At 34.4% G+C, this 144,179-nt stretch overlaps 1 protein-coding gene and 1 pseudogene across 1 annotated transcript; one reads left to right on the top strand and one right to left on the bottom strand.

Moving 5' to 3' along the window:
* Positions 1-32,532: 32,532 nt before the first annotated feature.
* LOC149575917 (26S proteasome regulatory subunit 10B homolog A-like) lies at positions 32,533-113,156 on the bottom strand (annotated as a pseudogene).
* Positions 113,157-115,476: 2,320 nt separating this feature from the next.
* LOC149575916 (cytokinin hydroxylase-like) lies at positions 115,477-121,055 on the top strand. Its single transcript, XM_089815964.1, has 5 exons — positions 115,477-116,319; positions 116,997-117,217; positions 117,611-117,852; positions 119,010-119,379; positions 120,319-121,055. The coding sequence occupies exons 1-5, from the start codon at positions 116,040-116,042 to the stop codon at positions 120,742-120,744; spliced, it is 1,539 nt and encodes a 512-aa protein (XP_089672090.1). The 5' UTR covers positions 115,477-116,039; the 3' UTR covers positions 120,745-121,055.
* Positions 121,056-144,179: the final 23,124 nt, after the last annotated feature.

The following is a 144,179-nucleotide window of genomic DNA, read 5'->3' as shown; positions in this document are numbered from 1 at the left end:
CTCTCATCCCTAAAATGTCTCCTAGATATTTTGCAAGTCTATCATTTGCAACTTCACATGGACAATCTAGTCCCAAACTAGACTATAGTCCAAATTGATTGGAAGGCTTCTTATTAATTGTAACTGACTCACTTAAACCATGTTGACCTAGTTCTGTAACCACATTTCTTTTTATTGAAGGAGTTATTTTAATGTCACCAAGTCCCTTATGGAAAGAGAACTCTGAGACATAGCTCCATGTCATTCTCATATCTCTTCACCTACTTTACTTCTATTTGCATATGACGACCACAACTTGAAGCCTCTCTAATAGTAGAAGCAACCCAGGCATTAAAAGAAACTTTTTTTTAATAATTCGACTAGTCATCACAATTGTGATATTGGACTGAAAGCTTAAGATGTCATAATTATGATGGCATAGTATCATAATTGAGGAATCATGACCATGAAATCTTGTCCATTCCTTCTTCCAAGTTATGACCTTTTCATCCATCACTATTGTGATGAATACACTTGAAAATGTAATTTTTGATAGTAAAAGTCTGATGGTCATCTAGTGGGAGCCAATTTATGGTTATGTCACTTGGGTGATGGCTAGAGATTGCAAGTGTGATGGTCTGCCATCACAACTTTGGTCCAAATATAGTAGTGATTCTAATTTACCCCACCTTTTAGTATCTTTTTATCCTATTTATACTTCCATCAATCAACACCTTTTTTGTATTTTGCTCTTTATTTGTTTCTCTTTCTTCTTATTTTCTATCACTTGATTGATTCACACTTCCTCTCTCTCCTTCTTTCAACTCTATTTAGATCACTTGGCTCAATTTTCTTCTTTCAACTTCAACTTTGCATTCATAGTAACATAATAAAAAATATTAACTTTCAAAGTAACTGTCGTCTCCCCCCCCCTTGAACAGGGCCCTGTATAGGAAAAACCAATCTCAGACCCGTTGGAGGTCCCTAAGGTGCAGGTAAGCTCCCCCTCCTTAGCTAAGGGTCCCGTTGTGGAATAGAATCTCCCTCTGGAAACTATAGCTCAGTTTTCTCCCGTAGCGGAGGAAGTCCCTCTTTTGGGAGCTATAGTTTTGAATCGCATGGAACGGGAATCCCCGGCCCAGGATGAGGACACCCAAGCTAAGTGTCTTCCCCTTGAAAACACTCTTTCTCTGAGGGTCATCTCTGGAAAGGGGGGAGTTTCTTTAGCCCCTATAGGAATTGATGCCAAGCTTCATCTCCTCATTAATAACACTGATCCATCTCAACTTGCCCTCTGGGAAGATAGGTTAGATAACAGTGCGATGGATAGCCTTGATGAGTGGTGCATGGTCAAGAAGAAAAAGAAGAACCAGAAGAAAATTTTCCCCCCCTTTCTCCTACTTCAACCAGAAGTAGGGTTAAAGCTGATATTGGGTCACCCCCCAAGGGAGCAAGAAGAAAGAACTTAAATCAGATTCTGCAAGAACAAACAAGAAGGAACCTGGCAGATGGAAGCCAAAGGTCCATCAAGGATTTCTCAGGAAGTAAGAAATGAAAGTTATCTCATGGAATATAAGGGGCCTTAATGGGGCTCACAAATAGGAACTCATTAGAAATATGATTAGAGACCAAAGACCTGACTTTCTGTTGTTATAGGAAACTAAGATGAAAAGTGACCTAGTAAGAAGGATATCTTTCAGTAAAACTTTTTGCTGCGAAGCCTCTGATTTGGATGGGGCTTTAGGATGTTTCCTAACCTTGTATAAAACTAGAGCTTTCAAGTTAGCTACTCTTTACAGCTCTACTAATGCTCTTCTTTGTAAGGTTTTTCACATCCAAAGCAATGAATCTTGGCTAATCCTTAACTTGTACACCCCCAATACCAAGAAAGAAAGGAACTGCTTCTGGTCTAAGCTCCTTGGCATCTTATCTAATTGTAACTTGAATAAAGGGATTATAATGGGGGATTTCAACTCACCTCTTTTTTATGCTAACAAAAGGGGGGGTCGTGCCCTGGATCAGGATAGAAAACGCGACCTTGCTTCGTTCATTCAGAATCTGGATTTCCTGGATTTGGACCTTCAAGGTTGCAACTTCACTTGGTCTAACAGAAGAATTAGGATTGATAGTATCCAGGTTTGTCTTGATAGAGCCCTCATCTCCCCCGAATGGCTCCTCTCCCACTCTTGTAGATTATCTCTCCTCCCCAGAGTGGGCTCTGATCATTCCCCGATTTCTCTTTCTGCCTCCCCCCTTTCTAGCAACAAGGCCTTCCCTTTTCATTTTGAGAAAATGTGGCTCTCACACCCTGCGCTGGAAGATAATATATCCCATTGGTGGAGCATTGAGGTTGAAGGAACTTCTATGTACAGAGTTTTCCAGAAGCTAAAAAATGTGAAAAGAAACATCAAATCTTGGAATAGAACGATGAGGTTTCTGATCAGCTCTCTTCTATTCAAGATGAAATCCAACATTAAGGATACAATGAACATAACAGCCAGCAAGAAAAGGCCATCCTTTCGGATTTGCACAACATCATATCTAAGGAAGAGCTCTTCTGGAAACAAAGATCTAGAGTCAGTTGGTTGAAGGAAGGAGACCGCAATACCAGATTCTTTTACCTGACCACCCTTAAGCACCAGGCTAATAATAGAATATACAACATTGTTAAGGGCTAGGTTCATATTACTAATAAGGATGAAATTGAGAAGGAAGTTGTCTGCTACTTCTCATCTCTCCTCTCTGGGTCTGAACAAGAGGAAATCCTAGCTACCATTCCCCCAATTCTTCAAGATTACCACAACTCCATGCTGAAGGCTATCCCCTCCTTGGAAGAAATCCATCAGGCCCTCTTCTCTCTTCTAGGGGATAAAGCTCCAGGCCCAGATGATTTCCCTACTTTCTTCTTTTAGATCTTTTGGAATGTTGTGAAAAGGATGTGGTTAAAGCAATTCAGGAGTTCTTTGGAGCCAAAAATTTGCTTAAAGAACTTAATGCTACCTTTCTGGTTCTCATCCCTAAAATCTCGGGTGCTGATTCTCTGGATAAATTCAGGCCCATTAGTCTCTTCAATTCCTTCTATAAGATCATGGCCAAGGTTCTCACTTCTAGGCTCCTTAGAGTTCTCCCTCTGATTATCTCTCCTCAGTAAACCGCCTTTGTCCCTGGCAGGTAGATCCTTGATTCAATTGTTTCGATTCATGAGGTCATCCACTCTCTTGAGGTGGGCAAAAAGGAAGGATTCCTTCTAAAGCTGGACCTATCAAAAGCTTATGATAGATTTTATTGGAAGTTTCTCTTTGCTATTCTTTGTGCCTTTGGCCTCGATGATCAGGTTTACAAACTCATCTCTCAGCTTGTGTCTTCTCCCTCTTTTTCAATTCTGGTCAATGTCCACCCCTCTTCTTTCTTCTCCCCCTCTAGGGGTCTAAGGCAAGGAGACCCCATCTCTTCGGTCATGTTTGTTATCATGGCAGAATGCCTTGGTAGACTCATTCAGAAGAAGATCAGGGATAGGTGTTTAGTGGGTTTGAGGCCTTCTTCGGGTCCTTCCTCTTTCACTCATCAGCAATTTGTGGATGACACGATTTTGGGGGGCGAAGCTTCAGTTTGGGAGGCTAGGACCTTCAATAGCATTCTTAATTCCTACACCAGGGGTTCTGGCCAAGTTATTAACTTAGACAAGAGCTTTGTCTTCTTCCTCAACACTCCTCTAGAGAGGCAAAGGAAAATTGCTCAAATTCTAGGTTGTGACATTGGGTCCCTACCGGTGATTTATCTTTGGCTTCCTCTTGGCTCCAAACCCCTAGACTCCTTTTGGACAAGCATTATCGACAAATTCAACAAGAAACTTGCTGGATGGAAGGGGGCCACCCTTAGTCAGGTAGGTAAATTCACCCTGGTTAACTTGATTCTCTAGAACATCCCCACCTATGCCCTCAGTCTTTGGGATCTCGGTTAATTTTGTGGACAAAATGCAGAGAATTCAGAGGGACTTTCTCTGGACTAGAACTAATGACCACAAGAGATACCACCTGGTAGCCTGGGACCAAGTTTGCTTGCCCAAAAGCTAGGGAGGTCTTGGAATCAGAAAAATTTCTCACCTCAATCAATCCCTCTTAGCTAAACTCCCTTGGTGCATCTTCCAAGGCATAGGGGTTTGGAGGGACATTTTGGCTGAGAAGTACCTGGGAGGCATTTCTCTCTTCTCCATTTTCTAGGGGGCCGAGTTGCCATTGGGTTCTTACATTTGGAAAGGTATTTTGAAGGCCCTTCCCCTTGCCAAATCTAGGGCCAAATGGAAAGCTGGAATGGGAGACAAAATCCTTTTTTGGTAGGACAGCTGGCTTTTTCAGGAACCTCTCAATAACCATCCTTCATTTGGCAAGTGGGCTGATTAGACAATAGGCAGATATGGTATGCTGGGTAGGAACTACAGAAATGGGAATGATTGGCACAATCTGGTAGAACTTTCGCAGGATCTCGAGCCTTTGATGGCCTCTTTGAACGCTATTAACATCAACCAGATAGGTGACGCCTTAGTCTGGGGAGACTCTTCTAGAGGCCATTATACTATAGCCTCGGGCTATCTTTCCCTAGTGGGAACAAGGGAGAAACCTATTTGGGCCAAGGCCTGGATCCCTGGATTAATGCCCAAAATCAACATTTTATTTTAGCTCCTCTTGCAAGATAAGATCCTTACCCTGGATAATTTAGCCAAAAGAGGCCAAATTATTCCCAACAGATGCTACCTTTGTAAAATTGACCTGGAAATAGTTAACCACATTTTCATTCACTGCTCCTTTTCCTTTAGAGTGTGGAGTCTTCTGACTTCCAATATGAATTCCTACTGGTGCTCGCCTGCCAGCATCTAGAATTTCTTCATTCAGTGGAGAAGCATCCACAAAGGCTTGGAATCCCAAATTTGGAGTTCCTGGATTATCCCACACTTTTTTTGGGGAATATGGAAGGAGCGCAACAACAGGATATTCAGAGACAGAGAAATACCTGAGGGTATTATAGCAGAGAAAATTGACAGCCTCATGAAAGAGAACTATGCCACAACTAAAGATGGAAACATAAAGGATGAAGGGAAAATTAAGACCAGGAAAGAAGATAGGATCAAAAGAAGACAGCTGGCTTCTTGGTCCTTCCCCCCTGAAAACTGGCATAAAGCCAATTTTGATGGAGCGGCTAAGGGGAACCCGGGTCCTGTCGGATGCAGTGGAATCATAAGAAATAGCTTGGGAGGGGGCATTGCTGCTATCTCCTCCCCTATTGGTCACCAAACCAACCATCTGGCTGAAGCCAGTGTGGCCAGACTCACTGTTAAGCTAGCCCTGGACTCAGGGATCGAACAACTATGGGTTGAAGGTGACTCCCTAAATATAATTAATTGTATTTTAGGAGTCACCAAACCATCATGGACCATTGAAAGCATAATTGAGGATCTAAAAATGGACTTGAAAAAATTTTAAAATTAACATGAAGCTAACGTGGTTGATGACTGGTTCACCAACGCAGCGATCACATTCAATTCGATGATGACGTGGGAAAACAATAATCATTTTTTGGCGGTGACTATTGAGCTCATCCAAAAGGAGAAAATTCAAGGTACCAACTCAAAATATTTTTATGATGATGACACATGCTAAATCATTTTTTAAAAAGGGAATCAAAAGGAGTTATGTGGAACCTCCACCGTTTCATAATAACATGTATGGATTACACGAGCAGAAGAAAGCCAGAGTTAAACCCAAAAACATGTGCATTAAAGCTCTCATCCTTAGCGATTTGTCCATCTTTGAGCTCTACAATTCTGTTTAGGGTTTAGGGTTAGAGTGGCATAAAATCACTATGGTGGAGAAAGGATTAGAAGAGAGCCATGGGGAGAAATGGAGAGCTGGAAAGAAAAAGGGAAGGTTTGGAAAAAACTCTAGAAGGGCGGCATAACCAGCTTTATGGAGAGGCTCCATGGCTTCGACGCAGGGGTTACCAAGATAATGGTTAAAACCTAGCACAATGAAAAGGTCATAATTGATGGTGTCTCACACCAAATCACTGAGGGTCTCATTGTGGAGGTGACAGGCTTCTCCTAGGAAGGCATCAGTTTCTTCAGGGATAAGAAGATGTCCACTAATGTTGTCAATGCTTTCGTCAAGAATGAAAAGGAGAAAAGAAAACTGGTTAAGATTGACACCTTCTACAACATTGAGTCCATTAAGAAGTTCTGGGGGCTTGTTTTGAGGATCATCATAGAGTATGTCACTCTGGAGCCCAGGTTTGATAGAGTCAGAACCCATCATTTTGTTCTGCTTGATCATTTTGGACATAAAGTGAAAATCTCCTTTCCTTTCTATATTTTTACTTCCATGACTAAGAATATAGAGAGTTACGAAAAATGTCCTGTCAAGAATCCCGCCCTTCATGAAGGTCTCCTGGTCCTCATTTTTGAGTTTCTGAAAACCCAAACAAGAGTCAAGCCCATTGGGGCTTTGGGTGGCTCCTTGGAGGAAACTGCTAGCTCTGAATCTAGGGAAGTGAGTGTTGTGAAATCTGTCAAGTCTGAAACCCCAAAATCCAAACCCTCTCCTTGCTTCCCTAGCAGGAAGAGGCCCAGATGCCCTCCCCCTAACCCCCCTACCCCTCATCCTAAGGAATCTAGTGAGGAGTCGGATACGGAGTTGGAGGAAGTGGATTTAGTGGCAGAGAAGGAAAGTGAGTTGGAAGAAGACAAGGAAAAAGATAATGACAAGATGGAGGTGACCCCCTTGGTAACCCAAGTTAACCCCAAGAAAAGAAAATTGGACCAAACCCCTACCCATGATCATCTCAGTGATAACACTGATTCTCCCCCTAGCCCCATTGTGCCCACCTCCCCCCTAGAGATCCCCATTTCACCCCCAGAAGAGATGATAGAAATTATGGTTGAAAAGGGAGGGGAGGCCATCAGGAAAAATAAGAGAAGAGCCTGGCAAAATTTCAATATGGATAGTGTTAGTTTGGGCATTGTTAGAGAACCTACTAAAATCCAGGTGTTGGGGGATCTCGACTGTAGCACCCTCTATGATGAGCTCCTTGACCCGACCCTTCTGGTTCTCTCTGAAAATGCCTGTGAAACATGTTTCAACTTCCTCAACAATGAAAATAATAGCCTGATTGACAATTTTTGATCCATTAAGTGGCTTTTCCAAGAAATTGAGACTTTGAAGGACAGGTCTAACCAGACCAACAACAGGGGGGAAGTCAAGGATCATGAGGCTAGAGGTAGTAAAGACTAGGTGGGCAGCCAAGAAAAATACAAAAGCAAGGACCCCAGTGACAATCAGGAGGATAGAATCACCTGGCTCAAGTAGAAGGTCTAAAGGCTAGATTATGTTCACCAGGTTGTGACTAAACAGATTGTGGATACCCTCCATACCTTGAATGAAAACATTGTCAATTTGGGGGACTATCTAACCAATGTCGGTCTTGTGGGGAACATGGAACATAGTACAAAGAATGAAACCAGCCAGGAGGATCCTCAAAAAGAGTTTGGAATCTAGGAAAGCGAGGGGGACCAGAAGCATCTCCCCCACATGACCCAAGAGGAGGAAGCCATCCAAAAGGAAAGTGACGCTGCAGAAATTTTGCAGGCAATGGAGAAGAAGGGGCACTAGTCTGCCCGCCAGGCTCTGCTCCTGGCCTTTGCTTCCTTGGTTTTGGGCCTTTTTGTTTCTAGCCTTATGTGGCTATTTGCGTTTTTTCTAACTTTTATGCTTATAAGTTGTTTATTGCTGTAAAACTTTAGGTTTTAGGATCCCTATAAAACTTGTTTTCCAAATCAAAAACATAATAAAAAATATCAACATAATCATCTCCAAAATAACAACCAAAAATTGTCTTGATCTCCTCCTTAAACAATTTTTGTCAAGCTTATATATTATCCCATCTTGTGCTACTTAATCCAAATCATTGATCTTAGGAACATACCAAATTTCCATATTCAAAATCCATACAATGAATTTAGACACTCAAAAAATATAACTTTCATAGAACTTTGTTGATTTTTCCCAACCATCGATATTGTAACAAACTTTGACTTGTGCCTTAGACCATCTTGAACCTTCTATTTTCTCATCAAAATTCAGCCTTAGATTACAATGCTCCAAAATTGTCCATCCAATTTTTACTTGGTAAACATAACATTTACTTGATCAATATAGAACTCAATTATTACTGAACTCACTCGAGAAAAATTGTGTTTCTCTTTTTCTTTTTCAATTGTTCAGACAACACTGTGTTTCTCTTTTTCTTTTTTAATTGCTTAGGAAATACTATAATCACTTGGTGAATACAGCCCCCCTTCATTAACCTTGTCACTCAATTAAGCTTGTGTTCTTCAACATGTTGCAATAATATATGATTGTAAAATAAGAAAACCAATATTACATTATCACTATCCAACTCATTCAAGGAACCATTGAATATCATACTTATCAATTCTATCTACATCATACTTTCTTCAAATCTTCTTCATCAATCAAATGATATGGCACTCTACTAAGTTAGCATAATATCTAGCTAATAAGGACTTTGACATCAATGGCAATATAACAAATAATATGAATCTTTTACAAACAATCATAAAATTACCAATTACATGATCAGTTGGGGCTAATAATCTAGCCCTTTGGCATTGATGGAAACACATAACATTTGATTTTACATTTAAAAAAATTACATAAGAAATTATCAAATGTATCCATTGTCAATTTAATATGTTTTTAGTTATTTGTCTACAATCTAGTTCATCAAATGTACTTAGTTTTTACTTGCAACAACAACAATCTCTAACATCTTTAACATTTCTCCCCATTAGAATATGATCTCTTATTTCAGTTTTTTTCTTCAATCTAATAATCTTATTTCTTCCTTCTTTTTTGGTAATCTTAATATTATCTATATCATCTCCCATATCACTATTAATCTCACTATGATTTTGACAAAGTAGTGAAAAAACACTTAGTCATTATCTAGCATAGTTGTTTGGTCATCACTATGACAAAGACACTACTTAGGAAGAGTACATAGTGCATGTTGAGTGAACAGAGTGAGCTGAGTGATCAGTGTAAGCTGAGTGCTTAGAGCATGTTGAGCATAAGTGTCTAGACAATACATGTTGAGTGATATGACTAGTTAGTGCCAAGCACTAGTAGGTGTCGAGTAGTCATTGTGTGCCAAGTCACTCTAGTGTCAAGTAGTCAGTATGTGCCAAGTGATTTAGTAGTTGAGAAAATAGCATTAGAGTATAGTTAAGGTTGAGCATTAGAAGCCTATTGATGTCAAGTGAACTAATCATTGACATCAAAGTTTTTTATGGCACAAACTTTTATGTAAACCATTTTTGGATGACATAATCTCAAATTTTTTTATATCAAGAGATAAGGATAAAGTCATATCACACATCCCTATGTAACACATGCAAACAATAAGAAAAAGAGAAGCATTAAGTGGCAACAGACCTCAACCAAAGCTATGTTAATTTGTGGTGACTAATCAGGAAAGTATTGTACATACTTCATAAATTCTTTGGGGCTCGAGGCATCACCTTGAAAAAAAATGGTACTATTCCTAGATTCACCACTAAAGTAATGGCTAATTTATGGCCAACATGTAGTAACCCTAAAGCGGTTTAATACTTGTATAAAAGGGTTTAGGGTTAGGGTTGTTTCATAGTGGTGATGCAAAATAGGTTCTTGCAGCAATATTGAGCTATAAGGGATTATGGATTGTAATCAGGTTGTAATCACTAGATTGTAATAATATCAAACTTTTTTTTTAGTGGACGTAGCCCAGGGATTGGGCGAACCATGTTAAATCTTCGTGCCTTGTGTTATTTTCTATGTGATCTATTATTTTCTATTATTGGTTATATTTTCATGTAATTGTTATTTTCTATCTATGATTTAATCCTAACAAGTGGTATTAGAGCGAGGTTGTTTTTTTAGTTATCCTCTATAGGAAAGTCTCACGATTGAGTGGGAGTCTCACGATTGAGTGGGAGTGATGGCAGACGAGGATAAGTTGAGGGTTGACAGGTTTAACAGGAAGAACTTCCAATTATGGAAGATGCAAATGGAAGACTATCTTTATTAGAAGGATTTATGGAAGCCATTGGAAGGAAAAGCCAAGAATCAGGAATCTATGTCAAATGATGAATGGGATCTTTTAGATAGAAAGGCACTTGGAATCATTTGATTATGCTTGGCACCATTGGTGGCATTTAATATTACAAAAGCAAAGAGAATAGAAAAGTTGATGAAAACCCTAGCAACACTGTATGAAAAGCCCTCTACTTCAAGCAAGGTATTTCTCATGAAGCATTTATTTAATATGAAAATGGAAGAAGGTGGATCTATTATAGATCATCTAATAATTTTAATACTATTACTAGAAAGTTATCTTCTGTGGGTGTCAATTTTGATGAAGAAATTAGGGCTCTCTTGATTTTGTGTTCTTTGCCTAAAAGTTGGAATGGCTTGGCAATGGCTATGAATAATTTTGTTCCTAAATCTAGAACCCTAAAATATGATGATGTGATCGGTGTTGTTTTGAGTGAGGAAACTCATAGGAAATCCTTAGGTGGATCTACATGAGGAAGTGCTTTGAATGCACAAAACAAGGGCAGAATGACTGAGAGAGGAAGTAATTATGGAAATTATGAGAAATCAAGAGGAAATTCAAAGGGGAGGAGGTCTCAATTGAGAGGACCCAATGATTGTTGGTACTATGGGAAATTGGGTCATAAAAAAAGATTGTTGGAATTGAAAGAAAAATGAAGGAATTGATAGAAAAATGAAGGAGATAAATTAGATATAGACAAGGAAGCAAATGTGGTAACTAAAAAATCCAAAAGGGATGCTTTGCTTCTATCTTTAGAAAGTGTTGATGATTCATGGGTTTTAGATTCTGGTGCTTCTTTTCATGCTACACCTCATAGAGGTTATTTTATTGATTATGTCCAAGGGGATTTTGGACTTATTTATTTGGGGGATAATGAACCCTGTCAAATTATTGTAAAGGGAAAAACTAAGATTAAGTTGTAGAATGAGAATCATTGGCTACTACATGAGGTAAGACATGTTCGAAGATTAAGTATGAATTTAATCTCAGCACGGCAACTCGGTGATGTAGGTTGTGTAATTACTTTTAATAATAAAAATTGGAAGGTTTCAAAAGGTCCCCTTGTAGTAGTAAAAGGTGTGAAAGTAGTCACCTTATATCTTTGTATAGGTCATATTGTTCCTTCTACTTTAATTGTTTTAGAGAAAAATGAATGTTCAGGAACAATTGCTATAGTTAAGCAGGGAGAACAAATAGCTATTGTAAATTTTGATACAACACTATGGCACAATAAACTTAGGCACATGAGTGAGAAAGGTATGAAAGTACTTCATTCAAAAAAAAATTTACTAGGTCTAAAATGTGTTGATATGGATTTTTGTGAAAGTTGCTTGTATGGAAAACAAAAGAGAGCAAGTGCAGGAAAACAATAAGGAGAAATTATAGCTTGTGCATATAGATGTATGGGGACCAGCTCAAGTATCTTCTCTTGGTGGATCTCATTATTATGTTACATTTATTGATGATGTAACTAGAAAAGTATGGGTTTATTTTCTTAGATAGAAATTTGATGTATTTCAAACTTTTAAGAAATGGAAATGCTTGGTTGAAAATGAGACTAGTAAGAAATTAAAATGTCTCAGATCTGATAATGGTGGTGAGTCTTACAGTCATGAATTTGAATATTATTGCTTCACTAATGGTATTTGTAGATAGAAAATTATTCCAAGGACTCCACAGGAAAATGGAGTGGCTGAATGCATGAACAAGACTATAATGGAACATGCAAGGAGCATGAGGTTGCATGTTGGGTTGCCCTTACACATGTGGGTAGAGGCTATCAATACTACTATATATTTGATTAATAGAGGTCCCTCTACTCCTTTGGACTATGGTATTCTAGAGGAGGCATGGATTGGTAAGAAGGTGAGTTATTCTTTTTTCAAAACCTTTGGCTATGAAGCATTTGCTCACATAGATTCTGAAAATAGAACCAAGCTGGAAGCTAAGTCAAAGAAATGTGTATTCATTGGATATGACATTAATGAATTTGGTTATAGGCTTTGGGATTTTGAAAATCAAAAAATTGTAAGAAGTAGGGGTGTTGTATTCAATGACAAAGTGTTGTACAAAGATCTTTTGGAGCAACATGAGAAGAAAGAAAATGATTATGTAATGTTGGATGATACTCCAAAAGCTAATGTTCTAGCCATTCCTCATGATGTGCAACAACTACAATAACAAATACCACACACACTAGTGAATGTTAGACAGTCAACAAGGCAAAATAGTCCTCCACAAAAAATTTCTCCCTCTTTGTATTCAATTTTACTTATTGGTGCTAGTGAACCTGAATATTATGATGAAGCTATGTAGGTGGATACTAAGATTTAGTGGGAGTCTACAATGAAAGATGAAATGGACTCTTTTCTAAAGAATAAGACATGGGATTTATGCAAGTTGCCTATAGGTAAAAAGGCTTTATAGAATAAGTGGGTTTACAGGTTGAAAGGAGAGGAAGGAGGTAAGAAAATATTTAAAGCCAAGTTAGTTGTGAAAGGATTTGCACAAAAAAAGGGCATTGATTTTGATGAGATGTTTTCTCCTATTGTTAAGATGAGTTCTATCCATACTATTTTAAGTCTTGTGGCTATTGAAGATTTTCATTTAGAGTAGTTTGATGTTAAAACAACCTTCTTTCATGGTGATTTAGATGAAGAGATATATATGGCTCAGCCTCAAGGATTTGAGGTCAAAGGTAAGGAGAACTTAGTGTGCAAATTGAAGAAAAGTTTATATGGATTGAAGTAAGCACCTCAGCAATGGTATCTAAAATTTGACAGTTTTATGCATGAGCATGGTTATAGTAGGTTTCATTCAAATCGTTGTGTTTATTTTAAGAGGTTGGATGATGAAAACTACATTATTTTATGTTTATATGTTGATGATATGCTTGTAGTTGGGTCTAACATGGATCACATTAAGGGGTTGAAATGCCAATTAGCACATGCATTTGCTATGAAGGATTTGGAGGTAGAAAAAAAAATCCTTGGTATCAATATTTGTAGAGATAGGAAGAATAGAACATTTATGCTATCTCAAATTGATTATATTGAGAAGGTGTTGCAACATTTCTCTATGGAGAATGCTAAATATGTCAACACACCTTTACCTAGTCATTTGAAGTTGACTAAGGAGATGTGTCCTAAGACACAAGATGAGGAGGATAAGATGTCCAAGGTACCCTATGCTTGAGCTGTAGGAAGCTTGATGTATGCTATGGTATGTACTAGGCCAGATATTGCACATACAGTGGGAGTCATTAGCAGGTATATGAGTCATCTAGGAATTGAGCATTGGAATGCAGTCAAATGGATTCTTAGATATTTGAGAGGAACATCCAATAAGTTTTTACACTTTGGGGGCTCTACTACTAATTTATAGGGCTATGTTGACTCAAATTTAGAAGGGGATATTGATACGAAGGAGAGTACTATAAGTTATGTCTTTACTGTTGGTGAGGCATCCATGAGTTGGGTTTCTAAGTTACAAAAGGTTAATGTTTTATCCACTATAGAGATAGAGTATGTAGCTGCTATAGAGGTAGCCAAGGAGATGATATGGATTTAGTTCTTCTTGGAAGAATTGAGACATCCTCAAAAGGATAATTATTTGTTCACAAATAATCAGACTGCCATTCATCTTGCAAAGAATTTAGCTCTGCATTCAAAGACTAAACACATATAGTTGCGGTACTATTTTATTTGGTTAGTTTTGGAGGATGGATAGTTAAAGCTAGAGAAGATACATACAAATAAAAATCTAGTAGATATGTTGACAAAGGTAGTAACAAGGGAGGAGTTGAACTCCTCTTTAGCTTCAATTGGTCTTGTAGACTGAACATGAATAAAAGAACAGTAAAGTCCAAGGTAGTTTGATCTAGTTGGAGCCTCATGGAGTGGCGGCATAGCTACTATTGTTTAGTGTTGAGCCTGATTAGTCCCCAAGTGAGAGATTGTTAGTTTGTGGTGACTAATCAGGAAATTACTATACATACTTCATAAATTCTTTGGGGCTCAGGGCATCACCCCAAAAAAAAATTTGGTACTATTCATAAATTTTTCATTCATAGATTTGTCACTAAAGTAATGGCTAATTTATGGTTGACATGTAGTAACCCGAAAGTGGTTTAATACTTGTATAAAAGGGCTTAGTGTTAGGGTTGTTTCATAGTGGTGATGCAAAATAGGTTCTTGTGGTAGTATTGAGTTGTAAGGGATTATGGATTATAATTAGGTTGCAATCACTAGATTGTAATAATATCAAACTTGTTGTTTGGTGGACGTAGCCTAGGGATTGGGTGAACCACGTTAAATCTTGGTGCCTTTTTTCTTTTCTATGTGATCTATTTTTTTTTGTTATTAGTTATATTTGCATGTAATTTTTATTTTCTATCCTCAGTTTAATCCTAACAAGCCATTGTTTATTACCTAATATCATCTGCATGATGCCTACTTAAAGAGGTAAATCCTAAGTTGGGGTTATTTTTGAAGAGAGCTACAAAGAGGAGTATCATGTGCGAAAGGAGGCATGGAGAAGATGCTTAATTGAAGGATCATATACAAAACCAGATGATGAGAACAAAACAAGATGTGAAGATAAGTAGTAAAAGGTTAGAGAAGATATATTAGATTAGGATGATCAAGATACAAACTATAAAGAGGGGTTTTGAAATCTAGTAGATGGGTGCTAATCGAAGGATCAGGTATCGAATCATTTTAATAGGTGATATAGGGTAAATCTTTTAGCAGATTAGTCCTAACAAACTTTTGTAAATATCCTAATAGAGTGCTTACTTAATTGTGAGTTTAAATCCTTTAGTCAAGGTGAGATCTAATAGTCTTTGTAAGCCTTTAATAGGAAAAATATCTCATAGGGTAGATCATAGTTTATGATCAAAACTTTGTAGCCATAATTGGCCACATTTTATTGCTGTAGTAGTGAAGATTTATGAGTGTCATCCCCACCCCAATTCTACCTTCTCCTTGGAGGGTTTTTGGGTAACCAAAATTTTTTGTGTTATGTGTTGATTTACATTATGCTATGGATGTGATGCATGTTACATATTTAGTTTATATGCTAAGTTATGAGATGGATAATGGTAAAAAAAATTATAGTAAAAATTTTTAAGTACGCATTCATTCCCCCTCTCATAACTCATTTTCCCATTTATATTTCTAACATTTGGTACTAGAGCCTTGTTCTCTAGAAAGAAAAGTTTTATAGCTTGAAAGGAAATATCTTGAAGATGGAAGTCTACAAATTGAAAAAGACTATTGAGAACCAAAAGATTGAAATACAACTTGCCCTATAGCTATTGAAGGAAGAAAGAGATGATCTAAAACAAACATTCAAGAGAAGAAAGGATCTAGCCATTTAATAAAATGACACTTAATATCAAGAAGAAGACACTACATGATTGTTTGAGGATGAGGAATCTAAAGAATTTGACACAGAAATTATAGATCTAGTGGAAAAGAATAATGGCCTAAATGAAGAAGTCAGGAATCTAAAAAGGAAACAAGAAATTCAATTAGTAATGTTGTGTGAGGTATCTAAACTAAAAAATAAAGTTGAGGAAGATAAAGTCATGATAGAAGAAGAGAAAATATTACTAGCAAAAAGACTTGAGGAGAAGATATAAGATGTGCAAAAATTGGCAAACATGCAACTGGACATAATGAATAAATTGATAATTACAAACCAAGAACTAAACAAGAAAGATATTAAGATTACAACTATGAAATCATAGAATGACCTACTATAGAATGAATTGAAAGAAGAAAAGGAATTTATCGAAAGGTTTAATAAGCTTAGTGAAGCCATAAAGTTCTTTGAAAATTTGAAAAACACACCAAGAACAAGTGGTGATACTATTGGATTGGGATATTCTACTACTAAGGAAGGAGAATCATCTAAAAGTGGTCAACAAAGGAATAATAAGGGAAAGATCAAAAAACCCACTTGTCATAATTATGGAAAATTAGGTCATATAGAGAATGTCTACAAGAGTAACACTGGCAATCATAACACTAAGAAGAAAAAATAGAGGATACTGCTATAACTAAAAGAAGTAAGGACATCATGCACATGAATGTAGAACCAAGACCATCAACACTCATAAATTTGAAGGATATTGTTACAACTATCAGAAGTATGGACATAGAGCATATGAATGAAAATCAAAACCTAAGTGGACATCAAACAAACAAACAAAGGTACATCATTATGAAAATTCTGAAAATTGGGACTACAATACAAGGTACACATGTCACTATGTTTGGATATCAAACAAACAAACAAAGGTACATCATCATGGAAATTCTTATAATCAGGATTACAATACAAGGTACATATTTCACTATTGTGAAGAATATGGTAATTTTTCCAAAAATTGCATAAGGACTCACTTCAAAGGCAATTAAAAAAGGTTTTTAAATGAGATTGTATGTTTCAATTATCTTAAGATTGGTCATGTAAGCACAAATTATCCAACTCAGTCACCTACATTGAGTGATGAATTCAACAATGGTAAAGAAAAGGTAGATGATGTAAAGACAAAGATGAAAATGAACAAGACATGGAGAAAGAAGGAAGGTTATAGCACATCAAGCCAAGATGAGGTCATGTTATCTAATGGATTAGGTGATCACCTCAACCCCAACAAGGAAATCAAAGGTATGCATGGAACTGATTTCTAAAATGTTATATTTTGTATTAGTTCCAAGCATTTGAGGAATGAAAAGATTTATTAGCATGAAATAAGATGCAAAGAAGTAATTAGAGGAAATAGTTATTCTATCATTATGATACTTTATGTGTTGTTGCATTTGTCAAAAAAGTTTTCACCCTTGTCCAAATTTTTTACCTAAGGACAACCTTGTGAAACATGGAATCAAGCTCTAAGTTGTGGGACTTGAACTATGAGGTTGAGTCTTCGAAGAAGGTTGGCTTCCTTTGCTATTGGGATGCAACTAAATACTCTTGGAGAGGAAAAAGTAGAAGGGAGGCATGAAAAAAAATCTACATACTCTAACTTAAAGGGGTGATACACCAAAATAGAGTGTTTGAACTTATCTCTGCCCATGAATGAATAGTCAATCAGTTGTAACCTCAAAGAATATAGATTTATACCTTTCTTAATTCAACAATTACATGTAGATCAGACAACAAAATAATGCTACAAGAAGAAACTCCACTTAATATCATTTGAATGTCAAAAGTAGATACAATCATGCAAATTGTGGAGCATAGACAAAAACATTAACTAGAGGCAAAGAACCTTGCACAGTGTGTTAATGGCTAAAAGGGACTCAGTAGAGGATTACAATGGTTCAAAGGCATGAGAAATTATAGTAGTACACATGACAGAAATACTAGAGAATCAGAAAAAGATCAACCCTTACAAAGATTACAAAATCTACCTTTATAGCTTAGGCATAACTGAGATATTTCTAACTAGAGTTACTCCCGAACCACTATCTTAAATGATTCAGAGAATAATCATATAGTTCTAGGGAAAATCTTATCCTGGTACAAATTCAAATATAATGAAATCCAATATTTTACCAAAACAAAGCCTTGAGAAGATAGAATAATGTCATTAAGTCATTCTAACCAAGTAGATGGATAAAACCAAAGATGGTGGAGTGTATTTTTCCATTCACAAGGCATGACATTCATTGGAGAGTGGTTGAAATTGATCATGAAGATTACATTGTGTAAAAAATGTCTCTTCTTCATAGTTGGCTTGATGAACCAGCATAGTCAATAGGTCAACTGATTCCTACAACCAAGATGGGCCACATGGGCCAATAATCTAATTTTTTTTGCCACCTCACAAAGTCTCCACATGATTGACCATATAAATTTAACTAATGGCACCTCCTTTAGACTTAACCATGATGGCTAACAAAAATGTCAACCCAATTTCCAATGACAACTGCAATGTTATCTCCTCAGACACATGTCTATCAAGCGTAAGATTGAAATCAAGCAAATTTCCCTTTACAATCTCATGAAATCTAGCAGCTTCACAATATCTCGTGTCTTGATTTTTGAACTTACGATCCTATGATTCCCCAATCTTATGATATCCTTTGACTTTCATAGCATTGTATCACTAACATTTCTCCCTCTTGAAGCTATAGTTAAGGCCTCTGTTGTAATATCACAAATGAGCCCTTTAAGGCCTCCAACCACTCAACTAGCATAGAATCTTAAGCCTTTCTCTCTCTTCTCCCAATCCTAAAATTCCTTGATTTTATGACTCCCTAATCTTACAAGTTTGGCGTAACATCATAAACCTTATGTTTCACATCCCCAACTCTATGCCACATCGTAGCATCATAAACCTTATGTTTCAATTTACCAATTCTATGCCATATTGTAATATTGGAGGACCTTATGTTTCACTTTACCAATTCTATGATGACCTTTGACATCATTTTGATATTAGGATCTGACAGTGGACCCCTGTCATAGCATCTTAACTTTATAATTTGGGCTCCCTGATCTTATGACCACCATAACATCACAACACTACATACTTACCTTATGCAATCTTATGAAATTACATAGCATCATAGCCCCTTGACTTCTGGCTCCCAACCTCACAACATTATATTTCCATGGTATTTAAAAATTAAAAAGCATGGGAAGTGGCCATTTATCTTTTAAATTCAAATGTGGTGATTTTGGCAAGAAGGCAAATTTGGCCAACAATTCTAGAGACTTAGAGGGGATGCAAGCCAGCTATGCATAGACCAGTAGACTGAAGCATCCATTGGGCTATAGAGTCATAAAAATACAAAAATATACCTAGAAAAATCATAAAAATTGTAGAAAACATACTCAAGAAACTTTAAAATTGTATCTTTGCAACTAGAACTAGTAACCCAAAAACCATATGCAACCTCTGCAAAAATAATGTGCTCATGCACTTCTTGGAAAATAAGAAACAAGAAAGGAAACTATTCTAAATTATATACATGAATTTCTCATCCTTTGTTAGATGTAGGACTTAAGATATATTCCATTAACTGGAAAAGGCAGAATTTCACCATCGAGTCTGCTTAATTGAAAAGCATTGGCCTATTTGCAACTAATAACCACATAGGGACCACTCTATAGTGTATCAAATTTTGAGTGCCTCTTGTTGGTCAAATAAAAAAAGGTATTGACAAATGAGTGTCAACACACTTAACCATTTTCATCATACATGTCGAGTACACAATAGATGTTGAGCTAGAATTTTAATAGGTGTCGAGTCATAGTTAGTGCTGAGCATATTACAATATAGTATGTGCTGAGTGATCCAAGAATTATTCATGTGCTAAGTAATAGAATCATTCAGATGCCAAGAAACTCATAACAACATATGTTGATAATATAGGTTATAACAAGTGCCGAGCAAACCAGGAAACGTAGTTGATGTCGAGCAATCTAGAAATAGTGTGTGGCAAGTATCAGTAATACTTCATGTGCTGAGAAATGCAAAATCAGCATAAGAGTTTGTACTTGCACAAACTAAAATGTAAATCATTTTTGGAGCTGACATAGAGGAATTTTGAAAGAGAAAAAAGGATAAGGATGATTCATTTGCATTCCCCATGAAATCTGCATGCAACCAATAAGAAAAATGCAAAGTATGAGTGGGAATTTAAGATTCAATTTGGATCATAGATCCATACCTAATCCTAAGTCTTCACATTCTTTATAATAAGAATGAATTTACCATTGAAAGCATGGAAGAAAAGTAGCCAAAAGGGAGACTATAGTAAAATTTTAGTGTGACGAGAAAAGACTTAGTGAAAGGGATTGCATTATATATCCAATTGATCAAAATAGAATAGGGGACATATTCAGAGATCAAATCTAGTAGAGATCAGAAGAGAAAGAGAAAATCGATTGCCTGAACCCAGCAATTCAAGACTGCATCCAATTAGGTCAAATGTTCTAATACTCTTTCACAATTGTATTAGAGCATGAAATCCTATGGTGATAGGTTAGCTTAACAACTAGGTAGGAGAACCTTTGGAGAAGGTCAAGAAAATCTTATGTATTAGGTGGGTTTAATAGCCTTTATGTAAATCCTTTAACAGGGTGACACTTCTTGTAAAGTGTTTGTAAATCCTTTCAATAGGTCACTATTAGCACAGTATAAAGCCTTTCATTGGGCAGGCCTTTAACAGGGCAAACCATCAGAAGTGGTTGAACTCATTGCTACAGTAAATTTTTGTGGGTGTCATCCCCACCCTAGTTTTACCTTCTTATTCATGGAGGGTTTCTGGGTCACCAAAATTTTCTTGTGTTATGTGTTGATGTATGCTCCCATTTTATGCTTGTTAATTTCAATTAAATTTTATTAAGGGTTTGGAAAGATAAATAGTTCTCACAAGGAGAAGCCTAATAGCTTGGAGAAAAAGGTGAGAAGATGGAAGTTTTCAAACTTGGGAAGATCATTAAGAATCAGGTGATTGATGTGCAACTAGCTCTACACAAAGTAGAGGAAGCCAGGTAGGAATTGAGAAAATCTTTGAAAAGAAGAAAGGAGATAGCCATAGCTGAAAATGACATACACTACAAGGAGATTGACACCATACACATACTTTTCAATGGATATTCCAAGGAATTTGATGTAGTAATATCAAAATTAATAGAGAAAAATAGAGCACAAGCTAAATAAATTAGATTACTCAAGCTTCAACAAGAATCACAAGCCATATTGCTTTGCAAAGTGATTGAACAAAAGAAAAGAGCTATTAAAGACAAGGCCATGGTAGAAGATGATGAGAAAAATCTCATCAATAAGTCGGAAGAGAAGACAATTGAATTTGAAAAGATTTCAAACATGCAGTTAGACACCTTAAGCCAGATGATAAATGCTCATCATGAGCTAAATGTGAAAGATATTGAGATCTCCACCTTGAAGATACAGAATGAATTGAATAGAGAAAAGGAAATAATAGAAAGTTACAACAAACCCAATGAGGCCATCAAGTACTTTGAGCAATTGCTGAAATCACCAAGGGCTAGTAATGATACTACAGGACTTGGCTACATCAGCACTGAAAAAGGAGAATCATCCAAGGCTACAAAAGAAAGAAGCAACAAAGGTAAGAACACTAAACCTACTTGTCATTTCTATGGTAAAAAGGGACATACCTCTGACATGTGTAGAAGCAAGAGTATTCATCAGCATGATAAACTTATAGATGCAAATTTTTGTCACAAGTGCAAAAAACAAGGACACTTAGCACAAGACTATAGAACCAAGACCATGAGAACACCAAGATTTGAGGGTCACTGCTACAACTACAAAAATTATGGACATAGAGCATCTAAATGTAGATTAAAGCCTATGTGGATACCTAATCAGCCTACAAGGAGAAACAACAATGCACATCACTACAATTGGGACTATAATACAAGGCAAAGTTGTCACTATTGTCAGGAATATGGTCATGTACCTCAGAATTGCATAAGAACAAACTTCAAGGGGAACTACAGCAGATGGTTGAGTCAAATAACTTGTTTTAGTTGCTTAAAGACTAGACATGTTAGCAGGAACTATCTAACAAAGGCCAAGGCACCCAAGACTAAAGTTAACAAGGGCAAAGAAAAAGTTGATGTGGAATATATTAGGAAAGATATGAAGAAGATATGGCAGAAGAAAGGTGAATGCAGCACATCAAATGGAGAGATCACTTCACCCAAGAGGTCAAGTGATCACACCTCAACAAATTAAGCACTAGAAAGGCACATGGGGCTAATACATATAAAGATGTATCATACATTAGCCCAAAAAGAACATAGGAACACTGCAAAGAAGAAATTTCCATAAGTTAAGATGTTAGGATAAAAGTTGAAAGATGATGCCAAGTTACCTTTGGTTTCCTAGTAAAACTATAGTACATACCAAGTTGAACAGTCTAGTAGCTGCCAAGTAAGACTTGATAAGTGGTTGCCGAGCAATTAACAAGATCAGTAGATGCTAAGTGGAATGAGATAGTAGCTGCCAAATGAATGAAATATAGTTGATGCCAAGTTGGAAAATCATCTGGAAGCCAAGTGATAGTTGTAGGCATGAAAGCAATAAATGCTAGGTTTTAAGCCTAATAAAAGGTAAAAATCATTTTTTTTTATCATACGAACAAAGAGAAAATATGAGTAGAGTGATTAAGCAATTTCCTAGTGATCAAAAGGTGATTTATAATAATTCAATAGCAACCCAACTTAGTTTCATCGATTTACCAAGTATTTTGTTCAAGAGCCAAGTTACGCAATTTGAAAAGTTAGTTTAAATAGTAAACCCTAGTTCGGTTAAAGATGGCATCTGGTTCTAAATCTATAAAGGAAAAGGAAGGATTAAAAATTTAACTAGTTAGAAATGAAGTTAAACAACCAGAGTTTAGACCCATCCCTGAAGTTGCTTACAAAAATGATCTCGCTACTGCCCTATCTGTGATTCTTGATAAAGTAGTAATGGTTTAGGATGTATGAAAATGCTACAACTATAAGATAGGTTCAATAGGAGATTTGGAGATTTTCAATACATTTGATAAACTCTATGAAAATGGGATACTTAAAGATGAATTCTCTATAGTTGAGAAGAAGGGCCTAACCAAAACCCTAGTTTTCCCCATTGTCTTTAAAATAGAATGTATGCGCATTGTGCTGAGAAAAATCCATGATGGAGCTTTTTGGTTAGAAACGAGGCCTGTAAAGTTCACAAAGAAGACTGTACATAGGGTTACTAGTATTGCAACCCTAGATCAGCCCAAAACCATAAGGAGTGATAAGAGGGAGGCAATTGAGAAAAACACTGGTGCCAAGTGGAACAACAGGGGTATGACAATTAACACAATCAAAGACCCCCTACTAGATTTTTTTGTAAGGATTATATCTCACAAATTTTATCAATCCAGCAGGTTAAATAGTGTACCCTACATAGTTGTAGATGTTGCCTACAAGCTAGTGAAAAAGGATCACACTTATCATCTTGCAGAATTGATGATGGAACAAATAAATGAGAACTTGGGAGCCATAAGGAAATCCAAAGGGGCTCAATGCAAATTTGGTGCAGTATTGATTTGTATGTTTTTCTACATTATGAGAGAATTCCCCTCGATAGGAAAGGTGAGATGGGATCCAAATAAGACAATTGTTGATCAGATAAATGGATTCATCGATCAAATGGGTGAAAATTTTGATGCCCAAATGACTAGTTATTTTGAAGATTCCAAACAATCCATGAAATTGAGAATGAGAATTCTATTCTCAATAGTGAAGCAACATGAAAAAGACATTTTTTTTCTAGTAGATATTGACTATACCTACATACAAGCAGTCATCCCTAGAGTTAGATGGCTTAGACCACTGGGCTATGAACTTGATGTGGATCAGGCAATAGCAGCTATTATAGCATTGCTTGCAGAGGAAATTGATAAAACTACAAATCACTTTGGGACCCATGATGTTGTTAGATCAAGGGTGGTAATAGATCTCAAAATAGCCATAGTAGTAAACAAGAAAGATAAATTGGTTAAGAAGATCAAAAAGAAATTTTGGGCAAAGATTGAAGAGATGGGTACTATAGAACAAGAAGAAGAAATAAGTGATGATAAAGAAGAAGATGATAATGAAGGAGACGAGCCTAAACAAGAGTCTCTACAATTGACTCAAGGCTTAGGAAAAGATGAAATGGAAGATGCAGAGAAAGAAGAAGCTGAGGAAACATCTATCAAAACCAAGGCCACCAAGAGAAAGGAAAAAGCACCACTTGCTCCTCAGCCCAAGCCAAAGAAAGTGACAAAGCCTGCACCAAAAAATCCTACAACTAGAGCTACCACAAGGGCTACTTCACAAAAGGAAAAGGAAGAGGTAGCTAAGAGGAAGGAATTCGCTAAGAAGACTGAAGGAGAGCCAAAGAAAAGAAGAAAATTTGTGGCTCAACCTGATTTAGAGGAAGAAAAGACAGAATCAGAAGACCATATTCAATTTAAAGTGGTAAGTCATTCCCCAAAGTCTTCTATTGATAAATTATGTGCTAAGATTAGGAATGGAGACTTAAATGATTTGAAGAATGTAAATTTTAATAAGCTCACAAAAGATGAGCAAAATAAAATAGAGATATCTGTCTATAATATGATGGCAGAATATAAACATACACCTCTTGAACTAGATAGTTCATTGCTAAAGGAATTATATAAGATTGTAGAGGGAAAATGGCATTTTTGTTTGCAAACTGAGAAAGAAATAAGGGAGTCTACTTTAGCAAGGATGTTGCCTAATTTGACTAAAAGTCAAATAACAAATGCAGTCAAGAGGCACAATAGTATATTTACTCCCAAATAAAGGGCATTTAGTATTTTAAAAAATAAAATTTAAGAGGTTGTGAGAAAAACCACAAAAGTATGGAAAATTGTTTCCAAGAAAATTGATGATGTGTTTGATGAAGAATACAAGGCAGAAACAAGCAGAAAGAAGATAGAGGAGAAGGAAGTGGAGGAAGAAATGAAGGATAAAGAAGAAAAGAAGGAGGAAATTGGTAAAGAAGAAGAAAAGGGGATAGGTGAGCAACAAGAATAGAGTGTACAGGATACACAACTGCTACCTCCTAGCCCTCCTTGTTTTATCATCACACCTATAGAAACAATCAAGATAAAATATGTCATTCACACTTCTAGTCAAAACATCAATCCATTAACTATAGAGGATCTATAAAATATCCTTGACCAATCAACACAAGTAGCTAGGCTATGTTCAAGCCCAATATTGGTTAGTTTTGATGAACTCCAAAAGGCAGTAGAAAAATTAAAAGAAAACAAGGTGCAAACACAAGAACCACATGTGACCATACAATCTATAGAACTTCTACTTCTTACACCACCATCTCCACCAAAAGAAGTCACAGTTGCACTTCAGGAGCCGAGTGCAGTAGTAGGGGATAATAAAGACAAATTAGTACAGTCAACAAGTACACTCCCAACCAGAATGATTGAAGGAGAGAAACAAACTAAAGAGAAAGAAGAGACAAGAGATAAGGAGGAATCTATAATACAAACTTTGGTTGAACTACCAAAAATAGGTACTCCAACAAAAACTCTTTAGTAGCTGAGCACTAGAACACTAGAACTACAAATTAGAATACCAGGCTTGAGCTCCACTAGGGTAGCTAGGATAATTCATTATGGAATTCTTGAGCTTGATGAAGAAATAAAGATACCCTATTATGAATCTAGTACTCTCACTAAGGAAAAGATGAATGAAATTCATAGTGCATTAGATAGAAGAAGGAGACAAGAGGCACTTAGAAAGGACTACAAATATCTAGGCCAGCATTGAATGAAATCAAGGACATATTCATGGATGCCTTCAGTCTACAGTCTCTAGATGAATCAAGACCAATTATAGAGTAACTATCGGATATAGTTGATCAGGTAACAAATGAGGACCATGACACCAATGCCAAACTAATGGAATGGTCAGAGAAGAAATTCCAAGGAATGGTCAATGAGAAGATAGAAAATACTATCATCTTAGGACAAGTTGACCTGGGTAAGAAAATAGATAGAGTTAAAATTATATCAGGGAATATATTAATCATTTACAATAAACTGTGTGATTTTTCAAACTTCACACATGAGACTAGCCAGAAAATAATGAGCTTGGAGAGAAATCCAAAGATTTCTAGTATGCAACTCCCAATCAATCTAGCTCAAAGTGAGAAGAATTTTTCTTAGATGCTTCATACTCAAAGGGAACTAGCTATATTATTAGTAGAAGAGGCTAATATAAAAGCTAAATTAATGCAAATTCAATCCTCCATCACCCCTCACTTAGAAGTACATCACAAGGAGAAAATGTATGCAGAGACAGTCCTGAAGAAAGATCCCAATCTTTCTACATATGAAGGACTTGTAGACCTAGCAGCAAAGCTTTCAATCCAACACAAGTCATTGGATATTGCATTAAACAACTGGGATGCAGCTCTGAAGATACTCCTTGAAGTCAACAACTCATTTTTGGCGAAACATGGTATTACTCCATAAAACCCTTTGACATTAGTGTCAAAAAGGGGGAGAATGAACAAAGGGGGAGATATATATTATAGGGGGAGTAATAAGAAAAGGAGGAGATATGTAAATACTATGGGTAATTACCAAATTTTTCCAAATTTTGATCATTCTTTTATTTTGAGAATAAAGTGGAATGATTGTAAATAGTAAAAAAGGGGAGACAAGGAATAAAGGAGTGAAGAAGAGATGTAAACTTTTGGTAATCACATGGAATACAGGCACATCACACAGATCAAATATAGCACACAGGGTTAGAATGTGGAAATAGGTCAAAGGACAAAGAGGATCAGGCACATTGACACAGAATTTCAATTTCAAAGGCATAATCAACTCAAGGGAGTTATAAGGTATATTGTTACTAACAATTTTTGAAATTTTGCATGCGAAGACCAAGCAAGTAAAGAATGTACTCAATTAGGCTAAGTTCATAGATGCTTAGTTAATTTTTTTTGACACTCATGTCAAAGGGGGAGATTGTTGGTCAAATAAAAAAAGGTATTGACAAATGAGTTTCAACACACTTAACTATTTTCATCATACATGTCGAGTACACAATAGATGTCGAGCTAGAATTTTAATAGGTGTTGAGTCATAATTAGTGCTGAGCAGATTACAATATAGTATGTGCTAAGTGATCCAAGAATTATTCATGTGCCGAGTAACAAAATTATTCAGATGCCAAGCAACTCAAAACAACATATGCCAAGTAATATAGGTTATAACAGGTGTTGACCAAACCAGGAAACGTAGTTGATGCTGAGCAATCTAGAAATAGTGTGTGTCGAGCATCAGTAATACTTCATGTGTTGAGAAATGTAGAATTAACATAAGAGTTTTTACTTGCACAAACTAAGATGTAAACTATTTTTGGAGCCAACTTAGAGGAATTTTGAAGGAGAAAAAAAGATAAGGATGAGTCATTTGCATTCCCTATGAAATCGGCATGCAACCAATTAGAAAAATGGTGAAGGCATGCAACCAATAAGAAAAATGCAAAGTATGAGCGAGAATTTGAGATTCAATTTGGATCGTAGATCCACACCTAATCCTAAGTCTTTGCATTCTTTATAAGAAGAATGAATGCACCATTGAAATCATGGAAGAAACGCTACATAAGGGGAGACTATAGTGAAATTTCAGTGTGAAGAGAAAATATTTAGTGAAAGGGATAGCATTTATATATCCAATTGATCAAAACAAAATAGGGGACATATTAAGAGATCAAAAGAGAAAGAGTAGATCAAGTGCCTAAACCCAACAATTTGAGATTGCATTCAATCAAGTCAAATGTTCTAATACTCTTTCACAATTGTATTAGAGGATGAAATTCTATGGTGATAGGTTAGCTTAATAGCTAGGTAGGAGAACCTTTGGAGAAGGTCAAGAAAATCCTATGTATTAGGTGGGTTTAACAGCCTTTATGTAAATCCTTTAACAGGGTGACACTTCTTGTAAAGTGTTTGTAAATCCTTTCAATAGGTCACTATTAACATAGTGTAAATCCTTTCATAGGGCAGGCCTTTAACAGGGCAAACTATCAGAAGTGGTTGAACTCATTGTTGCAGTAAATTTTTGTGGGTGTCATCCCACCCTAGTTATACCTTCTTATTCATGGAGGGTTTTTGGATCACCAAAATTTTTTGTGTTATGTGTTGATGCATGCTCTCATTTTATGCTTGTTTACTTGCATGCATGTTAATTTCAGTTAAATTTTATTAAGGGTTTGGAAAGATAAATTGGTCACTTATGATTCACCCCCCCCCCCCCCCCCCCTCTTAGAAGTACTCTTCCCATTTGAACATTCTAACACCTCCCTCATTTTTCCCTATCTACATCCCATCTTAATACTAGATCACCTTCTTTGAAGACTCTGACCCTAGCCTTCTTATCAAAACTCTTTCTCATCTGTTGCTGATGTGTTTCTAAGGTTTGCATGGTCTGAATTCCTCCTCTCTTCTAGTTCCATTAGTTTTGTTATTCTTACTATCATGGCATCATTCTCCATTAGCTCTAGCTAATGAGTTAATTCTAGGGATGGAAACATTAATGAAATTGGAAGCCTTGCTTCCCTACCATATACCAACATAAAGGATGAATTTTTGTAAGAATTTGGTATAGCTCTAATACCGTGTAAGAATTTTCTTAAGGTAAGAATGAAATGCCAAGATCTAAAAGATCAAGAGATAGCACAAGAGAGACAAGATATGATCAAATGAGAATGGATTAATCAGATAATTGGATGAATTCATCATAGAAGTGCCTTGTATATAAAGGAAATTGATATGACTAGGAGTTAGCAAAGAGATAAGCATACCAACTAAACACATGTCCACCAAGAGTCGACTATCCTCCATTGTGCATGAATGTTCATGCAACAATAAGAGGATAAGAATGTAAAGGTGTATCTCATAAAGAGATGTAGTAAACAACATGTGCTCAATTGGAGTGCAAACTACTGTGTTGTCAACATGACATCTCATATGAATATGCAAACTCCTAGGTGTCTACATGACAACTAATATGAATATGCATTAACCTAAGTAAACTTAAGTAAAGTGTAAATAGTAAATACTTATTTACAACAACACCCCCCTTAAGTGAAACTTAGGGAAATGTACTTAATCTCACAAAAGCTATATAATAATGTAAGATGGGTCTCGACTACTCGGCCATGTTAGGTACACAAGTAAAATATGCAAGTACAAAAGGTAGATGCAATGCAATCTCTCATAAAGTTGAGAAAGAGGGAAAGCGACATGGGAAAAATGCCCCTCCAAAAAGAGATATAAATACAATAAAAGAAAATGAGAGAGAAGAAGACATCATGTGAGGAAAAGATCCCCCCCATAAGAGAGAAGAAGAGGAAGATAGACCAAGTAAACCCCTAAATGTAGAATGTACACTTGTGGTAGATGTGCAAGGCTCAATGTAGAAATGCCTCCATGAGTATAGAACAACATTCCTCCCCTTAAGAAGAAACAAAACCAAAGGTGTATCAATGAAGCCTCTCCCATCTATAGGAAAAAACCTCAAAATGTATGAAATCTTTGAAACCTACTCAAGTTTTGAAAGGTGCCTCCTCCAAATCATGTGTACTATGCCACTCTGTTGAAAAAGAAAAATCAGGCTCAGCTAAGGATGAATGTAGAACATGTATCAAAGACTCAAATATCTCCTCTAAAAATAAAGTGACCTCCTCCAATTTTTGTATCAAAGGATCTACCATCATGTTAACCTCAAAAGACTAATCAAGTAGAGAATGAAGATGAGGGTCAGAGTGTTCCATCACAAAAAATGAAGAAGGATCATCGTTATCAAAGAGAAGATGAATGTCATCAATAATGTCTCCCAAATATATAATATAAGACTCCAAAAACAAACTAGAAATGTATGTCAACTAGTCATCCCATGGAACTGAGTCTAGAAGAAAATAAATATCATGTTGCACTGAATCACTTGAATCCATGGCCATGTGAATACAACTATTATCAAAAAAAATATTAGATGAAATATCAATAGGAGGAGAAGTAATGGATGGCTCAAGAACTTGATCACATGTGAGAATACCTAAGTTCAAGTAGCCAAGTTCTCAAAGTCTTCATCAACACTAGAAGTGTGATCAAAATCTGCTAAAGAATCTGCTAAGAAATCATTGTCATAATTATGAGAAAAAATTGAGAAGTAGTATAGCCTAGATTCATGATCAACCACCCCTATAGAAATGACCTCTCTAGTCTCCAAGTCTCTAATAAAAACTAAATCAATTGTGAATTCCACACTCCTTCCTCTATCTCCATGAGTGAGCTGATAGATGGAAAGAAGATTATGACTTAAGTGAGGTACACATGACACATATTTGAAGTATCCCTCCCCCTTATCAATATTTCCTTTCCCAAAAAAAATCATGTTAGTATGATTTCACATGAAAATAGGTGGAGTATGACAAGGATCAAATGATGAATACTGTGAAGATGTCATATGATGAGAAGCCCCCAAATCTAGAAGCCATCACCCTAAATCTTGAATTGAAATAGCTACTAAGGCTTGACCTTTGCCCATGTGATCATTTCCTTTATCAAAATTTGAATGTGAAGAAGAGAATGAAGTGGTCATTCTTGATGGTAGACCAATTTAATTCTTCTTAAGAAGATTCTTGAGTTCATCTATCTCCTTCTTATAACAATCATGTTCTTCATGTCCATTCTTCCTACAATATGCACAAGTAAGAAACTCCTTGGATGATTTATCCTTATTTTTGGATTTTTCTTGTGGTGAGGAGGTTAAGTGTTCTTTCTCTTGTTCTGAATTTTGTTTCCATAATTTCTGCTTCTTGTTAGACCCTTTTCCTTGATTCTCTTTACTAGCCACCAATTCTTTAGACATTGAAGACTTGAGAATCCCCATTCTCATCAAATTTGATTGTTCTACCATCAAAATCGCTATGAAGGAATCAAATGAAGGCATAGTGTAAGAAGAAACTAAGGTCAAGTTATGAGTATTCAAGCTCAAAACAAATGATGCATACTCTGGAGGAAGTTTTCTCATCAAATTATAGATCAATTTTTCATCCTCTATGGTAATTCCACAATCCTTAACCATTGACCTTAGCTCATGTGCCTTGGTTATATAGTATTGAATTGTGTCAAACTCCTTTGGATCTAATGAAATGAGATTTTCATCAAGTTCAAAACCCCTAGCTTTGTCTACTTTGCATACAAGCTAGCAAAATTATCCCATGCTTCCTTTACTATTTTATAATTATCAATACGGAAGATAATATTTTCATGTACATACTTCCTCAAAGTACCAATAGCAACCTTATTGTTATGATTCCATTCATCTAGTTTATTAGTATCAAATGGTGCAACCATGGTTCCATCAACATAATCAATTAAAGCTTTTTCCATCATTTTACTCCATTCTCTAATTTTCCATGCAACATAACTATGTGGAGTTAAAAGTGGAAACCTAGGAGAACCTATGATGCAATATAAAAGAACACAAAAGAAAGAGAAGTGCAAACACTCAAGACACCCCCCAACCCCAAATTGCTCAATCAAGCAACCCCCCAAAATAGATGATTTTGGCACTTTATACTTAGTGCATATACATCTGCCACTTATCAAAATGAACCAAAATGGAATTCTAATTTTGATGGTTACAACAACAAATATGAATCTATATTAGACTCAACAAGATAAGACCCAAGGCCTCTCAATATTTAATTAATTACAAGTTTCAAAATAGGCCAAAAATGACCAAATGCTGAAAGTACTATGTCTACTTAGAATTGCTCCAAACTGATACTAGATTTGGAAAGTAGACAAAAAAATGCACTTTCAAAAAAATAGCACCTGAATATGTGTCCATATGAGCCCGAATGAAGCCTTTGAAGTTGCAAAAATTGGGATTTGTGATTTTTAGAAAAATTTAGTATTAGGGATTGCAAACAACCCACAACAATGTGTAGATCATGAAATTCTACCCCAACACAAAAACAATTGCTCGAAAAAAAGAGTTTGTATGAGGGAGATATTGTTGTTTTAAAATCACCTCTATAATTATTTTTCTTGAATTGTTGTTGTCAAACCTCCAAAAAATTGACTCTAAATTTCACCTCAGATGTCTGATTTTGATGAAACAAGAGTCAATTTAGGGGTTTTTTTACCTTCTAAATGTAATGCCAACATCTAATTATCACTAGCAAGCTCCAATCTTGAACTACAAAAAAAAATCTCTCCAATGGCTATGTAATGAAACTCCTATGGATCTAATACCATGTAAGAATTTGGTATAGCTCTATGTTAGTGAACAGATTGTCCTTTAAGGAAATGTATGCAATTCTGACCCCGAATGCCCAAATGAAAGGACAAACTAGCACCAACAGTTGGACAGGTTATCATTGGGTTGATAACCTTCCTCTAAATTTTATCAGGTACAGCTCCCTGTATGAAATATTCAATGAATTTAAATCTTCTACACTTTTACCTGAAAGTACGAAAGAGTGTCTCACAGATTCTTCGATTGTGAGGTATAGATTATTTCTAACAACAAAGAGATGCTTTAACTAATCTACAAAAATGAATAATAACACTAATCTGCAATAAAGACAGTAACTAGATATCTAAAACTGATAAATTAGGATTCACAAAGTAATACTGACTTAACATGCCTAAACACAAGGTTTCTAAGCCATATTCAAGAAGATACATATATAGAAATCAAATCTCTGTATGCAAAAAGTCATGCAAAAACTAAAACACCCATATCATATCTACCAATTACTGTCATTACAACATCTGCCTATCTAAAACTCTAACCATTCTACCCTCCCCTTTGCAGCAGCATAAAATCTCCTGTAAGGAAAAAGTAGAACTCTCAGCCCAAAACTCTCCTGTATTGCAGCACCAAAGTCTCCCCTACAGAAAAGAAGTGGAACCCCCCTATCACTGTATTCACAGCCTCTGTCCTGCTGTAGCCCAAAGTCTCCCAGCCAAAATTCAGAAAACTGGCCCCTCAAGAAGATGAAACCATCCTGTCGAAAAATTCCTCTCCTCCTGCCTGAAACACACAGTCTCCAATCTAGAAGAAGAGGAAAAAGAATTGTAACCCTCTTTAACTTTATTCACAGTTCTCCCAATCCTACTATTGCTCAAAGGCTCGCAGCAAAACTCAGAAAAATTGGAACCCCTTTTTCTTGTTGTTGCCTTTTTTTATCTCCTCCCTGCTGTCGGAGACTATTCTATTTTTATAACTGATTCTTGAGAAGCATTATAATACATGCAAGAACAGGTGTCACTTTTCTAGTTTGAAAAAGAAAATAAATTTCATAAAAGGTAAGTGCCCCGTAGCTTATGTTTCATTGTGCTCAAATAATAATAATAATCTCCATGTGTTATTATTTTCCAATACCACCTTTCCTGTGATAGATGTTAAAGGTTGATATAAAAAATTACAATGTTTAAACATTGTCCATTCCTCTTAATTGACACCTGTCATATACCAACATTGTGTGAGAGAGTTTGCATATGCTACCTGTCATGTGAAAGATCTAATTTTAAACAGACTATTCAAGATGCTGGGCGGATTTGATGTAATTATGGTAGTAAAAATAGGCCTGTTTTTGGGGGGCATAACTAATTATTGCGCTGTTGGATCTTGCTGAATTTTTGATATGTTGTCACAATCCTAGTTTTCCACATCCTTACCAAGGAAATTTTAAAAATAATGTCTCAGTAAAAAGTTATAGGTCACTGTTTGAGGGTCTATATGACTGTCAGAAAATCTGACTTGCTGAATTACACTTCCCAGCTGCTGATCATTGAATGCTATTTTGAACATGTCTCTCTACCTGCATATATGCCTTGGGTTTGTGGGCCTACCTTTGAACTTTTCTAAATTAATGAATCTTTATTTTGAACCCAGAATCTGAACTTCATTTATATTGAACCTGTAGGATGGGTTATTTGATCCATTAAACCATTCTGAACTACTTTGAACTACTTTGAACTTCAGTTTGAAGTGGTTCAAAGAGGTTCAACATCCGAAACTGAATCATGAACAGCGATTGAATTCTGAACCTTTTCAAATTAACCAATCTGCATTTCCAAAAACATTTGAACTATTGAACCACTTTGAATTATTTTGAACTTCGGTTCGAAGTGGTTCGAAGAGGTTCAACATCTGAAACTAAGAGTTTTAAAACTGTGAAACTTCTTGTGAAGTCCTCTGAACCTGGATTAAATGATCCTTATACCTCTGCTCTGAATCATTGAACTTGACAATTTTGAGCCAGGATGGGTCAACCGAACAATTGAACCACTTCAAACTACTTTGAACTGAGGTTCAAAGTGGTTCAAAAACATGAATTACAAGTTTTAAAACTATGACCATATCAGTTACTAACACTCTGATACCATGTAAGAATTTGGCAAAGTTTTGATACCATGTAAGAATTTTCCTAAGGTAAGAATGAAATGCTAAGATCTAGAAGCTCAAGAGATAGCACAAGAGAGACAAGATATGATCAAATGAGAATGGATTAATCAGATAATTGGATGAATACATCATAAAAGTGCCTTGTAGATAAAGGCAACTAATATGACTAGGAGCTAGAAAAGAGATAAGCATACCAACTAAAGACATGTCCACCAAGAGTGGATTATTCTCCATTGTGCATGAATGTACATGCAACAATGAGAGTGTAAGAATGTAAAGGTGTATTTCATAAAGAGGTGTAGTAGACAACACGTGCTCAATTGGAGTGAAAATTACTGTGTTGTCAAGATGACAACTCATCTAAATATGCAAACTCCTAGGTGTCTGCATGAAAATTAATATAAATATACATTAACCTAAGTAAACTTAGGTAAAGTGTAAATAGTAAATACTTATTTACAACAAAAAATTCCTATGGCCCTCTTAGGTCTTATTCTATCAGCCCATAGTGCTATCCTTAACTTTTGATGCCAACATCTCTGATTGTCCTCTATAGTCCTTTTCATAATTCTGATTAGGTTTTTGTGGATGACTTAGCCAATCCATTTCCTTGAGGGCAGTAGTTTGAGGATGTGCTGAAGTAGATATTATGAACAAATGCCCATGCACAAATCTAAGCTCCTACAAAATATTTTACATTATCTGAAAAATAATGGTTGAAGGGGCATCAAACCTAGTTACAATTCCATCAAGGAATTCAATAATAGAAGATTATATGGCATCCTTTAATGCTATTGCTTCTATCCATCTGGTAAAAATCCACTTGTGACTAGAGCTAGAAGAAGGATTAATAGGGCCTATGAAATCCAATCCCCACTAAGCAAAAGGTTGGTACACCTAAATGGAATGAAGAGGAAGAGCTAAAAGATTTTTCTTACTAGAGAAGAAGTCACATTTTACACACTTCCTTACATACTTATGACAATCATGGAACAAGGATGGCTAGTATTAACAAGCCCTCATGATCTCCATTACAGTTGTTCTTGTTAAGAAATGGCCACCATAAAGACCATCATGAAGCTCTTTGATCATTATTTTAGCTTGGTCTTTGTCAATGCATCTTAATAGGACTCCATTAAAATCTTTCCTAAAAAGGATACTGTCAACTATGACATAAAGAATTGAATGTAGCCTTTAGTTCTATCCAATACTTAAGGGTATCCACTTCCTATCAAGAAGGTTGTCATTTCATTCATCCAATTCTTTGGATTACCATTTCTTGCTTCTTGCTATTCTATCAATATTATGGAAACTTCCTCATCTAACTCCTGAGACAAAATCATCTATTTGCACAATCCCTTCCCTCTTATCAACTTGGTAATCTTGATGTCAAAATCATATTCCATTACTTTAGTAATCCAACAAGCTCTCTTCTCACTAATATATTTTCTCAAAAGGAAATCCTTTACATTGGCATGGGGTACCAACAAATGGATCTTGTTATGAGATAGAAGGTGTCTAAATTTCTTCAAGGATTTGATGATTGCAAGGACTTGCTTCTCTACATAAGTGTATTTGTCTTCATATCCTTTAAGCCCTTTACTAAAGAAGGCAATAGGATATTCTTCTTTCTTATCATTTTTTTGATTCAAGATAGAAAAAATACTTGGCTCACCACCTAAAGTATAAATAATGAAATCCTTCTCAAAGTTTGGATTGATAAGAGTAGGGGTTGAGACTATTGTTGCTTTGATCTCTTCAAAACTTACCTTCCCTTCCTTGGTCCACAAAAATACAACATTCTTTTTAAGCATGGTTTTAAGAGGTCTCACCATGGTAGCTAAATCAAGGATAAACCTCCTCACAAAATTTATTCTACCAAGAAAACTTTGCAGATCCTTCTTATGACTAGGAAGAGAGAGAGCAAGTATCACTTCTATTCTCTCTGGATCAATAGTTAAACCATCCTTTAAAACAATGTGTCCTAATAGTTTTCCTTGATTGGTAGCAAAGACACACTTGCTTGGGTTAAGGGATACTCCAAACTCTCTACACCTTATGAACACTTGTCTAAGATGACCAAAATGATCTTCTACATTTTTTGAATACATAATGATATCATCAAGGTAAACCAATACAAACTTTTCAATCATGTTTTTGAAGGCCATTTCCCTTGCCTTTTGAAATGTGGCACTTGCATTCATTAGCCCAAAAGGCATCTTACTATAACCATAGGTGCCCCACTTGGTGGTGAATGTAGTCTTGTATCTATTACGCTTTGACTAGTACCTAATTGTAACCAAAGAATTCATCAAAAAATGAGAACCTCTTTGATCAATTAAACTTGGACAAAATTTGTTCCATGGAAGGAATGGGATGGTGATCCTTAAGGGAAGCTTGATTAAGATACCTAAAATCCACACATAATCTAATCTCTCCATTCTGCTTCCTAACAAGGACAAGGTTTGCTACCCATGATGAGTGCTTGATAGAGAAAATTATATTAGCTTCAATCAGCTTGGATAGCTCTTTTCTCATTAATGGCTCAATTTTAGGATTCATTGGTCTCCATTTTTGTCTTATTGGTTTGACACTATCAATTAAGTCTATGGTATGCTAAAACAACCTTGGGTCAAAAACTTTTAAATCATCATATGTCCATGAAAATATATCATTAAATTCTTGGCATAGGTGAATGAAATTCTCTTTCTCAATTTTAGAGCATACCTTCCCTATGTTTGAGGTCTTTCCATTAGCAACCACAACTGGTGTATAATCATCTTTGTTAGCAACTAAGTTCATGGCTCTACCTCTTGCTTGGTCATCAGGGTTGAAAACACTCTCTAAGGTAATAAGACCTTTTGGCAATTTGTTGGAACTGAGATTGATGATCTAATCTCCATACTATTCATGTAACCTATACTAGTTTCTCTCTAAGAATTATACCTCATTCTACAAGAAATTTATAATTTGTGCATCATATTCAAAAACTTTCCAATTGGTTTTGTTGTTAGGAATTGCAAGCCTAACTACCACTTTGATTTGTTGCCTCTTCTCTTCCTCAAGATTCCTTGGTACATCATAAGATGCACCCACTACTGCAAGCCTATCAACATGTCTATTTTCATTTCTAGGGATGCTTTGAATATTGAATTCATCAATACTTTCAAAAAAATCCCATACTCTATGTTTATAAGACTTGAGCAAGCCATTCTTAGTGACATTCTAATTTCTTACTTGATTAACTACCAACTCACTATCTCTAATACACTCAAAGCTTGAATTCCTCTTTTGTGAGCTAGTAGAAGACCTTGAATCAAGGACTCATACTTGGCTACATTATTGGTACAACTAAACTAGAGTCTAAAAGAGTAGTACCTTACTTTTGTAGGAGAAATCAACATCACACTCACCCTTGATCCATTCTTATTCCTTGATCCATCAAAATACATATTCCATATCCCAGTCACATCTTCTTTGGTTTTCATAAGGTTAGGGACAAGAGCATCCTTTTCTAACATATAGTATGTACCAAGACCTATCTCAAGGGTTTCTGATATGGGATCAAATTGATATACATTAGCCCATTCATCTACAAGAAAATTAGGTATATCTGCTAGAGAAGTGATTGGCTCATTCACTATGTCATTCTCATCCATTTCTAGGATAGTGCAATTCATATTGATGAGATTAGGGGTGTAGGGTTCAATATGATGGAGGGCTAGAGGCTATGCTCTGATTGAATCCTTGGTTCCATATTTTATTCTAAAAAACATTTATGACTAATTAGAAGATATGTAACCACATATTTGGGTAGTGAAGTCACTTGACAGACAAATGGCAAAATGTTGCTTGACTTCAACAATGGATATATCTTGAGTAACAATACAACTAGGGCATGCATGTAGGACCATTTCCACATTCCTAAGGATCCATATACTCTTGATAGTACTACCATCCAACTATAGTACATCCCTAACAATGGGCTCATATTTCATTTCTAAATCATTAGCCACACACCTAGGCATCACTAAACTACTAGCCCATGAATCAATCATGCAATTGTGGACTAGCTTATCCCTTATAATTAGAAAAAATAAAATGGATATCTAACCTTTTTACTTGTTTCTACCTCCTTTGATGGTTGTACTAGGCTTGTGGCACTTTCCATGCTAGGTGGCTAATCCTTTGGTTCAATACTTTCCAACTCCTACTACAACAGCTTCTTTTGCATGGGTATAGTAGCAACAAAATCCTACATGGAAAAATTCACATTTTTCTCCTTGATCTATTCTACCACACTAAATGAGGCATTAGGTACTATGGTAGAAGCTTTTGGAAATACATGTGTAGGAGGTTGAGATGGAACAACTTGGGGACTATTCACATCTCTAGAATCACTTTATTTTTATTATAGAGGAGCATTGGCTCAATCATCTATTGCTTGTACATGAGGCACTACATTTAAAATTGAAGCTTTATTAGGAGGAGGAGGGGTAGCATCTTCAATAGCTCTTCTTTTGCTCCTAGTGTTGTGAGTAATGGAATCCTGGTTTACATTACAATTTTCCTTCACTTGATGATTCATAAAGGAGAAATCACCCTATCTTTGCATATATGAGGCATCGTTGGATTGGTTCTCCTTGTATGATTATCCTACTATAGGATATTGGATAGTCAAAGCCAAATACAATTCAGCCTTCTAACACATGCAATAGGCATAAGTGTAGTTACAAGAGGGACAGAAAGCTTGATCTTGGGCCATATTGTTTTGAGGCACTATGACCCTACTTTGGTTTACATTCAAGGATGAAGCATGATTATTCTACCTACTTTGATCAAAATAATTGTTCCCATAATTATGATTTTGAGGTCCACCATTGTTCAAAGTTTGGTATTGCAATTGATGAGCCTTACTACCTTAAGCTTGCTACCTTTCCAACATCACTACTTTGTTGCCTACCTTTTGCATCACAGAGAAGCTATCTTCCAATTGCTTCTCTTGGCCTTGCAATCTTTTATCTATGTTTTACATCATAGACTGCATCATCTCCTTGATTTCATCTATTCCATTTGAAGATGTGGAAGCTTGAGGGACTAGAGCAAGGGATTGTGATATGGAAGTTATGGGAATAGGGGCCATTGCTGGTTGGTGATTTGGGACATCAAGAAAGAAGGGCATAGGAGGCCTTGGGGCTAACTTTCCTCCTTGTATCAATATATTTTCTGCCCTTGTTTTGATTTCATAAGCATTAGGTAAAGTGTCTCCTCCTATGGTTTGGATTGTGGTGGAAATATCACTATTAAAAGATTTGAGGTAATGTAAGAAGGCATTACCAAGGGTAGGATTCACTAAAGTAGGTATTTTGTCCCATGTTTTCTGAAATCTATAATTGAAATCAGAGATACATTCATGGGGAGCTCTTTTTATAGTACTTAGCTATTCTAAAAGTGATAAATAGTCACTTTTTTCCTCAAAGTGTTTACATAGTCCTACTCCTAATCCATCCTAATCTGTTACAGAACCATGTGATAGACTCCTATACCATTGTAGGGCTTTTCCTTTAAAGGATGAAGCTAGGAGTCTAATAGCCACATCATCTTTTGTAATATGATGGATATTATAGACATTTGCAACCTCTTGAATATGTTCTAAGGGAGAGTTAGAAGTTTCACTAGTAAATTTATGTATACTTTTGAGTGTAGCTACTGGTATGTCATGTCTTTGGGCCAATAAAAGAGGATTTCCACCATTAAAGGTAGAAAAAGCATGAGCTCTAGCCATATAAAAAAGTAGTCTATTAATATGAGCTAATGGCTTTCTAAGTTGAGATCTCACAATAGGAGGAGTGGAAATTGACCTTGTAGGTGTATGTATTTAATCTAGCCTTTCTTCTTCTAGGATTTGAAAATGAGAGTTCTTGATACTAAAAATTACCTCTAGAAGATGCCCTTGTTTTAGCTTTGGGCATGAATCATAGCAACTTCAATCTAGAACCAGATATAAAGGGTGTAGAGTTACCAAGTGCTTGTGGAAATGAGCCTCTTAAGGCCTAAAATACTAAGAGCAACATTGTCTTCTTAGCATGGGACCTAGAATACTGAGACCAAATTTTTTACCTAAGGAAAACCTTGTGAAACATGGAAACAACCTCCAAGCTATGGGACATGAACTATGAGTTTGAGTCTCTGGAGAAGGCCAACTTCCTTTGCTATTGGTATGCACCTAACTACTCTTGGAGAGGAAAAGGGAGAAGCAATGCACGAAAGAAAATCTACCTACTCTAACCTAAAGGGGTGATGGACCAAAATAGAGTATTTGAACTTATCTCTACCCATGAATGCACAATCAACTAATTGTAACTTTAAAGAATATAGATTCAAACCTTACTTAATTCATCAATTACATGTAGATCAGACAACAAAAGAATACTATAGGAAGAAACTCCACTTAATATCATTCGAATGTCAAAAGTAAATACAATCATGCAAATTTTAGAACATAGATGAAAAAATTAACTAGAGGCAAAGAACCTTGCACAGTGTGTTAACGGCTAAAAGAGACTTAGTAGAGGATTACAATGGTTCAGAGGCATGATAAATTATAGTAGTATGCATGAAAGCAATACTAGAGAATTTGAAAAAGATCAACCCTTACAAAGATTAAAAAATATCCGTTTATAGCTCAAGCATAACTAAGATATTTCTAACTAGAGTTAATCTCCTTCAACTATCTTAAATGCTTTAGAAAATAATCATACAGTTCTAGGGAAAATCTTATCATGGTATGGATTCAAATACAATAAAATCCAATATTTTTCCAAAACAGAGCCTTGAGAAGATAAAATGACACCATTAATTATTTTTGAACAAATAGATGGATGAAACTAGAGATGGTGGAGTGTTTTCTACCTTTTATTAAGCATGGCATTCATTGGAGAGTGATTGAAATTGATCATGAAGATCAGATTGTGAAAAAAAACCTCTTCTTCATAGTTGGCTCAATGAACCAGCATAGTCAATAGGTCAACTAAATCCTACAACCAAGATGGGCAATGTGGGCCAATAATATACTTTCATTTTTCCACCTCACAAAGTCTCCATGCAATTGACTATATCACTTTAATTAACTATACCTACTTCAGACATAACCCCGATGGCTAACAAAAATGTCAACCCAATTGTCAATGCCAACTATAGTGCTATCTCCTTGGACATGTGTTTCTCAACTGTAAGATCAAAATCAAGAAGATTTCCCTTTACAATCTCATAGAATCTAATAACTTTTTAATATCTCATGTCTTCATTTTTGGCCTTACACTCCTACGATTTCCCAATCTTACAATATCCTTTGAATTTCATAGCATTGTATCACTAACATTTCTCCCTCCCAATGCTATGGTTAAGGCCTTTGTTGTAACATCACAAATGAGCCCTTTAAGGCCTTCAACCCCTTGATTGGCATAGAATCTTAAGCCTTTCTCTCTCTTCTTGTGATCCTACAATTCCCAATCTTATAAATCCTCAATCTTACAAGTCTGGCATAACATTGTAAACCTTATGTTTCACATCCCTAACTATATGCCACATCGTAGAATTATAAACCTTATGTTTCACTTTATTGATTCTATGAAATATCCTAATATTAGAGGACCTTATGTTTCACTTTACCAATTTGGCAATGACCTTTGACATTTATTTTGATATTATGATCTTATAGTGGACCCCTTTGTCATAGCATCTTACCTTTATAATTTGGGCTCCCAAATCTTATGACCACCATAACATTGCAACACTCCATACTTTCCTCACACAATCTTACAAAATTTTGTAGCATCATAGGTCCTTGACTTCTGACTCTCAACCTCATGATATTATATTTCCATGGTATTTAAAAATTAAAAAGCATGGGAAGTGGTCATTTATCTTTTAAATTCAAATGTGGTGATTTTGATAGGAAGGAAAATTTGGCCTATAGTTGCCAAGTAATGAAAGAATTGTAGTAACTTTCGATTAATGAAGGCATTGTAGTGACTATCAAGTTAGCTATATAGACCAAGCATATTGAAAATCCTATGACAACCAATCTTATAGCTACATAAGCACGAAGCATTAAATGTAAGGTTTTCAAGGTTATATAGTCAATTTTAAAGTCATTTGCACTTACCAGATGATCAAAGAGAAAGAAGGAAAATTGTGAAAGAGATTCTAGTGACTACAAATGAGATTCAACTACTACTCAAAATTTTCACTGAATCAAAAGGTATTTCACATGTGCCAAGTTACATTGTTTCACATTTTGCAAACCCTAGCAAGTGAATATGACAAAAGTTTCTTCAGCAATAGAAAGGAAAGAAGGTAAAGAGGCTATGAATGTTTAATTGATCAATAATGATGTACAAGAACCTCCAAATTTTTGAGTGATGCCTACAATTGCATACAAGGGAGATCTGTTAGGAGCTTTATCAATGATTTTAGCCAAATATCTAATGATATCTAACGTAAGATGTTGTTGCATATGTAAGGTACAAGATATTAGAGACCTAGGGATCAGGGAAACCTATCAGAAGTTGTGTGAAAATGGAATACTAAAGGAAGATAACAAACTCATAGAATGAAAAGGGTTAACATGTGCCTTAGATTTTCCTTAGGTATTCAAAATAGAGTGGATCAAACTTTTTTTGAGCTAAATTCATGATAACTAGCTATGGTTGGAAGATGGTAATGTTAATATCACTAAGTGAATCATTCATAGGGTAATAGGTTATATTACCCTAGATAGACACAAGACTATGAGGAGTGATGACAAGGAAGCGATTGAGAAATCTACAAGAGTAGTATGGAACAAGAGGGGAATGTTAATTGATACAATCATAGACCCTTGCATTTTTAGTGCATGTGATGGCACATAGGTTCTATCAGTCTAGAAGACTCAGCAATGTGTCATGTACTTCTATTGACATAGGTTACAAGATTGTTAAGAGAGATCACAACTATGACCTAACTAAGCTACAACTTCAACAATTATTAGAAAACCTAGAAGCTATTAGGAAAACAAAGAAATCTTCATGTAAGTTTGGTTCACTTATTGTTTGTATTTTTTCTTATGTGCAAAACACATTTCCTACATTTGGAAAAGTGGTATGGAAGATTAGTTAATCTATTACTCAATAGATAGGAGATTTCATTGATAAACTAGGAGAGAACTTGATTCAGTTATGACTATTTTCTTTGAATATTTTATGAAGTCAATGAAGCAAAGATCAAGGATACATGTATATCTAGTGGAGAAACATTATAATGATGTTTTTTTCCTTGTCGATGATGATTATACATATGTTCAAATGGTTATTACAAGGGTGAGGTGGCTAAAAAATTTATCTTATGAGGTGAATGTTGATGAAGGATCTGCAACCATCACTGCACTATTGGCATAGGATATTGACAAGAATGCTAAGGCATTTGGTACTAATGAAGAGGCTAAGGAAATAATTATTATCAACTTTCAAACTTCTACCACTAACAGGAAGAAGAATAGATTGATGAAGAAATTTAAAGAACAATTTGGTGATGAAGATGAAGAAGAAGAAGAAGGTCAAGGACCTTTACAATTGACACATGAACTAGGTGGGGATCAAGGTTTAGATGATGAAGAAGAAGTTGAGGAAGAACCTAAGAAACTAGAAAGAAGAGGAATGAACAATAGAAGAAAGTGTAGAATCCAAAGAAGATAACAAAGAAGAAAGAACAAAAGCCAATTGCACTTTTAACAAGGTCAAGCACAAGGGCTATCATTGCATAGGAAAAAGAAGCACAATAAGATAAAGGAAAAAGAAAGGATGATATTACAAAGCTAAGATTTCCTAAAAAGAAACCAAAAAGGAAATACAAACCTCAAGATGGATTAGATAAAGAGATGGCAATGTTAGATGATATAAGTCAATTCAAAGTGGTAAGCCATAATCCCTCATTTGATATAGATAATCTATGTGAGAATATAAAGAATAATGAAAATTTATTTGAATTTTCATATATTGATTTTGATAAGTTAGATAAAGGAGACAAGAATACCATTGAAGAAGCTATTTATGATATGATGGCTACTTTCAAAACCATCCTTTAGAGATTTCTAACTCTATACCTAAAATTTTATATGAGAGAGTTGAGAAAAAATGGAAATACAACATGCACACTGAAAAAAAAGATTAGAGAGGCTACTTTAGCTCAAGTAATGTCTACTCTTGATAAGAAGATGATTAAAAAGGCTACAAAGAAGTACAAAGGGATATTTTCTCCTAAATATATTGCTTTTCATATTTTGAGGAATCGAGTTGAAGAGGTGATAACCCAAAGTACACTACTTTGGAAAGAAATCTATGGGTTGACCAAAAAAGTTGTGGAAGAGAAGGAAGAAATAGAAAAGGATGACACACAAGATAACATAGATGTCAATGTGTCAAACACTATTCCTCCACATGAAGAGAAAGAGAGTCTTTAGGATGCTATAACTATAAAAGATACCCCTAACAATAGCACATAGAATGTAAATCCACTCAGTGATGATGATACTAAGAAATTGCAACAAGAATCCACTAATATAGCTATTCCATACACAAATCCTATATTGGTTAGGATTGATGAATCTCAAAAGGCTGAGATTGCATCCATAGAGAAACAACAACAAGATACATCTATTGTGCTCCCACTTGTTGTAGAAGTAAAGGAGAAAGAATCACATGATAAGGTTTTGGAGAAGAAAGAAGAGCTTACTAATGCACCACCTAAAGTGCTAACATTACCATTGAGATGAAAGAGAAAGAGGAAAATACACTAGCTATATCATTACCTAATCTACAAAGCTCATGTATACTAGCAATTATGGTAATTGATAAAGAAGGAAGTGGAGAAAATAAGGGTAAGGAAGGTAGTCTTGTACCCAACTCACCAAAACATATTGAAGATCATAAGGAGGATGAGAAAGTAGAAGAGGATAATACAACTATTGAGATAGAGGAGCAAGTAGCATACAAATACCAGTGACCACATCACCTCTTAGCAGCTAGACTCTTTAGATACTGAGTACTCTAGCTACACCATTGTAGATATTAGTGTTGAGTATTAGCCCACCAAAGAGTGTTGAAACCACAACACTACAGGATATTAGTTTTGATGAAATTATTGTTTTACCTTAGTTCAATCCTACAACAATCACACTTGAAGAAATGGAGATACTCCAGGAACCCTGACAAAAAAAATCAAGGCAAGAGAAGCTCAAGAGAGAGCACAAGCAAAAATAGGTTTCGCATGAGATCAAAGAAATTTTTATTGATGCTTTTTGTATTTTAGATTCATTGTCCAATAAGCCTATCATAGAAAAACTTGTATATATAGTTGATAGGACAAAAGATGAAGACATAGAAACTAATGTATATTTATTGGAATGGTTTGAGAAGAAGTTTCACACTAAGATCATGGATAAGATATCCAGTATTATTGAACTAAGATAGTTTGATTTGTCAACTAAGATGGATAGTGTGAAGAAAATTTTGGACAAAATATACTCTCTATATAGTAAATAATGCAATGTTGATATCTTTACTCAAGATACTCAACAAACAATAGTTAAGTTACAAGGAGATCTTAAGTCTACTGGATCTTCATTGAAGATATATCTAGGCACAAGTCAATTACATTTTTAGAGATTATTGCTGACATAGAGTAGGCTTTCTGAGTTACAAGAAAAAGATGCAAATGTAAGATCAACTTTGATCGACATTTAGTCCATGTTGTCCCCATATATGGAATTTTTGTAGAAAGAACTAGCCTTTGTAGAGACATCAATGAAGGAAGATTCATATATTTATACACAAGATCTACTTGACATGGAAGCAAATTTAGAAATTTAGATCCAATAATTAGATGTAACCAGAGACAATTGGGATTTTGCATTAGGAATCATAATGCAAGTACATAAGACATTTTTAGATAAATATACTTTAAGTGAACAACCCTCAATGACATAAGTGTCAAAAAAGGGGAATTTTGAAGTTTTTTATAAATTTTGAGGAATTTTTCATGGAAAATATTGAATTAAAGGGAGTTATAGAACCAGAATGAAGTATTTACTTAGGGAGAGTAACATAACAAGGTACTAAAAACATTTTTGAAAATTTTGAGATTTTGAAATTTTGTATAGAGATCAAGTAGAATTTATACATTGTTTGACTTATGCATGAATTAAGATTATATATGACATGACAAAGTGTTTTTTCCACTTATGTTAAAGGGGGATATTGTTAATCTCATTATGGTTTTGACAAAGTAGTGACAAAACACTTAGTCATTATCTAGCATAGTTGGTTGGTCATCACTACAATTGAGCCACTCCTTAGGTTGAGTGCATAGTGCATGCCAAGTGAATAGTGTGAGTTGAGTAATTAGTGTGAGTTGAGTGATTAGAGCATCCAAAGCATAAGTCTCTAGAAAATACATGCCAGGTGATATGACTAGTTAGTGTCAAAAACTAGTACGTATTGAACAGTCAATGTGTACCAAGTCACTCTAGTGAGAAATCAATATATTTTGAGTTATTTAGGAGCTAAGAAAACAACATCAGATTATAGTTAAGGTTGAGCATTAGAAGCCTATTGATGCCCAGTGAACCATTCATTAACATACAAGTTTGTAATGGCGCAAACTATTATGTAAGATATTTTTGGCTAACATAATCTTGAATTTTTGATATCAAGATATAAGGATCAAGTAATATCATGCATTCCTATGTAACACTTGAAACAAATCATAAAAAGAGAAGCATTAAGTGGCAATAACAATAAACCAAAGTTGTTGATTATTACCTAAGATAGTCTCCATGATGCCTACTTAAAGAGGTAAACCCTAAGGAGGAGTTATGTTCGAAGAGAGATATGAAGAGGAGTATCATGCGTGAAAGGAGGCCTGGATAAGATGCTTAAGTGAAGGATTAGATAGAAGAAATAGTTGATGAGAATAGAACTAGTTGTGAAGACAAGTTGTGAAAGGTCAGAAAATATATATTAGATCAGGAGGATCAAGATACAAATTGTGAAGAGGAGATCTAACATCTAGAAAATGGGTGATAACTAAAGGATCAGGAACTAGATCATTTTAACAAGTGATATAGGGTAAATCTCTTAATAGAGTATTCATAAAAAACTTTTGCAAATATCCTAGTAGAGTTCTTACTTAACTATCAGTTTAAATCCTTTAGTCAAGGTGAGACCTAACAATATTTGTAAGCCTTTAATAGGGAAGACCTCTCATAGGGTAGATCATAGTTTATGATCAAAACTTTGTAGCCATAATTGGCTACACTTTATTGCTATAGTAGTGAAGATTTGTGGGTGTCATCCCCACCCCAGTTTTACCTTCTCCTTGGAGGGTTTCTAGGTAACCAAAATCTTTTCTATTATGTGTTGATTTACATTATGCTATAAATGTGATACATGTTGCATATTTTAGTTTATATACTAAGTTATGAGATGAATAAGGGTGAAATGTTTTATAGTCAAAAATTTTAAGTACCATTTCACACCACCCCCCCCCCCCCCCCCAACCTTCTTAGAACTTACTTTCTCATTTATATTTCCAACAATCACATCCCCCCTTAGTTACTATCCCCCTTTTGACAACAATGTGAAAGGTCATTATAAATTTTCAAGTGAGTCTTATAAAACCTTGTATTTATCCTTGTACCTTGCATGTATTGAGAACATCAATTTCATCATAGTCACTTTTACAACTTCAGGAATGTTCCTAAAGTGTGAACACTTATGCATCAACTTCATAAATATTTTTCAATTCATTTATGAATTGATGCAACATGCATCTTCACCTAGTAAATTTTGGATAGGGGAAGGACCCCTAGTTTACCTCTTAGATAATCAAAACCATCCTTAGGTAATGGTTTTGTAAATATGTCAATAATTTGTTCCTTAGACTTCACATATTCAAGACTCACTTGTTTCTCTTGTACTTTTCTCCCTCAAATAATGATATTTGATTGATATGTACTTTGTTTTTGCATGCATCACAAGATTTTTTGAAATATTTATGGCACTAGTATTATCATAGTAATTAGTAATAGGATCAATTACCTCTTCTTATATTCCTTCCAATAGTTTCTTAATCTATACAATTAATGAACAATTGGTTACAATAGTAAGATATTCAGCTCCAGTAATAGATTGTGAAATACAACTCTATTTCTTGCTTACCCAAGTTACCAACCTTTCTCCTCTCCACAACTTGTTCTTTTTTTGTCATCAAAATTACTAGCCCAATCAAAATCTGTGTGGAATTTAATATTAAAGTCACCCTCTTTTTGTTAGATAACTAGGGTGGGGGGTGAATCAATTATGTCTAGTTATCTCACAGTCCCTTCGAACATTTCATCACCATCACAGCAACATAAATATTAACAATAATAACTTCAATACATCCAATCACTTGGTAGATTATATATCTAACATAAAAATTAACTCATAAATCAACTTCTTCTCAAACTATCATCAACTATTCCTTGCATTACCAATTTTTAGTAAATTTCCAATTATTACCTAGTGATAACTTAGTTATCACTGAGTTTTAGTACACTATAAAAACATGTAAATCAACTTGCAACAAAAATAAAATTCACACAATTTTGATACCAATATTTAATATGGAAACCTTTTTATAGGGAAAATCACTTGGGACTAGCAACCCAAAAATTTCACTCTTTTGAAGTGATCTCTATTAGGAGATTACCTTGTTAAAGGTTACATACACTTTGTTAACATGACCTTGTTAATGGATTTCACCAAAAGATCGTATAGACCTTATCACTCCCTAATTAGAACCAAAAAGAGTGACCTAATTTAGAGGACTTACAAATGCCACTAATAGATGTTACCATATAGGATTTCATAACATGTTAGGTCCACTCAGTGCTTCCGAGATTTTTTGCTACAATGGTTAAAATGTAAATAATATAAAATGATTTATAAATAATATCAACTATGTTTTCATGATTACATCTTAGTTTTCTCTATCTTTATATTTACTTTCTTAACAACTTCTTTTTCTTTTCTCTGCTTGGCTTGGATCACTTGGCTCTTTTCTCCTTCAAAAATGTCACTCTCCACAACAACATTTAATCATATCTCTTTTAATTTTATCAACTCTCAAATAACCTCACAATGAAATCATTATCCACTTCGAAGTAGCAACCTAAAAATTTCATTTTCTCCTACTTAAATAGATTTCTCAATGCTTCAAGATCCTTCTATGTTTTTATGCTTAACTAGAATCATCAATCTTAAGTTTAAAACTGAATTCCTTCATACAATGACTTTAGAAACATAGAAAATATAACTTTGTGTCCATTTTTATCCTTCTTCAATTTCCTTTGTCAAATCCTTCTTTATTTTTATCCATCATTGATCTTGCAACAAACTTTGACTCTTGTAATAGACCTTCTTTAACTTTCTAAATTTCCATGAAAAGTCAACCTTAGATTCCAATTTCTCAAACTTTTTCATCTAGTTGTCACTTGGTAAAAATTAAACTTACTCTAGAAATATATAACTCAATTAACATTGACTTGCTCAAGCAACACTGTGTTCTTCATTCCTCTTTATTATAGCTCGAGCAATATTGCAGTCACTTAGTGAATATAGTCTCCCTTCATTAATTGTGTGACCTAGTTAAGCTTGTGAACATTAACATATTGCAACAATACATGATTGTAAAAAAATCAAACTAATATTACATAATCATTGTCCAACTCATTAAAGTATCCATTGAATACCTTACATATCAACTCTATCTTGATCATACTTTCTTCAAATCCTCTTCATCAATCAAATGATATGGTACCTTAAGTTAGCATGATGTCTAGCCAAAGACTTTAAAATATAATTAATATGACTCTTTTACATAAATGCATAGCATCATCAATTACAATATCAGTTGTGGTGAAAAATATCCCCCTTTGTCATTGATGGCAACACATTACATAAGATAATCAAATGTATGCATTGTCAGCAACACAACTTTGCAATTTTGGTTCTTCCAACTAATACTCAGTTTGTATCATCAATAGCAACAAAAATTTGCAACATCTTCAACATTACTCAGCATTGCTCCCCCTTTGATTATGATCTCTTGTTCAGGTTTAGTCTTCAAACTTTTTGCAATATATTATTTCCTTTAGTTACTCTCCTCCCCCTTTCTTAGTTATTAATCTAATCAAATTTTAGTTAACTAGTTGTGCAATAATCATGCATAGATTAAAATAATAGAGAATATGGAGGATTTATGATAGAATATTAAGAGATAAGTAGATAATTGTTTATTATATTGTGAAACATAAGTGAATTTATGAATTATTTATGTATTTTGGGATTAATGGATAAGTATTACTATGATTAATTGAATAAAATATATTATTAAATCAATTAATAGTGATAAATGAAATGAGGAAGTATAACAAAATGAGGAAAATGTCAAAATATTATTTTTTAATGTTAGATATAATATTAAAAGGTGACAAGAAATAAGTGTTTTTAATTTGGCCTTCTTTGAAATGACATTGTTGATTGAAACTCAGTCATTTATTTTTATTTATTTTTAAATAGATAGATTTGATAAAGGACAATGTGGACATGAGTACTGCATGTAGAAATCTACATAATACACTAGTGTCCCAAAAAGTGCATGATCCAATAGACTATTGGAGTATTACATTTCCTAGAAACCAAAGGATCAAAGTGTGTTATTGATAGTTATAATAATTTGTAAGTACATCTATATAAGGATAATTTAAGATTGCAATTTTTTACAACCACACCCTTCAATTGCAAGCTAACTAATTGTACACTTGTTTTGACACATTGGTGAAAGGAATTTTCCCAATATGGTCCAAGGCATCCAACACGAATCGATATGATATAATTTATAACTCTAGACACAACAATAGATAATCAACATACTATAATAGATCTTTGCACTAACATAGAATCAAAGATACTGATAGAATATTTAGAATAACTAAGAGGGGTGGTGAATAGTTATCCAAGGTCCATATGTACCAATTGAAAAAACAAACACTTAAATAATTTCAAGTCTCATCATTCTATTGCTTGGTCTCTACTATAAACTATTAGCAACATTAGCTAGCTGCCCATTTTTCTAAAATAAATGACTTAGTGAATGTAAACTTTAATCAATAAAACATCATAATAACATCCACACAAGTTTGACACTAGGATTTAACATGGAAACCCAATTTGGGAAAAAGCACCAATAACATGTCACCAATTTTCACTCTTCTAAAGTGAGCCATATTAGGACCCAACCCTATTAAAGGGTTGCAATACACACTATTAAATTTAACCTTGTTAAAGGATTTAATCACCCTTTTAGGAGTGGTATTTTTAGATTATTTTAGAACATTCTGTTAGAATGTCACCTAGCTAAAGGATTTACACAGACTGTTAAGTCTTTTTGACTGTTAGGTCAACCTTGATTAAATGATTTCAAATACTATTCACAATGGTTAGAAAGTAACAACAGGTTTGATCTATTAAGTACAACTCACTTTTCATGTATAGATCTTTGTTCTGCTCCCATGTATAGATTCACTGTCTTTCCTCCATTCTCATCTCAATCTCAGATTCTCTTGGCAACCCTTCAAGCAATCACCCTTCACTTATTGTCAACTTAGTTAAGCTATGATATCCCTCTTATAACTAAATGATAAGATTAAGTATCTGATAGACTTCTTATTGAAAAATAGTTGATACAATCACCTTAAGATCATGATTCTCCAAGTTGAGATAAGGCCTACAGTAGAATGGATTGGGTGACATCACTTAGGTACCAGATAAAGCCTATGAGTATCGCGTAAGGCCTGGTGACGGGATACTCCAAGAAACATACAAGGGAACCTTCTTGGAAATGATGATCGAAGAGAGGTAACAATAATGAGGGCGATTGATTTATATATATAATGTGTAATAATGATTTTTTTGTTGTAGGTTCACAATTATGGAAAGGCATAATGTGTGTCCTATGTGTTTGCATCGTGTTTGCTCTATGTCTTCATCTGTCTGCATCGTGTCTACTTTGTGTTTTCATGATCTGTCTACATTGTGTATGCTTCCTATTTTCATTCAATGTATATTTCATAAATCTTTTTGGCCTTTTGAATGAAAGTACATTTTGTGTCTATGACAGAGTTTGTATATGAATGATTTTGCTTGAGGACAAGCAAATTCAAGAGGGGATGGCTGTGATATCCCCATTTTAGTATATAAATTAATTATACATAAGGAGTATAATATTAATAATCGATAATTTATATATAATAAATTATAATTATTCTAAGTTACAAATATAAAATGTTATATATTATACAATTATAAATATTAATTATATATATGAATATGTAAATATTATTATCTATATATATAATTAATATATACATATATATCAACTATTTTATGTGCTATAATATATGACATTATGCCTATATTAAAATAATATTATTATAAATAATTAAAGTGATTCATATATAATATATAATAATAAATAATTAATATAATAACATATAATCATATATTATTATAATCATATATAATTAATATTTATGAATAGACACGCCTCTATAAAATATATGGTATATTATAGGTTGAGGGGACCATCATATAAATTATTATCAAATTGATATAAATAAATGTCAAATCTAAGGATGCCCCAAAAATGGGACATTACATAAGCCTTCTATTTAGATTTTCCAATCAACAACATCAACAACAAATCCAACTCTCTAGAACTCATTCACATGCACATAGCCTCTCTACACTTTTTTCTATTTTCTTATAGAAATTGCACTTTTTGTACCTCTTTAAATAGGTAGTTCCAATATTTTTGCACTTAAACACCACCATAGATCTTAGGGTTCATGATTCAGTCCATCAAATGCATTGTATCTAACCACCATTATGTTTATCTCTTCTTTTCTTGAAACTTCTCCTTGAATTCATCTCTTAGGTTGATTACCCAATCCTCTCCTAGAATTAAATGATCCAACTCATCAATACTTATCTTCAACATACTTTCCATTTCCCAGCAAAACAACTTAGTTAGGTGGAAATTATGATTCCTCATAATTAATCAAAATTTTGTTCCTCAACCAACACCACATTCTAACACTCAATCGTAATTGGGTTACTCGGTCATTATTAAAATTCTCACTTAATATCAACACTGTCACTTAGTCAATACTGATGCTTGTTCCACACTGAATTTTCTCAGAACTTACTATGGCTTAGTTGACACTAGCATCACTTGATATGTTCATAAAAATTCTTTAGTCTTCTACTCTATTACTTGGCCTAGCCTACACATTTGATCTATCCTTGTTCACACTTTCAAGTCGTGTACATTACTAACTTCTCCTCTTGCAACATGATTCAAACAAGCACTTTATCTTGTCAAAGTCTAACTAATCAAATGTCCATTTCTAGTTTCCTCTTCATAACTAATCAAATATCCAACTCTATCTTTGTTCACACTTTCAAATCTTGTACATTACTAACTTCTCCTCTTGCAACATGATTCAAACAATCACTTTATCTTGTCAAAGTCTAACTAATCAAATATCCATTTAAATAGTCACTCTATCCTCTAGATACTTTTTTTATAACTTTGGACATCTATTTTAGTATCATATGCCTCCCATTTCATTTGTGAAGAATTGATAGATGGTCCTTTGCACCTTAAAACTTGTTCTAGACAATGTTGATTTAATGGATACCATTCATTCACTAGGGGTCCTTCTCTTGTCATATTGCAAGTGATGTACCTAATTTACCTAGCTATAAAGGATTAGAAAATAGGAAAATATTTAAGTGATTCTATGGAAGAATCATAAAACCCAAGGGACAATTCTATTAAGGATTACCATTGACCATATGCAAGGTGTGGTAGTTATTTGGTAGCCACCATCAATTTACTGATACAATAATTAAAAAGTATACAATTTTCAAATCTAAATGATTTTTGATAGAAACAATTTACAGTAATAAGTTATTTGACCCATATTGCATAACATGTGTCTAGAACAATGCAAAAATTTTGTATCTAATGCTAAAATGTGTCTAGAAAAATTAGCCCACCTTCACACTTTTTTGAGAAGAAAACATAAACACAACATCCCTTGTAGAATGAGTTGAATACCATAAATAAACCAAAAGCTTTTATGTGTCATAAAGATGGATTGTGGGCTAAGAGTCATCTTAAATCTTCACTTAATTCTTACCATAGTTTCAAAAGAGGAATTTCAAATGCACATGAGACTTCATTCTTTGCGATGGCCAACAAGGTGAAGAGACTAGACATCTCAAAGCTACCATTAAAAACCTTGAGCTTGTTGACCAAAGTCTTATGCAATGGATGCCTACATCCTTAAGATATTGATATCCCTAAATTGTTGAGAGCATCACTACCCAAATATTGTTTGATGAAACTAAAAGTTGCCACATATAATATGCAGAAGGGGAACCTAATTTGGGATCCTAAAATAGCATTTCTATAGCAAAATGTGGGTGGAAAAACCTCCCTTCATTGAAACTCATTACTGGTAAAATAAGTTCCTTTTCTCTACAATACCTACTTATGTATGAAAAAGTTCTATAGTGATAAAATACTTAATAAACACAAAAAATACCTAATGCATCAAGCAAGGGCATGGGCATGACAATGTAATGGTAGAGCAAGGGCACAGGTACAACAAGACCTTCAAGGGCATGAGTGTGGAATATGTGGCATCGATCCATCTTATCTCCACTTGTGTCTTCATAGCTCTACAATATAGCAATTACAAATGGGGAATGGTTTACGTCATCTTTTCTCTTTTATATAATCATGCAAGATTCATAATTATGATGCCAACATCAGTATTGCGACAACATTGGGGATAATTGAAAAAAACATGAAAAATCATCCTCAAATTACACTACCATCACAAATTGTCATTGCAATTTGACCACAAATATTGTAGCAAACCTTAAGAACTTTTACTTTTCAACCATTCATTCATACATTCACCAGTTATCTTGTGCATGTAAAACTTTTAATAATAAACTTTTTGAAACTTGTAAGTATGATCTATCACATGCATGTAAATAAACACATAACATAACATCTATTACCAAGAAACCCTCTAAGGTGAAGGTAAAACTAGGGTGTGGATGACACCCACAAATCTTCACTACTACAATAATAAAGTTAACATGTTAAGGTTATAATGTTTGATCATAATATATAATCTACCCTTTGAGGGGCTATCCTATTAAAAGAATTTGAGACTACTAGGTCTCACCTTAGTAAAGGATTTAACACTTACACGTTAGTACATTTGGGCCCAAATTGTGGTGGAAGTCGATCTCAATTTTGATAGCCAGCCATCCCCAACTAATAGTAGCATGAATTGGCTCCTGTCTCATGGATGTAAAACTTTTTTTGTCACAAATTATGATGAAAAACTAGTCCATCATAACTGGGATGCCTAAAGCCATCATAATTTGGAAAAAAGAAAGGTGAAGAGTACCTCTTCACATCATCTTAATTTGGACAGCTGACTATCAAAATTATGATGGCTGACATTTTAATCTACCATCTCACTTGCGATAAAGTTGTTGAAGGCCCAACAAGCATCTGTTAGATTAGATGTCGCAAAAACAATGACATGTGATGATAATTTTGTTTGAGTGATGGCCATCTAGTGGTTATTACCATCACAGGTGTGACAGTGTGTGATGACAATGTTGTGAGAGCAACATCTTCCTGGTGGACAAGATGTCACAATTATGATGGCTTGTTGTATTACTAAAAAAAATGGTAATTTCAATATTCTATTATTAGTTACTACCATGGTAGAGAACTCTAGAGGTGTAGGCATCTAGACACACCCTAAATCTTGTTCCAACCTATGGGCTAGAGGACAAGCCTTGAATCAACATTTTCATATCTTTTAAATCATGATTGAAGTCATTGAAATAATATGGATCATATTAGAGATTCAAAGAATGCCTAAAAATATTACATCAAAATTTTAAAAGGAAAAGTGTGACTTAAGTCTTAAGAAAAATAAGGACCACATTGGTGCAATGATCACATTATTTGGATCACGTAGTCTACCACTTTAACATATAACATTTCTCAAATAAGGCCAAACATAACTTTTGTATGTTTGTTTTAAATTAAACAACATATATTTAATACATAGATCAATTCTTGAACAACTTGACTCTAGTTTCTCTTCTTCATTCAACTTGCAAACATCCTAAATGAAAAAGATAAGTACAAATTATAGGCTAGAGAGCACAAGGAACTCCAATTTTATAAAATGCTAAACATAAAGGGAAAGAAATTTCACCTTAATAAAATCTTCCTGGATTTCATAATCACACTCTATATGGATGGCTTCCATACTAGCTTCTATACAAATGTTACAAAGATTTGCTCCATTGAAGCCTTGATAAAAGTTGAAATAATCTCATCTATATAGTAATTAATCAAACAATAATTACCAACTCAAGAATATACTAGTGTAGTAAAGGATACAACTCAAATATTTTGGATAAATTTCAAATTATTAAAGAAATAGAACAAGACCTCAACAAGCTTTACAACAGCTTCAGAATCTTTGTCTCTATGTTTTACAATCCTTGTAGCATGCATTTTTTACTACTTCCATTATTTCTTGTTCATTTGGAAGTGGAATCTTAATCTTTCTATCCAAATAGCCAAGTCTAAGTATGGCTAGGTCCACAACATCAGGGCAATTTGTTGCCATGGTCATTTTTACCTACATTTAATGTTAAAATTAACAAGATTTTTAGGTCACAATGAAAAATACACTACCTTGAAGAATCTTAAATAAATTAAATAACATAGTTTCTTGTTTAATGGAGTTGATTGACAATTACAATAGCTTGAGCACCTTAAAACACAATACCTTTCCTAATTGTCAAAACCATCTAGTTGGTTAAGCAATTCCATTAAATTTCTTTGAATTTCTTGATCAACATGTGTTCCTTCACTAAAATGATGTCCACCAATTCCATTAATTTCATCCATAAATATGGTGCATGGCTGCAACAAAGGCCCACTATAACATTAAGCATTTCATTTATATTAATTAGAATACTTGTTAGTAGATTGCAATGCAATTACTAAGAAGAATAGGGTTGTAGACATATAGAGAAATACTTTTTAGTGTCAATACCTTCAAATTCTTAAATGTGATTAGCTAATAATTAAACATACACAATGTTTTGAAATAAAAATTAAAGTATTATTATATATAAACAAAATATTAGCACTTTAAATTATATTAACAAACACCAAAAATTAGTCTTTGATGTTCAGATGAATAAGAAGTCATACTTGGTGATCTTGTGCATTACCAAGCATTTCCCTGATCAACCTTGCAAATTTTCCAATATATTTATCTATTATAGCACTTGAAACCAACTTTAAAATAGTATTACAAAAGAAGGCATAAATCAAATCTCAAGTGCAAGGAATCAGAAAGTTGGATTGCATAAAAGTAAGATGGGTTTAAAAAAAGTTAAGCTACAACCTTAGGGAAATTAACATCAATGTTACTAGCTATAGCTCTTGCTAATAGTGTCTTTCCCATTCTAGGAGGTCCATATAGAAGTACTCCTTGAAATTGGAGAAAAAAATCAACCTCTATGAAAGAATTCCAACAAGAATAAATAAAACATGTAAGTTTAACTTTACATAAACAAGTAATCACCATGATTAATTTGCACCCCACACAAATTTTACCTTAGGAGGTTTGATTCCAACCCTAAGAAAGAGTTCAAGATTCATCAAAGGAAGTTTAATAGACTCTCTCAGCTCACTGATTTGATTTGCTAACCCTCCTACTACTAAGTAGCTCACATTGCTAGGATACTCATGTAGTGTATTATAAATAATAGGGTCTACTTGCATCCAATATACACAAACAAAATGATTAGCCTTTTTTTCCCCATAAAATCCCTTCTAAGATTTTGATATAATTTTTTCTTATTAACAGCTTGTTGATGTGAGATTCTAATGCTAGGTACCTCACAAGGAAGAGCCCTCATTATTGTAAGTGTTGTCATGTCAAGAACAACATGTCTGCTTGCAACAAGCTTATATTGATCTACGTTATTCCATCACCCAACAACATATCTTGGCCCATTGCTAGCTTTCAAAATTACTATACAAAGGAAAATTCATAATCCCAAATTTATAAAAACTAATTTACTTCAATAGTACAAACATGAACAGTTAAATATTAATTTGTTCAAAATCAAACATCCACTTGAGATAGAATCATAAATTCATAGGTGATACATATATTAGAATGAGAGTGAAATAAAGTATGATCCTATCACATCCACATTCCCCTATTGGAAAAATCCAAGAAATATAAAAATATTTGAAGGGGATTTTTTGAAGTACCCTTAAAATTATGGGAATAATATTTCAAAATGGAAATAACAAGGATCAAGAATAGGAGCAAGAGATGAGGATGCATCCAAATGGGGGATAAGGAATCTAGAAAATAAATATGATCCTATTTATTAAATTAAATATTTTTGTCACCTTTCAAACTACATTTATGCATTTGATTGCATGTTGAACATGTAAATATCATATAGAAGAATTTTTACAATATTACATCAATCAGTCACTTTTGCAACAATATTTGTGCATTTGATTGCATGTCAAGTATGTAAATATCATGGATATTAAATTTGTGATATTAATATTAAGTAATCAAGGAAAAACTATCTAGTGGACCTCGATTATTTTTTTGATTATACCCATGTTAAAACATGTCATACTTACTATACTATATCATCCAGTTACCTTTTGAAAACTATTTAAATAGTTGATTGCACATCAAATATGTAAATGTCAAGACTATTGAGACAAAAAATGACAATTGAGGAAAAAATATCTAATGGCGATTGACCAACTTTCTGAGTCTAACCATGTATGACAACAAACCAAGTACAAATTTAAGGAAATTGTTAAGTAATTAACTACTATGATAGTATGTTTGTCTATGAACTTTGTCACTTGCAAAGGAAGATAAACTACCCATACACACTAGTATGCAAAATAAAATGGGAGATTAAGAATGGAACTATATATTGCTCTATTATGGGGGGAAACATGTATCTATAGGACATAATTACACTTGAGTTGTTATTTAGAAGTGATAATAAATGGAAAAGGTTACATGGAAAAATTAAAAATTTAAAAGGTTCCCTAAAATATTATTCAACATACCACTACACTCAAAAGAAATAATGAGAATAGTTAATGAGAACACTATGAAACAATAAAATGCACAAGCACATGAGTTCTGGTGTATTCATATACCCTGAAAGATTTTTTTTCCCTTTAGTCTACTACCTCCGAACATATAAAGTCAATTTATATGACAAGATTCATTTAAAACTTTAAAAAATATATCATGAATCAATGTATACATTAGAATGATCTAATATAATTTATTTCCACTATTCAAATTCTTCTTCATGTCTCCCAATTTACAAAAAAAGTTATCAAATTCAATCATTCAATGATAAAATGGAAAATATAACAATAAGAGGAGGAAAGCCTAGTGACTCATACCTTTTCCCATCCTAGTGTTATAATTACAATGCAAGACAAGACATGAGAAACTACCAATACAAAAATGAAGATATGTAGTTGATGGAGTCCATCTTATGATATAAGAGGAATCTTCTCTTGCATCAAAAAAAGAAAGGACAAGATCATTTAATTTTCTTTCCATTATAAAAATAGCTTCATTCAATCTGAATATACAAGAAAAAAATTCCACCTTTGAAGCACAATGACCAGTTGCAACCTCATATTTTGCCAAGCTCCACCTTAATGGTGTTTCATGAGAAGCTATGAACATGAGTTTTCTATGTATTAAAAACATTTCAGTCTCCTCGACACTACTATCTTCTTCTTCTAAGGCCACTTCCTTTGGACATGGAAGGAAAGAGTCTCTTAAGCTCTTACATTTACAAATCTCTACAATTTGTCTGCCCAATAGTAAATAGAAGCAAAATAAATCCCAACAACATTAATTCTACAAGCAATTCAAAAGAAATCAAGCTAAAAACTTTAATCATGTTATTTACATTGGATCATAATTTCTAATATCTTTCTCTTATTTATATGATGAAGCATAGAATGTGATCCAAGATGTTGATGCAAAAATAACAATGCAATCAAACATGATTGCAGATAAATAAAAACAATAGAATACCTTAGAGAGGAATAATTTGAGGCAATCCTATACAAAGCCATTCTTTTGAATACTTCATACACTACAACTAAATTTCATAAATCAATCAGTTTGACTATGGCATCCTTCTGCAATGCCTAAAACCAAGATATTCACACAAATAGTTGTCATGCAATCATAGGTTAATGTTGAGCTTCACTTGGTTTCGAGAATAGTTAAATATTCTCTACTAATCAGAGTATCACATGATAATATTCATTAAAACATAAGTTTCATTAGAACATTCACATTAATGTTAAAACATAAGATTCATTAGAATATTCACATGAACATTCAATAGAACATAAATTAAACATCTAGACATAAACATCAATCATTATCAAATAAGTTGCATAACTTCACATGAATCATTTTTTTTTTAAATTTTTTTTTTGTTTTTTTTCCTTTCCTATATTGTTGCAAAGGCATATCCATGTCATCATCGATATTTCTTCTCACCTATGGACATACACTAATTTTCCTTTGCAAAGGTGGGTCCTCTAAAATAACAAATAAAAGGGTTAATTTTAAAAAATTGAGACTCTTTAAAGAATATTGTAGTGCTCTTTACCTTGTCCAACCACATCATCTTTCTCATCAGCTTGGACCTCAACATGCTCATTAGGAACAACCTTTTCATCCCCTACAATTTCAATAGAAGATGTTATTTTTCATCCATCTCATCATCAACATCATCACCACCACTATCTTAGTCATTGTCATCATCATCCTCATCATCATTGTTGTGATTAGTATAAGCATCATCATCATGATCAATAGTAGCATCATTTGCATCATCAAATAACTCTCGATCATGATCCACTTCTTCCTCTTCCTTGGTATCTTCTTCTTCCATCGCATTATAATTTATTGGCCTTCCCCTTGGATCATGTCTAACAACAAATAACCAACTTGGTTTACGTGGGACCTCTAAGTAAAATAGCTATTCACATTGGCTTGGAAGAACATATGGCTCATCCCTAATTGGCTCAAACAACCTCATATTAATCATTGAAATCCATTCCCATGCTCAATAATAGTTCTATTAGGATCATTTTGATTGATTTGTAGTTTGTACCATTTGATGATGAAGAGAACTAATTTCAAGGAATTAAGGTCATAGTCAAGTATATCAACCAAAATTCCATAGTATCAATTTTGAGATTCTCAAGGATGTAAGTCATTTCTAGATGAAATATTGGTCACCTAGATGACTGCACTTATCCCAAAATCACAAGTTCTCTTCGTGACATCTAAAACTTTGATGCAAAATTTATAACCATTACATAACATAGAATTGTTTCGTTTCACCTACAATAATGTCAAACATGTATAAATTATTGCATCATGAGTTCAAAAACATATAGTTGATTAAAAAACTTATAAGTTCCTAAAGATCTCTTAAATCATATACTAAATCTATTTCCTTTTGTGTAACATTGGGATCTCCATTACAATGAACTTGTTTAACCAATGAAGACACAGATTCCCATTTCAATCTATGACCAAAATTTTGACATCATTCAATCCACATCATCATCCGGTCTTGATTTTTTGCAATAAACAAATGTATTGCATCCCACTCTTTAGCAATTGTACATAAGTAAATAGATAACTTACAACTAATTTATTTTAAAGATTAAGAATTAATTAACTACAACAACATCTCATAATTTATTACCTTCCACATTCCTAAATCTATCATTCCCCACCAAGTACTCTCCTTTGAATTTTTTAATGAAGTCAAGATCCCAAATGCAATCTATATGAGTCTTTGTTGCAAGATTAAGAAGATATTGAGTATAGTACACCATCATCTAGTATACCATATATCCCTCAATCATAGAACCCTTGGGACATGCTCTTTGTTGAACCAAAGGATTCATCAAAGTCAAGTGTCTCTCAACCATCCACATTGACCTAGGTTGTATGAGTCCACACAATTCAATCTCCTCAACTGGTGTATGAGGTAGTCTTCTTATGCATTGAAAAAAGTTGAAGGTAAACACTTTCACATTTCACAAATTAGTAGAAAAATTATTTTCTACCAATATTTTATATCTTCTTTATGGATTTCTTTAGATGATAACCACCTACATTCAAAACACAAAAAAATATAAATATGAGACTTTACAATATATTACTTGTTTGTTATATTGATTAAATATCACTGGTTACCTCAGTGTATTTTTTAAGATCATATAGCACTTGTTTGATATTATTGTCGAAGTTGTTTGAGAGCAATAGGGGTAGCACATAGTGCAACAATTTTCAATTGATTACTTCATTCTTTTCTAATGTAATACAATGAAAATTGAATGTTGTTTCAAAAATATATTGTAAATACAAAAGATTGTGACTTACCTTGATGAAGGTATGCCAATCATGCCTTTTTAGCCCTTGGCCAAATTCACTTTTCTTCGATATAAGATTGCTTATATTCAGAGAAAATCCTATAGGAAATTGATCTTTTTGTATGACTTATTTTATGAAATTACTTTGTTGCTCCATTAAAAACCAAGGAAGGGCACTTACATTAATCTAGTCTCCGTTGCTATTTGATTCAATGATATTTTTCATTGCATGATTGAAATCATGAATGTCACTACAAATTTTGGCAACTTTTTCTTTCTCATGCCTTCCATCCAATATTTTCCATAGTGTCTCTATTACATTCTTTCCAATATGCATAGTATCAAATAAATTCCCAATTTGTAGGTACTCATAGTAGGGTAGCCTACTAAATTCTCTAAGATAACATTTTTGTCCCTTTGGAAGGTGGTCAATATTGATGCCTTGAAAAGTTTGAATTCTATTATATTCCAACTACCATAGGTGAGGTTTCATTCTTCATGTCTTTGATGTAGTCTCTTCTTTCCCATTAAAAAGATGTTTTTCAGCTCATCAATACTAATGATTTTTGTGGAGGAAGTGCTTATTCTCATCAGACACCTACTTTCTAAAACTTTTGGAATGGTGAGATTTCATCTTTGGACCACACATTGGACATAAAAAATTTCCTCTTTTTTGAATACCTACAAGATAATGATACAATTGGATTAAATATGTTCATTTTTGGAATTAGTATTGTCACATACAACTAGATTTCAACATAACATGTCACAGAAATGTGTCAACCTTGGGGGGCATTATGAATTTTCCAAACAAGCATTGCATGGAATTGAATTTTTTTTTGTCCAATTGGTTTGGAGATATCATACATAGTGAAACCATTCCATAACACCAACAACTCATTGATAAGAAGTGCAATATATACATTCATATCTCTCACTCGGTACTTACCTAGTTGAATGAACAACATCAGTTAATTATTGTGGTCATTTCACTCCAAGCCTTATAATCACATGTAGGTAAAAATAAAATAAATAAAATTATAATTATCAACATAATGTGCTCCCTCTTTATTGACATCTATGGAGGAAAGTTATTTTTAATAACAAAAATAGGCCACCCTGAGTAAATAGATCTCATCTCTCCAAATGGATTGACACCCTTAGTTGCCAGAGAAAGCCTGAGATTTTGAGGTTCTTCTTTAAAGTGTGGCCACATTTCATCCATGTCCATAAATCTTAAACCATCCATAGGCATTTGAACAATGTCATCTCAACTTCTATTGTGTGCATGGTAATCCATAAATTGTGCTAAGCTACTGCACTTGAATAATCATTTAAGACATGGAATAATGGTGATGTAATGAAGAACCTTTTGAGGCATTTTTTTGTCACTTGATCATCTTGATATCTTCTCATATGGCATTTGGGGCATTCTTTTGAATTTTCATGTTCTTTTTAATGAATTACATGATCTTTAGGACAAGCATCTATTGATTAATACTTCATTCTGATATGTTTCATAGTGGTACATAATTCTTGGTACAAGTGAAGGAGAACATTTGATGTTGATAAAAAATAGTCAAATATCAATCTATAGAAAAAAATATATAAGTTTTTAGTATAAATAATCTTAACGGTACATAGTTCACCTTTTATATACTATAATGATGTATATCACAAACCTTAACATATGTGTTATTGTTATGTTGAAAAAACATTCATAGCCTTCAAATTCACCAACAACAATACAATAGAGAGAAGAGTTTATTGGGATCCTTTGTAAAGGGCCATGTTTTCCTTCTCATAGAGGTATATTATGGATGACCTCAAGGTCATCTTCATCATAATCATCATCATCAATAGCAACACGAACAACACAAGTACCAAATGTGTCATGGATCAATGAATTTGTACCATCATCTTAAAATGTGTTTTTTAGCACATGATCATCATCTTCCTATTGAAATTACAAGTGGGAAGAGTAAACTTCTAGAGGGGGGGGAGGGGGGTGTGAATCAAGAGTTTAAACTTGGACCCATAAAACTTTCACCATTCATTCATCAGATGCATTCAATATGTAAATTGAAATAACATGTAAAGCATATGCATCTAAATCATGTAAACATGTAATTAATCACACACATAACACCATATATGATTACCCAAAAACCCTTCAAGTGAGAAGGTAAAACTAGGGTGGGGATGACATCCACAAATATTCACTATTGAAACAATATAGTGTATCCAATGAAGGTTACAATGACTTGGCCATGAATAATGGTCTACCCTATGAAAGGCCTTCCTTGTTAAAGGCTTACAAAGGCTATTAGATCTCACCTTGTTAGAGGATTTCAACACCCTGTTAGAAGTGTGCCTAGTTAGAGGACTTTAACTTACAATCAAGTAAGCACCCTATTAAATAATTTCATACAACCTATTAGGACTACTTTGTTTAGAGATTTAAATGAAATCACCTATTAAAATGTCTCAACATAGATCCTGTGATTAGCACTTCCTTTCCTAATGACAGATCACCTCTACACAATTTCTTTTTTATCCTTCATGATTATATGTCTCCAATGTTGTATCCTTGTCTCTATCCTCTATTCTTCTCTAACTAATTCTACAATTCACTCTTACTTCTAAGTCACCTTGAATGCTCTACAAATTGTCTTGCTCACTCCTCCAATTCATTCACTGACTGTAAAGAGTTTAGGGCTTTGTCCTTGTTAAGAAGACTCTAGTGGCTTAGGGTTAGGTATGAATCTACAACTAAGATTCATCCATTTAATCACTTAAACCTTCCATTTTCTGATTGGCTACATGTAATTACATAGGGAATCCAAATATAGATATGTCCTTATCTCCAAAAGATCATAATATATCCTTAAGTTGGCTTTAAAATGGCTTACATAGTTGTTTGTGCCATTACAAACAAATATGTCAAAACTATTTCACTTGGCATATGAAGTATTTGATGCTCAGTATGCACTACTCTATATACTGTGACTTGGCACCTGCATTACTTGGCATCCACTATTTACTCAGCTCTTAAATCACTTGGCACATGAGTGACTCAACACTTGTTACAACTTGACATGGTCTAATATTCATATGTTGTGCTCAGCATGTATTACTAGTTTGACATGAGCTGAGTAAATGGCTTAAGTGTGTTTACACTCACTTGTCAAAACCAATCTAGGATCAACAATCTCCCCCTTTGACATGAGTGTCAAAAACACTTAAATATACAATATTATCCTTAAATTCTCAAGCATAACATATCCATGACTCGACTTATATACAAAACTTCAAAATTTCAAAATTCTACAATAACCTATATACCTTAAAATTGGTAACCCCCCCAAGTTAATGTGCCTAATTTATATCCAAAATTTGTGCTCCTCTCTAACTTCAATGTGTTGTATTTGATACTCTTTCATCTGATATGCTCTATCTTAACTGATATTTGTATCTATTTACTTTCTTTCTTCAATGATGTATCTCCAAAAATGTATATCACCCCAATGATATAACTCTGCTACTATGCTCCCTTTTGTTCATACTCCTCCAAATATGTTTATCATATTATATCTCTTACTTTATTTTATTCTCCCCCTATATTATATCTCTCCCATGTTATGTGTCTCCCCCTTTTTGACACTTATGTCAAATGGGCTATATACACTTATAGTGTGTTTGTCTAAAAATTATTTATGAACTTCTATTATGATTTTGAGGGTTGCATCCTAGTTGTCATATGCAACATCCAATGACTTGATTTAGATTGCAAGCTTGGAAACAAGGTGCACTAGGCCATCTAGAGTATAAAGATTGAGGTCTTTCTTTAGTAGAGTCTTGACATAACCTAGTTCCTTGTGTAGTATCTCCATGTGTGGGGTAATGGATGCCTATATATGTGTAATTTTGGCTCTTATGCTAGCCTCATCTTCTATCAGTACAACTAATTGACTTTGTGTTTGAAGAAATGTTCTAAAGTGCTTCTCACTTTGAGCTAGGTTCTAAGGTAGTTTGGTACCTGATATGTTGAGGTTCCTCTCTAGATGCAAAATATGACTCCTAGTCTCTTGAGTGAAGAGTGTAGTATCACATAGCTTTGTGTACAGTGACAATATATTCTCAAGTACCTTCTTCACATCTTCAACCTTAGTTGCCAATGTAGCTTGAGTTAATGCTATTTCACTAGATATTTTCTCATTCACCTTTCCTTGAAACTTCTTCTTAGACCATTCTAAAAGTTTTGTAGTAGTATCAAGGTCTTCATTACTAGCTTTTTCCACTATATTTATCAACTATTCTATCAGTGGCTTGGTCTCTTTAGGAGTTGGTAGGCTAAATGGATCTAGAAAGATGTCTTTAATATCTTGGAGTGCTTGTTTCTACCTATGTTCTCTCCTAAGCATTTCTTGATGCTTGTTCCTCTCTGAGTCTTGTTGCAAAATATTTATTTGCTCCAATGTCATGGTGTCATAGTCAAACTCTAGAATCACAATTTCTTCATCAAGGCTTATGTCTCTATAGTGAATTTCCTTATCAACCTTTGATGAGCTAGGGCTTGGCACTAAGATTTGTAATGGAATCGCTTCCATGCTTAGCTTTTGAAGAACTTGTGTAGAAAGAGTGCTAGATGTTGGTAGAGTTACCAATTCTTGGATTGCTTCTTGTTCTTTCACCTAAGGTGTTTTCTCATGCTCTTTAGGATTTCCCTAATCAACCACTATGATTTTAATAGCATCTTGTTCTTGTGCTTTAGGTATAGATGAACCTATATGTCCAATTTTTTTTTGTCCTGCAATAGTATCTTTCTCATTTGCTTGCTTCTTAGCAATAGTATTAGCTTTAACACTTGTATCAACCTTAGTAGATGTACCTATTATTGTTTGAGTTGAAGTTTGTACATTAGTAACTAAAGGGATGATAGAAGATGGTTCTTGTGGATTCACCTTATCCATTATGACCTCAGTTACTGCCTTTTTCAATTCTTCTGCACTGACCAAAACTGGATTTTCATATAGCTTAGCTTGAAGTGTAGATTGGTCTATAATCTTCTTCAGGTCTTCTATAGTAAGTGGATTGATGTTTTGAACTAAAGCATTAGAAACATCTTTAATAGTTATAGTTTCAATTGTTACACTTGTGTCATGAGGGGGATTGGCACTTGGCATTTTTTTTTCTTGCACACTCTATTCATCTTGCTATTTCTCAGCTATTACCTTGTGATTGTCTTTCTTTTTTGTTTCTTCCCCAACTATATCATCTTTCTTATCATCATTTTCCTTTTCATCATCTTTATCATCTTGTTTACCCTCTGAAGGGTCAGCTTCTTATTTCACAGTGATCAACCCATAGATAAGTTTCCATATTTGGGTTGATTTCTTGACCACATCTTCAATATTATTTTGAAGTATGTTGAAGGCTCTATACTTAGGTGTAAACCTAATTTTTTGCCTATTGATAGCCTTGGCAATCTATCTCTTTGTTATCTCTAGCATCACTTGACTAATGTGTTTTCCCTGATCTATTTCTCCAAATTCAAACAAGAATGCCACTTTTTCTTAACAATATCATATAAACCTTTTGGTATTTTGTTGGAAAATTCTAGTGGATTATTCTTAAACATAGACATCATGGCATATAATGCCTCTTCCACTTGATTTTTCTCTTCTTTTCCAAGTTTATCAAAATCAGTATATTTCAAACTAGATAAATCTGCATTTCTTTTGATATTTTCACATAAATTTTCAAGATCAGACAGAGGATTGTGAGTTACTACTTTAAATTGGTTATTTTCATCTAATTTTGTCCTCTCTTCATCTAAATCTGGCTATGCCACATATTTTTCTTCTTTTCCTTTTCTACTCTTGGCCACCTTGCTCTGTTTGCTTGGTCTTTTCCTTGGCCTTCTAAGTTGTAGCACATGTACTTGCTCTAGTGGTAGGTATTGTGGGCTTGGTTGGGCTGGGTTTAAGAATTTTATTTTCTTTTGCCATTGGTTGTGCTTTAGCCTTCCTCTTCTTTGGCTCAACAGGAGTAGGTGCTTCCTCGGCTTCTTCTCCCTTGACACCTTCAGTTTCCTCCTCTTCCTTGTCCTCTCTCATGCCTTGGGTCAGAGATAGAGGTTCTTATGCTTGTGGGGTAAAAGCACAAACCTATGTCACCTTTTATAAAAAAATGAGATATCAGAATGCGACAGTTCAACATTAATGATTAAAAAAATGGTATTTGTGTTTAGAATATGAAGATGATGTAAACTGAAGAAATGTGTAGAATTGAACGAATTTTATGTTTATAATTTTTATAATTTTTTTGAGTAAGAATTTGTTCATTTTATTTTATTTTGAAGTCCCTTTTTTAATAGTAAAAAATATAGGGTGTAGTTCTCGTCAAACAAGTATATGCAAATCATCTTTTTTTGTTCTGATTTGAAAATATCTTATAGATGACATCTATAACTAGGGAACAAAAAAAGAAATACTTATTTTTTATGTATATTTTCTTTATTTTAAGTCAAGTTTGACCTTATTAGAATCAAACAATTTTTTCCACCCATCAAAACTTCCCTATCAAATCTATACCTTCTTCAAAAAAAATTACATATTTGTGAAGAGGATTCTCTCCTCTAAAGATAAATATGATTTTTTTTTTTGATATGATTTACTATTTTTTTTCCTTTTTTGAGGGATCATCTCCTAAAATGTTGAAATATTGACTTATAATATTTTGAGATTATAACATATTATAACTAATCAAAACACTCAAAAATTTATATAATGATGATATTAAGTATGAGATCTATAAAAGGGCATTTTTAGTTTTTGAAAAAAATTGAGTTTTGATAGAGAAATGAGATTTGACCAAAATGGGTTTTGGTATCCTAAACAGTGACACAGATTTGTGCTTATTTTTCCTCTTCATCCTCCTCTTCTTCTCCTTCTTCTTCTTTTGCACCTTCTCCAAAAAAAATTCACCTTCTTAACCAGCTTATCTTTCTTCTTGAATGTGGAGGCAATTTTTAACTCCATGGTAATCTTTGACTTTACCATCTCATAGTTGCCAAATATCTTTACACTTTTATCTATTTCCTTTGCTAGTAGTGAAATGATGGCTATTAAAGCTTAATCAAAATTAACTTCATACCCAAGTGACCTTAACCATCTTACATTTGGTGTAGCAACTTGCAAAAAAGTATAATCAGTACCAACAAGAAAACATATATCATTATAATGTTGTTCAACCAAAGAAACAAGTATCCTCATTCTTTCCTTCATTGATTTCTTAAAATCTTTGAAGTAACTTGTCATCAAGATTTCAAAGTTTTCTCCCATCTGTTCAATGAATTCATTGATCTACACTGCAATTGACCTATTGGTCTTGCATCCCACAGTACCAAAAGGGGGAAATTTATTCTGCACATAAAAGAATATGCAAACTAGAGTTGAACCAAATTTACATTGTGCACTTTTGGTTTTCCTAATAGGTCAAAGGTTCTTCATTAGTTGTTGTAATTATAACTTTGCTAGATCATATGTATAATCTTTCTTCACAATCTTGTAGCCAACATCCATAGCTATGCAAGGTACACTATTTAATCTACTAAACTGATAGAATTTATGAGAGATTAACCTTACAACAAAGTTTAGCAATGGATCAGTGATGGTATTTATAGTCATACCTCTTTTATTCCAAATTGCTCCAATGTTCTTCTCAATTACTTCCTTGGAGTCACTCTTGAGTGTCTTTGGTTGATTTAGGGTTGGATAACTAGTGACCCCATGAATTATCCTCTTGGTGATCTTGATTAGTCCTCCCTTCAGCCATAAAGAACCAATATCATGAATTTAGCTTAGTACAATTCTTATCCACTCAGTTTCAAACACATTCAAAAAAATCTACGGCTCGTGTCAAACTCCTTTTCTCAATGATTTTGTATTCCTCCTTCAAAACACTATTCTCATACAATCTATTATATGTATCTCTAATCCCCATGTCTCCTATACCTCCTATTTATCAATTGTAACACTTCCTAACATCTTACACCATGATAACATTTGGCAGGATCATTGATAATGTGCTAGAAGGATCTTGTTAATAAGCAATGTCAGGAATGGCTTGGAATATGGGTTGTTTAACTTTGTTACTGAAAAGCTAAATGTTTAAAACCTCCTTCCCTTCTACATTTTTTTCAAACTAGATGCCATTCTATCAAACTAGGGTTTATGCAAAAGTAAACTGCATGCTTAGCTTACGATAAATACCTTGTGAAATCTAACAGACTAATGTGAGATTGTTGCTAAATTCTCTAAAAATGCTTTGGATAGGTTTTTGAATTGCCTTCTGATCTACTTGCTCTTCCTTGAATTCAAAATGATGAATAATGAACAGAAATTGATCATATACCCTTCGAAAACCTTGCATTTAATGCTTAGTACTTATATAGCTGCAAGCTTGGCATAAACTCAATTTTAGAATCACTTGGCATCCATTACATGTTTCCATCACTCAGTAGCTACTATGAGTTTGACATCAACTAGATAGTCTAGTATCACAACATCAACTAGCATTCCACATGGCATACATATGAAACATTTCATGCTTGGCAACAACATGAAAAAATTGAAGATTTAACTTGAATTTTTAACATCTTGCATCTTTATTCATGCTAATGTAATCTTTTCAGTACTATCTTCTTTGGAATTGATGTATGATATAACACTTGAATATCTGTCCCACATAACACTTGATTTCCTAGTTTGATGAGGTGTGATCACCTGACCCATTGGGTGAAGTGATCCCTTCTCCATTTGATGTGTTGCAAGAATCTTTCTTTTTCCATGTATTTTTCATCTCATCTCTAATGTGTTCAACATTGACCTTACCTTTTCCTTTGTCAAATTCACAACTTGGTACCTTTGACCTAGTTGGAAAATGCTTACTGATGTGACTAGTCTTCAAATAGCTAAAACATGTAGTTTGACTCGACCTCCTTTTGTAGTTACCACTAAAGTGTGTCCTAATAAAATTCTCATGAATGTGTCCATATTCTTGTCAATAGTGATAGTTGTATCTTGTATTATAATCCCAATTATAATAGGTTCCATTGTTTCTTACCTTTTTTGGCTTGTTTGATGACCACATGGATTTGGATCTACATTCAAAAGCTCTATGTACATATTTCTAATAGTTGTAGCAATATCCTTCAAATCTTTATTTATGCATGGTCCTAGTTCTGCATTCATGTGCCTGATGACCTTGCTTGTTGCACTTATGACAATGAGTCATGTTCTTAGGCTTGACATTCTAATTTATGTTCTTGCTCCTACACACATTAGCAATATGTCCTTTCTTACCACAATTATGACAAGTAGGTTTAGATTTTTACCTTTGATATTCATTTCTTTAGCAACTTTGGATGATTCTCCTTTTTTAGTGCTTGTGTAACCTAGTCCTAATGTATCTTTGTTGGATCTAGGAGATCTCAGTAATTGCTCAAAGTATTTGATGGCTTCATTTATCTTTTTTATTCTTTCAACAAATTCCTTTTCTCTTCTTAGGTCACTCTACAATTGTTCATTCTGCAACTTCAATGTAGTTATTTCAATGTCCTTGACATTCAATTCATAGTTGGCATTCATCATTTAACTTAAAGTATCCAATTGCATGTTGAAAATGTTGGTTAGTTCTATTCACTTCTCTTCCAATCTATTTTTCAGAATTATTTTGTCTTCTTCAATCATGGCTTTGTCTTCTATGGCTTTCTTCTTTTGTTCAGTCATCTCACATAGTAGTATAGCTTATGATTATTGTTCTAGCTTGAGATTTCTAGTTTCCTCAGCTTAGACTCTATTCTTTTCCATTAGATTTACAACTACTACATCAAATTCATTGGAGTCACCATCTACAAATAGCTTGGTAGTGTCTATCTCTTTTTATATTGTGTCATTCTCTACAATAGCAATATCTTTCCTTCTCTTCAAAGATTTCTTTAGTTCCTCTCTTGCCTCATTCAGTTGATGTAGTATGAGATGTATTTCAATCTCCTAATTTTCAATAGTCTTTCCCAACTTGTAGACTTCCATTTTAAGATCTTTTCTCAAAGCCACAAACCTTCTCTTTCATAGAACAAGGCTCTAATACCAATTGTTGGAATTACGAGTGGGAAGAGTAAACTTCTGGGGTGGGGGGGTGGGGGGGTGAATCAAGAGTTTAAACTTGGACCTATAATGTTAGAAATACTTTAGAATAACTAAGATGGGGGGATGGGGGATTAATTAGTTATTCAAGGTCCAAATGTCCTAATAAAACTTTTTCACTAATTATAGTGAGCCCATTTAACTAATCACGCATCCAAGCTAATCATTCTACTTAGCAAGTTACTGTAAATCAACATGTAGTAATAAAACATGAAAGATCAACACATAACATAGTGATTTATGTGGAAACCCAATTTGGGAAAAACCACCAATAACATGCTACTCAATTCTCACTCCTCTAAAGTGATGCCCTATGAAAGTCCTAGCCTATTAAAGGCTACAACACACTGTTAAATGTGACCTGGTTAAAGGATTTCAATCACCCTATTAGAAGTGAGCCTAGTTAGAGGACTTTAGAACATTCACTTGGAATTTTGCCCTATTAAAAGATTTACAAATGGTTATTAAACCAACCTAAGTCCATAGGACTTTACCCTAGCTGATACAATTGTTAGAGAGTAATAATAAGGGCTTTTGATCTGATACAACTCATAACATAACTTTTAGATTTTAGATCTTAGTTTAGCTCTCAAATTTTGTCTAGCTTTTAGTCTCTAAAGCTTTGATAGATTTCCCTCCTTTCAAGCTTTGTCTCCTTGAGTCTCCATGCTCAATGTACCAGTGCAATCACCTCTGTGGTCACCTATCAAAGTAGAGTTTTTATACTCTATTCTTCTCTCTCAATTTCTTCTCTTTAACACTGCATATTATCTCGAACCAACCACTCAACCACCTGGCAACTCTTGCTTCTTGACCTGTAACTCCTTAAATAGAAGTCTAGAATACTTTTCCTACTCATAGTCTTCTCACTCTTATTTTTAGTTCAAATGGATTAGGTGAGATTCAATGAATCTACCCCTTATCTTTTTTCTTCTAGAAACATCACAAAAAATCCTCATGTATTCACCCAAAAATGGTTTATCTAAAATTCTATACCACCAACTAATCATCCTTATCCTCCATCTGGTTCACAAAATTCAAGGTAACAAACTTGTTGGCTCAGATCTAGTGAATCTTTGACTTTTCAAATAATACAATAGCTCGACACTATTGAAATTTTGATACTCAACACATACTCTATTACTTGACATCTACTATGTTTTACTGATGCTCAACACCTACTCTAGATTCACTCAACATCAACTAAGTTTTTTACTGATGCTCGACACCTTCTATTTCACTCGGCACACACTAGATTTTATATTTTCTTGGCACTTACTGATAATCTACTTGGCATGAACTAGCTTGGTCAACACCCACTAATGAACTTAGTCAAGCTTTGCAAACAACTTTGTTATAACTTATTCTTCTAAAGTTTCTAAGTGAAGCCAACCTCTGTATCTTCAAGTGTATTGTCAATACATCATTTGACCATCATCTTAACTGATCCTTTTACTTCATTACAAAGCCATAACTCAACCTTTCCCTTAGGTAGGTTTGTTACATCTTATTTATTATATCCTCTTCATCAATCAACTAAGTGATAGTACTTGGATATTATAAGCAATTGTCATTCCAACAAATAGTGGGTTTGACATCAGTGAAAAAATAATGATTGAAAACTTTCTTTATCAACAATCTCCCTCTTCGCAACAATTCTCCCTTCTTGAATAATGATCTTTTCAATCAGATTCCAACAATCTCCCTCTTTGGCATTGATGGAAAACCAAACTAATCAACCAAGTTATCAAAAACACTAACTAGGTTAAAATAGTAAGTCAAATGCCAAAAAGAAAACTTTTGTATCCTTCTGAATTCTTCTATAAGCAACTCCCTCTTTCAAAATTTGTTGATAAATTGTCTTCTCCATTTTTTTCTACTCTCTTTCTTATTTTTTATTTTGAATGATTCCTTTGCTTCTACTTCTCCTTCTTAGATGTTGTTTCCTTTCTCCTTCTACATATTTGATTAGTTTCCATATGAGTCCCTCTTTCCTGTAGCTTACCTTTTTTTTTAATCTATTTTTCTCTTCCTCTTAACTGTTATTTTCCCTCTACATTTAATGTTTTAGATTTGATTAGTTTGATATTTCTCCCTCTTTGACAACAATGCCAAAGACACATTATTTCAGCATCTTATCATGCAAGTGTAGCATTTGTAGGAACTTCAATTTCTCTCTCTATCACCTTGCTTGTAACTTTTTTGGAATTTTAGTACTTTAATTACTTTAGGAAAAACCTAAAGTAAGTATCCTCTACATCAATTTATATCATTTCAGCAATCAATTCATTTGATGTAGGGCAATCTTGTTGTTGCTTAAATAGCCTTGGATAGGGGTATTACCCCTAACTTACCTCTAAGATATTCAAATGCATCTTTAGGTAATGGTTTTGTGAAGATGTCAACAATTTGTTCCTTTGTGTTGACATATTCCATCTTCACTTGCTTGTCTTCCACCAATTCTCTTACATAGTGATACTTAATTGCAATGTACTTTGTTTTGGCATGCATCACAAGATTTTTTGATTCATTGATGACGCTTGTGTTATCACAATAGAGTATCACAAGTTTAGTCATTTTTTCCTTCATTCCTTGCAACAAATGTTTGATCCACACAATATTGGTGCAGTTGATAGCAAAAACAACATACTCAACTTCAACTATGGACTGTGAGGTACAACATTACTTTTTTCTAGTCCAAGTGACCAATCTTTTACCTAAGAAAAGTGCTCCTCCACTGGTGTTTTTTCTGTCATCAATATTACCTCTCCAATTTGCATCAGTGTAGGCTTTCAATTCAAAATTTTTGGTCCTCTTGTAATATAATCCAAAGTCATCAGTTCTTTTTAGGGACCTCATTATTCTTTTTACTGCCATAAAGTCATTTTCTTTGGATTTTTAGAAAATCTTGCCACTATTCCAATAACTAATGCAATGTCTAGTCTACTATGCACAACATACTGTAACTTTCCAATCATTCATCTGTACACTGTCTAATTTACTTCAGCTGACTCGTCATTCTTGGATAACTTATGTCCTATTATCATTGGTGTACTGAATGGTTTTGAATCTTCTAAGCCAAATTCCTTGAGTATCTCCTTGATATATTTTGATTTGGTCATGAATATGCCATGTTTTAGTTGATGTACTTGCAATCCAACAAAGAATTTGATTTCTCCAAACATTGGCATCTCAAACTCATGTTTCATCTAGTCAGCAAAATCTTTGCATAGGGCATCTTTTCCTCCAAATATTATATCATCAACAAAGATTTTAGATATCAAAATGTCTTCCCTTTTTCTACCTTGATATACAAGTTTCTATTTTCATTTATTCTCTCGAATCCTATCTTCACTAGATATTTGTGAAGTCTCTCATACCATGCTTTAGGTTATTACTTTAAACCATAGAGTGCTTTATGTAGTTTGAAAACCATATCCTTGTTGTCATCATCAAAAAATCCCTCTAGTTGTTCTATGTAGACTTCCTCTTCTAGTATACCATTCAGAAAATAAAACTTCACATCCATTTGGTAGACTTTAAAACCTTTGTAGGTAGCATATGCATGTAAAGTTCTTACTCCTTCCATCCTTGCAACAAGGGCAAATTTTTCCCCATAGTCTAGTCCTTCTTCTTGTGTATAACCTTTGCAAACTAGTCTAGCTTTATTTCTTGTGATCTCACCATTCTCATCAATCTCGTTCCTAAATACCCACTTGGTACCAATCACATTCTTATCAGTTGGTCTAGGAACTAAGGTCCAGGTATAGTTCTTCTCTATTTTCTCAATCTCTTCTTTCATAGCTTTACACCCATTATCATCATGTAGTGCATCTTTCTCTATTTTGGGTTCAATCTTACTTAGCAGACATGATTCATTTCTTAGTCTATTCCTATTCATTGATTTTGCTTCCTTGTCACCAACGATTTTTTTAGTAGGGTGATGTCTTTTCACATACATAGATAGCCTTGGTTCTTTCCTCATTTTCAAGTTTGGTCTTTCAGTTTTAGAGTCAATATGCACATCTCTTTCATGTAGCTCATCATCTCTTTCATGTGTACTAATTTTAGAGTCAAAATGTGCATTATATTCATTCTATAACTTGGCTTTTGAATGCAGCTCAACATTCAATGGTTGTGACTTGGCTGATACTAAAACTTATTGTTGATTCCCAACTTGATTGCAAACTTCTTCATTAGGCATTCCTTCATAGAAGTATACAAAGGATATATACTCTTCTGGTTTCTTGGTTTCATCAGCTTGAACTTCTACATGCTCATCAAAATTTACATTTGCACTCTCCACAATATTTTTAGTGTTAGTATTTAAACACTTATTAACTTTACTTCTAGTGGAGTATCCAAGGAATATGCCTTCATCACTCTTTGCATCAAACTTGTCATTTCTAGAATCTTCAAGAATATAGAATTTACAACAAAACACTTTGAAATGTTTTACATTGGGTGAATAACCATACCATAATTCAAAATGTGTTGTATTTGTACCTTTCTTGATTTTTACTCAATTCAGAGTGTAGATAGTAGTACTAACAAATTCTCTCTTGTACTTTAAAGCAACGTTCTTCTCCATCATTAATGTTCTGGCACAGTCTATCACTAATCTATTCCTTCTCTCTACAATGTCATTCTGTGGGGGAGTTCTTGGTGCTAATGTTTGTCTTTTAATCCCTTTGTCATTGTAAAATGTCTCAAATTCTTTTGATGTGAACTCTCCTCCCTTGTCTGATCTTAGGCACTTCAAAATCTTACTTGTTTCTTTCTCAACCCTGGCCAAATACCACTTAAATATTTGAAATGAATCAAATTTTTGTTTTAAGAACATGGTAGTCATCATCCTAGAGTAGTCATCAACAGATAGAATTACGTATCTATGTCCTTTGTAGCTTTGCACTTCTATTGGGCCACATAAATCTGTATGGATTAACTCTAATACTTCTTTGGAGGTGTAGGTTTTTCTTTTGAAACTTGACTTGGTCATCTTTCCTAGCTGACATTGTTTGCACATTGTATTCTCGGGCTTCTTTAGTTTAGGCAATCCTCTGACTTTCTTCATTTTGCTAATGCTGATAAGATTATCAAAGTTGACATGACATAGCCTTTTATGCCATAGACACACATCATCAAGTTTTACAATAAGATAGGCTACATCTTCCATATCTAGGTAAAATAGATTACTCCTAGTTTGTTCTCCTTTTCCTATCAAATTTTCATCAATGTCATAGAATTTGGTAGATTTGTTTCCAAATTCTACTTTGCATCCTATATTGCCTAATTGTGACACACTCAATAGGTTGTAGTTCAATCCTTCAACATAGTATGCATTATCACATGAAATTTTCTCTGTAAGCTTAATATAACCTTTTTCCTTTGATTAGACATGGGGCATCATTTCCAAATCTAACACTATTTCCATCATACTGAGTAAAAGGTAATAAAATTACTTTTGTCTCCTATCATGTGATGTGATCACCCACTGCCTATGATCTACTTGTCATTCTTGTTTACACAGGTTACCAGTGTTGTTGCCTCATCTTCATCTAACTCATCCTTCATGGCTACATAGACTACCTCATCATCATTTTTATCAGAATCCTCTTCTTTAACAATGTAGCATTTTTTACCTTTATCTTTGCAATCTCTACTATCATCTTCTATTTTGTTCTTGTTCTTGTTGCCTTCTCTGTAGTTCTTTTTCTATGTGCATCTTGTAGCAATATGTCATACTTCACTGCAATTAAAATAAATGATAGAAATCTTACCTTTAAATTTTTATTTGCCTTAGTAAAATCTTCTAGCCAATAATGCTTCCAATTGTTCCACATCTTCTTCATCTGTGTTGCTGTCACTGCATGCATATTTTACATTTTTCTTCTTCTTCTTTGGTTTCAACTCTTTAGTGTCTTTCAATAATAGCTTGATCTTGAAGGTAGATTCAAGATTCTCAGGTTTGTAATTATCAAAGTTGGATAACTCAAATGCAGTGAGTCTTCCCACTATACCTTCAAGAGTTAGCTTGTTTCCTGGTACACATCTTAACTCTTGGATGGATGAAACTCTAATAGCATAGACAAGGAGCAAGGTTCTTAAGAATTTTCTATTGATAGTTTCATCATCTAAATGACCATCCAAACTTATTATTGCACTAACTACTTCTTTCATTCTAGAGGCATATTGAGCAACGTTCTCACCTTCCTCCATTCTCATGTCATCAAACTCTCCTCTAAGGCTTTCTCTTTTTGCTCTTTGAACATTCTGATCTCCTCCATAAATATTAGTCAAGGTTTTCCACACCTTGAATGTAGAGTCACATCCCTTGATGTCATCAAATTCAGCATAGTTAAGAGTAGAGGCAATCTCCAACATTATCTAATTGTGCTCCTTCTTTTTCTTCATATCTTCTATAGTAGGTATGTTGAGCTATCATTTTACATGATGCTAAATGGCACGAACTCTTGAAAACTTCTCTCTTGAAAAGCTGATTTTATGAATCAACTCCAAGGTTTCGAGTGATCTTGTGACCTACTAGAACCCACTCAGTTGAAGATAAATGTGAATGTTCATGAGGAGGCCTTTGCTAGTTCATTTTGATCTTGGATGAGATGAAGAATCTACACAATATTTCAAAAATAACGTACAAAAGAACTATGTTTTTATATTTTTATGTTTCTATGGATGCAATCTGACAATGCAACTAAAATGAAATCCTATTCTAACAATGGGGTTAATAAAGAAAATAACAAGAACTATAAAGAAAATAACATGAAATTCAAAGAAAATAACGTGAAATTGAAATCCTAATAGACATAAGCTACAAAAAACAACATGTCTACTTGATGGTGACACAACCCAAGAGCAGAATGGAACCAACAGAAAGGGAAAATTATATTAACTGAGAAAATAAGCTAGTACAAATAGTGCAGAGAAAATAACTTCAAAACATGCCCTACGGGCTTACAATAGCATAAATCTGGAGATAATTTCTCCTTTTAGTACCTCCTCTCAAACTCCACTCCGAACTGCTTTTTACAATGCCAGAAATCTCCTTAAATAGACCCCGAAGGGTTAAGGACTAGGATTACATTCTAGAAAGTGCTAGTAGGCATCCACCGACCAAATCGAAGGTTCCGAAAGCTGCGTTAGAAGTCGGTGCAAATCTAGAAGAATCCAGAAATGGTAACCGAACTTCCGGGAGGCATAACTTTTGAACCGTAGCTTCGATTGACGAACCATTTACATTTTTGGAAAGCTCTCGAAGTGCTCTATAGCCCTATGGACAAGATTCACTCATCCCCCATTTTTTGACCCTTTTTGAGGTCATTTAATGCCCCTAATCTGACTTTGAAGCATTCTTAGGGGGTCTCCAAAACTTGAAAAACTGCAATAACTTTCAAACCGTGGGGCCTTTTGACCTGATTCTTTTTCTAGAATGCTTTAAATCACAATTATATTCATCTGGCCAATTCACACCTTCTAGGTCACCAAAATGATGGCCAAATTGCATGCTCCTATTTTTTCAGGATTTTCAAACACACTGATAGTGGAACTGTGAGACTTGGAACCTTTATTTGACCCAAATGGGTATCCAAAAATGTAAAGACATGAAACAGAAACTAAGTCTAAGTACATTTTTTTTGGGTGACACAGGATTGCCCTTATACCTCTGGATGCTCCTGCATCAGACACCCAGGGTAGATTAAAAAGTGACCCTGTCACTTGATGGATGGTAGAGGAAATCCCAAATGGGAAACCTCAGCTACTAAAATCCAAGTTGAGTCCTCGATTGGCCGTCCTTTCCATTTGACCAAATACTCTTCATACTGCCTGTTTCTGGTACTCCTACCCACACGATGATCTAGAATGTCTTCTATCTCCTCCTTCTTAGAAGCAGGAATTGGGCATGGCTCTAACACCAGCTCCTCATCTGCACCATCACCATGATACTCTGTTAAATCTGCAATGTTGAAAATGGGAGAAATCTGAATACCATCTGGCAGCTCCACTTCATATGCATTTCCTGAGTCATGTTTCTTCAAAATTTTGTAGGGGCCAAATTTCTTCATTTTCAGCTTGTTGTAAGTACCGGCTGGAAATCTTTCTTTTTGTAAGTGTACCATGACTAAATCTCCTACTTGGAATTCTTTATGTCTTCTCCTTTGATCAGCCCTAGCTTTATACTCTTGATTCATCTTGGTTATGTGTGCCTGAACCTCCTCATGTAGATGCTTGATATGTTCAGCAAATTCCTCAGCTTCAACACTTGTCCTCTCCCCTTGTTCTATCTTCCTCAGCTCTGGTGCAGTCCTTGGGCTATTCCCATATACAATTTGGAATGGTGATTTTCTAGTACTCCTATTTATAGAGTTATTATAAGCAAACTTTGCCTGTGGTAGAATTAAATCCCATCCCTTGGGCTTATCCCCAACTAAACATCTCGACAAATTGCCCAAACTTCTGTTTACCACTTCTGTTTGACCGTCAGTTTGTGGGTGATGCGTGGAACTGAATTTCAAGTCTGTTCTTAACTTTTTCCACAATGTCCTCCAGAAATACCCCACAAATTTAGTGTCTCTGTCAGAAACTATACTCCTTGGAAGACCATGTAGTCTTACCACCTCTTTGAAAAACAAGTCTGCAATATGGACAGCATCATGAGTTTTGTGGCATGGAATGAAATGTGCCATTTTGGAGAATCTATCAACCACCACGAATACTGAGTCATTACCCCTTTGTGTCCTTGGTAATCCAAGAACAAAATCTATACTTATGTCCTCCCATGGCCTTGATGGAACAGGCAACGGCTGATATAGACCAGTATTGTGACTAAACCCCTTGGCAACTTGACAAACCTAGCAACTTTGTACAAACTTCTTCACATCCTATGAAATTTGAGGCCAAAAATAATGTTCTCTAAGTATGGTAATGGTCTTATCTCAACCAAAATGTCCTGCCATCCCTCCACTATGTTTCTCCTTAATCAGATTTTCCCTCATGGAACTTCTTGGAATGCACAATTGACTACCCTTGAACAACATGCCATCCTGAATCAAATAGTCTAACCACTTGGTTCTATCTATAGCAACAGGTTCTTTACAAGCTTTCCATGCTTCAGCAAAATTAGGATCCTCAGGGTACAAATTCTTGAGTTCATCAAACCCAACTACTTCAACCTGCATTACTGTGAGCAACAACTGTCTCCTACTTAGTGCATCTGCAACCCTGTTAGATTTTCCACTTCTATGCTTCAACACAAATGTATAGCTCTGCAAGAACTCTACCCACTTCATATGCCTCTGATTCAATTTACCTTGGCTATTTAGGTACTGTAATGCCTGATGATCAGTATACAAAACAAATTCCTTTGGAAATAAATAATGCCTCCATTTCTTTAAGGCCTGAACTATTGCATAGAACTCTTGATCATAAACAGAATACTTCTTTGCATCATTCAATTTTTCACTAAAATATGCAATAGTCTTACCTTCTTGGCTTAATACAGCCCCAATAGCGCTGCCACTAGCATCACAATCCACCTGGAACACTTTTCTAAAATCTGGAAGTGCCAACACAGGCTGTTCAATCACCTTCTTCTTTAGCAATTCAAAACTTCTCGCAGCTGTTGCAATCCATTTGAACTCTTTTCTATCCCCTCTTATTGTATCAGTTAGGGGTGCACATATGCCACTAAAATTCTTAATAAACTTCCTGTAAAAACTAACCAAACCATGAAATGATCTTACCTCAGTAGAAAACCTCGGAGTAGGCCATTCCAAGATGGCTTTTACCTTCTCTAGATCCATTTTGAGACCTTCAGGTGATATAACAAACCCCAAATAGACTAATTCCCTTTTTGCAAAGACACACTTCTTTAGATTAATTAATAGTTTCTCTTCCCTTAGCCTTTCAAGGACACTACGAATATGCAGTAAATTTTCTTCCAAAGTCTTGCTGAAAATTAAAATATTATCCAAATAGACAATAACAAATTTTCCCAAGAACTTCTTAAGTACCTCATTCATGAGCCGCATGAAGGTGTTTGGGGCATTCGTCAATCCAAAGGGCATGACTAACCACTCATAAAGACCCTCCTTGGTCTTGAAGGCTGTTTTCCACTCATCTCCTTCTTGAATCCGTATCTGGTGATAACCACTATTCAGATCTATCTTTGTGAAGTATTGAGCTCCACTCAAGCAGTCCATAATATCATCCATCCTTGGCAAAGGAAATCGGTACTTGATGGTGATCCTATTTATAGCTCGAGAATTTGTACACATCCTCCACTCTCCATCCTTCTTTGGTGTGAGTACTACAGGTACTGTACATGGACTTAGGCTCTCTCGAATCAAGCCCTTCCTCAATAGCTCCTAAACCTGTCTATTTAGCTCCTCTATTTCAGTAGGAGTCATCCTGTGAGCAACCTTGTTAGGAAAACTAGCTCCTGGAATCAGATCTATCTGATGACTGATTTGCCTTACTAGTGGCAATCCATCTGAAACATTATCAGAGATAATATCTCCAAATTTCCCTAGTAAATCTGAAACTTCAAATGGTATTTCACTACTACCTTCTTTATCTTTCCTAGGAATCAAAGCATAGCACATATGCTGATGTTTCATGCCATCTAAAAACTTCCTTCCATCAACAAGACAAATCCTAGCACTGCTACATACCTTTTCACCTTCCTTTTTCATGGGCTTCAATTTGTGGCGAACTCCATCCTTTGTCAGAGAGTATGTGTTTGCATGTCCATCATGTACTGCATGTCTATCAAACTACCATGGTCTACCCAACAATAGATGGCAAACATCCATCAAAATAATATCACAAAGAACTTCATCATGGTAACTCCCAATTTTGAATTTCACTAAACATTGTTCACTTACCAAGACCTTATGATCATCTTTTACCCACGCAATCCGATAGGGCTGGGGATGTTTCTCCCTCTTGAGCTTCATCTTAGAGACCATCTCTTCTGATACCAGGTTATCAGTGCTACCACTATCAATGATCACGTCACAACATTTATCCTCACACTTGCATCTAGTACGAAACAAACTCCTTCGTTGTCTTGGTTCATTCTCACCACTTAGTAGGACTCTTTCATTTACCAAGGTCTCTCCTCTTTCTGCATCCTCTGAATGTGATGATTGTGCATCCTCATCCACATGAGCAACCCTAGCTTGGCCCTCAGCTCTCCTATCTGTCCTTCCTTGTCGTTGAGGGCATTCAAAGGCACAATGACCTTCTTCATTGCAATGGAAACAGGTTCCATAGAAGCCTTCTCTTCCTTGTCCACATCCTCTACCTCTTCCTCTTTGATTTCCAAAGTCTTGATCATGGGGGCGGTTGAAACCCTCATTCCTCTGGTTTCTGCTAGTACCCACATCTTCATTTTTCTTTTGGGTTTCATTGCAGCCTCTAGATGATCCACCGCTTCCCTTTCCTCCTTGACCGTGCCCACTTTGTCTTCCTTCAAACCTTTTATTCAGCTTCTCTTCAACTCGTAGGGAAAACTGGTATGCCTCTTCAACGTTGATCATTCTTACCAGACTTAATTCCTCCTAGATGCTAGGTCGCAACCCACTGATATAACGAGCAACCTTCTCCTTATTTGCTTCTGCATGCCCCACTCTAATCAAGAGTCGATAAAACTCCTCTGTATATTCTTAGACTGATCTTCCTGCTTGCTTTAACCCATGCATCTTCTTAAACAGATCAAGCTCATAGTCCACAGGAATGAACTGCTTCTTCAATTTGTCCACCATGCGATCCCATCTTGTGATCTTCTCCTTTCCTCTTCTGTTTCTTTCCAATTGAACCTCTTGCCACCAGATTTTGGCATGGCCTTTCAGTTTGGCCTTTGCAAACTTAACCCTATCTAGGTCCTTGATATCCTCATACTCAAAGTATTCTTCCAGTTAATTGATCCAATCGATCAACTCATCTGGTTTCAGATTTCTTGAAAATACACCCACTTCAATTGTAGGTCTTTTCCCAAACTTAGTAATGGCCCTAAAAGGCCTTTCCTCTACAGGATTCAAAACTTCCCTGTCAACTTCCTCTTCTAGTCCCATTACTTCTTCTTCATTGTCATCCTCACTGTTGTCACCTGCGGCAACATTTGCTCCTCTACGAAGCTCCTCTTGCAATGCTTGTACCTGCCTCTGGAGGGCTCTAACCTCCTCAGGATTAATAGCTCTGGCCCTTCTGCCATGCTCTCTTCATGGAGGCATCTTCTAACTCGAACCCACAACCACACAGTTCTGGTGCAAACTGCCTCACAATCGGCGCTCTGTCTACACACTCAGGAAACCTGCTCTGATACCACTTGATGGTGACACAACCCAAGAATAGAATGGAACCAATAGAAAGGGAAAATTATATTAACTAAGAAAATAATCTAGTAAAAATAGTGCAGAGAAAATAACTTCAAAGCATGCCCTACAGGTTTACAATAGCATAAATCTGGAGATAATTTCTCCTTTTAGTACCTCCTCTCAAACTCCACTCCAAACTGCCTTTTACAATGCCAGAAATCTCCTTAAATAGACCCTGGAGGGTTAAGGACTAGGAGTACATTCTAGAAAGTGCTAGTAGGCATCCACCGACCAAATAGAAGGTTATGGAAGCTGCGTTAGAAGTCAGTGCAAATCTAGAAAAATCCAGAAACAGTAACCGAACTTCCGGGAGGCATAACTTTTGAACCGTAGCTCTGATTGACGAACCGTTTACATTTTTGGAAAGCTCTTGAAGTGCTCTATAGCCCTATGGAAAAGCTTCACTCATCCCCCATTTTTTGACCCTTTTTGAGGTCATTTAATGCCCCTAACCTGACTTCGAAGCATTCTTAGGGGGTCTCCAAAACCCGAAAAACTGCAATAACTTTCAAACTGTGGGGCCTTTTGACCTGATTCTTTTTCTAGAATGCTCTAAATCACAATTATATTCATCTGGCCAATTCACACCTTCTAAGTCACCAAAATGATGGCCAAATTGCATGCTCCTATTTTTTCGGGATTTTCAAACACACTGATAGTGGAACTGTGAGAGTTGGAACCTTTATTTGACCCAAATGGGTATCCAAAAATGTAAAGACATGAAACAGAAACTAAGTCTAAGTACATTTTTTTTGGGTGACACAGGATTGCCCTTATACCTCTGGATGCTCCTACATCACTACAAGTTAAGCTTTCAAAGAAATTGGCAAGTAACCAATGACAGTAGGAGCAACACTTCCTCAATTCCACTGATGCAATCGTCGGTGAGAAACTGTAATGATCGTATGATATTTCACTTTTCATCAAACCGCAAGGCCACAAAAAGTGTGCTCATGCAAGACAAAGAGTTATGCAGGCACAATTCAATGATTTCTTCTCAAACTAGTTACATCAATGGAATTTGTCAAATTGTAGCAAACACCAGAACTAAAAGATCGCACAACCAGAAATAAAGCAATAAACCTTTGGCTCGGTCACAATTCCATGAACAAAATTCACAAAAATATGACACATTTAGGCAAGAATCACTACACTCTAAATGTGAGCACCAAAAGCATAATTTTATTAAAAAATAACAACGGCCCCAAATACATATTAAAATAGAATATTTATAAGAAATCATCTCCTCAATTTGTGTCGAGAGTTACAGATATTTTTCATGCAATAAAATGCTTTTAAACAACAAAACAAACTAATTATATACAAACTAACAAATCTAACTTGGTGCTAAATAGGACTCCATCCATATTTTATTCATTAATTGTATGCATGAGCCTTTTTATGTTAAAAATAAAAATAATTATGAGAGGAGAACAGATGGGAAAGCTTCAAGTCGAAGTGGAAGTGTCTGGAAGTGCCAAAATTGGAAGTTGATCCTTCATAGGGCAATTGCTAGAGTTAAACTATCATCAAAATACATTTCTGATGCATGGAAAGCTCTATTTTTGGAACTGATAGTTAATTATTGGTGGAACTTTTTAAAATTCACACCTACAGAGTTGTGGAGCTGCGTAACTACGGACTTGCACACCTCAAAATTGTCCAAAATTTCAAAATTTTACTGAGTGTCAAAATTGAAATTCTAGCATCTGGGTTTTGTTCTTCTTCATCCCAAAAATATGTTTGGATGTTTTCCCTTGAATTTCTCTATAATATTAATAATTTTGGCCACATTCAATAATTCTAAAGCCTCATATTTTTCCTTGACCTTCCATTTATAATTGTCTACCTCAATTTGGGTGTCAACAAAATCTCTGAGCTTTATATCCAATTCTAACAAAGCTTATTCAGTCCTGAAGGCTTGCCATATATCTTCATCATTAGTAGCTTCCACAAAAAAATTCTTAAAATTCTCCACCACTGCCTCTATAGATAATAATTTCTTCCATTCTTCATCTTCAAAAATATCCAAACAAGCATCGTTGTAATGCTTCTCTGCTTCCAAAATTTGCTCTTGGGCTTGATCCTTGAGCTGATGAATCTTTGTGTGTAATATTTCTATTACTTTATTACTATCCACAATTTTCTCTATCCAATCATCAATCATGTCCAAATATTCCTCTATATATACATCTATCAAAACTTTATACCTTTGCCACTTTATGACTTGCAAAATTTGTAAGTCCTTACTCTAGGCCCTTACTTCATCCATAATACTAAAGTCCTACTTCAAAATTGCTACCATTTTATTCACATTCTCCTGTCTAGCGTGTAGTAACTTTAGGTTCCCTTGGATTATCAAAATTCCCTTCTCTTCAAAACTTTCTCACCATTGTTGACAGGCTTTCAAAAATGGGTCTAACTATACACTTCCCCCTTCTCTAAGTATGGTATTAAATGTCTCCTTGGGGTGCTCAGGATCAAGTGGACCAACTACTTTAGCCAAATATCCTTTCAGGATCTCATTCTACCTCTAAAGTTTTTGGAGTTCAACCTCTTTGTGCTCCATGCTCTTGAAGATTTCTTTGATTCCCATAGTCACCATCAATCAAGTTGCATCCCATGTGGGTCTCCCAAGCATGACCTCTTTGAGTTGATAATCTTGGGGACCAAGGCTTTCTACATCTGTATCTTTAGGAGGGACAGCTACTTGAGCAAACAATTCCTAGTTCTGTGTATTATTAACAAAGGTGAATGGTCTTGCCTCATGCAACAGGGACTTAGGCTTATTTAAAATCTCTACAATCTCAAAAATGTCTTCCTTAGTAGCACAAAATTGAGGTCTAGTACTCCTCATTACTTCTTTTGGAGCCATCTTGGGATTTCCCTAGCCAAAGACTTGCTTTTAGAGGATGGAGTATGCTACCACTTTCCCCTTATCACTCCTCCTTGGAGTTGTTTCCCTCTACGAGGGCTCTTCTTTTGTGGCCTCTATTTTAGTTGACCCTATAGATTGCACCTTGGTGTCTTGGGAAGGTGGTTGAGAATATTCCACCATTTGTCCTTCCTTTGACACTTCATCAGTCACCATTTGTTCTAGTTCCTCCCCTTGTGATGGTTCCTTTTGAACCTATTCTTCTTTTGAACTTTGAGGCGAAGGAGTAACTGAGCCCTTATCTACCACTGTGATTTATGGTGGAGATGGGGGAGTAAGATCAAGACCCTATGAATCTAGCATCATCTACATCCAATCTTCTTGTTGAGGTTCACCTATAGGGGTATAGTTGATCTTATCCCCAACTAGCTCTATTCCCATAGGCATAAAATCAAAATCTGGCATTTTGAAAATTTTATTGCCCTCTTCACTTTGCTCATCCACTCACTATTATACTTCATCTTCTGAAGAAGAGACTTCTAGGGGTCCTACTAGGGTGGATGGTGATATGCCCATGGTACTTCTTCTTGTTTCTTTCTCTATGGCTCTAGTTAGTTGGGTTATTCTTTGCAAGGGCACTTGTTCCTCTTCTTTATCCTCTTCCTCTTCTTCCTCTTCTCCTTCTGGAATGGTCTCGGGAACATACTTAAAAGGCACAATTCTCCTAGTCACCCTCTGCCTTTTCTTCATTTGGAATTTAATCCTCTTTTGTTTTGTGGAGGTAGAAGGGGATGCTGGCTCTTCCTATAAAGGAGGAATAGAAACTTGCTGACTCTCTCACTCTTCTAATTGGCTAGGCACAAAGGGAGGCAATTGAGAGTCATCCTAGACTTGAGAAGCTCCAGTATACACAGACCCTTGTACACTCTCCTCCTGTTCCTGGGGAGGTAGTTGTGCTTCACCCTATTCTATTTGAATCCTTTGAGGGGAGGTCCTCTTCCTTTTGTTCTTTCCCTTCCTCTATGGAGGATGATAGTATCCAACCGGGCGATCAAGTTGGTATATTATCTCTGGCCTAATGGGAGACTGGGCCACAAAAGTAGGAATTGTAACTTTCTTCCCTCTACCTTTGTCTAGGTAGGCTTGAGCATGAAAGATCATGGTGTCTGGTATTGGATCAAGTTGAAAAGGCTTCTTGATCTAATCCTTGGTCATTCTGACTATGTGCCTTGCCCGATGATTAATATCATCACCCTCCTCCCTGTCAACCTTGACATTCATGATGGGCCTCTCCTATTTTGTCTAAGTTGAACAAGGGGTCCAAAAACTCCCATGAATCTTGTTGCCTTATTTCCTCTGGGATGTTCATCTTGAGAGCCTTCTTTGCTAGATACAAAGTCATCCTACAATAGTCCCTTATGTGAACATCATAGTTGTTTTTTGCATTCATCCAATGATCTTTAATAACATCTTCATGGTGGAACTCCTTATCGGCCAGACTCTCCACTTTCCTGATATTATCAAAATAGAGCCTAGGGAAATTGTACTCCTTGAGGGGATAATTCTCCTATTCCCACTCAAAGGATAGAATATCTTGCTTCTGTTTGACTTGGTATGGTCCAATGACCAGGGGCCATGTCCAACAAGGTCTTCATTGTCTCTTTACCCTCTCATATGTAGATTCAATCTACCATGCAATCTCCAGTGAAACTAGTTTGCCACTTGGATATCTCGGGAGCTTTTTTGGGTTGACAGTGGCACCAGCTACCTATAGATAGGTGAAAGTCTTAAATTGAATGAAGTAGGCCCTAAGAACTATTATTTGTGCTATTGGATTTTTAGATAACCTCTTTGTATAATCACCTTCTATGAATTGGATGACTACGAAAATGAATATGTCATTCACAATTCTATACTCTTTGCTCTGTGTTGAGAGCTTCTTCCTCACCAATTAGGGGTAGATAATATAGGGCCAGACATTAGGATCCTGCATATTGTCTCTTTTGTACAAATTGGGGTAGTTTTTCACCCTTTCTGCAAGCAGATATACCATGTAAGAATTCATATAGAGCTTCTATTTGTCTTTAACTGCCCCTAATTGCTCACACAAGTTTTCACTTAGTGTGGTGGCCCAGTCTAGTGGCATCCTCACTATCCTGATTGTCTCAATGAAATTGACCATAAAAGCACTGAGATGGCGAACTGTTGGTAGACCCATGACTCTACTCAAAATGATGATGAAATAGCCAATATCTTCCTTCATGTATCCCCTAGTCATGTCCACTTTTCCTATTATCCTACCCAAAGGAGTCTTCTAAATGAGATATGACGATTGGATGATTTTAGATGCTTCATTAGGGTGCTCCCTGAATCATCTCTCTACTGCTTCATAGGAGAGTCTAATAAATTGATCTACCCTTGGGAGGTGGAAGACCCTCTCAATGTTGTCAGATCAGAGGTCCAAGACCACTTCTTTAGTTACACTCTTAACCACCTTCTCTTCAGAAACAAAATGTTGAGCCAGTGTCATAATCAATTCTACTGATTACACTGATACCAGATGTGAAGCTTTTCTTACCAACCCAGAATGGATCAAGGTGGATACCATAGCTAACCTTTCAGTGGGTTTGTTACAGATTCTAAGGAACTCTCCCAAGTCCATATGTCTCAAATTAGTGTCTTTGATTTTTGCATGATCATCATGGAACCTTGACTTTGATGGCATGCCCTGGAACTTGAACACAACAGGCTTTAGTGTCATTTTCTCTCTAGATGTAGATGCCATTTAACCTGCATGACAAAAAAAATGTTTATTAGTTCAAAATATTATAAATTTAGAAATTAAAATGAAAAATAAAAATAAAAACAAAAATTGGTTGCTCAATTTTATTGCTTTTATTTTATAATATTTTTATTACTTATTTATTTGTTTATTTAAATTTTTTTAAATATATTTTTTGGTTTTTTTAAATTTTATAATTTTTGGGGTTTTTCAACTTTTGGAGGCAAAATGGGGCACTTGCGGCATGTGGTGCAATGTGCACAGTGTGTCTTGAATGAGTGTGTGGCATGTGTTTTGGAGGCATGGTGCACAATAGGGTTTTGGAGGTGTGGCGCGCGGTAGGGTTTTGGAGGTGCGACGCACTATGTGCATGGCGCGATGAATATTTTGGTGTGGTGACTATTTTCATGCAATGAATGTTTTGATGCATGGAGCACCACGCGATGGGCATAAGGAAAATGGATGGGTGTGGAGCGTCGTGCATGGCCATCATGCACATGCGGGTGCGGTGAATGTTTTGGCACATGAAGCGGCATAGAATGTATTGTGTTCACCTTATTCGGAGCACGCTCACAATTTTGAAAAAGTGTTTGAAAAAAGTTGAGAATTGTGGAAGATGGGGTGGGGGGGGCTTTATAGCCATGCCCACCCACATGGTGCATGGTGTGCCCTTTATTTTTTTACTCTTTAACATTTCTTTGGATCCCCGAATTGTGAGTTCAGGAACTCAGAAAAAAAAAAGTAGAGGGTCCCCATTCCTAATAGGGGATGGGGCATGTGTTATGGAACCACAAAAAGGGATAGTTGGATCAACATGTTCTACTTCACCTGAGGTTTATGCATGGTCACTTATTGATCCAAGGGATAGCTGGATCAACATGCTTTACTTCAATTGAGGTCTGTGCATGGTCACTTATTGATCCAAGGTGTAGCTTCATTAAACTTTATTGTACAGTGAGGTTATCTCTGTTGAGCTTGGGAACTTCTCTCTTGGACATCTTGATCTTTTTGCTTCTAGTACCTTTAAACTAAATCAGAAGATGGCTCTAATACCAATTGTTAGAAATGCTTTAGAATAACTGAGAGGGGGTGAGAGGGGTGAATCAATTATTCAAGGTCCAACTGTCTTGATAAAACTTTTTCACTAATTATAATGAGCCCATTTAACTAATCATGCATCCAAGCTAATCATTCTACTTAGCAAGATATTGAAAATCAACATACAGTAATAAAACATGAAAGATCAACACATAACACAGCGATTCGTGGAAACCCGATTTGAGAAAACCACCAGTAACATGCTACTCAATTCTCACTCTTCTGAAGTGATGCCCTATGAAAGGCCTGCCCTATTAAAGGCTACAATACACTATTAAATGTGACTTGGTTAAAGGATTTCAACCACCCTGTTAGAAGTGGGCCTCGTTAGAGGACTTTAGAACATTCACTCGGGATGTCACCCTATTAAAGGATTTACAAATGGCTATTAAACCAACCTAAGTCCATAGGATTTTACCCTAGCTAATACAATTGTTAGAGAGTAACAATAAGGGCTTTTGATCTAATACATTCACAACTTAACTTGCAGATTTCATATCTTAGTTCAACTCTTAAAGTTTTCCTAGCTTTTAGTCTCTGTAGCTCTAACAGCTTGCGCTCCTTTCAAGTTTTGTCTCCTTAAGTCTCCATGCACAATGTACTAGTGCAATCACCTCTATGGTCATCTATTAAACCAAAGTTTATGTACTCTATTCTTCCCTCTCGATGTCTTCTCCTTAACACCACATATTATCTCCAACCAACCACTCAACCAATTAGTAACTCTTGCTTCTTGACTTGTAACTCCTTAAATAGAAGTTTGGAATACTTTTCTTGCTTATAGTCTTCTTGCTCTTATTTTTAGTTCGAATGGATTAGGTAAGATTCAATGAATCTACTTGTTATCTTGTTTCTTCTAGAAAAATCATGAAAAATCCTCCTATATTTGCCCAAAAATGGTTTATCTAAAATTTTGTGCCACTAGCTCATCATCCTTATCCTCCATCTAGTTCACAAAATTCAAGGTAACAAACTTATTTGCTCAGATTTAGAAAATCTTTGACTTTTCAAATAATGCAACAACTCGGCACTATTGAAATTTAGATGCTTGGCACATACTATGTTACTCAACATCTATTGTGTTTTATTGATGCTCGACACCTACTATGGATTCACTCAACATCAACTAAGTTTTTACTAATGCTCGACACCTATTACTTGCTTGACACCTTCTATTTCACTCGGCACACTAGATTTTACATGTGCTCAGCACTTATTGATAATCTGCTCGGCATGAACTAGCTTGCTTAGCAACCACTAATGAACTTAGTCAAGCTTTGTAGACAGCTTTGTTATAACTTATTCTTCTAAAGTTTCTAAGTGTAGCTAGCCTCTGTATCTTCAAATGTATTGTCAATACATCATTTTACCATTGTCTAAATTGATCCTTGTACTTCATTACAAAACCATAACTCAACCTTTCCTTTAGGTACTTTTGTTACATCTTATTGATTAAATCCTCTTCATCAATCAACTAAGCAATAGTACTTGGATCTTATAAGAAATTTTCATTCCAGAAAATAGCAGGTTTGACATTAGTGAAAAAAAAATGATTGAAAACTTTCTTTATCAAAAATCTCCCTCTTTGCATCGATTCTCCCTTCTTGAATAATGATCTTTTCAATCAGATTCCAACACCATAAAAATTTCACCATTCATTCATCATATGAATTCAATATGTAAATTGAAATAACATGTAAAGCATATGCATTTAAATCATATAAACATGTAATCAATCACACACATAACACCAGATATGATTACCTAGAAATCCTCCAAGTGAGAAGGTAAAACTGGGGTGGGGATGACACCCACAAATCTTCACTACTAAAGCAATAAAGTGTATCTAATGGAGGTTATAATGATTTGACCATGAATCATGGTCTACCCTATGAAAGGCCTACCCTATTAAAGGCTTACAAAGACTATTAGGTCTCACCTTGTTAGAGGATTTCAATACCCTATTAGAAGTGTGCATGGTTAGAGGACTTCAACTTACAATTAAGTAAGCACCCTATTAAAGGTTTTCATACAGCTGATTAGGACTACTCTGTTAAGAGATTTAACTGAAATCATCTATTAAAATGTCTCAGCATAGATCCTACAATTGACAGTTACTTTCCTGATGACATATCACCTCTACACAATATCTTTTTGATCTTTCATGATCAGATGTCTCCAATGTTGTATCCTTCTCTTTATCCTCTATTCTTCTCTAATTGATTCTGCAATTCACTCTTACTTCTAAGTCACCTTGAATGCTCTAAAAACTATCTTTTTTTCTCCTCTAATTCATTCACTCACTATAAAGAGTTTATGGCTTCATCCTCCTTAAGAGGACTCTGGTGGCTTAGGGTTAGGTATGAATTTGTGGTTGAGATTCATCCATTTTGCTGCTTAAACCTTCCATTTTCTGATTGGCTACATGTAATTACATAGGGAATCCAAATATAGATTCATCCTTATCTCCAAAAGATCATAATCTATTCTTAAGTCAGCTTTAAAATGGTTTACATAGTTTTTTGTACCATTATAAAAAAATATGTCAAAACTATTTCACTTAGCATATAAAGTCTGCTCAGTATGCATTGTTTTGTATACTATGACTCAACACCTGCATTAATCAACATCCACTATTTACTCGACTCCTAAATCACTTGGCATGGTCTATCTACTTAGCACATGATTTGACTTGGCACTCATTGCAACTTGGCATAGTCTAATATTTATATGTTGTGCTCGGCATGTATTACTATATCGGCATGAATTGAGTAAATGACTTAAGTGTTTTGAAACTCACTTGTCAAAACCAATATGGGATCAACACTTCCATAGGATCATGATCTCCTCCTTCAATATTCACACCTCCATGTTCCTCCATATTCACACCTCCATATTCCTTTGAGATGAGTTGGGCCATATCACATACTACCCTAGTGAGATCAACCTATATAAAAATTATGATAATCAAACCCCTTTTCTATGCTTCATATGCATATTAAATTTGAAAACAATATAACATGCAACTTAGCAATGGATAATAATCAAACCGCCCTTCAGTTTGACCATTCTCCCTACAATGTCTCTTAGCTTTCTTGATTTTGATTCTTCTTTTCTTTAAGTCATTACAAATATTTCAAGGACATTAACATTTTTCATCACCTTCTCTTTGAAAGTTAGACAACAATCTAGAGATTGTCTCCCTATTTTGATCAAATTCCCTTGTATTATCTGACATGATCCTTCTTCATGGGAATAACTTATTCTTGTACCCTTATTGAGTTGGTTGTGTATATCTACAAAAATATTGGACATGTTGTACTTACTATTTATATCTACACATATGGTTTTGAAAGAAAAAAGTGGTGTAATTAATGCATATATTTATAAAAATATTGGACATGTTGTACTTAATGATTATATCTGCACATATGGTTTTGAAAGAAAATTTTGGTGTAATTAATATGCATATTTTAGAAAATATTGGACATGTTGTACTTAATGTTTATACCTATACATATGGTTTTGAAATAAAAAATTGGTGTAATTAATGTGTATATCTGCAAAAATATTGGACATGTTGTACTTAATGTTTATATTTGCACATATGGCTTTGAAAGAAAAATTTGGTGTATTTATGCCTCTTTATTTTGATTTTGTTCAAGGGAAGCCCATTAATGGTAATAGAAAACAAGAATGCATTTTCTAAGAGTTTTCAATTATTCAACCTATTAATGTTTTACAAGAAAATGCCCCTGAAGAACTGTTAGCTCAGAAGCAAGAACATGGTGTTGAAATAGTATAGAAAGTTCTTAACATGAGAGATCTGCTAGTGAGGGTGTTGACCAATCTTGAAAAATTGAATGCTAAAATGAAAGCTATCAAGGATCAAACACCTATGTTAGAGTTACAACACAACGTGAAGTTGATTTTAGATATGTTAGAGGCAGATATTCAGAAGTTTGATCAAAATTTAAGGCACGAGAGAGATTTTGTGGCAATATACTAGAATGAGAAGGAGTAGCTTCAGAAAGAGACTGCATAGCACAAACAATAACTAGAAAACATAGATGATATTATGGGAGCACTGGATAGAATCCATGAAATTGTTATGGTAAACAAGATTTTGCATGAAAAAACCAAATCCAAAGGTAAATATTAGATCTACCTTGCTAATTCCTAATGGGTTGGGCTATTATTATTTTTCCCCATCACATTCACTTTGATAGCCATGTTAGGGAGGTGATCTCACCTAGTTCATCCTCATGACTTTTAATTCCTTAATCATGATCTTGGGTGCTCAAATTAATGTCCAAGACATTAGCACCTTAGGGCCCAATTTGATCATCATTTGAAAGGGCCTCAAAGTTTACCACAAAATGTCTCTCAATATTTATTTACTTTCATTAGAGGGGGAATCCATCTCTTTCTTACTTGGACATAAGGGTGACCTTTGCTTCTATTGAGGTGGCCCCTTTTCCTCTATCCCCTTCCTCTTCGTTCCTCTTGTTTATAACTCTTTTTCACTCCCTCCATTCTTCTTCTTGTTTTGGCCTTCTTTTTTTCTTGAACATTCATGGAGTTGTTCACATAATTCCTCATTTGGTTCTTCTACATATTTCATTAGTTCATATTTCAATGGAATTCTCTTTTCCTCCAACTTAGCCATCTATTAGTTTATCCATGTGTGAGTGAATGGTGTTATAAATAAATCATTATTGTGTCAAAACTTCGTCTTTGTTAGACCAATCTATAATAGGAATTACATTCTTTCTTGTTGTGTCATGATCACCTAGGAAATAGCATTTGGATTTTCTTAAACTAGCATATCCTAATATCTTAAATGCAATAAATTGGAGGGTAGTAACTCAACTATATGAGTTGCTTCTATAGTTGATTGCTACTTTCATTCATACTAATTGTCAACATACTCTATTGAAAGTTTTGAACTTATATTTGTTCTCTAATTATTTGCACTCAAACAATGGTCTTTCCTAGATTTGGTACAGAATCTTTAAAGAAAACACATTTATCACAATATTCTTACTCTCTAATTTATTGCCTTTAAGATATTAGGATATTAGGATTTGACATGGTCACCTTGGAAATAGCATCTAATCACCTTGGAATTTGTCATGTATTGCATCTACATTTGCTTTGCCATTTCTTATAAGAGTGTTTCAAGATTGGGAACCACTTCAACGTCCTTTTCATGGCTTAAAGATAATGTCATTGTGGCAGAGGCTTCTACAAGAGAATGAGCCTCATGATTATGGCATTTACATAGAAGAAGAACTTGCTTCTTCAACTCCTTTCACTCAAATCTTCACTGAAGTTATTATTCTAGTAGTGAGAATAGCTGCTACAAATTCCTCAGACCCAAGGGACCCTGAACTTATGCTACATTTTCTATAGACATGGGAGAAGTTACTACTAGATTTAGTACTTCGTAACATTCTAGATCATATAGGATGCCCAAATTAACAATAGTAATAGATACTTGGGATCCTCACAGGGAGAGTGTACCAATACATGCATGCTTACATCCTTGGCTTACATTGTTAGGCCAGTGTATCAAGCCTTTATATCCAACCATTCATTATAAGTTGGGGAATGCACTTCATTCCTAGCATGCAAGTGATGCATCTACATATGCAATTTTATCACTTTGAAAAATTGTGTTTGATCCTACTACTTGGGAACAACTAATTTTTTGTTTTATTGTAAATAATATGATGACAGTTCTACAAGAATGTGTAATCAACCTAGCTAATTAGCAACTAGACCAATTTAACTAGGTTATGGCTTGTTTCTTTCTAAAAATATCTGCTATGATACATTTTTGTAAAATTTCTTGCAAACTCTACCCTTTTTTCATGGTCTAGATTATTTTTGTGTAGGACTTTGAGCTAAGTCACTTAGCACGGGTTAAGTTATTTTTATTATTTTATTATATGGATTCTAGGATATGTATGCAATTGGATCAATTTTTCTATTGTGCTAATAAGTAATAAGCACCTTCAAAATGATCTCTATGTAATATAAAGACTACAAGTTATGTAATTTGTGATGTATTGCATCTACATTTCCTTTTTCGTTGCTTATATAAGTGTTTCAAGGTTGGGAACCACTTCAACATCCTTTGCATGGTTTAGAGGTAATGTCATTGTGGCAAAGACTTCTGAAAGGGAATGAGCCTCATGATTATGGCATTTACACAGAAGTAGAACTTGCTTCCTCAACTCCTTTCACTCAACTCTTCATTGAAGTTATTCTTCCAACAGTGAGAATAACAGCTACAAATTCCTTGAACCCAAGGGACCTAGAACCTATGCTACATTTTCTAGAGACATGGGAGAAGTTACTACCAGATTCAGTAATTCATAACATCCTGGATCATATAGGATGCCCAAATTAACACCAACAATAGATGGATCCTCACAAAGAGAGTGTGATTAATACATGTATGATTGCATCCTTAGCTTCCATTTTTGGGCTAGCATATGGAGTCTTTATATCCAACCATTCGTTATAAGTTGGGGAATGCACTTCATGCCTGGCATGCAAGTAATGTATCTACATATGCAATTTTATCACCTTGATTTAAATTGTATTTGATCCTACTAGCTAGGAGTAGTTGATTGTTCATTTTATTGTACCTAATATGATGACAATTCTATAGGAATTTGTAATCAACCCAAATAATCAAAAACTAGACCAATTTAACTAGGTTATGGCTTGTTTCTTTCTAAAAATATATGCTATGATTTTTTTATAAAGTTTTTGGCAAATGGCCTACATTATTTTTGTGGAGGATCTTGAGGTAAGTCACTTAGCATAGGTTGAGTGAGTTTTATTATTTTAATATTTAGATTATGGAATATGTATGCAACTGGATTAGTTTTTTTGTTGTGCTAATATGTAATAAGGATCTTAAAAAAATTCTCTCTATATATATAAAGACTACAAGTTGTGTAATTTTTCATGTATTGCATCTATATTTGCTTTACCATTGCTTACAAGAGCGTTTCAAGGTTGGGAACCACTTCAACATCTTTTACATGGTTTAGAGGTAATTTCATTGTGGCAAAGGATTCTAAAAGGGAATGAGCCTTGTGATTATGGCATTTACACAAAAACAAAACTTTCTTCTTTAACTCCTTTCACTCAACTCTTTACTAAAGTTATACTTCCAGCTGTGAGAATAGATGCTACAAATTCCTCGGAGCCAAGGGACCCTAAACCTATGCTAAATTTTCTAAAGACATGGGAGAAGTTACTACCAGATTTAGTACTTCATAACATTTTGGATCATATAGGATACCCAAATTAAAAATAGCAATAGATACTTGGGATCCTCCTAGGGAGAGTGCCAATACATGCATGGTTACATCCTTGGCTTCCATTGTTGGACCAGTGTATGGAGCCTTTATATTCAACCATTCATTATAATTTTGGGAATGCACTTCATGGGCCTAGCATGCAAGTGATGCATCTGCATATGCAATTTTATCACCTTGAAAAAATGTATTTGATCCTACTAGCTAGGAATAGCTAATTGTTCATTTTATTGTACCTAATCTGATGATAATTCTACAGGAATTTGTAATCAACCTAGCTAATCAACAACTAGACCAATTCAACTAGATTATGGCTTGTTTCTTTTTAAAAATATCTTCTATGATATGTTTTTGTAAAATTTATTTTGAACTCTACCCATTATTATGGTCTGCATTATTTTTGTGCAAGATCTTGAGCCAAGTCACTTAGCACTGGTTAAGTGAATTTTATTGTTTTATTATTTGGATTCTAAAATATGTATGTAGTTGGATTAATTTTTCTATCATGCTAATATATAATAAGAACCTTCAAAAATCAATCTCTCTCTCTCTCTCTCTCTCTCTCTCTCTCTCTCTCTCTCTCTCTCTCTCTCTCTGTGTGTGTGTGTGTGTGTGTGTGTGTGTGTGTGTGTGTAAAGACTAGGTTATGGCTTGTTTCTTTCTAAAAATATCTGTAATGATGTGTTTTTGTAATAAAAAAAAATATAAACTCTACCTATTTTTTGTGGTCTACATTATTTTTGTGCAGGATCTTGAGGTAAGTCATTTAGCACAGGTTGAGTGATTTTTATTGTTTTATTATTTGGATTAAATGGAATATGTATGTAGTTGAATCAATTTTTCTATTCTGAGCTAATATGTAATAAGCACCTTAAAATGGATCTCTTTGAATATATAAAGAGATACATGTTTAGAAGGAAAAGAAAAGAACATTTATATAGCTACCTATTCTCACCCTTGAAGAAAATCACAGAGCAAGGGAATGTAGATCACAAGGGCATGACATGGTAATAAAATCCCAAAGCTACAAGGGCATGGCAAAAAAATATAGAGATCACAAAGGCACAACAATGAAATGCAATGATTATAAGGGCACGAAAATTTTCACAACTCTCCACCCTCATTTAGAGCTCTCCACCTCTTTCGTGTGTAGCTCTCCACAATAAATAAAAAATGGGGAATGATTTATGTCATGCCTTTTTTTTAATGCTCACATGGGTGTCACAATTATGATGCCAACATTGGTATTATGATGGCATTGGAGAAAATTGCAAAAAAACAAACATGAAAATGACTACAAATTACATTGTCATCACAAATTACCATTGAAATTTGACCCCAAATGTTGTAGTGACAATAAAGTAAGAAGTTTGTTAGGATATTTACAAAAATCTATTAAGACCACTCTATTAAGAGATTTACCATGATTCAAGTTGGTTAGAAATAATTTAGTACCTGACTCTCAGTATGCTCTAGATGTTGATTTTGAGCGTTCTCCTTGTAAATAGATCCTCTCTCCTAATTTGATATAACTTGTATTTCCCTTCACTACTCTAATAAGTTACTTGCTTTGTTAAGAGATAACAAAACACTTCCACTAACTTTTGATCTGATCTTGATCTTTCACTTTATCAATTACATATTACTCCTTGTTCACATAAACACTCTTATCCTCTCTTCTCCTCATCACCACTTGATTTAGGTTAAAATATTCTCCATTGAAAGATTTTCATAAAGAGTTTTCTAGATACTTCCATATTTTGCCTCTTCATCTCAATCATTGATCACAAAACATAGGGATCTATGATTCATGTCATAAATGTGTAAAACTCTATGTAACAACCTCTACATATATTAAATGTTCCATCCATGTCGATTTGAAAATGATTTACCTCAAAATTTGTACCATTCCTGACTTTTATGTATACTCTTCATTGCTTGGCCTTTACTATTTTCTGATACTCAACATTGTTGTTGCTCATTGTGTATTATGCTTGGTGCATACTATGCAACTCGACACTTGTATGCTTCGGAATGCTCGGTAGGTGTTGAGCTCAACTTGTATAGAAAATACTTGGTGAGCATACACTTACTTGACTCCTATAAATCTTCGTACATATATACTTATGTACATGACTCCGCCTATATAGAGTAACTCAGTCATAGTAAAGATCATCTAACTCTACCTTGCAAATGACTAAGTGTTTAACACTAATAGACAACAATAGTTAGAAATACCAACAAAAGGTAGTTTCTATTCTTAACAAGTCATTTCTACTATTACTTTTTACCCATTGTAGAATAAAATTTTAGAAGAATTCAGTGGACCTAATAAGTCTATGAAATCCTATATGGTAACATTAATTAGTGGTGTTTGTAATTCCTTTAGGGAAAGCCACTCTTTAAACAAGACCAAGGAGTGATAAGGTCTAGATGATCTTTTGGTGAAATCCTCTAATAAGATCGCATTAACAATGTGTATGTAACCTTTAACAAGGTTGGCTCCTAGCAGAGCTCACTTTAGAAGAGTAAATATTTTTGGGTTACTAGTCCTAGGTACTTTTTCCATTCACAAGGTTTCCACATTAAAATATTAGAGTCAAATGTGTGAATTTTATTTGTGTTGCAAGTTGTTTCACATGTTTTACATTATACCACAAATCGATAATAACTAAGTAACTACAAGGTAATAACTAAGAAATTTTATTGATACTTAGTATTCCAAAGAATAGTAAGTTAGCAATTTGGAATAAATTGATAGAAAGAGTTAAATGATAAGTTGAATGGTTAGACTGAGTGATTTTTGATAATTTTATGAAGTTTTATTGGTACTAAAATTATTTGAAGGGACTATATGATAATTGGACATAATTGATTGGCCCCCCCCACACCCACACCCTCTTAATTATCTAATAAAATGTGTTGCAAAGACTCTATCTATTCTAGTAGGTAATTTTTTTTGTGGGGGGGCATGCTTGGGAGTAGTAAAAATAAAATTTGGAAGTTTTTATCTAGGGTTATAACCTAAATTTCTATTATATTGGGGCATGAATGTCTTAGATGTAATCTTCATGTTGTAGGTTGACTTGATGTAAATATTTCATTCTACTATAATGTAAATATCTATTATAGCATGTTGATTATCTATTCTTGTGTCTGAAGTTGTAAATTTTATGGTGTTAATTCATGTTGCATAGCTTGGAAAATCTCCATTGGGAGAAATTTATATTATATGAATGAGTCAGGTGGTATCATATCTATTAATTTGTAGGGTTTTCATTTCACCAAAAGATCAACATGCCAATGCCTAATACAATTTCTAGACTTATAGAAGACAAAAGAAGTGGTTAAGTCATGTCACTAATCTTGCAAGGGCTACTAGCTTATTGCAAATAATACCCCTCCTAGAATCACTCACCATGGCCTACATAGATTTGAACCTGTGACCAAGATTGTATACCACTTTTTATAGGCTAGTGTTGTCTTTGCACCAAAAGATTGACCTTTCACTTCCCAATAAAACTACTAGACTTGTAGAAGGCATAAGAGGTGGTAAATCCATGTCACAAATCCTGTAAGGGATACTAACCCACTACCAACAATATAGAGGTTGGCATTCTCTTATTGGATGATTTAAGCTTATGAGCTTACAAAACTATAAATGTGTTGGTTGTAGGGTAGCATATTGTGGATCTAGACTATAATTAGAAGGACCTTTTTTAAGAGAATTTCAAAGAGGTTAATTTTTAATAGGTGACTTGGCTTGGTTTATGTAGGAATTCCAAGAGTGAACAAATTATCAAGTTAGAGGCATATTGTAAGTGTGTTTGATAGATCACCAAGCAAGAGACAATTGAAACATTATAATAATATTAACAAAGATAATTAAAATTCACTAAAGGACTTGGAGAGACATATCCTAGAAAAATGAACCTTATGAGCATAGAGAAAATTATGGAGGACTTCAAGAAAGAGAAGAGGGATGAGGTTCATAATTTTTTGACTAGATTACAAAGAAATCTGAAGAGAGGTTAATATGAGGAAGCTACTAAAGATCTTAAGACTATAGAATTTGAGATCCCTTCATATAAAGAAAGATTGTTAAGATCTATAACATAATTAGATAAAATTCATAGGATGGGTATTTCTAATTTCTCTAATTCATTGTATCATGAGGATTCAATAAAATGGATAGATGAACTAGAGATTACATTTATCTTGAGGATATCAAAGATCGACAAAGGGTTAGGTTTGCAAAGATAAAGTTGAAGAATTGTGATGTTTAATGGTGGAAGAAATTTCAAAAGGATAGAGAATAGAATGGTGAAATAAAAATCACCAGATGGAGGGTTATGATATCTAGATTTAAAGCTAAACTCACCCAAAAGGATTATGAACTCAAAAAATTATAGAACTTGAAGTAGAAGGATGTGATTGTAAAGGAATACACTAGGGAGTTATAAAAGATGATAATTAGATCTAGACACTAAGAATTATCATAGTAAAATGTGGCTAGACATATTAAAAGTTTGATATTTAATATTCAAAATGAGATGAGTATGTTAAGGATTAGTACATTAGAGGATGATTTTTTGTATGGATTGAAGGTAGAAGATAAATTAAAGAGAAAACAAATAATCCTAGAGAAAAGGAGAAGAAATAAGTAGAAATGTTAAATAGAAGCATAACTTTGAAGATGATCCTAATCAAAGAGAACTCCATAAATGGAGTTGCAAAAAGGATTTCAAAGATTCTTGCTTCAAATATAGTGGCATAGGATAGATTATTTTCAATGTTTTGAAGAATCTAGAAAAGGATTGAGTAGCTAGAATACTACTGATGAACTTGTGGAAGACTAATAGAAAGTAAAGTCCACCAATATAATTGAGAGAGTGGGGGTGAATCAATTATATTCTTTAAATAACTTTTATCAACTTTTAGAAGACTCAAACATGTAAACCAAAAGATATAACAACCACAAGATTATAACCATGCAAGGTGACACATTATATGTTAACTAGGGAAACCCTTGATTAGAGGGAAAATCCCAATGGGAATGATGCCCACAAGATGATGTACTAATATAAAAGTTCCTTGTAAAAGGATCTAGCCCTATAATGATTCAAATAAATACAATCAATATATATGATTCTATATAAGGAGACTTTGAATCTCTGTCAAAAGATTCAAACCCTGTTAGGAGTTGTTTCAACCCTGTTGGGACTTGATAGGAAGAAAACTCAACCCATTGTTCAAATTGCTTCAATTTTTTTCTCACTAAATAATTCATGATAACCTATCTAAGAAAAATGAACTAGCTAAGACAACAACTTATCTTGCTAATACAATCCCTTTGAAGTCCACAACTTATCCTTAGCATCAAACACTACTCCGAACTTCACAAATTTGTAACCAAAGATCACATAACATTACATCAATAACATATGACTGCATATGATACTTTTACAACCAAAGAAACATATTTCCTTTATAAAAGGTCCAAATAACTAATTAAATCATTCTTGAGGCTTCCCCAATGTACAAAGAATAATATAGGGCCAGCAAAAGATATTACATGTAAGTTCCACATGCTATAATATAAGCTACATAAAATACATAACATGGTTAGCCTCCAAGGAATAACCCATATTTTATCCTTCACTAGTTCTGTTATCTCAATCATAGCATCACGAATATGTCTCTAGCCAAAATCCAAGTCCATTGAACAAGCTTTAAATATAGAAAAGAGATATAATGTGAACAACAACATACATTTTCCTACAAACTAACCTACAACTAGTCCTCCACAAAACCTCAAAAATATTTTTGTGAACATATACATAGCATCTAGAAATATCCACTAGCATGTTATTAATACTACTAAATGTAACTTTGAAACCAAAAACCTCACTAAAAAAAATCATCTCTACAACTATGCCTAAACTATCTAGAAAGTTGATATGTTGACATCAATGACAAACCAAGTTATGAATGCAAAACATAAGAACTCAATCATCTCCCAAAGCATACAAAAAAATTCTATAAGTTATTCATGCCAACAATCTCCTCCTTTGGCATTGATGGAAACATATGATGAAAAACATCAAGTTCCAATAATACCACATATATTTCTTCCTCATTTTCTTAAGTCGGCCAATAATACCTATAACAAAGATACTCTCCCCCATTCATGCGACTCCCTCATGAATGTATCTCTGTTAGTTTTGAAAAAAAAAATTCATGTGCTTTTGTCCCCCATTGACATCAATGAAAGATGTGTTACTATGCCAACTCTTGAAGTTCAATCATCTTTAACACAGTCTGAAAATCTCACCAAGTGTAAAAAGACACCTTTAATTTTTTTTTCAAGAGTTACTAATAAATCTTTCCAAAAGTGACTACTCCCACAAGGAAGCATCACCAACACATAGTCTAGATGTACGAATAATCTTTGAATATACTAGATTGATGCAATACTACATCAACTACTTTGACGAAGGTTGGGGCATAACCCCAAGCATACAAGTTGCAAGTACTCAAAAGTGTCCTTAGCTAGAAAGATTTAGTGAAAAATTATGTTATCTACTCCTTTGTACTAACATACTCCAATTTGATATCTCTCTCTCTCTCTCTCTCTCTCTCTCTCTCTCTCTCTCTCTCTCTCTCTCTCTCTCTCTCTCTCTCTCTCTCTTCTACCTTCTCTCTCAAGAAATGATACTTTTAATACAATATGCTTAGTCTTTCATTGGAACACTACATTCTTTGACATATTAATTGCGCTTGTGTTACCACAATGAATAATAATAGGCTCTAAAAAATCAATAATAATGTCTTGTAATATTTACTTCATCCAAATAATTTTATTACAATTGTTCACTACAACTACATACTCCTCTTCTATTGTAGATTGTGATATGCAAGTTTATTTCTTACTTGGCCATGAAACCAATCTTCCTCCCAAAAAGAATGCTCCACCATTGGTGCTTTTCACATGTCATCTACATTATCTTCCCAATCTATATCTATATATGCACATAAGGTAAAATCATTTGATTTATCATACTGCAAGCCATAATCAAGTGTACCTTTCAAGTATATGAAAATCCTCTTTACTGTTATCAAATGTGCCTCTTTAGGATCTGATTGGAATCTTGCAATAATTCTAACTGCATTAGTTATATCAAATCTTGTATGTGTCAAATAATGGAATCTTTCTATCATAAATCTATATCTTTTTTGTTCTACACTAGAAGATTCATCCTTACTAGATAATTTTCATCCTATAACCATAGGTGTTCCAATAAGTTTACAATTCTCCAAACCAAAATTTTTCAACAAGTCCTTAAGATACTTAGTGTGTGATTGAAAAATTTCATTCTCATTCTAAATTATTTTCAATCCCAAAAAAATTCTATTTCACAAATGATACTCATCTCAAATTTTTTTTATGGAGGTCCTCCATGAAATATTTGTAGCGACCTAATATGGGAGAACAATCCTTATGAATGAACCTCTTCAAATAAGATCCAAGAACTAAGGGGTGTCCATTTTTCCAAATTCACCCAAAGCACAATCCTAGCCTCATCCATTTTCAATGTCAAAACCACACACTTAGCAAGACTTGATCCCTAGTGAACTCTCTAAGAACCTTTCAACTTCATGGGTAGACAAAAGGCCCATTGACCTTATCTCAAATTTATTTTTCATTTCCTCTAAAAATTTCTTTCTTGCTTCATCATTTCCTCCAAAAAATAATGTTGTCAATAGATACAACAATGATTAGTAAGCCATCTTCATTCTTCTTCAAGTACATATTATTATTTGTATTACCTTTCTTAAATCCCAAATTCTATAAATTCTTATCCAATCTGGTATACCAAGCTCTAGGTTCTTTCCGCAATCCATACAATCCTTTCTTCAATCTAAAAACCATGTATTTGTCTAATGCTAGGGGAAATCCATCAGGTTTCTCAATGTGAACTTCTTCTTCAAGCCCACCATCAAGAAAAGATGACTTAACATCCATCTAATAAACCTTGAAATTCTTGTTAGCTAAAAATGCCAAAAATATTCTTACTAGTTCAAGTCTAGAAATAGGGGAAAATTTTTCCTCAAAATAGATTCCTTCTTGTTTTGAATAACCTTTGCCTACTAACCTTTCTTTATTTCTTACCACTTATCCTTGATCAATCATCTCATCTATGAATACTAATTTAGTTCTAATAACATTATTGTCTTTAGGTCTAGGGACCAAGTCCCAAGTCTTGTTCTTCTCAATTGCTCTAGTTCCTTTTTCATAGTCTTTAACTAAGATTCATTTTTAAAAGCTTCATTTGCAGTCTTAGGTTTAACTTGAGAAATCAAACATAACTCTTCACTCACCTTTTTTCTTGTCATCACTCATTTGTTTACACTTCCCAATTATCTAATTTATAGGGTAGTTTTTTGTAACATATCTATTAGGTATTCCCTGATAAATTTTGATTTCTTCTCTTGGTTCTAATCTAGGTTCTTCTCTTTGTATCTCAGTCTACAAATCGGTGTCAGTTTTATAAAATAATTACTTCTCAACATTCTGATTGCTAGTACTTTGATTAGTATTTTCATTAGAATCATAATGAAGTATTCTTTCCTGAATATTGAATTTTTCATCCACTTTCACACTAGCATTTCCAATAATAGTTTTAAATCTTTGATTTAAAAAATATCTATATGCCTTACTCTTCAATGAATTTACAAGGAACATTCCTTCATCACTTATAGAGTAAATTTCCCAATGTTGTCATGTCTTTTAAGATACAACTTACTTCCAAAGATTCTAAAGTATTTCAATGTAGACATGTATCTCCAAAACATAGTTCATAGGGTGTCTTACCAATGCCTTTCCTTATCTACACTATGTTAATTGTGTAATTTCTTCTCTCCAAAATCTATGTGTTACATTATCCTCAAACATCATTTGTGTAGTTGCTTCACTTACTAATTTGTCCCTTGTTTCTTCTATCCCATTCTATCGTGGTTCCTTAGGGGCTGAAAGTTGTCTCTTAATACCACTATTCTAACAAAAGATGCTAAACTCATTTGAAATCAATTATCCTCCTCTATATGATCTCAAATACTTAATCTTCAAACTAGATTCATTTTTTACTCTATTCTTAAATAACTTGAACTTCTTAGAAGATTCATCCTTCTCTCTAAGAAATGCTACCCATATAATCCTTGTGAAATTGTCAATATAAAACACAAAGTACCTTTCACCATGAAGTGTTCTTGTTCTTGTAGGACCACTCAAATCTGTGTGCACAATCTCTAACTTCACTATTGTAGTCAACATCTTTCTTGGAAATGAACTATTCTTTTGTTTTGCCATCATGCATTCCTTACAAACCATGTTAAAAGGTATCATAATCTTAGACAAGTCTCTAACTACATGTGTAGTACTTACATTCATAATGTTATCAAAGTTAATTTGAAAAAATCTCTTATTCCATAACAATTGTCATTAACTTTTTCTATCAAACATGTCAATAGGATATAATTGAAAAATGTAATCTCATATCCATGTACCTGTACCAATCAACTCACCATCTTTATCCTTGATATTACAAGTCTTTTCTATGAATTGTAAATGATATCCCTTATCCACAAGTTTTCTAACACTCAAAGATTATGTTTCAAACCATCAACAATATAGATAACCTTAGTGTTAGTTTTCCCATGAAGCGTAATAGATTCTTTTCCTTTAATCTTACAAGGTGCATTATTTCCAACTCTAACTACTCCTCCACCATAACTATTGAACTCAACAAACTTATTCATATCTCTAGTCATGTGATGAGAGAAACCACTATATTAAATCCAATTAGACTTCTTGTTTCCAACATGTGATGTCAAAGCTTTCTCTTATATTACTTCTTCCTTCTCTTCTTTTTTCAGGATTTTCCTCTTTAATAGAAAAAATTCTAAGTGGATTATCCTCATCATCACTATCTAAGAGATTTATCACCTTAAAGTTTAGTTCATCATCCTCATCAACATAGAATTAATCCTATGTAAACTTTGACTTATAAGGCTTCCTAGGTTTGTCTTCATTTCTCTTTTAGGAATAACAAGATGGAAAATGACCAAGTTCTTTGCAAGTCCAACAAGAAAACATTTTTCTTACCTTTAGGTTCTCTCTTTATAAAAAAAATCAAGTCCTTCCTTAATCTTCTTATCTTCTTCTTATTTCACTGTCCATTCTCTATCATAACCTTCACTTGTGCTTGCACTCCTTGTAAGTTTAACTCTATCTTTACATACACTAAAAGTTGATTTTTCCTTTATCACTCCTTGATTTTGCTTGAACTTATATTAAAATTCTTGCAAATTTCCAAGTAAAGTTTCTCTTACTAAATTCATTGTCATAGAGATAATCTCTTCAATGATATCAACTTTGTGTGCATACTAGGTGTGAAAGAATTCAATATCTTCCATACTACTTCATCTTCATTCATAGTTCCTTCACAACTCTTGATTCCTACAAAATTATCAGATATGCTACCAAAATATGATGTAATAGGTTCATATTCCATCATCTTAGCATTATCTAATATATTCTTCAAATTATGTAATCTAGACTTCTTTGTAAACTTATCACCTTCAAATAAATTTTGTAACTTAATCGAAATTCTATTTCCAATATATAAATCTTTTACCTCAACATACTTTTACTCCAAAAGAGATGATAATAATGCTTCTCTAGCATACATATTGTACATGAATAGATATTTTTCTTCTTGTGTGTAGTTCTCTAAATCTTTCTCCTTAGTAACGTCTTTTCTTTCCCATATAACCAACCAATAATCTACTCCCATGCACAGTAGTTGAGTCTTCATCCTCTCCTTCAAGTTGTCATAGTTAACTCCATCAAATTTCTAACTCTCTTTGTTGAATGTATCCATGGATCTCCTTAAGTTGTTAAACATTCTCTTTGGGGACCTAATGCTCTCATACTAAATGTCATTCTTAGCACTCTCATCCTAAGATGGATCATTTAGTATGATCTAAAACCTTGATGTAAAAACTCATAAATATAATGTAAAATCCACCAACATAATTGGGGTGGGGTGAATTAGTTATATTTTTTAAATAACTTGTATCAAATTTAACAAAAATGAATAATGAACCCAAAATATATAACAACCACAAGATGATAACCATGAAAAGTGACACAAGATATGTTAACTAAGGAAAACCTTGATTAGAGTAAAACCATGGTGGGAATGATGCCCACAATATTATGTACTAATCTAAAAGTTATTTGTGAAAGTATGTGACCATATTAGGAATCAAATAAATACAATAAGTATGTATATGACTCCCTGTTAGGAGACTTTGAATATTTTTCCAAAGAGTCCAACCCTAATAGGATTTTTTCCATCCCTGTTAGGATTTGATAGGAAGATAACTCAACCCTCCATCCAAATTGCTTCAAATTTTTTGTAAAAAAAAATATAAGGATAACCTATCTAAGAAAAATGAATTGACTAAAATAGAAACTTATCTTTCCAATACATTTCCTTTGAACTCCACAACTTATCCTCAGCATCAAAAACTTCTTTGACCTTCACAAATTTGCATCCAAAGCTTGCATAATATTACATCAATGACATATGACTACATATGATACTTTTACAATCAAGAAAGCATATTTCATTTATAACAATTCCTAATAACTAATTGATTTAGCCTTGAGGCTTCCCCAATGTAGAATGAATAATATAGGACCACCATAAGATAATGCATTTAAGTTCCATGTGCTATGATACAAGTTACATCAAATACATAGTTTACCTCCAAGGAATAACTCGTGTGTTATCCTTTGTGAGTCTTCACAAACCAAAAGCCAAATTCCACTATCTTGATCATAGCATCACAAGAATATCTCTAACCAAAATCCAAGCTCAATGAACAAGCTTTAACTCCCAAGAAAATATACAACATGAACAATAGCATATAGTTCCCTGTAGATTGTACTACAAGCAATCCTTAGAAAAACTTATGTGACTCATGAAAAATTCCATAAATCTTTATACAAACATAGACATAGCATCTATAAACATCCATAAACATATTGGATCATGCATTTTTTGGGACACTAGTAAAATATGTAGATGTCTACATACAATGCTCATGTCCACCTTATCCTTTATCAAATCTATCTATTTAAAAATAATAATAATAAATTGATTGAATTTCAATTAACAAGGTCATTTCAAAGAGGGCCAAATCATAAACACTTATTTCTTGTCACCTTCTAACATTATATCTAACATTACAAAATAATATTTTGACATTTTTCTCAATTTGTAATACTTCAATCATTTCATTTATCACTATTCATTGATTTAATAATATATTTTATTTAATTAATCATAGTAATACTTATCCATTTATCCCAAAACACATAAACAATTCATGCATTCACTTATGCTTCACAATATAATAAAAGAATTATCTATTTATTTCTTAATATTCTATCATAAATCTTCCATGCATTCTCTATTCTATATCTATGCATGATTTTTCCATAACTAGTTAGTTCAAATCTTATCTCATCCTCACCCATATGAAAGCCACTCAAATCTTATCTCATCCTTACCCATATGAAAGTCACTCATAAACCTATAACTTTTCTTAACTATTCTTAGTCAAGAGAGATTTCATTCAATCTTTACCATCCATTTGAAATCAAACGTACATTATTCACATTTCATCCAAACCCCTATAAATCAATTCTTATGCTTTATTTTAAAAAGTACAAATGATCAATCTGCAAAGACATAACATCAATTTGGATAGCAACTTGAATTCTACATTAAATATTAAAACACATATCTGACAAATATAGTTTACATTGAATAATCTTTTGTCATCTAATGACTTTACCTTAAATGTCTATATATAATTCTTTATCGTTCATTCAAAACATAGAGTATACACTTTTCTAATCACAGATCAAATCAGCGGCCACAATTTCAATTAAAAAAACACTTCAAACCACATACAAAACTAGGTCCTTGTTCCACTTTTTATCATCGCACGCATTTTTATATCAACGACTGATCTACATATCAACGTCATAAGCTAAGGCCACCTACTTTTCACATACTAAATGCCCTCTCCTTATTTGAAAGGGTGCTCATATTCCATTCCAAAAAATAGAACAAAATTCTTTGTACCTGAGAGTTCATGCAAAGTGAGTGCATCAGTACCCCAGAAAACAAGTTATTCCAAATCTAGAAAAGAAGCAACAAGAGAACTGAAAACCAAGGCGTTGGAGGGGTGTTTGAATGAATGCACATGGCGATGGGGAATAGTGAAAGACAGGCATTATAGGCATTGCCAATTTGGTTTGCGCATCTGGAACATGCGAGATGCGATGGATGGCACTAGAATGTGTAAAAACGATTAGAAAAATGGGAAAAATACCAAGCTCACGATTTCCAATCCAGGCATAACCCCGAGAACCAGGGGCAGTTGTATCCGCCAGCATATTATATATCGGGACAGGAAACAAGTTGTTTTGGGCAACATATTATTATTTATGGGAGTTTTGCAGCGCGAAATTGATTGTGGAGAAGGTGGTCATGTGTGGATGCATGTGCAGGGTAGATAAAAAGAAAATGCAATTCCACTGTTTCTTGGGACACCACTCATTAATATTCTGGGACGGTCCCTTACATATATTCATATTCATGTTCATCTGGCTGACCAAACATAAACACAACATAACAATTTGCCATTTCTTAACAATGGGTGATCTTTTGGGAAGACTCAATGTTTCACTCCCTGAACATCAGTTACATAAAATATAAGTGTCAAGTGTATCATTCATTTGGATACAAAATGGGTTCTTATAACATAAATCACAATTCTAAATATGGCTGGATGAGTTTGACGAGGTTCTTCTTATCAATAACATTGCTCGAAATGAGTCAATGAGATTCAGGATAGATGATCTTTTAAGAAGGTGGTCCAATGTTTCATCTCTAAGTTTGACAAGATGTCATCTTATGAATAACATCACTTCAAATGAGTAAATGAGTTAAAGGATGGACGGTCTTTTAGGAAGGCCCAGCGTTTCATCTATGCAAACGTCACCACTCACTCTATAGATATCCATGAACATATTCTGGGACAACATTCATATTCATCTTCACATAGCCGACCAAACATAAACACAATGTAACAATTTGTCATTTCTTAACAATGGGTGATCTTTTGGAAGGCTCTATTTTTCATCTCAGTAAACATCATTTACATACAATAAGTGTCTAATACAAAATGGGTTCTTATAATGAATCGCAATTCTAAATATGGCTCGATTAGTTTGACAAGGTGTATTCTTATGAATAACATCACTCAAAATGAGTCAATGAGTTTAACGATAGACGGTCTTTTAAAAAGGCCTAATGTTTCATCTCTAAGTTTGACAAGATAGATTCTTATGAACAACAAATCTCTAAATGTATCAATGAGTTTAAGGATGGATGATCTTCTAGGAAGGTCCAATCTTTCATCTATGAAAACATCACCACTCATTCTATAGATATCCATGAACATATTCTGGGACTATATTCATATTCATCTTCATGTGGCTGACCCGACATAAACACAACATAACAATTTGTCATTTCTTAACAATGGGTGATCTTTGGGAAGGCTCTACGTTTCACCTCCATGATCATCAATTACATACAATAAGTGTCAAGTGTATCATTCATTTTCTTCACAATTTCAAATATGGGTGGATGAGTTCGATGAGATATATTCTCATGAATAACATCTCTCCAAATGAGTTTAATGATAGAGGATCTTTTAGGAAGCTTCAATGTTTCATCTCTAAGTTTGATGAGATGGATTCTTATGACCAACACCTTTCTAAATGGATCAATGAGTTTAAGGATGGATGATCTTTTAGGAAGGTCCAATGTTTCACCTATACGAACATCACTCCAAATGAGTAAATGAGTCTAACAATAGATGATCTTATAGGAAGGTCCAATGTTTCATCTTTGAGTTTGATGAGATGGATTCTTTATAACAACACCTTTCTAAATAGATCAATGAGTTTAACGATGGAAGATCTTTTAAGAAGGCCCACAGTTTCATCTATGTGAACATCACCATCCATTGTGATTATTGATAAGTTTTTGTGAACTATGTTTTTTTGAACTATTCCTCACAAAACACATAGATCAATGAATTTGACTAGAAGACTACAAAATTCTTTCTCCTTGACAAGTCATAGTTGTTGTGTTACTACCTAGTAACACCAGACTCCCCGCCGCTTTCAGCGTCGTCTCGGGCAAGGGGAAAGCGAAGAAGGCATTAATAAGGGCCCATAATGTGAGGGATTGGTCATTCTATATTATTATTCTCCGGGCTCCATTGCTGTGAGAAGCTGGGGTAAATAGAGTTCGTTAGGGCAATTCCACTGGGAGGCCCGCCCATTGATAAACACAGCCTTGTCCGCAACCTCCTAAAGACAAAATGTTCTTTCTCCCTCACTCACCCACTACCGAAATTAACGATATGAAATTTGGAATTCGATTCCCCCACGCATGAATCAAAGCCCAAAAGAGCCCAGAATACGCTGCTCAGATCTACACTTGTGACTGCATTTCAACACCCAGATTGAGAAAATGTCGAATTCGGTGGATCGGGGTAGATCGATTGAATATTTCCATGGATTGCGATATAAAAGATTTGTTGACTGTGGGAAGAACGGGGGTGGGATTGTAATGCGCATAAGTTTGACTATCTCGTAGTAATTTACTGTTATGCTTTGGGAATCGAAAGGGAATTAGGACCCACAGGGGGACAAGAGTCGCCCCTTAAATTGGGGGCATGGCCTTGGGGAGAATTCAATTCATGGGCAACAAAACAAACAATCCCCTCCTCCTTACTTGATTCGGTCTCCTCTTTACCTTTTTTTCACCAACACAAAACCGTGCCTTGGAATTGCGGAGAGGAGAGGAGAGGAGAGGAGAGGAGATTATAACTAACTGTATCATGTATTGTATTGATGAAGTCAGAGGTGATGCCCGATGAAAAAAATATTGATGTTGTTAGTGAGGAGAATGGCTCTATACGTGGCTGACGATGGCCCTTTGATATATAGTTATAGAAATAAGTCTGCATTTGTGTGGGGCACGGTGAAGTCGGTCATGGCCATACATGGACGACAGTCTAACCAAAAGCTACATACTTGCTGATGCACCCACAACTCTCTCTCTCCTTTTCTTTATAACTCCACTTCCCTTCTCAAACTTCTCCATACTCCCAGCCTCTCCAAACAACATCAACAACCATAAGAATTCCTTCCCTTTCATTGCAAGCTCATCGTCGTCTGGAGATCAGTTTGAGCCTTGCAATGGATTCTGTCCTCCAAGTTTCTTTGATTGTAGTAATAGGCTTGGTGATTGTCCGGGCTGCCGCCCAGTTCTTCATAGCCTATGTTTGGTGGCCTCGACGCATAAGGAGATTCATGGAGAGGCAAGGAGTGAGTGGGCCAAAGCCTTCTTTCCTCGTTGGTAATCTAATGGAGATGAATAAACTTCGTGACAAGGAAACTGCAAACGATATGGGCTGCTTGACCCACGACATTGCTCAAAGGATCTTGCCCCACTATCTCTACAACTCTCAAACCTACGGTGAGATATTGCTCATCAACTTTTTCCTCTAGTCTTCAAACCAAAACTGAGTTGTCATTTGTAGTTTTGGAGTTAAATTCATTCATCATTATGTTGTTTCATGCGTAGCGATTCACAAAAACCTATTTTTCATAAGAATCGATCTATAGAACACTTTGCGCTCCTACTATCTAGATGATGATTGATCTCAAAACTCTTAGCAATCATTATACCAACACAAATCCCTGCCTTGGTTGTCATATTATTTTCTTGTTTTCAACTTAAATTCATTCATCAATGTTGTTTCATGAGTAGTAGTTCACAAGCATCTAACTTTCTTAAGAATGAATCAATAGAAGACTTTGTATTCATCGTATCTAGATGATAGATCAGATAGCCGATCTTGACACTCTTAGCACTCATTACATCTAGATAATGTCTGACACAAACTTCAACATTAAAGAAAATGGTAGACTCTTCTGGGTTTTAGGAAAACTAAGCAGTGGATCAATAGGATTCACAAAACGAGCCTCTTTGGACCACGCGGTATCCTTAGATTAGCTCAACTTCGATAGGTTTTTCCTTAAGAGTTAACCCACTCACAATCTTTCTTCCTAGCTAACAGACTGAATTATGTTTTCTTTGAGGTCCCTTTTGCAGAAATTGAAATGACGGAGGTTTATGGTTATGATTTGCAGGAAAGCAATTCGTAATGTGGTGGGGTGTGGAGCCGAGGTTAGCGGTATCCCAGCCAGAAGTTATAAAGGAAATGTTGTACAGCCATAGCTATGGAAAATCAGAGCTGCAACAGAAGGGAAACAAGGATTTCATTGGGAAGGGACTATTGATGGCCAACGGAGATGAATGGGCTCACCAGCGCAGGGTCGTAGCTCCTGCTTTTAGAATCGAAAAACTCAAGGTGTGTATGAGGGTCTTTCATCGAATTGTTGGAATATCTAGTAATTCGTCTTATTGGCAAACTTTTATGCTTTGTGCTTTCAGTTCCTTGTTTTATTTCTAATAACAATGCAAGTTTTTCATGATTGTACAAAGCTTTAGATATAAAGCTAAAACCTATGTATGAAGAGACAATTGTAATTCATTCATGATCAGTTAGTTAATCTATAGATGTATCTAAAACGTTTACAATTGTAATTCATTCAACTTAAATTATACCAATTAATCTAATCCTTGATCATCTGATATCAAGAAAGTCTTATAACTTCTTACTTTCACTTATGACCGGGAAACACGTTGTTTGATTTTTCAAAAGTAAGAGTCATTATCTCTGTCTAATTATTGACTTTTGCAGGGCCATGTGAATTACATGGTGGAATGCACATCGAGAATGCTGGACGGGTTTGAAGGAATTGTGAGGAGCGGGTCGGCGGAGATTGAAATAGGCGAGCATCTTTGCAAACTGGCCGCTGACATAATTGCCCGCACTGAGTTCGGTAGCAGTTACGAAAAAGGAAAGAAGATTTTTCAACAACTCAATTCATTGCAGAAGCTTTCGTCAAAGTCGGGGAGATATTTATGGCTTCCAGGCAACCGGTATTTCCCCCGACCTTCCCGCCAAGTCAATTTTACCGCATTTCCCATTGCTTTCATGCCCATTTTGTAAAAACGACGTGCAAATATTTTAGGTGTTTTTGTCAATGTGGGGGGTGACCAAACATTTTAATCGGTCGATCAAAGCAAAGCTGCTTGTCCACGCCGCACCAATATATTATTTTCGACCGTACTGAAACTCCTCGAATTAGTGCCGTCTGCCGTTTTCCTTGTCATTATCCCTCCCCGCCCAAGGTATTATTATTATTTATTTATTTTAATGTAAGGTGTGTTTTGGCTACATCTCAGTAGTCTATTTTGGGGGGGGGGGGGGAGTGGTGCAAAATTAGTCTCCCTTAACATGTACACATGTTGGAAGCATGTTTTTGCGCAACATTCAAATTTGGGATGGTTTCGAATTCGATACTATAACCCCACGGTTTCAAATATTGACTAAAACTAAAACTAAAACTTACTAAGGAGAACACTTTAAGTTTTCTGAAGAAAAACCCAAGTGTCCCTTTGATAAGACTTACGTTTTAGTTTAAGTTTTAGATGTTTCCACGACCTCAAACTCGACCACTATAAAGACAAACTGAACTATTATTATTAACAACTAAATGTTGCCTCCCTGCCCTGCCTTCCCTCTGCTCTCTGTTACGTGTGTATATATATATATATAAGCCATGCAGTAGTCAACCTTGAAAATGGCCTACTCTATATAATATTTCGAGCCCATTTAATCCCCTCATAAAAACATCCAATTTGGAATTAATTTAATCTGTCAGAACGGAGCTCTTTCACACGGCAAGGCTTATAAATGATGTCTGATGACAATGAAATTCAAAGCTGCATTTCCAAAGTTTGGGCCTGTGCAATTATTTCCATTAATAACTGCCACCCCAAAACAAATGCAACGAATTTTGCTACAAATGCAAATGACCAGAGTCAAATCAAATTATTATCTTCCCGGGAATATCCCCAATATTACCCTCCTTTCTCCCTCAGCTTTCAATTTGACCGGAGTCCGGACAGACCCATGGCTATCGATCGATTCATCCACGCCAATCCAAATTCCAGACAAAATAAATATATGAGAATTACAAGCAATCGTTAGATTTTTCAACGGAAAACCGACGTGTGTGTTTTGTTTTTGACAGATTCCTCCCCACAAGTTTCAACCGTGAGATCAAGAAGAGAAAGCAGCAAGTAGAGAGCGCTCTCATGGAGATTATCAGGGCACGAAGAGACTCTGTCCACGTCGGACGATCCACGTCATACGGCAACGATCTTCTCGGATTGATTCTCTCCAGTAACGATGGCGAAGGCGTGAGCTTGACCAATCAGCAGCTGATGGACGAGTGCAAAACGTTTTTCTTCACCGGTCAAGAGACCACCTCCCTTCTGATGACGTGGACGATTATGCTCCTCGCCTCCAGTCCCAGCTGGCAAGAAAAAGCCCGCGCCGAGATCGTACAAGTCTGCCAAGATTCCCCGCCCTCTTTCGCCGACCTCCCCAAGCTCAAAATCGTAAGTTCAACAAATACCCACTTTACTAATTAGTTTCTTTGATTATTTCCTTGTTGGGTCATAATTTGATCAATATTTGAATCATAAAATCAATAAGCTATTCTAATCTTTTGAGTCAATCGAACAATTATACATTTATACAAGTCTATAGATATATTTTATAACGATGTAATTGACCATTTGATCAAGAAGTTCTTCTAATCTCTTGAATCAATAGAATAAGTGTGAGTTTGTCTTTGGTTGTATCTAAGACTTCTATACAATGATACAATTGATCTCATTTCATCAAGATGCTCTTATAACCTCTTGAATCAATGGAACAGTTATAAGTTTCTCAAAGTATTTAGATGTATTGAGACCTATATATAATGACCCAATTTATCATTTGACCAAAAAGCTCTTGCAATCTTTTGAATCAGTAGTACAATTGTAAGTTTGTATAAGTCTTGAAATGTATTTAAGACCTCTAATCATCTGATCAAGAAAGTCTTGTAATCTCTCAATTCAATAGAACAATCAAAGTTTCTAGAAGTCTTTGGATCTATCTAAGACCTTTATATTATGACCCAATTGATCTCTTGATCAAGAAGTTGTTTGGATCTTTTGAATCATCGAAACAATTGTAAGCTTTCATAAATCTTCAACTGTGTCTAAGATGTCTATATTGTGACACAATTAATCATTTATCAAGAAGCTCTTGTAATCTCTTAAATCATGATGTCATTAATCATTCAATCAAGAAGCTACTATGATCTCTTGAATCATTGGATCTATAGAATAGAAGTCTTTGAATGTATCTAAGATCATTATATAATGACCCAATTATAACTCATTTGCTATTAATTTATATGATGTTAGATCATTTTGAAAAAAGATTGAATCAATAGAACAATTTATCAATATCTCGAGATTTACTGAATGAATTGAATTGCTATGCAGTTGGGAATGATACTGAACGAGTCCCTCAGACTCTACACCCCGGCATCGATTCTACCAAGGCAGGCATTCGAGGACGTGAAGTTGGGAGAACTGGAGCTGCCCAAGGGGATGTCAGTATGGATCCCAGTGTTGGCCATCCACCATAGCAAAGAATTGTGGGGAGAAGATGCAAACGAATTCAATCCACAGCGTTTTGCAGAGGGCGTGCACAAGGCATGTAAACACCAGATGGGGTTCCTGCCCTTTTCCACTGGACCAAGAATATGCGTTGGACAGAGTTTTGCCATCATGGAGGCCAAAGTTGTGCTGGCCATGATTCTTTCACGCTTCCGGTTCACTCTCTCTCCCAATTACAGGCACGCACCTGTCTGCTTGCTCACCCTCCAGCCCAAACACGGGGTCCAGATCATCCTCCAACATTTGTAAACTATTACATTGATATACAACTTATAATCTCAATCACTACAGTGAATATCGCCTCCAAACGCTTATCTGTTACTGCTACAGTCGACGGCTGAGAAGCGGCCATGTAAACTTTTGTTATTAGTATTGGTGCAAAGGAAAAAAACCACGAGGATAATACATTACTTACCAGTTAAGAAGGTATCGAACATGAGTATTTTCTAGGGTCTTATCGCATTTCAAATGTTCTTTTGGCCCACTTTTTGCCGATAGAACGGGTCAATTGTGAATTATTTGAGTTTTGTAATAATATAATCATTAATCAAGCTTTGTTACATGGCTTATTCGGTGAGGGTCTTTATTCGAATCCGGAGCTCTTTTTCTAAACCAATCAAAAGCATATATATGGTTGTGGACAAAGCAATGTACTATAGCCCCCATCATTCTATTTTTAACATTTCGTAGTGTTCAAATAAACTTTTGAGAAAAGTGTGCGAGGTACAAATCTTATTAATTAAAAATCTATTAAATATAATTTTACTAATTTAAAATTTCGTGAATATAATCTTGTTAATTGATGATTCTATGTGCTACTAGTTTATTATTCATTTTTTATTCTTTTTAAATATAATCTTTTTAAAAGAGCTTTGATAATGAGTTCTAATTAAAAACGTTTCTTACTCTTTCCAGAGTTAATTTAACATCAAATCAAAAGACTAAAAATTCAAGGTTCAAGTATTAAAAATAATAATAATTAGCTATAAGTTAACTCAAAAGTCACCGAGGATAGATACAAGCATACAAATCTACAAGCTACTAGAAACCCCAACAAAAAAACAAATTAAACCTAATATAACAAGATATTGTTTATTAGAATTGGAAAGTGGGATACTTGAGAGAGTGAGAGGAATTTTTTTACTTACTCCATTAGGAAAAAATTCCAACTTTCCTTATAATTAGAAATAACTTGACAATGATTGATCTTGTCATATAGTTTATTTCTTTCATAGTAATTGTTATTTTCGTACAAATCAAAATATTGAACAAGCACTTACAAGCAACTAACAACATATATGGACCTTGAATTTGGCTTCAAATTAAATATGGTTCACATATGTCGGAGAAGACACATACCAAACTCAATGCGGGTACAATTAGAGAACACAATAGGGAAGCCCAATGTGACATATTTGAAATGACCGTCGTTGGAGATTAACTCAAACTTCTGTAAACATGTGGAGAAAATAACTTAACATGTGTAACTACTTTCTCAACATATGAACAGTTGAAGCATAGCATAACTATCAAGTGGAGTTGATCTGAATTTAAGAAGTGGGCTGCAAACACAATATCTGGTGAATCAAATACCTGCGATACCAATGTTCAAATTCTGGAAAATCTTGCAAAACTCAAAAGAGTTGTATGCAAACCAAAAGCCATCTTATTAATCAAAATTGAAAGAATATATATAGTGATGGAATATCAACAGTCATCATAGCCATGAATTCGAAATGTTTATGTGGCTATAATAAAAACAACAAAATTAAACTAAAACTATTCAAAACTAGGGGTTTAATTACCCCAACTTGTTGAGGTCATAACTTTTGACCTAGAGCTCGGATTTTGAAACCACTTACACTATTGGAAAGAAGAACTAAAAATCTAATTTAGTCCCTAAAATAGTGAGCCTATGGCTATCCAATTTTGGGGACCGATAAAAGTTTCAACTTGAAATTTTGAGTAGAAGACCTTCAAAAAGGCAAAATAAAAACACATAGAAAAACTTTTTTTAAATATGAAAAAATACTTTCAAACATTTGATCTTCTATATGATCTGGATCAGGAGTACATCATCATGCCCATGGATCTTATGATATAGACCATGATAACATTAAATCAAAACATACATATAATATGTATATCATTAAACTAAAGAAAATGGTAAACTATGTATTTAAGCATCACACATGCATCTCAAAAAAAAACATGTGAAAATATATCAAGGTTTTACAAAGAAGTTGCAAAATGCAAATAACACTGAAAATTTGACATCTTGACGAACCCCATCTTAAAACATGTTGGTAGTACAATCATACCATACAATGCATCCTAGATAACAATTTTTTATAAAATAATGTCTAGATCAACCCATTACATGTCTCTAGCCATCCCTCAAGAAGGGTGAAATTATTGTAACCAAGATTCAAAAACTTACAATATCCCAAAACCAATATCAAACATTTGAAAGATACTATAAGTATATGAAAAGTCATAAAATAGTTTTCAAGTATCAAATACAAATAATCATAAAATAGTTTTCATGTATCAAATACAAATAAAAATTGCTCACATCAAAATGGAGCATCCTCCTTTAGGGGTGAACAAGATTTTTTAAAAATTAGTCACAAAATTCACGAACTCCTCTAAACACTTACTTTAGGAAATTAAATAAATATTAATCCACACAAACCTTTAACATGGATTTTACACTTATTATAATCACATTCCATCTTTTTCAACATCCTTATCCTCGAAGTCAATCATGGAAGTTGGGATATTCTTTCTCCCTAAAATTTTATGTGTGTACCAAAATAGGTAAGTCATGGGGGATGTTATGCATCCCAAATCAAAGGTCAATGAACTTTGGAGGATTAATGGGATGATGACAGATCACTCATTATGTCTCTCAACTCTCAATTTTTTCAACAACCTAAATGTTAATAAAAAGGATTTAAAATTAAATCATAAATTAAATAATAGCCAATAGAGGTTCTAAAATATGTCTAACCCTTAGATACATAAACAATTTAGAAAAATGAGCTTAAGCCACTTAAAATATGAATGGAAACCAACAAGAATTTCAAAACAAAGAAAATAGGAAACTAAAATAACTCAATTCCAAAGTTTAAGGGATCAAAATTTAGAATTTTTCCTAATGAAAGTGATTCAATGGGATAAATTCCAATGTATTTCATTTCTCTCACATTTAAATTGAACTCCTACATGGTATACACCATAGTACTATATCTAAAATTATTAGTATATTAGGAAATTGAAATATCACTTTATTCACCAATCTTACTAGAATCAATTTCAAATATTAATTGACAAAAATTTCTAAATTTATTTTAACAGTTCAAATTGAACCTTCAGGCAATAGAACCATACTATTTGAATTTGATTTTATACTCAATCTATGTAATTTATCAAGATCATAATCTTATAACTAGGAATATAATTCAATGTATATACCTCATGTAGACTATACCTACTTGGAGTTCATCCTCTAGTTCATTGATGTTGTTTCCACTTGTACTAGCGCATGACTAGATATTAGTGTCATTTGAACTATTTTAAATATTTCATGAAGCTCTTACTCTACATAGAGTTGTTTCCTCATCTAGAGCCAAAGAAAATACATTAATGAGATGCATGTGGTCCCAATTAGTTTCATCACATTTTTGTATCTTTTGTTCAACTAAGTTACTTATTAAGTGAATTCATTTGCTACTTTCCAATCATCTAATATTACATCTAATTCTTAATCAATCTAAATTTGATGTGGCACAACATATAATTGTACAATACCCAATTTAAATAAATTGTTTACATGAGAGAAATACAATTTTCTTAACAATAGTATAATTTTTTTAATATAAAAATTACAATAATGAAAAATCATCCATACAACCTACCGACGTAATATATGATACAACAAACCCAAGGAAGACTAAACAACTCATTTATATTAAGTACACACTTAACAAAAGTTACATACTTTAATCATATGTAAGGACAGTCCTTACATAACCAATTTCTCTATCTTACCCCACCATAAATTACTTTTAGCTAATGTCCTTATCTCCCCCTAGCATAAGCTCACCTCAACATAAACTATATTTTAATCAATGTGTCTATCTGACCCCAACATAAATTGACTTTAACCAATGTGGCTCTATCTTACCCCAACATAGATTTCTTATGACCAATGTCTCCATCTCACCCCAACATAAGTTTTCTTTAACTAATATCCTTGCCCCACCTCAACATTAACTATATTTTACCAACCTGTGCAACTTAAATTGTCTTTTACCAATGTCCTAATCTTCTTCCAACATAAATTACCTCTAACCAATATCCTTAGCTTACCTATTTTTAACCAATGTCTCTACCTCACCCTAACATATCTTTAATTAATAAACCTCTCTCCCTCAATATATATAGTCTCTAGGCAATATCCCTTTTCTTCCTTTGTGTATATCAAAATGCTTCCAAAAATATCATCAGTCTCTCTAATTGAGTAGTAAAATTTCACAACATATAGTTTTCAATGTCCCATGTTTTCAAGAGCAAACATTTGAACACAAGATATGAAATTATCTCTCCCAAAATAGATCATTCTGTATTGATCTTCCTATAAGCAAACATTTTAACATAAGATAAGAAAAAATTATTTCTCCCAACCAAGCCCCCTCCTCTATTGATGTTCTGGAGAGGAAACATTTGAACAGAAGATATGAAATTTCTCTCTCTTCCAACTAAACTTCCATTTACTTGTCTTCTAGAAACAAACATTTGAACACAACATATCACAATTATATCACATTTCCAATTAACCACTACTTAACTTGTCTTTCAAAAGCAAACATTTGAACAGAAGATATGAAAATTCTATTACACTCCCAACTAGGCGTCTTCCTTGCTAGCTATATCTGGAGCACAAGATTCCCATTCCCATAACAAGAGAGCGAGAATGAAGATGAATGTTCCTTCCCACAAAGACAAACCCTAATTTTCATATTGAGAACGAGGCGAGTGATTATTTCAACGCCTCCTCGTTAACCAAGGTCAAGACTCTAAGAGGTAGCAATTTGTCCACGCCTTGTAATTGCACGTGTGCGGTAAACGAAAGCTACCTGAATTATTTATATTAACTTTGGTTAGGTGTGGAATTTTGTAAGAGGATCAACTTTTAGGTGAGGAGAGCGACAAATGTAAAGCAAAAGGCATCCATCTCCAATGAGAGATTAAGGCATTATTATAGTGCAGGAATCCCAAGCAATAAACAACTCCTTGCATTTCACACTGTCGCTGTCTACAAAGAGAGATGTGTAACAAAATAATTCAACGGATAGTGAAACATTAAATCAGTCTCCAGGAATGAAGGTGGTCAAAACAGTTGGGCATAGTCTTATCTGCCAACTTTTAGTGTTTAAATATTGAGTGCTGACTAATAATCAAAGTTTATTCCAGGGGGTTTTATCCATCCAACTTGTCATGGAAAAGTTTAATCACATTACAATATATTAATGGGCAGGGGCATCAATAATTTTGCTCATCCTTGATGCATGGGATAAGATATTAAGCCTAAAATTGTGGTTATAATATAAAATAAGGTATGAGAATATATGTTAGGCGCCAGAGAGTAATAAGTTAAGAAAGGAGGTCATCAATTCAAACGGGTCGACATGTAGAGGAGGAAAACCTTAAACTATGCTTCCATCGAAATCATAGATATTTGTTATTGTGTCTTATGCTGATGATGACATCCTGTCTTACGCTTCTAAGCGTATACAAAACCAGGTATCATAGAAGACTTCAAACTAAGGAATATACGATGTGTAAGGCTTCAATTTGTTAGTATATACCAATGTATGCATCAATTGAGGAGTTTGATTTTGACATGCGTTGAAAAGAGATAGAATATTGTTTTATATTAAATAAAAGAAATGTAAAATTTAAACGTTGGATAAAAAAAAATTGATTCAGTAGATCACAAAAAAAACATTATTAAATTATCAAGAATTGAATTAACTAACTGATAATGGATGAATTCAATTGCATCTTATATACATCCAAAGATTTCTACATACTAATCATTCAAAATTTGTATTCTTAGAAATAAAGGCAAAAAAAAAAACTGTAAACATAAAATTATGCAAGTGGGAGGAATTATTAAATATGCCAACATACTTCATATCTCTACAATAAAATTGGCTATGTTAATGTCATATTTCTTCTTATTTTAAAAAAAAGGTTAAACTATATAGAGATGTTTTAGTTGTAGGGGTTTTCAATTTGGTTTGACCCACATGTATCTACTTATATAGTAGAATGATTAAGCATATGCCATATTACTTCTTTTTAAATAAAAGTCAACATATATTTTGTTTTATGTATTAGAGATATCTTTTTTCTATAGTTATCTTTCTTATAAATGATATATAACAAGTGATGCTAGTGTTTTGGAAGAAAAGGGAAATGACCCCCTTATAGTATATATATCAATGTATTAATTGTGGGGGTTTTTCATTTGGTTTGGTTCACATGTCTCCATCAGTATGATGGATTGACTATGTTTAAGCCATATTGCTTTTTGCTCAAATTAAAGTTTAGATTGAAGTATATACTAATATACATTAGTTGTGGGATTTTTAATTTTTGTTTGACTCGTCTTTATCTATTGTTAAAATAGATTGATCAAATCTTATTTCATATTGCTTCTTTACCATGTTGGAATTCTAATGGGAAAGTGAGATGCTGAGGATTGCAGAGGGGGAGGAGAGGAGGGCAACGTGAATCAAGATCTCCAAAACTTTTACCACTTCACACATTAACCACACTAAACATAATTCACCATACACCTCATTAACCTTAACCTTTTGTGAAATAAATTATGTAGTGTCATGTAATTACAAATCTAACATCTACTAACATGAACAATACATATAAACAAGTAATCAAAACATGACACAAGATTTGGTAACATGGAAACTGTTAGCACATATAGTCCACCAATATAACTAAGGGGAGGGGTGTGAATCAGTTATACAAAGTTATTATCACAATTATTAACTTTAAACAAACTTACCATATGAGTAACATAATCAGAAACCACAACAAGATACTCATACATAGTAACATTAGATATATTAACTAGGGAAACCCTTGATCAAAGGTAAACCCCCAATGGGGATGGTACCCACAAGATGATGTACTAATATAAATATTCCTTGTTAGAGGATGGACCTTGTTAAGAGTCTATAACAACATTTAGTACATATCAATCCCTATTAGGAGACTTTGAATCCTTGTTAGGAGTTGTGGCAGACAGTTGGACTCGCTGCCCAAATAGCTTCAAGGTTAAGACCAATGAACCTACTGTCCAAATGATCTCTATATTATTCCTTGCAGAATAATAGAAATGAATAGTACTTCCTTCCTTTTTCCTATCAACCAGACCTCTACTTCTTATGATTTTGTAACCAGATCATAAAGCTCACATCCAATAATCCCTTGGATCCCTTACTTGCATTCAGTAATTTACACTCTACTCCTTTTTGCACTTTGCACTTCATACAACAAAGACAACACATTACAAGCAAGGAAAACATATTTTCTTTATACCTTATCTTCAAAATAATTCATTGAGTTGACCTTGAGGCTTTCTTAATTAATTATAATAAGATAATTAATTAATTACAATTATAATAGCATTGTCGGCTCAGAGTCTATACAAAACTTCACATGTGTGATACTAGGTCTTGCGCATCCACTGACATCACCATCTGATTATCCTCTCATACTGTCTAACTATACATCTTCTCATTACACCTCAGATGAAAGATATACTACAAATATCAAAAATTGCTTTCCAAGCACTCTATCTCTGAACTACTCTAAGTAAATCAAGTACAAATTTTCATACATCATTGACTTACATGCTACACATTGAACCACATCATCAAGACACTATACTAAACATTTCCATGACCACACATCACCAAAAAAGAAAAGCCTTGTCTGTAGAACTAAGATCGCTCTCTGCTACTTTGTCAGTCTTCATAGACTTACTACTATGTTGACATTAATGAAAAACATAGTCATGAATGCAACATGTCAATACTCTCCAATGATTAGGATACTCCCTCAATGTAGTATCATTAGCATTCATGCTAACAATCTCCCCATTTAGCATTGATGGCAACATAGATGAAAAATATCTAAGTTCCACAAATAACAAGACAATGCTCTATTTTTGCTACTGCTATACTCATCTTGTCAAATCCTCTGGAACACTACTATTTTCTTCTTCTTCTTTAGGATTAGCAATAGTTGTTCATAGTGAACAACTCACAATACATATCTACCCCATAGAGACATGGGTAAGTGCACTAATTTGTGGTGTCAAAAGGGGGGTATAAGTGGCCACTTCTTTTCTAAAATCAACAATTTATGAACTTTGACAAGAATTTGAAAATAGTTACGCTCAAAATTTTAAGATATGAAGAAACAAAAGTAGTAGTCCTTTGAATCTAGTTTCTAAACTACTATTTTTTTTTAAATGGTTTAGTTTTATGTCCTCAAAAAAGGGGACCACAAAAAGTGGTACTATTTTTTTCAGAAAAAACATATGTAACATAGTGCAAAGTGTGACCCCCCTAAAAAAAAAAAAAATTTAATTCTTTAATCACTTTGGTCAAAAGTTACTTAACATCGTATAATTTATCCCAGATTTTTCGGGTCATTTTATAATGTGTATTTTTTTAATGAATTTTGTAATTGGACACATCCCAAAAATGTGAAATATCTGTGTGCTCCCCCTAGAAATGATTGAAAATTAATTTAAAATCAAAACCTTTTTTTTTAAGTGTGTAGAATGGAGTCTAATTTCTAAAAAACTAAGTTGCAGAAAAATTTGATGAATGAGATAAAATCTACACCCCATTTAGTACATGTTGATTTTTGATAGAATTTGGACATACATTCGAAATAAATTATAGTTGAAAGGCTTGAAATAGTTCGAATTCAAAATAAATTATATGGTTATATAGCTAACACAAAGACCTACAATATAATGTAACCTAATTTTATCAATGCTCGACCATGAGGGAAGTTGAAGGAGAGTGTGAATAAGAAAAATCAATCATTTTTTGTATGCTTGCTACAAAACACATCTCAGATTTGTTTAGAGACTCCAAACCTTTGCATTGGATCCCTAAGACAAATCAAATCCTTAGGCTTGGTAGAATCCAAATCTTTAAATAGCACGTGTGCCAAATTTTAAGCATTTTTTATTTTAGGCTTAAATAGAATGCACACACTATAGTTTGTACGCACTTTGTAAGCCTGAAATTCAACATAGAGGGAAGGAGAGAGGGAGAGAGGTTAGAGAGTGAGAGAGAGTAGGAGATGGGAGAGGGTGTGTGTGTGTGTGTGTGTGTGTGTGTGTGTGTGTGTGTGTGTGTGTGTGAGAGAGAGAGAGAGAGAGAGAGAGAGAGAGATGTGTCTGTGAGAGAGAGAAATATATAGTAAAAGAGAGGAGTGGGAGATAGATTTAGCTAGAGAAATATGGAGATGAAGATCAAGATAAATACATGCATATATATATATATATATATATATATATATATATATATATAAAGAGAGGGAGAGACAAAATTAGAGAGAGTAGGGGATGGTAGAGGGTGGGATAGAGAGAGAGAGAGAGAGAGAGAGAGAGAGAGAGAGAGAGGAGGGAATGGGAGAGGGTGAGAGAGAGATGTGTGTGTGTGTGTGTGTGTGTGTGTGTGTGTGTGTGTGTGTGTGTGTGTGTGAAATATATAGTAAAAGAGAGGAGTGGGACATAGATTTAGCTAGAGAAATATGGAGATGAAGATCAAGATATATACATGAAAATATATATATAGAGAGAGAGAGAGATAGAGAGGGAGAGAGAGGGAGAGATAGAGATAGAGAGAGTAAGGGATGGGAGAGAGAGGGAGGGAGAGGGAGAGGGGGAGGGAGGAAGAGAGAGAGAGAGAGAGAGAGAGAGAGAGAGAGAGAGAGAGAGATGTGTGTATGAGAAATATATAGTAAAAGAGAGGAGTGGGAGATAGATTTAGCTAGATAAATATGGATGTAAAGGTCAAGATAGATAGATAAAAATAGATAGAGAGAGAGAGAGAGAGAGAGAGAGAGAGGAAGAGATAGAGATAGAGAGAGTAGGGGATGGGAGAGGGAGGGATAGAGAAAGATAGAGGGAGAAATAGAGAGAGAGAAAGAGAGAGAGAGAGAGAGAGAGAGAGAGAGAGAGAGAGAGAGAGAGAAGGGGTTGGGAGAGGGTGGGATAGCAGAATGAGATAGATGTGAGAAATATATAGTAAAAAGAAAGGAATGAGAGATAGATTTAGCTAGAGAAATATGGAGATGAAGATCAAGATAGATACATGAATATATATATATATATAGAGAGAGAGAGAGAGAGAGAGTAGGGGATGGGAGAGGGTGGGATAGAGAGAGACAGAGGGAGAAATGGAGAGAGAGAGAGAGTAGGGGATGGGAAAGGGTGGGATAGAGAGAGGTGAGGGGAGAAATGGAGAGAGGGAGTAGGGGATGGCAGAGGGTGGAATAGGGGGAGAGAGAGTAGGGGATGGGAGAGTAGGGGTTGAGAGAGAGAGAGAGAGTAGGGGATGCGAGAGAGTGGGATAGGGGAGAGAGAGAGAGAGAGTAGGGGATGGGAGAGTGAGGTAGAGAGAGAGTAGGGAGTGGTAGAGGGAGAGAGAGAGTGGGAGAGAAGGAGGGAGGGAGTGGGAGAGAGGGGGGGGGGAGAGAGAGAGAGAGAGAGAGAGAGAGAGAGAGAGAAGGGGATAGGAGAGGGTGGGATAGGGGATAGAGAGAGATAAGGTGGGAGGGAGGGGGGAGAGAGAGACAAAGAGGAGGGTGGGATGGAGGGAGAGGGAGAGAGAGAGAGAGAGAGAGAGTAGGGGATGAGAGATGTTGTGATAGGGGAGAGAGAGAGGGAGTGGGGCATGGGATTCCAAGATGTCTCCATAGTGTCTCCAATGTGACTTCCAAACATGTATAAGGATCCACATGATGTGCACATGTGACTGCATTGTAAAGAAGGCTCCTCCTCAACTAATGGACTCACACAATGAACGAGGGTCTATGTTAGAGCATTGATAGTCCCTAGAGTACCAATCTTTATATGTTCCTTCACAGTTGAACAAATAATGACATGCTCACCCTATGGCTTGACAACAGGTGCCCTAACTGCATTAGGGTCATGATGTGCCCCTGACCTCTCAAATGATGACCCCCCACCTCTACACTTAGAATCTAACATGTCAAAATAATTGGGGATCTCCCCATGGACAAATTTACAATACAAATTCTTTAAGAAATACATTGGAACCTCATGATTATTGCAGGGAGGGGCATCAAAAACCATCCACTTGTTAGAAATATAAGAGGAGTAACTGAGAGGGGAGGAGTGAATTAGTTACCACTAAAATAAATCCTAGATCCCTTATATGTCTATACAAATCAAAATATAAACTCTGATTAAACTAAATTATGGTGTTACTTGACAAACATTGTAATAACTTGGTAACTTCTTAGCATGAAAATCTTAAGATATTATCTATGATTAATGTTACTTAACTTAGTTGCATACACATAAAATAAATAGCATGAATACAATTGATACCAAGATTTAATGTGGAACCCTAATTTGGGAAAAACCACCAATTACAACTATTTGTTCATTTTCACTCTTCTAAAGTGAGCCCTGTTAGGAGCCAACACCATTAAAAGTTACAAAACACATTGTTAGGTGTGACCCTATTAGAGTATTCGATCACCCTATTAGGAGTGGCCTTGTTAAAGGTCTTTAGACACTTCAATCTAGAAATGCCACCTTGTTAGAGGTTTTACAAATAATTGTTAAGCCAACTCTATTAAGAGATTTAGATCACTGCTATAATGATTAGAAAGTAACAATGAGATGACTTGATTACTGATGCAACTAAATTCCTGATTATAGATCTTAATTATGGCTTGTATACTTGATCCTTCCTAATTGAATGTATCTTCGCATCTTAACAAGGATATTCTGCTTATCTTCTAATTTGCTTCCTCTAAGCGTCTTGAAGTCTTCTATTTTTTGTTCCACATATTCAATCCTCAACTTGACCTTATATTTATATCTTACATATTGACAAGTCAACTTGAATACAATTTAGAATACTTAATATTCATCTCCTCAGTTGGCTAGAACCAACAAACAAATCAATTGAACTTAATATTCCAAAAGAAGAAAATCCTTTGATAGCCAACCCTGTTCGGTAGACACTAACTCAAAATAATTTTCCTATGTTAACTAAGTAAAATCGGTTAACATTACATATTCACAAAGTTCCTTTGGTAACCGAGTGAGCTCGGTTAACATTGGTTCCATCCAACATTTCCTTCATTAACCAAGTGATCTCAGTTAACACTCAACTTATGCAAACTTTCTTTTGACAACCAAGTGAACTTGGTGGAAACTGTCTGATGAACTTGGCAAACTCTGAAATGCTCAAAAAACATAGGAAACTATCTTTAATGCTTGAGTGAGCTCAACATACACTAACTAGCAATGATATGACATTTTGTGTAACATCAAAGACTATACACAATTAACCAATTATTTTCAACAATCTCCCTCTTTGACATTGATGGAAACACAACGTGTCACAATACAATGAAATTTCTAGAGCAAGAATAAAGTAAGGAACATATCCTTTTTTCATTTTGTTTCTCATCCATGAGAACTCCCTTTATTAGTGTGAACTCTCTCTGCCTTTAGTTTCTCCCTCTGTCAACAAAACTTTGTCTTCAACATCTTCTTTTGTTAGCAAACTTTCCTTCTTCAATATTAGACCAAGTTCTTCCTCTTTGACATCTCTAGAAGTAATAAAATTTATGTGAATATGTACTCTCCCTCTTTAGAAAATTTCTATTTATATGATAGTAAACTCTCCCTCTTTGGCATCTTATGCCAAAGACAATATTTAGAGAATATCAATGTACCTCATGTACTAATTCATTTGCAATGTGCCTTTGTCAATATTGCATCAACCATCTAATCTTCAACATGCTCTAGTTGATCATCACTAAACTTCATTTAGTGAGCTTCAGATAGGGAAATTACCCCTAAATTCCTCTTAGATACAAAAAATGCATCCTTAGGTAATGGCTTAGTGAATATGTTTGCAATTTTTTCTTTAGTATTCACATATTCCAATCTTACCTCTTTATCTTGTATCAATTCTCTCACAATGTAATTGGTTTTGGTATGCATCACAAGATTCTTTGATATATTAATTGCATTTGTGTTATCATAGAATATAACCACTAGATCCTTGATTTCTATCTTCATATATGTCAACATTTGCTTGAACCAAACAATATTTGAACAATTAACTATTGCTGCAACATATTATGACTTTTTTGTGGATTGAGAAATACAATTTTTCTTCTTTCTTGTCCAAGGTACTAGTCTTTTACCAAGAAAGAATGCTCCACCACTAGTGCTCTTTCTATCATCAACACTTCCTGCCTAATTAGCATCTATAAATGATTTCAAATCCAAATTGCTTCTTTTTTGTACCATAATCCATATTCTTCATTACCTTTCAGATACCTCATGATTCTCTTGATTGTCATCATGTGATTTTTTTGGGATTTGTTGAGAATCTTGACACCATACTAACTGCTAATGCAATATTAGACCTTGTGTGCACTACATATTGTGAATTTCCAATCATTGATCAGTATGTGGTCTGATCTACCTCTTTGGAATCATCATTTTTGAAAGGCTTATGTCCAATGGACATAGGTGTTCCAATTGGTCTTGAATCTTCCATTCCAAACTTCTTTAGTATCTCCTTGATATATTTGGATTGAGTAATGTATATACCATCTTTCTTTTGGTGAATTTTTAATCCAACAAAGAATTTTATCTTTCCAAACATGGACATCTCAAATTCTTTATTCATTTCTTCTAAAAATTCCTTGCATAAGTCATCATTTCCTATATATAAAGTGTCATCCACAAAGATTTATGCCAATACAATCTTCTTGTCTAGTCCTTCTTTGATATACAGACTGTTATTATCATTTTTTCTTTGAAAGCTAGTCTTTATCAAGTAATTAAGAAGTCTTTCATACCAAACTCCGAAAGCTTTCTTGAGACCATATAATACTTTATGTAATTTACAGACCATATCCTTTTTGCTAGGATCCACAAAACCTTCAAGTTTTTCTATGTAGACTTCCTCTTCAAGAATTCCATTCAAGAACGTATATTTTACATCCATTTGATAAACTTTATATCCTTTATGTTCTGCATATGTTAGTAAACTTCTAACACCTTCTAATCTTGCAACAGGAGAAAAAGTTTCACCATAACCAATACCTTTTTCTTGAGAATAACCTTTACACACTAACGTTGCTTCATTTCTAGAAACTTCTCCATCTTCATTTAGCTTATTTCTAAAAACCCATTTTGTGGCAATTACATTTTTATCCTTGGGTCTAGGAACAAGAGTCCAAGTCTTATTCCTCTGTATCTATTCAATTTTTTCATTCATATCTTCAATCTAACTTTCATTATTCAAAGCATCCTTAACATTTCTAAGTTCAAATCAACAAGTAAACATGTACCTTTCAATTTTTTTATTTTCATTGTTCCATCTGATTTGTCTCCAATGATCTAATCAGGTGCATGGTGCCTTCTGACATATCTTGCTAACACATTTACTTTGGAAGTTGGAATTTGTTCCACTAACCTCTTTGTGATCTTCTATATCAAGCTCAGGTCCCACTATCTATGACTCAAGTCCACCAAACTTGATTTTCTCTAGCAATAGCTCATTAGCTTTTGACTATGACTTAGGCAGTTTAGACTATGACTCAAGTTGCACTAGTTTCAACTTGGTAGCTTTTGGAGATTTTGGGGACTTGGGAGGTGAGGCCTCCTGACTTCCAAATAGATTTGGCAATGTATCAAGCTCATAGTAAACAAACCTTTTGCAATCCTTAGGTTCTTTGTTGCTTTCCTCTTCACTCTTTTTAGAAAACTCATTAATTCTCACTTGTGCACTTTCTATGATTTTATGAGTGGATAAATTCAAACATTTGTCTGTTTTACTTTTGTAGGAGTATCCTAGGAATATGCCTTCATCACCTTTGACATCAAATTTACCTTCTTAGATTCCTTCAAAATATAACATTTTCTACCAAATACTTTCAAGTATCTTACATTAGGTTTGTATCCATAACATAGTTCATAAGGAGTTTGATTTGAGTTTTTCTTCAACTATACTTTGTTCAAGTTATGCATTATGGTACTGAATGCTTCCTTCCAATATTTGATTGCAACATTCTTTTCTATCATCAAGGTTTTTGCACAAGCCATGATGGATTTGTTCCTTCTTTCAGCTATACCATTCTGCTATGGTGTACCAGGGGCTGATAGTTGTCTCTTAATTCCTCTTTTAATGCAAAATTCATTGAACCCATTTGAAATTAATTCACCACCTCTATCTAATCTCAAACATTTTAGCTTCTTTCTAGATTATTTCTCTACTCTTGCTAGATACCACTTAAATTTTTTAAATGCTTCAAACTTTTCTTTTAGATACATTATAGTCATAAGTCTCAATTCCAATAGGTCCACATAAGTCTATATGAACTATCTCCAATACTTCTTTAGAATGATAGTCCTTGCTTCTAAAACTTGTCTTTCTCATCTTACCAATTTAATAATTTTTGCATAGGCCCATATCAAGTTTCCTGTGACTAGGAATACCTCTTACTCTTTTCTTCTTGCTTATCTAGATTAGATTATCAAATTTCACATGACATAATATTTTGTTTCATAACCAACTTTCTTCTACTTGAGCAATAAAACATGAACTTTCACTAAGATCTAGGTAGAATAGGTTACCTTTTGTTTGTTTGCCAAAACCAATCAAATTTTCTTTTCCATTCAATAGCTTGGCCTTCCCATTCATGAATTCTATCTCGAATCCAATGTTATTCAACTATGCCATACTCGGTAGATTATGCTTCAATCCTTCAACCCAATAGGCATTATCACATCTAAGTTCATTGGTTAGTGAGATACAACCTTGTCCCTTTATGCAACAAGGTTCATTGTTTCCAAATCTCACACTACCACCATCATAATGTTCCATGTGTTCAAATTTTGTTTTATCACCACTCAAATGATGTGAGCAGCCACTATCAATAATCTATGTATCATTTTTGCTAACATGAGAGATAAGTGTCATTTTATCTCCTTCATCATCAAATTCGTCTTTTATAGCAATATATACCATTTCAACATCTTCACTTCTACATGAATCTTTATCCATAAAACAAGATTTCTTACCTTTTTCATTGTAGTCCTTGAAATTCTAAAAATCTTTTTTGCCTTTGTACTTGGTGTGCTTCTTTTTGTCTTTGTCTTCTCTATTTGGGCACCTTGCAATAATGTGTCCAACTTCTTTACAAGAGAAACAGATTAAAGGAATTTTATCTTTACACTTTCCTTTGGCTTTGGGATACCTTCTTGGAAGGAATGCTTTAATGGGTTCAAGATCACTATTAGAACTATCTTCCTCTTCAATTTTAGATTATTTTCTTTTACACTTTTTAGCTTTCTTCTTGAGTGATACCTTGGCTTCAAATGCAGACTCAAGATTGCTAGAACTAGGAGTATAATTATCATAGTTATCTAGTTCAAATATTTTCAATCTTCTAACTAGAGCATCCAAAGTTATCTTGTTATTTGGATCACATCTCATCTCTTGAATAATAGACACTCTAATTGCCTAGATAGGAATAAAGGTTCAGAATACCTTTCTTACCACTGTTACATCTTCAATTATTCCTCCAAAGGCTTTGATAGCAATGACACTAGCTTTGATTCTTTCAACATATTTTGCAATGTTTTCATTCTCTCTCATTTTCATCTAATCAAATTGACCTCTCAAGCTTTCTACCTTGGCTCTTCTTACATTATCATCACCTCCATAGATATCCTTCAGTTTGGTCCACATTTCATGAGCAATAGCACATCCTTTGACTTCATCAAATTAATCATAGTTAAGAGCTAATGCTATGCCAATCATCATGATATTATTATTTTTCTTTTCAAAAATTTCTTCTATAGACATTGTACCAATAGGAGCTAAGTAAGCAATGTTTAAGTATTTCAAACCTAAATCAGTGATGGTTGCCAGATGTAACTTCATAAAGTCTTGGCATGTTGCAAAGTTGTCTCTATTCAACTTAGGAATCTCTCTACTATAGGACATCTTGATCTTTAGCTTAGGTCCTTTAAACCTTCTCTGCAAGCACCAAGAAGCTCTAATAACAATTGTTGGAAATATAAGAGGAGTAACTAAGAGGAGAGGGGTGAATCAATTACCACTAAAATAAATATTAGATCCCTTAGATGTCTATACAAACCAAAACATAAACTCTAATTAAACTAAATTTTGTTGTTAAACCTAGTAAACATTGTAATAACTTGGCAAATGCTTAACATTAAAATTTTAAGATATTATCTATGATTAATCTTAATTAGCTTAGTTACATAAACATAAAGAAAATAACATGAACATAATTGACACCAAGATTTAATGTGGAAACCTAATTTAGAAAAAACCATTGATTACAACTAGTTACTGATTTTCACTTTTCTGAAGTGAGCCTTGTTAGGAGCCAACCTTGTTAAAGGTTATAAAACACACTATTAGGTGTGATGCTATAAGAGGATTTGATCACCCTGTTAGGAGTGGTCTTGTTAGAGGTCTTTAGATACTTCAATCTAGAAATGCCACCTTGTTAGAGGATTTACAAATAGTTGTTAAGCCAACTCCGTTAAGAGATTTAGATCACTACTACAATGATTAGAAAGTAACAATGAGATGACTTGATTACTGATGCAACTAAATTGTTGATTAGAGATCTTAATTCTAGCTTGTATACTTTATCCTTCCTGATCGAATGTATCTTTGCAGCTCAACAAGGATATTTTTCTTATCCTTCTAATTCACTTCCTCTAAGCATCTTCAAATCTTTTATTTTTTGTTCCAGCTATTAAAATTCTCAACTTGACCTTATATTTATACCTTACATATTGTCAAGTCAGCTTGAATACAACTTGAATACTTAACATTCATCTCCTCAGTCAGCTAGAACTAACAAAAAAATCAATTGAACTCAGTATGACAATACAAGAAAATCCTTCGTTAGCTAACCCTACTTGATAGACATGAACTCAAAATATATATATATATATATATATATATATATATATATATATATATATATATATATATATATATATATATATATATATATATATATATATATATATATATATATATATATATATATATATATATATATATATATATATATATAATTTTTTACGAAGTGAACTTGGTTAACACTGCATATCCAAAAAGTTTCTTTGGTAACTGAGTGAACTCAGTTAACACTAGTTCCATCCAACATTTCTTTTATTAACTAAGTGAGCTCGATTAATACTCAAGTTCTACAAAATTTCTTTTAACGACCGAATGAACTCAATAGACATTGTCGTCTGAACTTGGCAAACTCTAGAATGCTTAGAAAACATAGGAAACTGTCTTTATCACCCAAGTGAGCTCAGCATACACTAACTGATAATGATATGACATTTTGTGTAACATTAAAGACAATACACAATTAACCAATTATTTTCAACACCACCATCTATCCCAAAATTTATTTCTAATATCATCATGTATGGACCAGTGGATGAAAAACCTTTTAATTGTATGTTTAACAATGTCTTGTTCTCCTAGCTTTTTAAACAATGCATGTATGTTACCTTTCTCTATGTCTTTTTTTATTACCTCTTTATAGGATAATCTATTTGCATAATATCTTCTGTGTTCTTCTCTCTTAACATGCCAAATATCCAACTGACCATTATTATAAGCTATATGGCTCATAATGGACTCAAGGGAGGATGCCAATTGTGCTCTCATAGGATTAGTTTTCCCACAAGATTTCAATCTACCAATAATTGCTTCAAATTCATTTTTTACTCTTTTTATTTCATTCATTATATTGTCTCAGGTGCTAGGAGGAGGTCTTTCAATCAGTGGAGTTTGTGGAAGTTCTTTCTCTTCCTCACAAGGGTTTTCATTTTGATCTTGTGGAGGGTTTTCATTTTGATTTTGTTGATCACGTTGGGGATTTAGTGGTTGATTATTCAAATTTCCTAATAAGAAGCCAATTGCATTTTAAATAAATAAGAAAATTTGAAGCAAAACTTTAAAAAATACAAAACAATGCAAAAATAAGAGTAGAAAACATATTTGATGATCCCAATCTTGATCTTTGACAATGAGGAGGCATTTTGAGGAGCAGAGAGAGAAAATATTAGACCTTCTACAAAATGTGTGTGCAATATTGGGGGTAGAGAAGGCAACAAGCGAGAAGAAACAAAAAAATGATATGTGTTGTGGGTTGCAGCCCATATCATATTTGAAAATAAAAATTTGTGGGTCATCTTTTTGGCACCACAACTTGGTGCATTTGCCCAGATATTTCTCTTTTTTCTTACATGAATCTTTCTAAATATCCCTAATAACTATCTCCCCCCCATTCATGTAGATATCTCCCCTATTCATACTTAGGAGATGTTTTATTCTCCCCCATTTGTTAGGAGATGTTTTCCATGCATATTCTTTCCTCCATTGACATCAATGACAAAGTCCTCATTATATAAATTTACTACTCCAAGTCTTTAACTAGTTCAAGTGTCCAAATACATTATTTAAGACCAAATACCAAGAGTCCTTAATGACTCAGCTCATCACATATACTCCCCCATACAAGAAGCATCAACATTTAGTCTAGTCTAACAATAGTGCTCGATATCACTGGACTGATGCACTTACTGCATCATCTACTCAAAAGTAGGCAGGGGCATAACCCCAAGCATACCTCTCAAGTGCTCAATTGTATCTTTAATTAAAGGCTTCATAAAGATATCTACAATCTGATCTTTAGTACTCACTTATTCTAATTTGATCTCTTTTTTTGTTGCTTTCTCTCTCAACACATGATCCTTAATAGATATATGCCTCATCTTAGAATGCAATACTAGATTCTTAGACATACACACTATACTTGTGTTATCATAATAAATGATAATAGGTTTTTCAAACTAAATTCTGATATCCTTTAGCATGTGTTTCATCCACATCACTTGATTACAATTATTAGCTCTACAACATACTTTGTTTTACATGTACTCTAAGAAATAAAATCTTGTTTCTTTCTTAGCCAAGAAAAAAATCTTCCTCCAAGAAAGAATGCTCCACCACTAGTTCTCTTTCTATCATCCATTCTACCTACCCAATCTATATCAATATATGCACATAGAGTGAAATCACTCAATCTATCATACCAAATTCCATAGTTAGATATTCCTTTAAAATATTTGAATATCCTCTTCACTGCTACATAATGATGCACCTTAGGATCAGTTCAAAATCTAGCTATAATCCCAACTGCATTTCCTATATCTGCTCTAGTGAGTCAAATATTGCAAACCTCTAATCATGGATCTGTACTTCTTCTACTATATTTTAGGTGTCTCATCCTTGCTAGATAACTTGAAATCAGTTATCATAGGTGTACTAACAAGCTTACAACTTTCCAATATAAACATTTTCAACAAATCTTTCAAGTACTTATCTTGTGAAATGAAAATACCATCACTATTATGCACAATCTACAATTTTAGGAAAAACTTCATTTCTCCTATCATGCTTCTTTCAAACTCATTCTTCGTCTCTTCAAAAAATTTATACTTGCTTCATTATTTCCTCCAAATATTATGTCATGAACAAATATTACTATTATTAGCAAACCATTCTCAATTTTTTTCAAGTACAAGTTACTATCTCCCTTATGTTTAGCAAATTCAAGTTTTGCCAAATCGTTGTCCAAACTTGCATACTAAGTTCTAGGTGCTTTCTTCATACCATATAGAGATTTATTTAGTTTGCATACCATGTCTTTATCTTTTTTTAGAGGGAATCCTTTAGGCTTCTCAATATACACCTCTTCTTCAAGTTCTCCATTTAGGAAGGCTAATTTAATATCCATCTCATATACTTTGAACTTGTTGTTCACTACATAAGCCAAGAACATTCTTACTTCTTCAATTATGGCTATAGGGGCATATGTCGCCTCATAGTCTATTCCTTCTTGTTGTGAATATTCTTTGCACACAATCCTAGCCTTGTTCCTTACAACTTCACCTGGTTCATTCATCTTCTTTGATATACTTCTACTAGGATTTGTCAACTCAACTCTTTCTTCTACTCTAGGATTAGATCTCCTCTTCTCAATCTAAATTCCATTCTGTAAATCATTGTTAGTCTAAATGATAACTTCCAAATTTTCATGGTTAACCTTTGGATAAAAAATAGTTACCAAAGTTATATCTTCTATAACTTCATCTTTCTTAACCAATTCAATCTAATCATCATAGTCATTCAAGAATCTTTCCGTACATTCTTTAAATTCTTCGTCTTTATCATAAAGCAAACTCTTTCCAAATTTTCTTACTTTCTTAGAACATCTAGAGAAAAAATGACCAAACTATTTACATGTCCAACAAATAGAAATTTCCATACCTTCTAGCTCTCTTTCCATAAGTAGATTAATACCTTCTTTGATCTTCATGTCTTCTTCAGATCTAGATCTATTTTTACTTGTGATCCTATTCATTTGTATGAAAAAAAAGGATTATGGATCTGGAGACTCAACACTCTATTCTTTACATAAATTGGATAACTCACCAAGAATCTCCATCTTTTGGGTGTTAAAATTTCCTCTATCTGAATTAGGACTATCTTTTCTAAAATAACTCACCACCAATCTCCCATAGCTATTAAGCTTTTCCTTTAAGGACCTGATGCTCTAATACCATTTGTTAGAATATACAGTCCACCAATATAACTAAGAGGGGGGATGGGTGAATTATTTATACAACTATTATCATAATTATCAACTTTAAACAAACTTAACCATATGAGTAATATAATTAGAAACCACAACAAGATACTCATACACAGTAACACTAGATATGTTAACTAGGGAAACCCTTGATCAGAGGGAAAACTCTGATGGGGAGGGTACCCACAAGATTATTTACTAATATAAATATTCCTGGTTAGAGGATGGACCCTATTAGGAGTCAATAATAACATTTAGTATATATCAGTCCCTGTTAGGAGACTTTGAATCCCTATTAGGAGATTCCAAACCTGTGAGGAGTTGTGGAAGATAGTTGGACCTACTGCCCAAACAACTTCAAGGTTAAGACCAATGAACCCACTATCCAAATGATCTCTGTATTATTCCTTGCAGAATAATAGAAATGAATAGTACTTCCTTCCTTTGTCCTATCAACGGGACCTCTACATCTTTTGATCTTGTAACTAGATCACAAAACTTGCATCCAATAATCCCTTGGATGGCTTACTCACATTCAGTAAACACTCTACACCTTTTTGTACTTTTCACTTCATACAACGAATACAAAACATTACAAACAAGGGGGGGGAAATTCCTTTATACCTTATCTTCAAAATAATTCCTTGAGTTGGCCTTAAGGATTTTTCAATTAATTATAATAAGATAATTAATTAATTACAATTACAATAGCATTATCGGCTTATAATCCATAAAAAATTTCACAGGTGTGATACTAAGGCTTACGCGTCCACTGACATCACCATCTGACTATTCTTCATCACTATTTGACCATGCATCTTCTCATTACACCTTAGATGAAAGATACAATACAAACATCAGAAACTACTTTCCAAACACTTTGTCTTTGAATTGCTCACAATAAATCAAGTACAGCTTCTATACATCATTGACTTATGTGTTATTCATCAAATCATATCATCAAGGAACTATACCAAACATGTCCATGACCATGTATCATAAGATAAGAAAAACCTTGGTCATACAACTAAGATCTCTCTCTGCTACTCTACCAATCTTCATAGACTTATTGCTATGTTGACATCAATGACAAACACAGTCATGAATGTAGCATGTTAATACTTGTCAATGATTAGAATACTCCACTAATGTATTATCATCAGCATTCATGCTAATAGAAATCATCCAATGTGAAAGTAAAACTATGGTGGCAATGACACCCACAAAATCTTCACTACTGCAATAAAAAAGTGCCTATTAGGGATACAATTTTGACCACTTCTAATGATCTACCATATAAGGGATCTACTCAGCTAAAAGAATATAAGAGTTTTAAGTCTACCTTTACAAAAGAATTTTAATTTTACAACTAAGTGAGAACTCTATTAAGAGATTTACAATAGGTCAATTTAGGCCACTCTGTTAAGAGATTGACCTGATAGTCTAGTTCAAATGTAATAATACCTTGATCCTTCAAGCTACACTAATTTTCTTATAACAAATATTTTCTATCCAATATTTTTTCACCTCAATGTGACTATTCTATAATATTTTCTCACTACACTGCTCAGTCACCTTTAGTCCTTCAACATTGTAAACTCATTGATTCTCCTTTG

This window comes from Cupressus sempervirens, chromosome 1 (assembly GCF_028749045.1).
Source record: "Cupressus sempervirens isolate cs-2001-9-10 chromosome 1, ASM2874904v1, whole genome shotgun sequence".
Classification (NCBI taxonomy): domain Eukaryota; kingdom Viridiplantae; phylum Streptophyta; class Pinopsida; order Cupressales; family Cupressaceae; genus Cupressus; species Cupressus sempervirens.
Note: the sequence above shows the minus strand (reverse complement) of the source record. Positions and strands in the feature narration are given on the sequence as shown.

Bases quoted from the DNA above. Each gene is read 5' to 3' on its own strand.
- LOC149575916 (XM_089815964.1), top strand. From the start codon at position 116,040: ATGGATTCTGTCCTCCAAGTTTCTTTGATTGTAGTAATAGGCTTGGTG. The intron at 117,218-117,610 runs GTGTGTATGAGG...TGACTTTTGCAG, and splicing joins TTAGAATCGAAAAACTCAAG to GGCCATGTGAATTACATGGT. The intron at 119,380-120,318 runs GTAAGTTCAACA...ATTGCTATGCAG, and splicing joins ACCTCCCCAAGCTCAAAATC to TTGGGAATGATACTGAACGA.